This window comes from Drosophila novamexicana, unplaced genomic scaffold, assembly GCF_003285875.2.
Source record: "Drosophila novamexicana strain 15010-1031.04,08,12 unplaced genomic scaffold, DnovRS2.1 tig00001270-arrow-arrow-pilon, whole genome shotgun sequence".
NCBI classification, from domain to species: domain Eukaryota; kingdom Metazoa; phylum Arthropoda; class Insecta; order Diptera; family Drosophilidae; genus Drosophila; species Drosophila novamexicana.
Genome location: NW_020824847.1, coordinates 616,329 through 738,224, shown reverse-complemented (window position 1 = coordinate 738,224; position 121,896 = coordinate 616,329). Strand labels below are relative to the sequence as shown.

General features: G+C 43.3%; 11 protein-coding genes and 1 long non-coding RNA gene across 18 annotated transcripts; 7 read left to right on the top strand and 5 right to left on the bottom strand.

The window, feature by feature from the left end:
• Positions 1–200: 200 nt before the first annotated feature.
• On the bottom strand, positions 201–6,459 carry LOC115766879 (potential E3 ubiquitin-protein ligase ariadne-1). 3 transcript variants are annotated; one of them, XM_030710946.1, is made up of 8 exons: positions 6,435–6,459; positions 4,375–4,984; positions 3,004–3,168; positions 2,866–2,922; positions 2,153–2,802; positions 1,946–2,069; positions 495–721; positions 201–433 (listed from the first exon to the last, which is right to left on the bottom strand). In XM_030710946.1, exons 2-8 carry the CDS (start codon positions 4,591–4,593, stop codon positions 352–354), a joined length of 1,524 nt encoding a protein of 507 aa, XP_030566806.1. In that variant the 5' UTR covers positions 4,594–4,984; positions 6,435–6,459; the 3' UTR covers positions 201–351. The 3 variants fall into 3 exon arrangements, with proteins under 3 accessions (XP_030566806.1, XP_030566804.1, XP_030566805.1); XM_030710944.1 differs by lacking the exon at positions 6,435–6,459 and adding an exon at positions 5,485–5,747; XM_030710945.1 differs by lacking the exon at positions 6,435–6,459 and adding an exon at positions 5,176–5,232.
• Positions 6,460–7,080: 621 nt separating this feature from the next.
• Positions 7,081–8,078, bottom strand: LOC115766834. The gene is made up of 2 exons (XR_004018335.1): positions 7,838–8,078; positions 7,081–7,716 (listed from the first exon to the last, which is right to left on the bottom strand). It is a non-coding gene; the product is annotated as an uncharacterized LOC115766834 (long non-coding RNA).
• Positions 8,079–8,664: 586 nt separating this feature from the next.
• Positions 8,665–9,148, top strand: LOC115766888 (enhancer of yellow 2 transcription factor). The gene has a single exon (XM_030710959.1). The coding sequence runs from the start codon at positions 8,765–8,767 to the stop codon at positions 9,050–9,052; it is 288 nt and encodes a 95-aa protein (XP_030566819.1). The 5' UTR covers positions 8,665–8,764; the 3' UTR covers positions 9,053–9,148.
• Positions 9,149–9,174: 26 nt separating this feature from the next.
• Positions 9,175–11,276, bottom strand: LOC115766887 (transcription factor grauzone). Its single transcript, XM_030710958.1, has 4 exons — positions 11,131–11,276; positions 10,020–11,062; positions 9,571–9,955; positions 9,175–9,496 (listed from the first exon to the last, which is right to left on the bottom strand). Exons 1-4 carry the CDS (start codon positions 11,239–11,241, stop codon positions 9,194–9,196), a joined length of 1,842 nt encoding a protein of 613 aa, XP_030566818.1. The 5' UTR covers positions 11,242–11,276; the 3' UTR covers positions 9,175–9,193.
• Positions 11,277–11,668: 392 nt separating this feature from the next.
• On the top strand, positions 11,669–12,060 carry LOC115766855. The gene has a single exon (XM_030710910.1). The coding sequence runs from the start codon at positions 11,752–11,754 to the stop codon at positions 11,962–11,964; it is 213 nt and encodes a 70-aa protein (XP_030566770.1). The 5' UTR covers positions 11,669–11,751; the 3' UTR covers positions 11,965–12,060.
• Positions 12,061–15,663: 3,603 nt separating this feature from the next.
• LOC115766874 (cold and drought-regulated protein CORA) lies at positions 15,664–16,213 on the top strand. The gene is made up of 2 exons (XM_030710936.1): positions 15,664–15,706; positions 15,783–16,213. Exons 1-2 carry the CDS (start codon positions 15,695–15,697, stop codon positions 16,122–16,124), a joined length of 354 nt encoding a protein of 117 aa, XP_030566796.1. The 5' UTR covers positions 15,664–15,694; the 3' UTR covers positions 16,125–16,213.
• Positions 16,214–17,309: 1,096 nt separating this feature from the next.
• Positions 17,310–48,472, top strand: LOC115766875 (histone deacetylase 4). 5 transcript variants are annotated; one of them, XM_030710938.1, is made up of 14 exons: positions 17,310–17,493; positions 21,581–21,625; positions 28,573–28,682; positions 37,395–37,502; positions 39,672–39,878; positions 39,952–40,025; positions 40,118–40,248; positions 42,071–42,217; positions 43,920–44,857; positions 44,919–46,073; positions 46,156–46,275; positions 46,415–46,849; positions 47,820–47,953; positions 48,030–48,472. In XM_030710938.1, the coding sequence occupies exons 2-14, from the start codon at positions 21,592–21,594 to the stop codon at positions 48,082–48,084; spliced, it is 3,648 nt and encodes a 1,215-aa protein (XP_030566798.1). In that variant the 5' UTR covers positions 17,310–17,493; positions 21,581–21,591; the 3' UTR covers positions 48,085–48,472. The 5 variants fall into 5 exon arrangements, with proteins under 5 accessions (XP_030566798.1, XP_030566797.1, XP_030566800.1 ...); XM_030710937.1 differs by having other exon boundaries at positions 39,642–39,878; XM_030710940.1 differs by lacking the exon at positions 42,071–42,217 and having other exon boundaries at positions 39,642–39,878.
• A 3,463-nt stretch (positions 48,473–51,935) lies between these two features.
• Positions 51,936–54,436, top strand: LOC115766847 (probable peroxisomal acyl-coenzyme A oxidase 1). The gene is made up of 2 exons (XM_030710897.1): positions 51,936–53,272; positions 53,339–54,436. The coding sequence occupies exons 1-2, from the start codon at positions 52,263–52,265 to the stop codon at positions 54,420–54,422; spliced, it is 2,094 nt and encodes a 697-aa protein (XP_030566757.1). The 5' UTR covers positions 51,936–52,262; the 3' UTR covers positions 54,423–54,436.
• A 17-nt stretch (positions 54,437–54,453) lies between these two features.
• LOC115766848 (leucine-rich repeat-containing protein 57) lies at positions 54,454–55,475 on the bottom strand. The gene has a single exon (XM_030710898.1). It carries the CDS (start codon positions 55,317–55,319, stop codon positions 54,552–54,554), a length of 768 nt encoding a protein of 255 aa, XP_030566758.1. The 5' UTR covers positions 55,320–55,475; the 3' UTR covers positions 54,454–54,551.
• A 611-nt stretch (positions 55,476–56,086) lies between these two features.
• LOC115766870 (proteasome activator complex subunit 3) lies at positions 56,087–57,707 on the top strand. Its single transcript, XM_030710931.1, has 3 exons — positions 56,087–56,280; positions 56,362–56,896; positions 56,972–57,707. The coding sequence occupies exons 2-3, from the start codon at positions 56,518–56,520 to the stop codon at positions 57,337–57,339; spliced, it is 747 nt and encodes a 248-aa protein (XP_030566791.1). The 5' UTR covers positions 56,087–56,280; positions 56,362–56,517; the 3' UTR covers positions 57,340–57,707.
• A 30,328-nt stretch (positions 57,708–88,035) lies between these two features.
• On the top strand, positions 88,036–90,075 carry LOC115766820 (myosin-G heavy chain; the record flags this gene model as incomplete). The annotated part of the gene is made up of 3 exons (XM_030710856.1): positions 88,036–88,463; positions 88,563–89,734; positions 89,798–90,075. Coding segments are annotated over exons 1-3 (1,878 nt in total), but the record flags the coding sequence as incomplete, so codon positions are not given.
• A 2,023-nt stretch (positions 90,076–92,098) lies between these two features.
• On the bottom strand, positions 92,099–98,436 carry LOC115766819. Its single transcript, XM_030710855.1, has 6 exons — positions 98,412–98,436; positions 97,825–98,261; positions 94,716–95,793; positions 93,184–93,565; positions 92,433–92,701; positions 92,099–92,181 (listed from the first exon to the last, which is right to left on the bottom strand). Exons 1-6 carry the CDS (start codon positions 98,434–98,436, stop codon positions 92,099–92,101), a joined length of 2,274 nt encoding a protein of 757 aa, XP_030566715.1.
• Positions 98,437–121,896: the final 23,460 nt, after the last annotated feature.

Below are 121,896 nucleotides of genomic sequence, written 5' to 3'. Positions count from 1 at the left end.
GCTTGAATTTGTCTGTGCGCGGCTTTAATCAATTTTCATATTTAGCTTGTTCTTGCCTCAAACTCCATACATTTGCTTGTGCCTCTCTCTCTCTCTCTGTGTGTGTGTGGTTGTTGTTGTTGTTGTTGTTGTTGCTGTTACATGTGTTGTTTATGCTAAAGTTATTTGCTTTTGTTGTTGTTTTCTGTTGTTGTTGCTGTTGCTGTTACTGCTGCTGTTGCTGTTGCTGTTATTGTTGTTACGGCTGTTAATGCTTACTGCTAGCTGATACTGCTACTGCTAACGCCAAATTGCTAGTTACACTCGGTTACACATTTTGCATCACCTTTAGTTATCCAACCAGGACTCGCGTCATTCTGTATAATCCCACCAATCCTTTTCATAACCCTCGTGCACATGCTTGAGCAGAACTGTGCAGCGCTTCTCACAATATCTGCAATTGATATGTATATTTCAAATAATCAAAGAGCATAATAATATTGTGTATCGTATACCTGTATTTATCCTGTACTTTCTGTTTAATATCAGCCAGATTCTCGGATGTAATATCACGTTCCAAGTACTCGGACAGCGTCTCCGTTGCCGACTCCAAATCCTTCTGATTATCCTCGAATATCATGGATTGATTGTTCTTTTTCAAGTAATACGCAAAGACGTATGTGTACATTAGGGTCTGGCGACATTGGCAGAGTATATCGACAGCCTTTTTCAGGAATTGCACCTGCCATTGGGCAACAAATAAAAGTTTAAGTTTATATTTATGTTCATATGCTGTTAACGAAATTCAACATGTCCAAGGCATTGGCCTCGACTCACTCTTATCAGAACCTGATTAGAAAAAGGAGCTAAGCAAAGGCAAGCCAAAACGTTTCCTATCCTCGATAGCAAGCGCTCCATACTCAAGGTTTATCAAAATCAAAAGAAATTACACCCGCATTCTTAAAGATCATCGAACATTGTACCCCAAACTATAAAAAATTAAAGCCTGAGCCTGTTCTGTGAGGGTCATCGAGGGACATGAGTATGCATAATTCCTGGCACTCTGTAGATCCCTTCACAGAACAGGCTCAACATATGGGGAAAACAATTTTGGGCAATGTATTCCCGCATAGAATCGGTGCTCAGAGTCCGATCTTGATGCATTTGTTTTTGAGAAGTGTGCATAGTGGAAGTTTTCCCATTTCGGGATTAAACTATAATTGTATTCTGTTGTTAGAGAGTCTATTACAGAGCCTTCAAGGTTAGTTTCTTGTATCTAGTTTTATTAATGTTCCGAATAGCAAGGATCTAACTTGACAAACATGTTATTCCCATTTTAAAGGAGGAGGTATACAAAAAGTGACATATTTTTATCCTGTATATGCTATAGAAGAGCCCACATACCATGTGGTTTATGTATCTAACTCGAGTTATGCTTAAATAACCTTCTCTCAAAATCAATATTGTAGCGATGTGATGGAAATGGGACGAGATATTTGCCCAGTTTAGGAAGGAGGTATCCGAAAAGTGAAATATTTGTATTCAGTATATCCCATAAGAGAGTCTGCATACCTAGTTTAATGTATCTAGCTGTAAGAGTTCTTGAGTTATGCCAAAGAAACCTTCTCGCACAATCGATAGTCTATTTATTTTATAGAAATAGGACGAAATATCGAGAAAAAGCAAATGATTGGCTCGTTCTGGGTATGGCACACGAGAATATATATATATATATATATATTTCAAATTTCAATGCTAGTAGTTTTTGGTTCCCCAGACGGACAGAGAGGCGGACATTATAGATACAGCTCGTCGTCCCGATCAAGTTAATAAATACTTTATGGGCCCGGACATGCATCCTTCTGCCTGTGCACAAAACGCTTAGGCCCCTTTCCCTTTGCAATATGGGTTCATCAGGCTATAAGAATTCTATTTCTATGGGGTTTCATTTGATTTGTTGGCCCACCTCAATCCAGGACATGTTGTGCTGCTGCATTTCCTCCATTTTCTGCTTGACAGATGCATACAATTTGTTCTCGAACTTCATGGATTGCATGTGATTCATGTACCGATTGTAATAATGTAGATATCTATTTGAATAACAAGAAGAATATATTAGCTAAGCCAGCTATGCAATTGATGTATGTGCATGCATATTGGTAGCGGCACACACCTGGCCAGTGAGGAGCGCAGCTTTTCCTGTGCATCACGCGCCGCCTTTGCCTCATCCTCGTCATAGCGATTGCAATTGTACCAGGAGGAGCCATGCGGCTCCCAGGAGCCGAGGCAGACCCAGCAAAAGTCGTGCTTGCAATTTTGATTCTTGCATACCATATGATTGCAGCCGCCATCCTTCTCGATGGTAACACTGCATTTGGGACACTCTTTGGTATTGGCCGCAATCCAATTGGACGTCTCCGAGTCATCGTCGCACTTCTTGATCCATTTCTTTAGCCAACGGCACTGGACCGGATCGTGCCAGTTCTCGCCGCAGGCAAAGCAAAATACATGGCCGCATTTGCAATGGACGCGACGGGGCTCCGCATAGGGCACCTTTACCGCATAGGTGCAATCGACGGACGGACACCAGCGCAACAGCTGATTGCATTCAACAAAACTATTGGTGATCAGCTGCTGATATTTAACCTTAACCCGCGCATCCGGCACCAGTTTGGTAACAGTCACATCATCCACCAATATATCACAGCCGTGCGCGGCGCACGATATGGTCTGGCCCAAGCACTCTGTAACGATTTTCGTTGTCAGATACTCGCGCCAACAGTTCAGGCAAAAACGATGACCGCACTTCAATCCGGTCATGGACTGCAAGCAAAAGATTGATACTCAGATCGATGCCAGAATATATATATATATATATCAACTTACATCTGGCGGCAACAAGGAGAAGCATATCTCGCACTCCTCGCACTGGCTCCGTGTTGTCTGCATGGCATAGAAAGAGAGAGAGAGAGTGAGTTTGTGAGTGAGTCAGATACAGATACATAGTTGAACTTGATGCCAAACCTTTTGCTGCACCGTCTCGGCTGGCTTGTTAAACGGATTTATGACATGTGCGCATTTGAAGAACTCCTCCGTATTATCATCGCTGCCATCGAAATACTTCTCCAGCAGCTTCTCCTTGTCCCACTTAAAGTGATTCAGCAATATTCGTGTAATGGGCGTGACGAGCTGCATACAGAATGAAAGAAAGAAAGTAAACCAAATGCATTTCTATAAGTTTCTGTTTGATAAGCACAGTGCAAACGTCTATATATATATAGTGTGTGTGTGTGTGTGTGTGTGTGTGTGTGTACATAGATTATTGCGACTATAAATACATAATGACTGACATATTGATTAGTGTGCAGCCCACAGTCCCAGTCCCAAGTCGAAGTCAATAATTAGACGGCTTTTACAATAGTTTCTCGCAGCGGGCTGCATATTATAGAACTTTCTGTGGGCGGAGGGGGTGGAGGAGGGTGGTGGGTGGTGGGTCGTGGGTGGTGGGGTTACGTTTCAATTCAATCAATAAAGGCAAAAGAGCTGCAATTGTTATTAACTATTGCAACACACAAAGTTTCTGAGCTCGAAATATTTCTACTAAAATTTCTTCATTTACATATATAGAAAATTGAAAAAAATTAATTCGAAACAAATTCGATGTAAAAAGTTTCGAGTACAAAATCGGAGCTGGGCCAAAGTTGGACTTATACTAGTTATTGTGGTACAGTGAAAACTCTCTCTTAACGAATGTTCTTATACTGGGCAACAGTTTGTTTAGTTTTCATCTATTTTCTTGAAGGTTTTTCCAACAAACTGCGCTGCGTTCTACATAAAAACTATTGTATATTATTATTGTATATTATATAAATATACATATAATAATTATTTTTTTAATATTATATTTTTATTTATTTAAAATTTTTTAAAGATTTTTTCAATATTTCTTTAACGCTTTTCAAGCACACAAAAGTACTGGAGATGTCCGCTTAAAAGAGCTGCCACTGTATAAACAGCATATATGTATGTGTGTATGTATGCATACGTACACACACACATGCATACATGCACACATACATTTGCATATGCTGGCTGCAAAAGTCTCTGAGCAATTGCAAATGTCATCAAACTGTGCTGACCTTCAATTTGGCTAAGATTATGCACACACACACACACACACACACACACTGGCAGGCACGCACACAGTGCCAACTCGATCAGCTGTCTGTCTCCCTCTCCCTCTCTCGCTCTCGCTCGCACACTCCTTGCAGAAGTGCGCCACTTTCTTATCAGTCAAACGATAAACGTTGCAAGAGTCTCACACACACACACACACACACGCACGCACGCACATACATATTTAAACATGCACGTATTTGTATAATTATGACTCACCTTTAGCACACGATTAACCTCATCGATTATCTCGCGCTGAAACTGAACTATCTCATCTGTGGTTAGCACCTTGTATTGATAATCATCGGTGTCCAATTGACGTTCCGTCGAACTGGGCATATCCACCTCCATGGCGAAATCATCGTCGCCATCATCACCGGACGATACGTTGCCGGAATCCACGTTGTCCAAGAAATCGTTATCGTTATCCGAGTCCATGGCTGTGGGCTGGGCTGGGGGGGGGAGGAGAATGTGTGCCTGTTCGCCTTGTTGCCTGTTCGCCTGTTCGCCTTTTCGCCTTGTCGCCTTTTCGCCTTGTCGCCTTTTACTTGCTGGTCTTCTTCTTTGCGTTTGCAATTGGCCTTAGCTTTGCCTGGGAAGCTGTTGTCTTTGATTGATTGCCTGTGCCTTCCTGGCTGCCTGGCTGCCTGGTCCGCCCCGCCTGCTGTGATTGCCAAGCTCAGATGCTGCTGCTGCTAGCCTTGGTTTTTTTTTTGTTTATTTCTTCTTCTTCTTGTTGCTGTTATTTTCGCTTCGGGTTACGCGCGCGCTGCTGCCCACTGTTGGTGTTTTTCCTCTTGCAATTTAGCCAGTTACTGCGTATTTTGCACTATATTTGAGATATATCAAATGTTAAAACATATGTACATTAATAGCTGCACACACACACACACACACATGCACATGCACATGCACACGCATACATGCACTCAATAGCATAATTATTACATGGACAACGACAGCGACAGCGACGTCACTTGACCTTCGCTGTTGCTGGGCGTCTGAGCCAGGCCAAATCACCTGCGCTCCAATAAATGTGCACAAATGTTGTTGTTATTATTATTTGAACACGCGCTGGCACACGCACACACATGTAAATGTTGCAATTTTTGTTTAATTTTATGTAATTTCATGTACACACACACACACACATGTACACACACGCGCGCGCATCGCTATGTGCATGTGTGTATGTATTGTCAAACAGCTGTGCAAATAATGCAATTACAGCTGTTAATGCAAATTTTCGACTGCTCATCAACAGTGCACTGTTAACTAACAGCTCAGTTCCAATTAGATCGAACTAGTTCAGAGCTCTTGTTTATGCACCTGCTAGCTTCATTGTTGTTGTTGATACTGCTGCTGCTACTGCTGCTGCTGTTGTTGTTGTAGCTGTTGTTGTTATGCAGCCCATTTATATATTGACATTTTGAGCACTACTTTTTTCATAGCTTGCCATTAGTTTTGTATAACAATAAATACGCGCACACCAATTCACTTTAACTGTAAACTGCGACTGTTTTTTTTTTTTTGCTTTGCTGCCTAATTCATGATTTCTTTTGTTTTGCCCGTTGTCATTGCGTTTTATTTTCGCCTTTGTTTTTGAGCTATATGTAATTTAATTCATTTTCTTTTTTCTTTCTTTATTTCTTTTTTTTGTGCTTGCTGGCAATGCAAACGCTGCAAAATTAAGACGCCATACAAAAACAACATAAAAAAAAAAGAGTTCAAATAAGACTACAGCGCTGCACAGCAGCAGAGGCCACAATGGACTCAACACAACACAGTCATTGGTGGCCTAACAAAACACGTCTATGTATGTATGTGTACTTATGTATCTGTGTATGTACTTACACACTTATGCATGTATATGTATGTAGGCCTTGCTGTTCCAATTGGACACAGTGCCTATAAACTGAAAATGTTGCGGGTTTTTCTTCGTTTTCTTTTTATATATATTTATTTTTCGAGCAATAAGTTCAAATGGGACCAATACACACACCAATACATCATCGCACTTGAGCATACAATTACAAAAATTATACACAATTATGTGTACATACATACAGCATGTAGTTTATCCACACGTATGACACAAAATCAAGGCAACACACATACACAGGCACATACATATGTATGCATAGACACATACACTAACAACACATACAACAGCTGCAGCAGGTCACTTTTCATTTGGTTTTTACACGCTGACCCTGAGCCCGTTGCACTTGAACCTTTTGTACATTACTTTAAGTGGATTTTTTCATACTTTTATTTACTTTTTATGCTAATTGTAACAATATTGCGACGCGACGCGATTTCCATGCAAAAGCAACATCTGGCAGCTCTACACGACACGAAATATCGATAGTGGATTGTCATTATCGATACGACCTTCAATCGCTTAGCCACCACAATGTTGATTCTGTGCTTCCAATCCGCCCTGTGCCTGTGTGTCTCTGCTAAGTTAGGACACCGAACACATCGAAGACACACACCATTAGTGAGTCAGCAATTACTTGTAGCCAAGTGGCTAAGTCTCTCGCCGCCAACTTCACGTTAAGTCAAATGTGAGCGCAGCCAACTTCGCGTGAATTTCAAAATGGACGATCTAAAAAAAAATGGCGGATCACATCAATTCATGAGCTTACTTCAAAGGAATATAAAATCCGTTTTGTCGACATATTAATCGATGCTATTCCATGTGCTCATTTGCCGCCATTTATGCGTCGTGCTAGGCTACATTTCATACAGTTCCATGCTCATTCTCTTTCACTGCAATCCATGAAAGAGAGAGAGACAAAAATATATCCATCTCTCTCATCACCAAACCGAAAGAGCGAGAATGCAGACTATTGCTGACTTTTCATCAGCATCATCCAAATAAAAATCAATAGACATATTTCAGTTTAGTTTGCATTTTAATTTTAAACAATATATTTTGAAAGTATTTGTTAAGGCACGTATAACGTTACATTTATTTTGCTAACTCCTATATTTACAACATTTTTTTGCTCGGCACGTATAACAACCTATTTGTTATGCGTGCCGCAACATTATACATGCCCTAAAATAGTTGGTTTGTCTTTTGCTCGGCTTGTATAACGTTACCCCAACATTAAATACCTATATTTGTTGTTGTTGCTCTATTGCTCTATTTGATGTTACCGCGCGTATAACATTCAAATAGAACTGCTGCGATTTTTAAACGTTCGTTTTTAGCATACGATCGTTTAAAACTTGCTTCGAAAATCGGTTTTGGGCACGTTTCTACGAGCCCTAAACCAATTTCTAAAGCTAATGCCCAAAAGTTTACTTTACCTTCTGATGAAGCCCTCAGTTACCTGTAAGTAAAAAAAAAAACAAAAACAGAACACACACGAATATTAATCATATATGCAACGTGTCCACGCAGAAAGTGTCGGGATCACACACACACACACACACACACACACATTCGATTGCTTCGTTTTATAGTTTTCACATTTCGTAATTCCTGGCTGATCAGTTCCTTAAAACTTACTAGCTGTTGACTTGCACGTGCACTTTTATGGTAGATAACTGTAATTAAGAGTTCATTTTGTTATTGAATCACCTCCATTTTGTATTCACACACACACACACACACACACACACGAGCATGATGCATGCGCGTGTGTGTGTGTATGCGTTGAGAACTTACCATTTGTTTGTGTGACTGTACCGCCAGAGCCTACAATATTAATACTTAAAAAGCCCTTTTACTGACATTTCTGCCTATTTACGAGCCGTTTTTAATCAAATCCAATTCAAACAAAAACAATATGTGTTTCTACTAAAACGTATTGACTTTCAATCTGTTTTTGTCTGTGTGTGTGTGTGTGTGTGAGTGTGTGTATGTATAACAAAACGACAAAGCAAGGGTGTATCAAAAAAAAAAAAAAAAAGTTAAAATAATTTTGTATGTCTGCTCTTGCCTGTAACTCCTAGCTGTCTGATGATGAACATGGCTGCTGCTGCTAGTTATTGGATGTTCAACTAAGTATTTTGCCAAATATAGCGATGTATCGATAACAGTGATCGTAAATATCGATGCGCGCTTGCTGTTACGATGTATCGACATTTAAAGCTCAGACCAATTTGTTTTGTTTCTATGTTTAACAGTTAAATAGCATTCAATATTTGATAAATGTTTATTGCCTTGCAAATTGAGCTTGTTAAAACTTAATTGACTTTCCAATTGTTAACATTTTTTCTTGGTTTTTTTTTAAATTTAAATATTTGATATTGTTGCCAGCTGTTTGCAGTTTCGCTTCGATAATGAAATGTTAGGCGACGGCGTTGCCACAGTTTAGCGAACAGTTAACAGCAACTGTTAAGCACTTAGCAGCTAGCTGGCGCACTTAGCGATTACTCCATCCATTTTACAGAAAAGCGCCCTGCCGCAGGCATCGATGCTAATTGGTTTGAGTATTGGGAAAGCTATAAGAAACATTGCGATAATGTTATCGATATTAGATCAGCTTGTATTTGTTGGCCATCCACAAATATAAAATAGCAATTTAGCAAACATTGGCCTCTTGCGGCGCGCCGCGAGCAAACGCCAAGGTAACAATAAAAGCAATAAACCATGACTGTTTCAAACACCGTGGACCAGTACACAATCATGTCCGGGGATCGTTCCAAAATCAAGGACCTGCTCTGCAATCGCCTGACCGAGTGCGGCTGGCGGGACGAGGTGCGTCTGCTATGCCGCAACATACTGCTCGAGAAGAGCAACTCGAGCAACGGCGTCACCGTGGAGCAGCTAATTGCTGAAGTGACGCCCAAGGCGCGCACCCTAGTGCCCGATGCCGTTAAAAAGGAGCTGCTCATGAAAATCCGCACCATACTGGCCGAAAACGAGGCTGAGAACTAAACGATGCTTCCGCTTTCATGTTTTTTATACTACAAAAGTTACGTTTAAGTCTACAATTCACAATTTGCAACATTTTTATAGATGCCAATAAACTAATTACATATGTACAATGGCCGGATATCGGGCTGCTGCGACACGCCTTCAAATGGGACAAACGGCGCTGCCATTGACCATGTACTCATAGCTGCCATCAGCTGCTGGCGGCGCCTCAGCTGGCGGCGCCTCAGCTGGCGGCGCCTCAGCTGGCTGTGCCAGTGGCTCCTCCTGCTGCTCCTCCTTGCCATTTGCCTGGGCGGCACGAGCGGAGGGCTGCGTATACTTGCGCACCCATTCGTTGGGATGCATCTTCTTCTTGTGGTTGTGCATGTTCGCGTGCGACTTGAAGGTGCGCGTACAGAATGGACACGAGTACAGATCGATGCCCGTGTGCGTGGCCATGTGCTCCTGTGTGCGTGCATGCAAAATACAAATGTATCAATATCGAGACGTGGCAGCAGATCGCAAGCGGAATTACTCACGGCCAGGGCCCGTGGCAGCTTGAACTCCTTGCCGCAGAGCGTGCAGCTGTGCCGCTTGGCCGAGTGATGGTAGCGCATATGGCTGCTCAGGGCGACACGGGAGGCCTTCTCGGCGCTGCAGAGCAGGCAGCGATATTTGTTGTCGCCATCGCGATCATCGTGCCTGGCCAGATGCTTGCGCAGACTGCGCTCGTCGCGCAGCCAGCGGCTGCACAGATTGCATTGCACCTCGGCGACTGGGCCATCCGGATGCAGCGCCTTCTTGTGTATCAGAAAGTTGGCCTTCGAGCGGAAATGTACGCCGCAAATGTCACAGATTACGGGCGTAAAGTCCGAGGTGTGCATGCGCTTTATGTGCGCCGTCAGCTCCAGTTTGGTGCGGAAGCTGTCAGTGGTGGAGAGAAAGATAGATCAGTTTAGATGCCATCTGTATCAGGCGGAAGACCCACCTCTTGGCACAGGTCTCGCAGGCCTCGGTGCGCTCGGTGCCCTTGTGACCCTTGATGTGCATGGTGAGCAGAAACTTTTTGGCAAAGCGCGCCTCACAGATGCCGCACTGATGCACCAGCTGCTGCTGTTCGGAATGGAAGCGCAGCATGTGCATGTCCTGGCTGTTGCGATTGAGAAAGCTCTTGCGGCACGGCTGGCAGCTAAAGTACTGCGGATCCTTGTGATAGTGCAAGTGGTCCACATACAAGGTGCGCTTCTTGTAGCGATTGTTGCAGCACTCCATGTAGCCGGTGCAGTTGTGCTCGGCGCGAAAGTGTCGCTTCAGCTCGATAAAGTTTTGGAGCGGCGCGGCGCACAGGCAACAGTCCAGCTTCACGTTGGCCGCAATATAGTCGTCCATTTCCTTGATGCTGCTGCGTTTCGCCGCCAGCTCGTCGGCGTCCGGTTTGGCTGACTTTGGCTGCGGCTGCGGTTTCGGCTTGGCATTAACTCCCTTGGGTCGGCCGCGTGACTTTGTGATCTTTAGCATTTTGGCGGGCAGCTCTGCTGCTCCTGCTCCAGCTGCTGCTGCTGCAGTGCGTCGCAGCTCGCGCGAACGCAAACGCGACTCGCGCTGGCTGGCGGCAGTTAATTGTGGCGCTGGACACTTGCTGGCGGCTGGCTTTAAAGGCGTCTGGCGCGTGCGCCTTCTGCTTTGCTTGGCCGCAGCTGTCTGCTCGCACTCCGAATCGAAGGCATCGGCCGGCGAGTCCTCGCTATTGCTACTGCTGCTGCTGCTGGTGGACTGTGTGCTGTCATTCACATCAATCTCGGGCTCGCACAGTATATGATCCTTGACATCGTCATCGAAGACCAGCTTCGTTTCGATCGGCGACTCGGTGTTCCACACAACAACAGCTGGCTCGGGCGGCGGTTCCGGCTCCATTTTCAGCTGCAGCGACTGCTGCTTGTCGGCGACCATGGCGCAGAACTGCTGGAAATCGCTCAGATGGTGCCAGCAGCTGGTGCACAGTTTCGTGGAGATGCTATCGCTGATCGTCACCTGGCAAAATGGAATGCAAGGTGTAATGTTTTTACAGTCTGTGTGTGAGTATGTGGAGTGTGCAGCACCTCGAGCTGTAAATATTTGGCAATGGCCTTGGGCAGGCCGTGCTCGGCATCGCTGAATATGCAAATGGACATCGCGTTGTCCAAATCGGACAGGCACAAACGGCAGATCATGGTTTTCAAGCAAAATAACAACAGCAGAGCCAAATCCAGCTGCCTGCGGTAAACAAATATGTGTGGGCTAGCGATGCACGATATAAATCGATTACAAAAAAAGCATCGATATTTGTCTACTTTTTCTGCTGTCGTTTGCCGCCACAATTATCGATAAGTTTGAAATGGCGCTTCTACTACTGCTGCATTCACTTCTACATTCGATCAGCTGTAAGGCAATTTAATATGCACTTTATTGATAATAATCATTTGCATATGCGAAACGTTATTTGAATTGGTACGACATATCGAAATCGAATGCATTGCTTCGCTGTTGTTTTCATCCATAGTGTGCGCTAGCGATGCTAGTTGCTTCGCCTCATCAGAGTAGGCTAACGAAAATATCGTTATCGATATATACAAAAAGCATACAGTTTTGCGATGTTTATTTCATTTGGTGCATCACTAACAGACAAAGTATTGCTTGACTTTTTCCCAATTCTGAGTGCGGTAATATTGCGGGCTAGAAAGATGCAAAAGAAGCCGCTGAACGCGAACACGCTGCTGGACAAGCTGCACCGTGGCGCTGTCTACGCCTGCATCGGTGTCACCCTATACGGCACCTATATGCTCGGCATGCGCTACTACAACTATTACACTGTGATACGGCCGGAGAAGCAGCAGGCCGAGCTGAAGCTGCTCGACGAGGGCGCGCACGACAAGGCCAAGGAGCTGAAATACTGAACTGCACCGCTCCTACAATCTATATTTTTCGACATTGTTTGTTTGTTAAGCGTAATAAATAGTTCCGACACAAATTGTTAAACGCACGCGCGCATAAGAAAATCCAAATCTTGCTCTTGCCGTGCCCATTGGTTGTGTAATGCTCGACCAGGTGCAGTCGCTGTGCCTGTCGGGGCGTTGCGTCTGGCAGACAATGGTGTCCATAAATCAGTACCCAGAACATGCCCAGATCGGGGCAATGGCATTGTTCAATCCGATGCTGTGGCAACAAGCGTCAATGTTGTCATCGGCGCTTTGATTGACATCGTGACCAGCCGCAAGAGCACAGCTGCCTAGAGATGGGCGCGTGTCGATGTTTTTTCAGCACGATGCGCGCTAGAAACAAGCACGATTTTGCTTTTATACAGTCAAAGCAGAATTGGGCGGGCATCTTTTAGAGCGAATCCACTTGTTGGTTCAAATCTAGTTTTCTATTTGATTTGTTTAATAAATAATATCTAACGGTAAATTCGCTTTAACCAAAATGGCGGCCAGTTAGCTGGAAAGAGGTCATGAGTTTTTTATTTAAATGTGCTTAAGAATTGTTTTTTTTTTGTTTTAAATATTCAAAATTTGCTAAAGAATGGAAATTTATTTCTAGGTTTTATTGTATCCTTTGTTATCTCTTTAATAGTTCCCTTACCAGGAGAGGGAGCTGAAGCTCTGCTTGTAATCTCAAGGATTTTCTTATTCTAATTTTTTCTTTTTTATTACAAAAGATCTTGTCTCTAAAGCTTAAAAGTAGAAAAACTGCCTGGAAGAGTTTGTATATAACGAGCTTATTTTTTGCCTTTGCTTGCTTTTTGAATTTGTTGAAGCTTTTCATTTCATTTAAAAATAATATTTTATTTCATATCTATTTGCTAATAATACTCAAATTTCTATGTAAACGAACACGTCGTGTTCTATCGTGTCCGCTCGTGTCAGGCAAAGTCGTGTTCTATCGTGCCTGCTCGTGTCAGAGTTGTGTAAACGAACACGTCGTGTTCTATCGTGTCCGCTCGTGTCACGCAAAGTCGTGTTCTATCGTGCGAAACGAACACGTCGTGTTCTATCGTGTCCGATCGTGTCACGCAAATTCGTGACAGTTTCTTTTCTTTACTTGAACTGGGCAACTTCCGCTTGCCACAGCCAAGTCGAGTCGTGCGTTAACCTCGGCGTGTGGCAACTGCCGCGAACTCGATATGCATTTCATAAACATAAATATAATATAATGGAAAAAAAAAGAAGAGAAATAGACATTAACTAGCCGCAGACAATGGCGGGTGCCCACCCACTTTCTGGCCCGGGCCGCTTGTGAAAAACGTTGTCGATGTTTTTTTCCATGCTTCATTCAACAAATGTTGCAGTTGCCGTTGCCGTTGCCGTTGTTGCATTTGGCTTCATTCATGGCTCGACTCGATCGGCAGATAAAACCAATTACTATGCAGCTAAGCCCCATTTCCCCCCATCCCGCTGCCCGCCCCATGCGCCAAGCCAGCCGGTCAAGGTCGTCCTTCGTTTATTGTCTCACGGATCGCAACGCCCTCCTACCCTGGGGCTAAAAATTGATAGAAGTCGTGCAGCTTGTGGATTATTTCGATAAGAATTCCTTGCCTCTTGTTCCATTCCCATTGCAAATGGGCATATTAGTTTTATGTATCTTGGTTTTATGTACATATTCTTGATCAGTCGAAGTGCTTCCTTGATCTTGTTATGTTAAGTTAGCTTCAAATTTAGCGATAAATAACATTGTTTTCTGCAAATCGATATATATCGATTTTCAAATGCTTCAAGATAGTCAAGATTTTGGATGCGTTCGCTCATTCCATATATATATATATATTCATATATATATATCATATATATATATATTTAGTCGCTGGTTCAAATCCAGCCAAAACCATATGAGAGTGCGTGAAGTCGCTGGTTCAAATCCAGTCACAATTTCGCATTCCTCTTGCGTCGAGCTGCCAAAACATATATATATATATATATATAACATAATTATCTATGCTGATACGTATTGAAGGAAGTTCGAATGTTATATATAAAGTCGCTGGTTCAAATCCAGTCTCAGCCATCTATTTCTCTAGCGTCGAGCTGATCAGCAGCTAATCAGCATTCGAACTTACTTCAATAGGCACATAAAAGCATATATATGTTTCTTTCGGCAGCTCGAGGCTGAAAGAGCTCCAAGCAGCGACTGGGTTTGAACCAGCGACTGTATATACATATAACATTCGAACTACCTTCAACCAAAATCGCAAATATGTTTCTTTCGGCAGCTCAACGTTAGAGAATTTGCAGAATTGCGACTGGATTTGAACCAGCGACTTCAAAAGCAGGGCAGCGTACGCATTTGCGTGTGTTTACTGTATCTGACAGATCTATTTGATCGAAAGGTTCTCACTGGTATCTGCGAGTCGTGCAAGCTGTATAATATTGCAATTGCTGCTGACTTAATTAAAAAAGCAAAAACAACAACAACAACAACAACAAAACGTAGCTAAAAATCAAATGCAATTGTTTAATAAACAATTTCTAGCTTGGCAAATTGTTGTTTCCCACGGGGTTTCTGGCATTTGACTTGCCTTTTGTTGAGGCTTTGCCATCTGTAATCCATCTGGCTGTTTGTCAACATGTTGCATGCTGCATGTTGCGTGTGGCATGTTGCAGCAGCCGATGTATCGCATGTCAAGTGAAAGCCACGACACCCGATCCTCTGCCACGCTCTAAGTGTGTCATGTGGCATGTGGCATGTGTCATGTGGCATGCGGCATGCGGCATGTGGCACTATTGACCAGCTTCCGTCTTGCCCATTGCCCAAGCAGAAGTTTTTTCTCTCTCTTTGTTGACCCCTAATTGTTGCGCAACTCTTGTCCGGCGTTCTATACGCCAAAAACGTTAGTTGCCACGCCCACTTGGCCCAAAGCAGCAACTGCCAAGTTTCCGTCTCCATCTCCGGCTGGCTGCAGCACAAGCTGACCTTTTTGGGCCCGGCCAGCGATGAGCTGCCTGCAAGCAGTACAGTGAGTGCACCCTAAAGCGAACAGGCCGCAATTTCTGTGAACCGAACCAGTTCGATTCTCTACTTAAAAGCTCTAAGAACATCTGAACCGAAAGTCGAGTTGAGCCAGATACGCTGGCTCAAACTGCGCACAGCGAACCAGCGCTTTTACTTTTGCCAGTTTGCAGCAATGATATTTATGCATAATTTATGTTCTTATAATAATAATATATGTTCTGCATTTAGACCTAGAAACTGGTTCAAACTGGTTCAAATTGTGGCAGCGAACCAGCGCTTTTTCTTTTGCCAGTTTGTAGCCATGCAAATTTTGCATCATTTATGTTCTAATAAAAAAAAAAAATGGCATTTTGGCTTAAAAAGATCAGATTTAAAGGACACGTATCTGGATCTCGTTCACGTGGCGCTGGGCTGTCCGTTTGTGTAGTGTTTACTGTATCTGGGCTTCGCTGCAGCTGCGGCCCGTCATGCATTCAATGCGGCAACTGCAACAATCGCTGCTGCTTGAGCTTTTTGTTATTGTTATTGTTATTGTTTTTCTCTATTAATTTCGCGTCTTCTTTTTTATTTTTTGCATAATTGCAAACTGTAGCACAACTATAAAAACGCTGCGCTTGTGGCAAACAAACAACAAATCAGTTTGTGCCAGCAGCCCAATCAGCAGCAGTCGCAGTCGCCCTCAACATGAAATATCTGGTAAGCAGCAGCAGCAGCAGCAGGATTGGGAGCAGCAGGATTAGGATTAGCTCTAAACGCCGCTTGGCTTTTGCAGTGTGTCATCTTAATGCTGGCCCTGTGCCTGGTCAGCTGTCTGGCAGCGAACGCGGAGCCAACCGATGCCGGAGCAGCGCCAGCGTCTGAGCTGGACGCAACGCTGGACGAGAAGAAGACGGAGAAACGCGGCATCTACGGCTTTGGCTATGGACATTACGGGCATGGCTATGGCGGCTATGGCGGCTATGGTGGCTATGGACATGGACATGGACACTATGGCGGCTATGGCCTAGCCGCGCCCTACTATGGCGGCTATGAGTATGTGCAGCATGCGGCGCCCTATTATGGCGGCCATCATGGCTACTATCCGTATCATCATGGTCACTATGGTTTCTATTGAGTCCAAGCGAACCATTTCACTCATTTCACATATATATAAACGACGCTCATCATCATAAATAATAATTCTTTTTTTTTCGTTTTTTTTTTCCATGCGCTACGAATAAATGTCCTTACAAAATGCATTTGTTTGAAATATTTAAATTGAATTGATTGCGCGCGCGCGCTCTTTGCGTCAAATACAACCATGTGTGCAGTGTTTGAAAGCGACTGCATTGGCTGGTAGCAGCACTGATTGCCGCCTATCGATGGGCAACGGTTTGTGCTGCGTTTTCTGCAGCGATAAGTATCGATAGCGGCTGCTCTCACATTTTTGTTGTTCATTTTTACGCTCTTCTTTGTCGGAGACGGTTGTTTCTACTCGCTTTTGCTTCGTCGAGCAAGAAGAGCTCAACAAATAAATTGACATACAATTTCGATTTGAGCCAGCCAAGAAGTACGTTCGAGTTAACAAACAAACAAAAAAAAAAAAAAATTATTTTTTTTAAATACTAGTGTGAACAGCTGTTGTTGCACTAGTGTTGGGTAATTTTTGTTGTCTTTTTTTTTGGATTTTTTTTTTGTTTCCAACTACGAGTTACGACTGCAGTAAAGTGGCAGCAGCAGCATCAATAACAACAACAGCAGCAGCAGCAGCAAAACAACAACTGTCGCAGTGGCAAAAAGCAAGTGCGAAATATACAACCGAAAGCTGACCAAATTGTGGGCGAAACAACAACAACAAGAGAAAGAGAGAAAGAGAGAAAAAAAAATAAGAAAATAAGCAGCAGTTGTACATGCATATGTACATTTTTAGTTGTGTTAGTACTAAATACTAGTACGACAACAAAAAAAAAATGCGAATCTGTTTGTGAATATGTGAAGTGACAAAAAATAAAATAAAGTAAAAAAAAAAATAAAATAAAAGCACACGCACACAAAAAGTCGTGAATTCGTCGTTGACGTCGCTTTTAACGTTTGTGTGCGCACATACACACGCACTCACACTACACACATATTGCACATGTGTGCGCTGCTGCTGGGCTAGTGGCGAGCGAGCGAGCGAGAGGGAGAGAGTGTGCAAGAGCAAAGCAGCCGCTGTCTTTAGTTTCTGTGTTGCTTTTACGTTATTTTTTTTTTTCGCCAAAGTATATATTATTTTTTTTTTCTTTTTGTTGGTTTTTTTATCATAATTTTCGCATTGTGAAAAGTTTTTTTTGTTCTTGTACAACACAAGTTTTGGAAAAGCGTGCGTTCGTGTGCGTGTGCGTCGCGCGCGTTGGCAGCGGTAATAATAACAACTACAACAACAACAAGAATAACAACAGCAAAAATAAAAATCAACAACATTTATAGGCCCGAGTCGGAGCAGTTCGCGCCACTTTGAAGAGGTATGTATGTTTGTAAGTTAGCATATGTGTGTGTGTGTTTTTGTCCAATTCAACAAAAATTCTTATTAGATCACAGGCATGCGTGTGCTTGTGTGTATGTGTGTGTGTGTGTGTGTGTGTGTGTGTGTGTGTGCGTGTCCGCTGAGCAGCCGCCGTTGCTCAGGTTCAGCATGACGACGACTTCTTTTTCGTCTTGTTGTTTTCTTTTCCTTTTGCCACTCACACTCATTTCGCCGTTATTTATGTAACAAGTGTGTGCGTGCTAAATGAAGTGCTGCTGCCGCTGCCGCTGCCACTGCCACTGCATCTGCCTCTGATGTTGTTGTTGTTGTTGTGTATGTATTTGGCGATTTTCGAGTCTCGCTATTTGTTGTGTGTCGTTGTCGTTGTAATGAAGTTGGCAGCGCTGCCGCTGCTGGCGTAAACGCACAAGAAAAGAAAAAAAGCACCCAGCAGCATCGGCAGCGTCCGCAGCCGCAGCAGCTGGGAGCAACGCCAAGCGCATTGAACTGGTTAGGTTCACTTTTGTCATTTTGGTTATCAACACTGGAAATGGCGGCAGAACATTTCTGTTCCTTTTGCCGCGCGGCAGCGCACCATTTAAGCTACGACAGACGTCAGCGTTAGCGTTTTTTTTTTTTTGTCCAATTGCCATCTGTACGTAAGCTGTGTTGCTGTAAATTAACAGCTAGCATAACAGCAGCAGCAACAACAACAGCAAGAAGAAGATGATGAAGAAGAGGAACAACAAAAGCATTTAGAGCAATTGGCATTGTGTTTGTGTGACGCGCGATTTCGGGATTGCTCTTAGAAGCTGCGTCAACGTCGCTGCTATTGTGTAGAAGGGGAAGAGGAAGAACTAGGCGAGTAAAGAAGAGCGCAAACATCATTTGATTTTTATTGTCATTTCATTACGCACAACGATGCTGCTGCTGCCGCTGCCGCTGCTGACGTCGCTGCCGCTTGTTGCGCTTTTGTTTTCTTTTTTTTATCTGGGTGCTGGTGTGTGTGAAAGAGAGAATGGGAGAGGGTAGTGTGGGATGGATGGAGGGAGGGGGGAGATTGGAGAATGCGTGTAATCGATGTAATTGGAATGCGAATATTTTCTGATGCTCTCTCGCCACACGCTTCAATTTCAGTTTCGTTGAGTGCGCACCAAATATTTATGCAAACCAGAAATGCAAAATGCAAAAACGCAAAAGCCATTTACATACCTACGCACATATGCATGCATGTGTGTGTGCGTGTGCGTGTGTGTGTGTGTGTTTGTTTTCGCCGTGAGCCTTCCACGAATTCAGATTCTACGTTCTACATTTTAAACAAGGCAAAAGCTCCATCAGAGCGAAAGAGAGAGAGAGAGAGAGAGAGAGTTCAGGTGCATAAATGCAATTGTTGATCCATGTGCATATACCCTGTAATTTATATTTGCGTATGTCACGTTTCTGAGAATACAGCTGGAATGTAAAGTACTAGAGTTTTTCTTTGAAAATTTCATATTCTGAAAATTGGGTTTTCCACATCAAATTGGTAGCGTTATGTTCCAGGCTTTGACGCATTTCCATTTGCCAGATTTCATATAATTTTCTGTAGAAATATGTAGCATAACTATCTTCAGCACGCCGAAGACTAAATACCCTTGGCTTACAGTTATGTAAAATATGAAAAAAAAATACATATATATGTAAAGCTGGTAATTGTCAAGTTTCTTGAAGAACTCTTGTAAAAAAATAAGCCCTACAGAATATTGTATTGTATCTAAGAAAAATACCCATATATCTACCAATTCTTCCCATAGAAAGTCCTTCAAAAAAAAAAAGTCTTGTAAAAGTATTTGAACGAAGCAGACAAAGGGATATTTCTATATAAACTCGGTTCTTGATATTGTTTAAGAATATATCTAAACTTTATAGTGTTGGAAAAGTCTCTTTCTAGTACATTTCATGATTATACCCTATCCCTTTACTTTCTTTACCTTTTTGATATTTTTTAAGATAATATATACTTTGTAGTGTTGGAAAAGTCTCTTTCCAAATTTAATGCCAAGGGTATCCAAAGACGAGAGAAATATAATATTTAATCCCCTTTTAGTCTTAAAGCTTAGAAATGCTTTTTTTCTATGAATGCTTAATTCCGACTAATTTTTTCTGTGGAAGCCATAAAATAGCGAATTCCGCAGTTTCCGCTTTAATATGTTGAAAAAATTTGTTCATAGACTTAACTTTTTAAATATTGCTCAAACTTTGTGCAACAATTGAGAAATTAACAGCCGTTTTTAAGCAAAATTTGAAAATCATAGGGTATGTGCAACAGGTGTTAAGCGAAATGATTAAATTTACAGAGTACGAATCAAAGAAGAATAGTTATAACAAATGCATTTTATAAAAATAAAAATATTTTTAAAAAAAAAAATACAGTTCGTTAAGACGCTCAAGAAAAGTACGCAAAGTACAGGACAACTGCTAGTCGAGTATGCCCTGCTGCAGCACGTTTGCACACATAGAAATATAATTCCCACTTTTATTGTTGTTGTTGTTGTTGTTGTTGTTGCACTTGGCTGCTTTAATTACATTTATATTGATTAATACATTTGATTGAATTTATTTATTTCTATGTATTTATTATATTCATTTTCTTTGACGTTTAATTATAATTGCATTTAATGCCGCACCCCACCCCCCTCGCTTCAGGCAGAGACGTCGTTGAAGCAAAATAACAAATGACATATTCCAATTGGAACGCTTCACATTTCTCATTTTGGACGTCTGTTCCGTTTGATTCTTATGTATTATATGCGCACACACATACATGCATACATACATACATGCATACATGCATGCATACTTATTTACTGTTTGTTTTTTCTACACTTTATTCAGTTGTCGCCGCTGCCGCTGCTGCTTCTTCTTCTTCTTCGTCTTCTGTTTGTTTTTGTAATTAGTGAGCGGAAATTGTGTGCGTCGTACATGTATGTGTGCGTGTGCGTGTGTGTGTGGGTGGCTCAGGAGCTAAGGCCAAGCTAGGCTGTTGCTTGGTTTTGGGTTTTCTAATTGTTTTAACGCTGTTGAAGGTCATTGGGGGGGCAGAGCGGGCAACTTCCCCCCACTTCCACAGAATAAGCGTGCACTCATTTAATGCACCTGTGACCCAATTCGAATGCAACCCAAACAAACACACACACACACACGCACACGAAGTCCTCATGCGAGTCGCAATATAAGCAGAATTTGTATTTTGCTTGGTAATTTGCAGGTTTTCAACATTTTCCATTCACAGCTGGAAGTGTGGTGGGAGGGGGGGGGGGGTGGTGGTGGTGGTGGTGGTGAGATAGGCCGAATCATTCAGCTGGCATTTGAAATTAGCAACAGATATCGAAAACACAATAAATATAACGGAACAACAACAACAAAATAAATGTACGATTATCAAATCACAAAATTTTCCGAAATCTGAGCCAAGTGCAAAGAAGAAGCAGACAAAGTCAAAGAAGAAGAAGAAGAAGCACAAGTGGCAGCAAAAGCATACTAACGGACTATCATTAATATGCGCTCTCGCTCTGATCGCTGTAGCCGTTGCTTATCAGAATGTGACGTCTGCTATTCTCATTCGCCTTCTTTTGCTTCTTCTTCTTCTTTGTTGTTGTTGTTGTTGCCCATTGTTGTGGCTCCGCTAATCTGTCGCACAGATTGTATACGCATGTTTGTATGTGTGCACTGTATATATGTATGTATGTATGCATTTTTCAATGAATTTGTAAGCAACTGCAAATGGTACAGATTTTTCAATTCGCCGCATCACTATTTCTGATTGGAATTATTGTCGCCCATTTTGCTGGAAATTTACATTTGTCACACAAGAAAACCCAGCCTATTGTGAATGGCCTGAAAGTTGAGATTTTTGTGCAAATGATTCATTTTGGCATTTGTAAGTGTTTAACATATGCCGCTGCAGCTCATAAGCAGCAACGTTTACCAACTGGAAAGCCAACCAAATAAGTCCAATTGGTAATTGTCCCAATTGGACAGCCCGTTTTTGTTGCTGGACTAACCAACTAAACAACTCTTTTCTTTTCTTTTCTTGTGTCTTACAGATCCATGCAAAATGTCTAGTCCTGACGATAGAATACCAATACGTGGTAAGTGAAGTCATTCTCTATGTACCGTTTGGTCGGGCGTGAGGGCGTGGTCGGCGTGGCAATACCCTGCAGGACCGATTGTTCTAATTCGTGCCTGATCTCAGTGTTGAAAAGTGTGAATTGCATCCAATTCAAAAGACACGGAAAGAAGAAGAATGCCTCTTCCTCTTTCCTCTTTATATAGTTAACAGATAATTCAAAACGAATGCGACAGTTGTCATACTTTTCTTTTGCTAGAATGGAAAACACAAGACTTTTTTTTTGTGCCCGTAAAATGTTCATGTTTCATTTCATAATTTTCCAATAGGCAATACTAAATACTAGCATAATTTTAAATAAATATTGATAGGTCATAGAATGTGAGTTTCCCTATTGTTTAATCAATTATGAAAGCGTTCATGATTTTTGTTACTAATTCAGCAATGAAATCACTCAAAAGTCGCACGAAATCAGTCACGAATTCGCATTGGATCACATTAAATGAGTTTCGGCATGAATTCAGGCAAGGTGTTCATGCCAAAAGTCATCTAAGGTCATGAAGTCCCAAAACATGCTTGTGTTCAATTCACGGCTGAGACGCATGCAAGGGAATCTGCCTGCCTGCCTGCCTGCCTGCCTGCTTGCCTGCCTTCAGGCCTGATTCAGGGGTCGGCGGTGCTGCAGGGTAATAACAATTGAGTACATATGTAACGGGGCGCGCACGAACAAAGCTTATGGCACACTAACACACACAATCTCACACATATAAAGAGGTGAGAGTGGGAGAATGCAGCTGTGTGTGTGTGTGTGTGTGTGCGCGCCTTCCAAAAATAACTGTTAATAAGAATACAAAAGCAAACAACGCTGCCTACTCAACGCAGCGCAGCCGAGCGCAGCTTTTACTGCCTTTGCCTTTGCCTTTGCAGCGGCAGCGGCAGCGAGCAGCGCGTAACGACAGCGGCTAAACAACAAGAACATTGTCCATGGTCGGGTGTCAGCGCAGCAGTGGCAGTGGCAGTGGCAGTGGCAGCGACAGCGGCAGCGGCAGACGAGACTCAAACCACCATCATGTGGTTGTGCTTGCGTTTTTGACTGCGAATGTCACTCAAAAGAGAGAGCACGTGAGTGTGAGAGCGTGAGTATGTTATGTTGGTGCGTAAAGGAACACGTACAGTGCTGGCCGTTTAATTAGAGCTAACAAATGAATATAGAATATATGTATGTATGCAGGTCATGCAAGGATTTAAATAGTTTCGCATTTACAGCATGGAAAAGTTAACAGTGACTTCTGTAGGAAAATTTCGAGAAAATTCTATTGGCAATTGTCAATTCCATATATAAATAATAATAAACAGCATAGATCCAAGCAGACATTAAATATAACCAAAGAAAATGAAACTACCATGCCAGAATATGCGACAGAAGTTTCATGGCAAAAAAGCGTACATATATATGTGGCCAACACTGTATCGTGTGCACTTGCAAACGTGGAAGGAAGTTGGTTTACAGTTCTGACTGGGTAAGGCTGCAGCTTTTAGCTCAAGTTGCTGCCGCCACTGTCAATGCCAAGCACGTGTAATAACAACATGACTGCGGGACTGGCGCTCTCTCGCTTTTACCCTCTCTCGCTCTAGCTCTCGCTTTTTTTTTTTGGAGCTGGCTGGTCGCTCTCTCTTGCCGGCGCTTACGAGTGCTGCCTCTGTGTCTGTTTGTTTGTGTGTGCAACAATAACAAAACGAACAACATTCGTTTATCGATTTTGTTCTATTTATAGTACAACAAAAATTTACTTGCCTTTGAAATGGGTAACAATGACGACGACGCCGACGCCGGCGCCGGCGCCAGCGTCAATCTTATGGCCCTTTATTTCTTGCGTCCTGCTTTAACTTATTCCGCTCGGCTGCCCCACCTCTACCTACCACTGCTCTTGCTCTCGTAACTGTTAACGCAACGGGCACGTGCACACTGCACACGCGGCAGGCCCTTGCACATTGACCAATTGTGAATGCTCTTAACATGCTCTGTAACGGCACGTGGACCAGCCACGCAGCGCACTCCCCCCCCCCCCCCCCCCCCCCCCCCCCCCCCCCCTCCTCCGTTGTCTCTGTTGTCTTCCCCTGTTGCTCAGCTGTTCAAAAAATGTGCATCGTAATTGTATCTCATGTTATTCGTAATCGTAAGCAGCGCTGCTGCATAACGGATATCATGTTAAGGAGCCAATATTCTGTACATGCATGCATGTGCATGTGTGTATGTGCTTACATATGTTTGCATGCATGCATGCATATGTTGGAATTGCGTTGATTATCGAATTGCAGGACTTGAAGAATATTGCAAAAGGATATCAATGTACATACATATGTATGCACATTTTCCAATAAATTTTAAATGTCAAAGTCATTTATTTCATAGTTTCTTATTTAACTTTGAAAAGCAATCACTGTAAAAATGTTCTCTCTCTCTCTCTCTCTCTCGCTCTCGCTGTTGCTGTTGCTCTTGCGCCATTTCCGGGAAATTCAGGTGTCTTATTTGTATTGACTTGTAGTCGAGGTCATTGCTTATGATGATTGTGTATTATTAATTTCCAAACAAATTTCCCGCCAGGTATCTAAAAGTCAGTGGACCGGGGGGAGGGTGTGTGTGTGTGTGTGTGTGTGTGTGTGTGTGTGTGTGTGTGTGTGTGTGTGTGTGTGTGTGTGTGTGTGTGTGTGTGTGTGTGTGTGTGTGTGTGCATGGACTGTTGACAAGTCATTCCAAGTCAGTTGCTACGTTTTATTGGGGTGCGCAATTTGTGCCAGAGATAGACGCACCTGTCAAAGGTCACTTGCGACCCTGGCAGGCCCACAGCCCCCCCCCCCCCCCCCCCCTCCACTTGTCAGTTATTATAATGGCATTCCAAGAATAACAGCCGAACTTTGTTGCCTCTTTCTCTCCCTCTCTCTCACTCTCATACTCTATGTGTGTGCATGTACATGCGTGCATGTGTATGTATGCATGTGCGTTTGCTTGTATGGAATTCATATGGAATACTTATTTATATCGTTATATAAAATCGTTAGCTTTGTGTATGGCATAATATCCTCATTTGTAATACACAAAGGCAACAACAAACAACAACAACAACATCCCATTCCAGCCAAATTTGCCCTTTCCAATTCCATTCTTAGCATTTACCAGCTGCTTCTTCTTTAACAGTTGTTTACTACGTACATACATATGTGTACGTATGTGTGTGTGTGTGTGTGTGTGTGTGTGTGTGTGTGTGTAATCGTTTCTAAACTGCGTTGTTGTTGCTCTTGCTTTTTGGCTTTGCATTTGTCAAGGTGAAACACACACACACACACACACACATACATTGCGAGAGCGGGTGTGCGCGCACACACACACACACACACTCGCACATATGTATGGGCTCTCAGCTAAAACTTCGAAATAAGCCAAAACTGAACGAGCCACGCCCACATATTATATATTGCCCGCCCCAGGGGCCCCCGAATTGCTGTTGCCGCAAAGTGTGTCTATTTTTAGACGAGCGCGCTGGAAATTTTTTCCTACACACACACACACACACACACACACACACACAGGCGTACTCGATCGCACATGCTTGCATGCATACACTGACACGCATACAAGTGTCGTCTGCTATCACTCAAAACAAAGTAAGCAGAGAAGTGGGTCGGCCTATAATTATTATTATTATTATTATTATTGCTGTTAATGTTTTTGTGTTGTTTTTTTCGAGCCAGAACTGACTCCCATTTACGAGCTCTACATATGTACATATGCATATACATATTGCTGTTATCGCATGCATACCAATTGGCTTAAATGCTTCGGTCTCCAATTGGAACACAATTCAAAATTTCTAACGCTTGTTTGAACACGTGCTGCCTGCTTTGTTGTTGCGCCTATTGGTGCTGTTGGTTTCTATGTCAACACAGAATTGACCTTGGCGACGACGACACGTCTTATTCGAACTTCTTGTAAACAGCTGACGGCAGTCGCAGCAGCGCCAGCAACAGCACTATCATCATCAGCCAAAACATGCACGCTCTCGCTTACTCCTACATTATGCATGCACACGCATGCACACATGCGTACATATGTACATACATGTTGGCAAGAAACTTTTTGCATGCACCTGCAGCACATCGGCTGCGCTGTATTGCTTACAAGTGTCACACAGCCAACAACCAAACACACACACACACACACACACATACACATTAACATCAGCTGCAGCTGTTGCATGTGCGAGCGCCCGCTCTTAATGACACACTCTCGCACTTGCTCTCTTTCTCTCTAATTCTTGCTCGCCTGCAGACAGTTTGCTGTGTTTTGGTTATGTTTTTCAACATACCCTATTTAAAGGCAGTTGGGGTATGCAGTTGCTTAAAAGCCGCTATGTTTTTATGTGTATATATAAACGTGCTCACCAACAATAAATATATATATATATATACATATATGTAAATAATACAGTTATTATATTCTATAAGCATGCGTATATATAAAAATATATACCTTCACAGTACAATTGTTACTTTACAGGGTATCATATGGCCGACTACACAGGTTCGCTTTGTATTTGATTTGATTTTTTTTTTTTTGGTTAAGTTTTTGTGCAATGTGCGCTGCGAGTTCAGTTCAGTTGAGTTGTTGTTGTTGTTTTTGCTATTGCTGATTCCGCCGATGTTGCTGCTTCTAAATTTATACTCCCATAGCTATGCACGATTTATAATAGCTGCTATATATAGAACAACAGGTCACGGCCTATTCGGTCAGCCTTTTGCATAGACACACATACTTGCATAGAAATTTATTTATACAGTACACACACACACACACACACACACATGCATATGTACGACTGAGCATGCATTCGACTCGACGTTGAACATGTGAGCATATGTATGCATGTGTGTAAGTATTTCGCCATTGTTGTTGTTGCTATTGGTTTTGCCTTTTGCTATTGTTTCTATATATAGCCAGCCACCTCTCAGCAGCCCAAAACTAGACTTTGCCTTACTTGCTGATTTATTCATTTCATTTTGTTGCCTTGCCAGAGAGTCAGCAAATGGTAGCAACTATACACGCACACATGTACATAAATGTGTGTGTGTGTGTGTCTATGCACATTAACGTTGTTGTCTTTCGAGCAGCAATCCAATTGGACATTTTGCTTAGTCATAAATATGCGCGCAATTAGTCCAGTCCGGCTGTATGTCTAATTGCTGATCGACTGAGAGCGAGAGCGAGAGCGAGACCGAGAGAGAGAGAGCGCGACCGCAAGTTGGGCGGCAAAAGAGCGTACATGCGTGGGAGAGAGAGCAACAGATTGACTCGTTGCCAGTTTATCAATGAACATTTTGTGTGTGTGTGTGTGTGTTTTTTTTTACTGCACTTTGCCTTGTGTCCATTAGCAGCAGCAGCAGCAGCCGCAGCAAAAGCAGAAGCAACGCCAGTTTTTCTCAATTTTTTCTTTTTTGATTTATTTGTTGCTTCTTTTTTTTTGGCATTTGTTTGTGCGCCACAAAAGCAAATCAAATTAGTTGCTCCGTGCTAAAACGTGTAGCAGAAGGCGATCCCAGGGCGGGCAGGGGGTGTGCCGTATGAAGCGAAGACAACGCCAAACGGAACTGGTCGTTGGTCTGCTGTTGTGTGGCCTTTGTCGTTGTCGTTCATGTTGACTACGGCAACGCTGTCGCTGTCGCTGTCGACGTCAACGTTGACGTCGACGTCGTCACGTGCGCGCAGCACGGAGAGCGGTTATCTAAAAAAGCTCTCGGACCGGGTCCATGTAATCGCTGTAAACTTGTACAAGGTTACTAAAAATAGCTACAGAGATACATCAATACTCATACCAACACACTCACACACACACACACACACACACATGCACGCCTCGACTATGCGGCCTCGGCGTGCTTGGAGCCAGTCAATGAGGCGGTGGTGTTCGAAGGGGGGAGGGGGCTAGAGAGAGTGGAGCGAGAGCGAGAGAGAGGGCGAGCACATGTTAAAATACGTTTTAGATGAATTTTCGTAAAGCGTCTGATAAGCGCAGCCTTATCTATATAATCAACTAATTGGCCGAGCACACACACACACACACACACACACACACACACACACACACACACACACACACACACACACACACACACACACACACACACACACACACACACACACACACACACACACACACACACACACACACACACACACACACACACACACACACACACACACACACACACACACACACACAAGCTGCGTTCAAAAACAGTCGCGCGTCTTTGCTTTGTTGTTGTTTTTGCTTGGTTTACATTGTGTTGTGTGCTTTTCTAACATAAATATTGCGATAGCTCGCATCTGCATATATCGATAAATGTGTGTTACGATACTATCGATAAAGGGCCTGCCTGAAAATTACGGTACTTCCGTTCGAAAGTAGTTTCTTTTCTATACAACAAATAACAAATGAGAAATTTATGAATATGATTATAAAATGTTTTAAATTTAATTGTTTCTTCACGGATTTCTAGAAAAAATTGATATTTCAAGAGTTTTTCTTAAAGAATTTTCATCGCAGTCGTTTTAACCTTTATTCCTGGACAGTTCTAGATCAACTATGATAGGTTCATAAAAAACATAATATATAATAAATATCACAAAAAAATGATGGATGTTTGAGCCCGAATCCATTCAAAATAGGCTGAAACGGGCTTAGACCAAAGTTGAATGAAAGAAAGTTTATTTTTATCACCCGAACTGAAACTTATTTGTATATTATTTTCATTATTATAGGTTTAAACAATAAACTAAACTTTTTATTTAAAATGGGAAAATGGAAAAACCAATAATCGTTTATGCTTAAAAGTTAGCCCGCGCAAAACCGGGCAATACATGTTACCATATACATTTATTATAGTTTTCATTTATTTACTCTGCTCTCTTCACAGATCTGCCGCCCGAAGCCGGAAACGATGAGCGATTGTTGCACATTACGCCGGGCGTCATATCGCTGGACTTTAAGCCGCGTCAAGTTGACATTGATCAGCAGATCCTAGAGGTAATTATTTGGGCATAGAAACACACGAAACACTGGGCCAAGTCATGCCAGGTATTCACTATAAACCTTCCCTTGTTGAGTTATTAACTAGTAGAAGAGATAAATGCGGAAAGACTCGTCTTGCGCGTAAGGCATCTCTCACACTCGAAAGCAGAAGTTTTTTCGTATTCCTCTTTGTGTCGCATCCTTGAACGTTTTATAGTCCGCTGCGTACTTAGTTAAGCTTTTCCAATCAGTGCGAAATAACAAGATTTATCACAAAATTAAGTTGCCACATAACATTTAGAAAAAAAAAAAGGCAGCTGTTTCAATCGACACGAATCGATATTAACACACACACACACACACCAATTCACACTCACATACACACTCACACCAAAATAGATTATTCCAACTGCGTAGACTGCTTTCTAGTGCCTCCGCAACAGCTCGTACAGCTGCGTTTTCGTATACCTTGTACTTTTAGCAAATGCCTAGGGTATACTGATTTTATAGCCCCAACCCCATACAGTATATATATATACTTGATCAGATCGGCGAGCTTAGTCGATCTCTCTGATGCATCAGTTATGTGAATTATATGTAAAGTCGATAAATATCGATTGTTAAATCCGATATTTTAAGCATATTCATATGCTCGTATATAAAACGTGGAACAAGTTTTATCGATAGCTGCTACCATATTGTGATATCGATAAATATCGATAGAAAATCAATAATTATTTGAAGCGACATTGCCTTGCGGCAGCTCAAGTCTGTGTACAGGGTATCAGCTAGTCGTGCACACTGTTTTCTTGTTGTACTATTTACTTTGTTTTTTTTTTCTATATATTTTTGTTGGCTCTATTTCGCAGTTTCGCCTGGCAAGCAACCACCTGAGCTATTTCTTTGTCCCGATTCCTGTTCGGCCTGTCTGTCAATCTTTCTGCTGCCATTGTCAGCGCTTGTTGGCCACAGCTTGAATGGGAAAGGGGCAAAGGGGAATGGGGAATGGGGAGAGAATAGAGTATAGAGTATAGAGGGAATGCCATATCGAATCTTCATCTTCATTCGATTTATTTGACCCGTCTGCCCGTCCTCCTCCTATAGAGTATAGAGTATAGAGTATAGAGTATAGAGTATAGAGTATAGAGTATAGAGTATAGAGTATAGAGTATAGAGTATAGAGTATAGAGTATAGAGTATAGAGTATAGAGTATAGAGTATAGAGTAGAGTATAGAGTATAGAGGGAATGCCATATTGGATCTTCATCTTCATTCGATTTACTTGACCCGTCTGCCCGTCCTCCTCCTCGTCCCCCTCCTCCTCCTCGTCCTCCTCCTCCTCCTCGTCCTCGTCTGGCGACATCATTATGATCAGTATCGTCCGGAATATCATTAGCATTCATGTCCGCATTGTCGTGTGCCGCATTTTCCTTACTTTTCCTTGTTTTTATGTATTGCTGAAACTTGTTTATGCATTGCATAAAGCGTATATTATCCGGCTTTGCGCGGCTTTGAAAATAAGTTCAAAGCCTATCGAACAGAATTTGGAACTTTCTGCCAGAAAACCTTTCAACACTTTCTCCAATAAGAAGGTTTCAGTGCAATATATATATGTGTGTATATGTATATATATATATTAAATATTCCTGATCAGAATGTCGGGCTGAGTCCATCTACCCATGTTTCTCTGTTCGTCCTAAAGCTAAAGACTTGAAATTTGGAAATATTTGATTTGAGATAACATTTCGCACTGGATTCTGTCTATTTTTGTGTAGGGTCTACACGACTAGCGATACTCTTACTTGTCTATTTTGCCTACTGCTTAATATATATCTCTAGGGTATGCACAATTCGAGCAGGCGTATGGCGCTCCTGTTCACAAAGTGAAATGGAGTCTATATATATATATATATATATATATATATATAGGTATATTTGATAACTCAGTTGATGATAAAGCCAAAGCAAGTAAGAGCGTTCGGGTAGGGAAGAACCGACTGGGGAATACCCTGGACCTTTTTCTACCTACTCCAAATGTTGCATAAAAAGACGTATTTGTGCTCTATTCGGGAGTGCGTGACTAGTGGATACCCTCTATCTTCTACGAACAACAAATGCAGCAGGGGGGGGGGGGTGGGAGGGGCAGCTATAAAATGAAAGATACCTGATTTGCATAAACTATTCTACATTTCAAATTTGGTGATTCCAGCTCTTAAAACGAAAGAGATTTGCTCAAAAAAGCGAAATATCGCAAACGATTTTTATCGATTGCATCGGGGCAAGTTATCGATCCGCTGAAAGAGAACTGGGAGAATCTTCGTTCAAAAGTTCATAGCTCTAGCTCTTAAAGGACAGATAAACCGAATGCCAGTCGAACATCGACTAGATCGACGCGGCTCTTGATGCTGATCAGGAATATATATACCTAATGGGCGTCCCCTCGGCACTTGCAACAAACCAATATACCCTTTTTACACATTTTCAAGGGGGCAGAGGTGCAGTGTATAGATATGCCAAAGGCACAGTTCGCGAGTCAGCTTAGAGTCAAACGAGAGAAAGAGCATCGCGCAGTCGCCTATAGCCGACGGCTGCCTGCTGCCAGATTCTTGCTTATTTTCTTCTGGTTCTAAATTTAAACGCGTGTACAACTTAATGATTCTATATTTATTGTTTTCTCTACGAAAATATGTACCGAGTATTTTGCGCATTCTTTTTTGACTTTTGCCTTTTGCCTTTGCTTTTGCTTTTCTTTTTAAATAAAACGGCGATTGTGCTAAAAATATACATCAAATGCTAGCCAAGAGAGCGAGGCTGAGAGAGAGAGTGGGAGAGAGAGAGAGAGAGAGTGGGAGAGAGCGTAAAGTGTGGCCTGGCTAGATATACCTGCAAAGGCAAAAGTCGCAGTGTGACCAGCTCAGCTTATTTTTCAGCTGCATTCGGCTAATCGCAGAGATCGTCAGCCGTAAACTGATTTAGCTTCTTTTTTTTTTTGCTTTTTTGCCAAATTGTGCTAAGTTAGCTTTTTTTTGGAGTTCTTTTCAAGCTAGTGCGCGCACAGCGAGTGCTCACTGTAGCTGCACAGCTTTGTTGTCGACGTCGCAGTCGACGTCGCAGTCGACCTCATGGCCCAACAGCAGCAACATGTGCAGCAGGCGGCCGACCAACCCCTCCCCCCCTCCCCTCCCCCCTCTTTCGCCCCGGACCCGCTAGCGATTGCCTTGTTGCATACAATTTATAGCCAGATTTTATTTTTGGCTTCTTACTTTGTGCATTGCGGCCTGTGTGTGTGTGCGTGTGTGTGTGTGTGTGCGTGCGTGTGTGTGTGTGCATGTGTGTTTTTGTTTTCTTTTGAATTTTTCGTATTTTTGGTTCAAGTGTTCTGCTTCTTATTCATATTGTAGTTGCTAAAGTGTTGCCTGCCCAACAACCCCCCCCCCCCCCCCCCCATCCCATCCCCTCCCCTCCCCTCCCTCGCCACGCCCACCGCTGCGTTTGCCTTGTTGCCTCAACGCTTGCCGTTTTTGTTATTTTTACATTTTCCTTTGAATTTATTTTTATTTTTGTGTTTTATAAACTCTGTGGGTTTTATTTTTAACAAAAGAACACAAAAAAAAAAAGAAACAAATTGTTTATATATATATGCACACAAATAGAAACGAGCGAAAGAGATGGCGAGTGCAAGAACTATAACTGTAAAACTAAAACAAATGGCAAAAACTAATCACAGCTCTTTGGCAGCTTTGTTGTTGTTGTTGTTATATTTATAAAAATCGGTGGCACGAGCAAATTGTAAATTAGCCACAATGGTTGGAAGGCGACGGGCACTGTGCTAATTAGACGGTGATGGGGATAGTAGGGGGGGGGGGGGGGGGGGGTTCTGCTGAAATTGTGAACTAACTAAAACTGGATGAACATCTAATAGATACTTAAATGTACGCATTACATATGCAGCACATACTCATGGCATACTCAAAGGATCTTTCACATACTCAAACTCGTTGCTTACATGCAACAACATACTCATTGTACTCATTGCACTTATTCGAAAATATTCAAAGTTATTCAAACATACATGCTAAATGTCTTAGAGGTATTTGTTAATGTACTCCAAAATACTTATACCCATGTTAATTGAAATACTCGTACTCGGACTCGTACTCGTACTCGTACTCGTATTCACAATAGTAGTCGTATTCACACTCGTACTCGTATTCATACTCATACTCATACTCATACTCATACTCATACTCGTACTCATACTCATTCTCATACTCATACTCATACTCATACTCATACTCATACTCATACTCATACTCATACTCATACTCATACTCATACTCATACTCATACTTATACTCATACTCATACTCATACTCACACTCATACTCATACTCATACTCATACTCATACTCATTCTCATACTCATACTCATACTCATACTCATTTAAAGTACTCTCGTGACACACTCATTGCAAACAAAGATTCTTATTGGTGCTCATTCATTGCATACTCATACTCACAATTATACTCATACTCATTAGCTTAAATCACATACACAAACATATTCAAATAGCTACTCGTTCATATTTGCTCATACAAGTTCGTCGCATACTCAAACATACTCTACATTCTCATTCATACCCGTATCTTTGCACCAATTCATATCAACGTATTCATTCTTTTGATATGCTACACACAGCTACAACTCAAACAATTTTCATAGTTACTCTTTTCATAGCTTCTTACACTCACATGTATTCATTCATTCATTCATTTAAGACCATAAATTCCCAAGAAAAGCTCATGCATATGCTATTCACGTGTATGCCTGAAATACACATAAAATATTCAAATGTTCCATACATACTCATACTACAAACTAATTAAATATTCAAATGTACTCATCTATCGAATGATTTAATTCAATTACATTCAATTATAGCAACTGCTAGCACTTGCGTTATTCGTTTTGGGGATATTTACTTGATTTCAAATGGTTTTTGCTATAAACCCAATACATTATCACCAAATAGGTCTATTTATAGAACATGCTCTGAATGACTTATTTGAATTTGAAGTGCCTCAAATGCGAGTACTCGTTGCATTCATTTTGGGTGAATTTTGAATTGATTCCCATTCGCTCGAAAAAGATTTACGGAGAAAACTGAAGACAACAACATCGTTATTATTATTATGATTATTATTATGTTTATGTATTATCGGTGCGGCAAGCTTTTCTATTTATATGGGCGTGTCTGTGTGTTGTCTTTGGCCCCCGTTATAATTATAGCACAGGCCTTTTATAATTATAGCATGCGCTCTGGCCAGCAGCAATGCTGAAACAAAAAAGTTGTGCAAGGCAAATGCTGTTGGATGGGCGGGGGCGTTCTCTAGCGAGGGGGGGAGTAATCAGGTGCAACGGCAGTTTCTACGAATTCTTCAATATGGCATATGGTCTGCTGCTGCTGCTGCTGCTCTGCTTCTGCTGCAGCTCTGCTGCTGCTGCTGCTCAGAGCGAACGCTTGCAAACAAAACGCCCGTTTGTCTGCCGCCGCGAAACTGACCATGCGAGAGAGAGCGAGAGAGAGAGAGTAATTAAAAATGAAGAGAGCGCCGAGCGTAAGCAGCGAGAGCGGCGGGCACACGTTCATTCAGCTCGCTCGCTCGCTCGCTCGCACGCAAGCTTTGTGCGCTTTGGCTAGCGAATAACTGTATCTAAATTTGTGTTTATATTTGATTTTTGCGCCAGTTCGCGAGTCGCCAGTCGCCAGTCGCTTGAGTGAAACTGAAATGAAAGCGCGTTCGACGAATGCCAAAGCCAAACGAAAACGGACGCAACAACAGAAGCAGCGCGCACTCAATAGTCAATAGTCCAATTGGCCGTGCCATCTATCCAATTGGTATCCGAAATATACCAATTGGAGCCAACCATATGAAACGCGACGCGTCGCTGTGAAAATTCAATGTTCAGATCAAATACAATTTCTAATAAATACACAGCAAAAGCCACGACACAAAAGCAAGAAGCAGAACTATAGACAATTAAGACAAGAAGGCAACACAAAAAAAAAAAATATATTAAAAAAATAACAAAATAAATAAATATGAAAAACAAAAGCTAAAAAATAAATAAAGCCCAAGAGCGGCGCATATTTCTACAGATTATTTATTGGTGTAGTTCTGAGTAGTTTTTTTTTGTCTAATATATATGCATATCAATATTTTTTTTTTACTGTTTTGCCCAAAAGCTGTGAACACAAAAAGCTTACGAAAAGTATCTAAAACGAAAAACAACAATAAAAATATATATAAAAAAAAAAAAGAAAACCAATTAGAAAACAAAAACCAACAACAACAAGACAACGTTTTTCAGCGCTTCGCTCTTGCGCGTTCAGTGCGTGCGCGTGTTTGTGCTTGTGTGCGTGCGTGCGTGTGTGTGTGTGTGTGTGTGTGTGTGCGTCCAATTGGAGTAAGCGTCGCGTTAAGGTCATGGAAACATATCAGCAGCATGTACGTAATAAAGAGAGCGCCCGATAGCGCCAGCAGAGCCAGAACCGCATCGTGAGAGCGAGAGAGCAAGTGAGGGAGCGAGAGAGCGAGAGCGCAACCAATAATCGTCAATTTATGATCTCTTTTGATGAATTGTGACGCGTGATTTGCTTAGCTAATTCATTTGTGTAATCGCTATTGATGTGTGCGTGCATGTGTGTGTGTGTGTGTGTGTGTATCCGTCACAGTGAATCACAGTGCATTCATCCAACCCATTCATTACAGTGTGATTCATTTCTATTGCACTAATTATCTAATTGATCAGCTTTTAACAATACAATTTCTTTATTTTTTTTTTTTTTTGAATTGTTGTCAACAAAGTTTTTAAGTAAACTAAGTAAAAGTTATTGGATTTGTAATTTTATTAATTTTCTATTAAAATATAAACTAACTTTGATTGAAATAAGAACTATTTGAAAAGGTTTCGTTCAGACATTGACACTTGTTTGAAGTATTTTGGTACTTGAAAACGAGAAAGAAACGCTTGCTGCGGTATGCCGAAGACTAGATACCCTTTCAGCAGCAAAGCAAATAAAGACCCAATTTTTTAGCAATGTTTGTTCAGAGAATGTCTCGGCTGAGGGGTATTTATTGATCGAGCATATATATACATGTGTAATTTGTACTTTAGCAATTGCCTTCTTTAAAGCGTTGCATACCAGCTGGGAAAATCAAAAGACCCTCTGCAAGTCAAATTCAAGTCTGATTGGAGTGCGTTGAAGATTGGGAATTTACAGCTTTTGGTCAGATTAGAAATTCCCCCAACTAGAGACTTGATTATCTGCACAAGGGTTTAAAGCTCTCGTGTTTTTTGTGCGAATCCCCCTTGTATCAAGTACAGTGATCGCACGCGAATTGAAACGTGGGCGTTACACAGGTATCCAGATAAGAAGAATAGAACCCAAATTAATTTTAATTAAATAAACTAAGGATTGCGCTGGTGATCTTTAAGCTGTGCTTACAAATTTTATGAAAGGTGAAAAAAGGAAAATAATTGATACTCAAAAGATTCGAAAGACAAATTTGGTTTTTCTAGAGTGCCTTGACATTTTGCTTGAGCTTCTTCTACCAACTGCAAATGTAGCATAAAAAGAAGTAAGAGTGCGCGACTAAGGAATACCCTGGACTTTTCTCTAGCAATACCAAAAGCAGTGCACGCTAGAAGGAGGCAGCGATAGCTATTTAATAAAAGATACTTGATCTGTATAAACTATTCCAGAAGCTAAATGTCAAATTTGGTAACTCCAGCTTTTAAAACGAGAGAGAATAGCTTAAAAACGAAATTACGATATCGATTTATATCGATTTCTAAGTATCGGATGGACAAATGAACAGATCGACTCGGCTGTTGATGCTGATCAGGCATATATATACTTGAGGGGGGTTGCAGATGCTTGCCCCCGCCTGTTACATGCACTTGCACAGAACTCATATACCCCATTGACCCAGTTACAGGGTATACAAATGTAAATTTCAATTCGTAAAGAATTTCCCATTTCTGGAAATTCTGCGCATACCATTTGTTATAAAAAACATATATATATATAAATATTGCAAAGTATTTCCGATTTTTCAAAGGGTTTTTTTTTTACTATTTTATCATATATATGCCATGCTATAAAGTTTCAGCTGAAAAGGGTATTTCATATTTTATTGAATTCCCAAAAACATGTTTCACTTGTCAACTAAATTTGTTGTAGTTTTATGATCTCAACTGTCTGGTTTTTCCATATTTCCCAGCAGCCTGAGCTTTACCCAAAATATTTCATTCTGCACTCTGATGTCTGTTATTGTCGCCCAATATATATATATATATGCGTATATAGTTTGTGAGTTCTTTGAACTGCAGTTTTGTAGTCTGTTGAGGGAATCGCTTGGCAAATAGATACTTGACATTGAAATTATTCAAACAGATCCATTTAGCAGTTTTAACAAATATATTCCCTCCTGTAGCTACGCTGCGCACGCCCCCGCATTCAATTGTGGCTATGCGTCACATTTCTTTTGGCCACATTCGCAAAGATCTTTGGGCCAATTACTCAGAGCCATTTAATGATCTACCCACGACATTTACCACAACATCACGATCGAACGCGCGCTCTCCTCTCACTCTCGCTGTCTCTTGTTTACCCTCTCTTAACTCTCCCTCTCTCTCTCTCTTTCTGTGTGTGCTTGCAGTTGAAGAAAAGCCAGGAGCTGCAGAAGCAGCGACTTTTCCACTCGTATCAGGAGCAGACGAAACAAATGGAACTGGAGCATAAAATGCAATTGGAGCACAAATATCATGTGAGTACCTAGAAAGAAAGAAAAGAAAAAAAAAAACAACGACGACGAGAACAACAAACAATCTTCAAGGGGAGCAGATCACATCGATACTGATAAAGCTGGGCGGCGGCATCTATTATCTAGCTACCCTGTACACCCATTTCCCAATGGCTGTGGAAGGGTATGCCTCGCTATGGCAGGCAGTTGCAGAAGTCTTCCGGTTCGATATAGTCCGTGGCTTATGTTTGTGTGACAGCTGTTCAACATTCCACAAACTCGATAAATATCGATTAACAGTCTTTAGTTTGATCCACGTTTGGATTAAACCGCAAATAATCAACGAAATTTGGATTAAACCGTAGTCTGTTAATCGATATAATCGATTATATTTCAATAGCTCTGTCCGCCGTAAGCAAATCGATAAATATCGATCAGCAGTCTTCAGCTTAATCGACGAAATTTTAATTAAGCTGGGGTCTGTGAACAATCCACGAAATTGCGATCAAACTGTAGATAATTAAAGGATATAATCGATTAAATAGTTACAACGTCTCCGTCCGTCTTAGGCAAATCGATAAATATTGATTTGAATGAAGTTTTTTTTGTAGCATATCTTGCTTTATTTGAGAATAATTTTAATGCCAAATTTGTTATATACATTTCCCTTACACCGTAGACAAGTGCATTTCTTGTATAACTATTTCGATAGCTTTGCTTGTCTCAATCAAATCGATAAATATCGATGCTCAACGCACGCTATTTGAGCATGCCTTGTTAAGTTTAAGAACTAGATCATATGTGTATTCATGTGTCTCAGACAGATGCCTTGTTCTTATTAGCATTTCGATAGCTTAGTCCATCTTAACCGAATCGATAATTATCGAACTTTAACACAGGTCTTTTGAGTTTATCTTGTTGAATTTAAAGAACTAGATCACGACAATGTACCTTCCTATGTGCCATTAGCAAATGATATATGACAAAGCTTTTTCGATAACTAGCCTCGTTCCACGTAAATCGATAAATATCGCTTTGTAATGTCCAGCTTCAGTTTGTTTGACTAGATATTGACGAATGTAAAGTGTCAGTTGCACCAAATTGTTTTGGTAGGTTCTCTTTCAACGTAGCCGAATCATTTTTATATCAAACACTCCAAATCGATAACTATCGATCTCAAAATTTGTTTTATTGAGTTGCGATTTTGCAGTTGCTTATTGTGTGTATACAAATAATGTCTACATACAAAACGTACACCAACATGTATAAGCCTATGCACGTTTATCGATCATTTTTTGTAATTCAACGCAAAAAATCAATAAATATCGAATATTTTATCGAAGCTTTTCGCTGCGCACAGGGTATCAAACAAGTCGAGCGGCCGCAACTAACACACTTTTATTTATTTTGTCTGTTTTTTTTTTGTCCTCTCTTAAACTTGTTGTTGTTGTTGTTGTTGTCGTTGTTGTTGTTGCAGTTGATCGCGACGTCGGCGCGTGGGTAGCAAAAAAAAATAAATAAATAAAAAAGCAAAAATAAATTATCAAATTGGCCGGCGCTTGGCCGGAAATGCCGCCCTGCGAGCTGACTAAACTAAGGCAACAACAACTAAAACAACAACAACAACAACAACAAGAACCGCAACAAAAACCAAAACAACTTGACAAACAGCAAAAAGGAGAACACGACCAAACAACATTTGCAACAAAACAATCAGAATTGCAAAAAAAAATAAATAAAAACAAAACTAGAAAGAAAGGCTATGCACGGCAAGCCGAAGATTAGATACCCTAGCAAAAATATTATTAATAATAAATTATTAAATTCGGCACGCCGAAGATGAGATACCCTCATAGACATAACCCACCATAATGGACGCCAACTTGAAGGCACGCCGAACAGGAAGTACCCTTCCAGACACATGACTTCGGCACGCCGAAGATTAGATACCCTTGCAGACATTTTGCCCAGCTATAAAACAAACAAAAGACATGACTATCTATTGACTCGATTATGGATGCCATTATGTACATTAGTCGAATGCATTTCGTGACAAAATTATAGATACCCTAACCGAGCCGGAGGGTGTATAAAAATTAAATAAATTCTATTTGCCCCGAAACAACAACAAAAACTCTCTCGAACTTACTGTAATTTATTCAGTTTGCGGTGCATTCACATGGCGCTTTCCAGGAATTGCGGGAGCAGAGCATGGTTACGGCGGCGGAGGAGCAGCATCGCCAGCAACAACAACAACAACAACACCAACACCAACAACAACAACATCAGCAACAACAACAACAACAGCAGCAGCAGCGGGAGCGAAGGGAACGGGAGGTGATGAAGCGCAAGGAGAATTGCAGCGCGAATGCGAGTCCCGAAGTCAAACAGATACTCAGTGTAACTATAAAGTCCACACGCTCTCTCACTCACACTCACACACTCTCTCTCTCTCTCTGTCTCTCTTTCTCAGTGCTTTCTCATGAGCCGCAAGTCGCAGGCGGTGGCACCGAATGGCACAACAACAACCTCGCCCTATCGCAATCGGTAAGGATATTGCCACAGGCGACTAGCTCAAAAGCTCTATAACTCTCTCCCTCTCTCTCCCTCTCTCTGCCTCTCTCTCTCTCTCGCTCCAGCGGCGTGGTGAAGAGCTCCTCGGGCGAATCCCTGCCCGCGGGCACCGTTACCAGCGCACATCCCTATAAAATACCACAGCCGCCGGCCTCACTGCTCAAATATGAATCTGATTTCCCCTTGCGGAAAACGGGTAAGTTCTTGCTCCCATTAGCTCCATCTTGTGTGTACGCCCACCTGCCCCCGCCGCCCACCTTTCACACGCCCAGCCCCTTGATTAACCAATATTCTGCCTCTGCTTGGCGTGTCAAAGTGTTGCCAACTTGTTGCATCGCTTGTTTACTACTAAAAAATGACAAAAAAGAAGACATCCCAAAGCTAGAAGAACTTAATCTCAGTCTGATCTGCTGCAAGAATTTGAAGAGAGGCAGCAAGAAGCAGAGATAAGCTTTAAGAGAAGGCATAGTTTAATGTTTCCCTAGAGTATATAGAGAATTGGAATAAGGGAACTTCTTGACAAAAAAAAAATAAGAAGAGAACTTAATCTCAGTCTGATCTGATGCAAGAATTTAAAGAGAGAGACAGAAAGAAGCTTTACGAGAAGCCATAGTTTAAAGTAGAGAATTTGCATAAGGGAACTTCCTTAAAATCAAAAGGAAAATCGATCTTGCATCGCGTGTTTACTATTCAAAAAAATGCCAAAAAAAAAGATGAAGAAGGAAATACCTGAGCTAGAAGACGAGCTACGTTCCTAAAGGAAGGCAGAAAGAAGCAGAGATAAGCTTTAAAAGAAGTAATAGATCGACTTTTCCCTAAAATACATAGATAATTGGAATAAGAGGACTGCTAACAAAAAAGCCAAAAAAAATCAATCATAGCTCGCGATCAGTGATCAATTGAGAGATCAAAGGCTGATCATTCCCAAAGCTTAGACTTAATAGAAGCTGAGAGCATGTTATAGACAGTTCGCTGGACTGATCAGTCAACTTAAGCTTAAAGAACTGCTGATCATATTCAAGTACGTAAATGAAGATCACTTTCAAATGAGAGTTCAGTAGAAAAGAGATCTTAAAGGTTTTCTCTATTAAAGTTCTGGAATTAGAGCACATACTTCTCTAAAAAGATGCCAACAGATGGAACATCTTTTTAATGTGCCTTATTGTAACTAAGTAGATGATCACTGATCAGTTAAATTGGGGAAAAACAAACCCAGATCATCGCTTAGACAATTATGTGATGTATAGAAACATTAGCACTGATCAATCGAGGGAAGGTTTTAGAAAGCGTTAATTGAAGAAGAGGGAGAAGCTTGCCTTCTATTAATCAACCAGATGTCAGCGAGCAGCAGCTATAAAGCTAAGATCGGATTATATAGGTCAGGTGAATCGAAAATGGAATCATCTAGTCTAGCAATAATATTAGATAAGTTCATATATCACAAATATACAGGAAATAGGAACAAAATTGCAAGTCTGATTAGCTAGGACTACGGAATGGATAAGTTAATATTATTAAATTATTGAAGTTATACAAAGAAGATATCATATATAACTTGGATAAGTTATTCAAATTAGATAAGTGCATATTACACAAATATAAAAGCAAGGAGAAAATGTGGATGTCTGAACAGCTGCTAGATTTCAGGAGCTAGAACTACAAATGAGATAAGTTTCAGCAGCGATTTAAGAGAAGAGTTCCTCGATAACATTAAATAGGTCCATTCTAAGGGGTTAAATGAAAGTCTAGCTTAGAGAAAAAGAATGTAGCTAGGTTTAAATCCATTAATAGAGGCCCTGTTATGAAGCATGTTACTAAAATTGAAACATTAAATGACTAACGAAATGGCCAAGAGCAGAACTGAAGTCTAGACAAAAGTATGGGTCGAAAGGTCAAGACAGCAATGTCTAGACTCAATCTCAAACACACACATACACACACACACATGGACACACAAATTACCATAACTATATCTAGCATATGATATATGTATATATGTATGTGTATATCTGCATCAGCATCGGAGCCAAATCTGCTGAAGATACGACTCAAGCAGAGCGTCATCGAGCGCAAGGCGCGCATCGGGGGGCCCGCGGGCGCGCGACGTCACGAGCGGCTGTTGCAAGCCGCCCAGCGAAGGCATCAGAAGAACTCGGTTCTCACAAGTACGTATAACATTCGTAAACACACACACACACACACACACACACACACACACACATACAAGCACACACACACACACGATTAGCGACTACGGCCATGCGGCAGGCGTAGAACCACTTACTTCTCTTTTTTGGGTTCAACGCAAACGGAACTGGATATCAAGGCATTAACATATACGCAAAGCGGAAAGCTCGTCGGGCCGCAACAACAACAACAACAACATCTGTAACAATATCTATAATTATATTGATTATTGGCAGATCTATATATATATAGATCTCGTTATCTATGGATAGATCAATGAATCGACTAAAATTATACACAATATAGTATTCCAAGTTCTATCAAAGCCCATGACAAGCCAAAAACTAAATATGCTTCAACATGCATATGGCTATAATAGCCTGATTCCACTATGCTCAACATATGTTACACTTACAAGCTTCACATTCTGCGATTCCATTAGCAAGTGTCAGTTGTCAATAAGATATGAATGACAAAATTGGTTTAGATTTCATTTACCTAATCGCCGAAAAGTTTGTCTTCCACAGATAAAAATATGCGGCATCGAAGTAGAGCCTCCATTTAATGGACTCCTTGCAAGATTTAGCCATCTATAAATGTTAAAAACTGGAATTAGTCAAATTTAAAATTATAATTTAATGATATTTTCATATTTTCGATAACATGGCAACATTCTTCATTCTTCACATTTCCACAAAATGTAAGAAATGTTGACAGTGGCATTGGGCTATAACTCGAAGCTAATATCAACATATTTTGCAAATGTGACAAATGTGGGCAACATACTTCACATTCCCAAAAAAATGTATGAAATGTTGACAGTGGAATTACGCTATTACTCGAGGCTAATATGAACATTTTTTGCAAATGTGATTTACATTTTATTTAGTTAATTTTAAGTTTTCTCTTACTTTCCTTACACACACACACAACACACACACACACACACACACACACACACACACACACACACACACACACACACACACACACACACACACACACACACACACACACACACACACACACACACACACACACACACACACACACACACACACACACACACACACACACACACACACACACACACACACACACACACACACACACACACACACACACACACACACACACACACACACACACACACACACACACACACACACACACACACACACACACACACACAAGGAATTGTCATACACCCAACCAAGAAACTTTTGATAAAGCCCATTTAAAGGGTTTTACATCGATTTTTTGCCTAAACTATTGAAATTTGTTGCGTTCTTTTTAATTAAATTGCTGTTGTAACTTTTGCTATTATTATTGTTATTATTATTATTGTTGTTGTTGTTGTTGTTGCTGTTGCTGTTGTTATTATTTTATCTAACCGAACGGCCCGCGAAACTTTCCAAATAGTTGTTGTTTAATCAATTAACTGAACCTAACCTCAAATTAACCAAATGCTGTTGCCGCGCCCCCCTTTTTTTTTGCCGCTGCCGCTGCCGCCGCCGCCGCCGCATGGCCAACTGAGGAGCACAAAAAAGTCACCAAATCCATAAATATATAAATATCTATATATATATATATATATAGCTATATATATATATATATCTTTATATATATCTATATGGTATACCCTAATTGAATCGAAAACCTTTCCCGTTTGTCTTGAAGACTGCAACAGCACGCCGGATTCTGGTCCCAATTCGCCGCCCTCGTCGACTGGCATGTCGGTGGGCGTGGTTGGCAGCCGGGGCTCACCGACCAGCGCGCCCATCCAGGAGGAGAACGAGGAGGTAAATCAATACCAGCCCGGCCAGCGCAGCAGCATCAACGATCTGCCGCTGTTCAGTTCGCCCTCCCTGCCAAACATATCGCTGGGACGTCCGCATTTAACCAACGCCCAGGCGGGCCAGGCCAACTATGCCATGTTCGCTGCACTGCGTCAGCATGTGGCAGCTACGGGCGCTGGCGGTGTGCCTCCGGTGCCCGTTGGAGTTGGCGTCGGCGTGGGCGTGGCCGGCACACCGCCCACCTATTATAATCCGCTGGCCATGTCGTTTGGCAGGCAAGCGGCGCCGCCGCCACCGCCGCCGCTTTCCATGATGCCCGCCACGGGCATTGCGCCGCAGCCGTCGCCAGTTGTGCGCTCCGCGTCGGCCACATCGACGTCCTCGTCGCAGGCATCGCTGGTGGGGGATACGGCGCCGCCGCAGGCGCATGCCGCCTCCACAATTCTGCCCTCGTCCTCGTCCTATATGCAGCTGGGCGGCGTTTCTGGCGCCTCGGCTGTTAATCTTCATGCTGCCGCTGTTGCCGTTGCTGCCGCCGCTGCCGCTGCCGCTGGCGCCGGCACACTGCCGCCCACAAATAGCCACGCCCATGCGCTGTATGGTCATGGTCAGCACAATGCGCACGGACAGCATGCGCACGGTCACAGCGGCGCCGGGCATGTGCCCATCACAGACGCCCAGGTGGCCCAGGTGCATCTGCACAAGCAGGGCCACCGGCCACTCGGACGCACCCAATCGGCGCCGCTGCCCCTGGGCCATCCGATGCTCACCGGCGCCGGCCAGCTGAATGTGGTGCAAACGCACTACGAGAATAGCGAGGTGAGTCTTCCAGCCTGGCTCTGTGCCCTTGGCCTAACCCAACGCTTACTCTCTCTTGCAGGCGGAACGGCAGGCCTACGAGCACCAGGTGCTCACCCAGAAGCTGCGCCAGAAGGTGCTGACGCGAAGCGATGCCGCCGCCGCCGCCGCAGCCGCTGCGGCGATACGCGAGCCGCAGCTTAGGGAGGAGGAGGACGATGATTCCGCCGCCGAGGTCATGGATCTCACCGACAAAAAGAAGCCGCCCAAGACGGTGCTCACGAGCACAATTGCGACCAGCACCTCACAGAACTTGCCGGAGGCGCTCGCTGCAGCTACCTACCGTGCGGCGGCCAAGTCGAGCAAGTTGCGGGATCAGGAGTATTTGCAGCAGCAGCGCGAGCTGCTCTTTCTGCAGGAGGAGGAGCTGGCCAAGGGCCTAATGCGTCCGCTGTCGCGCACTCTGAGCAGCCCCCTGGTGCCGGGCCATGGCCTCAGCCAGATACCCGACACGGGCCAGCATCCGACGCCCATTGTCACCTCCTCATCGGCCGATCATATACCGCCCGTCAATCTGACGCTGCCCCACAAGCGGCAGCTCCTTGGCAGCGTCTATGCCGCCCAGCTGCGTCAGCAGCAGCAACAGCTGGTGGAGAGCTCGGGACTGACGCACAAGAAGATCACGACGGGCCTCGCATACGATCCGCTGATGCTGAAGCATGCCTGCATTTGCGGCGACAATGCGCCGCATCCGGAGCACAGCGGCCGGCTGCAGAGCGTCTGGGCGCGTCTCAATGAAACGGATCTGGTCAAGCGCTGCGATCGACTGCGCGCCCGCAAGGCCACACAGGAGGAGCTGCAGACGGTGCATACGGAGGCGCACGCCATGCTCTTTGGCTCCAATCAGGGCCAGCTGACACGACCCAAGCTCGAGAGCACACTCTCCGCCAGCTTTGTGCGCCTCTCCTGCGGCGGGCTAGGCGTCGATCTGGATACCACCTGGAACGAGCATCATACGGCAATTGCCGCCCGCATGGCCGCCGGCTGTGTCATTGATTTGGCCTTCAAGACGGCCAAAGGTGATCTGCGCAACGGTTTCGCCGTCGTCCGTCCGCCCGGCCATCATGCGGAGGCCAATCTGGCCATGGGCTTCTGTTTCTTCAACTCGATTGCCATCGCAGCCAAGCTGCTGCGCCAGCGCGTGCCCGAAATGAAGCGCATTCTCATCGTGGATTGGGCAAGTCTCGAAACATATTCAACCATCAACTATCCAAGTCTAATCCATCTCTCTCTCCCTCTCTCTCTCTCTCTCTTTGCAGGATGTGCATCATGGCAATGGCACACAGCAAGCATTCTACCAAAGTCCCGACATTCTATATCTTTCCATACATCGACACGATGACGGTAACTTCTTTCCCGGCACAGGTGGCCCCACAGAGGTAAGTTACGGCAAGGATTCCGGCTCAGATCAAGACTTTTATAAACTGGAAGCTGGGACGAAGTGGGGCTTAGGGTATACCAAAAGCTCGCTCTTACTCATACTCTCACTCTCCCTCTCTCTCTCTCTCGCTGTTGCAGTGCGGCGCCGGTGCTGGGCTCGGCTATAATGTGAACATCTCCTGGTCGGGCGCACTGAATCCACCGCTGGGCGATGCCGAGTATATCGCTGCATTCCGTACCGTTGTGATGCCCATCGCCAAGTGCTTTAATCCGGATATTGTGCTGGTCTCGTCGGGCTTCGATGCGGCCACCGGCCATCCGGCGCCCCTCGGCGGCTACCATGTCTCGCCCGCCTGCTTTGGCCTGATGACGCGCGAACTGCTCCAGCTGGCCAACGGCAAGGTTGTTCTCGCTCTCGAGGGCGGCTACGATCTGGCGGCCATCTGTGATTCGGCGCAAGAGTGTGTTCGCGCCCTGCTTGGCGATCCGGCGGCCCCGATCCTGCCAAGCGAACTGGAGCGACCGCCCTGCCAGAATGCCATCAACACGCTGCAGAAGACCATTGCCATACAGGTGAGTTCCTGAGAAGACAAGGGTTACTTAAAACCGGATCGGAGTACTATATGCTATAGTTGTCATAGCCACGATCGGTCCATAAGTAGGTTATTGTGTGAACAACTTTGTTGATCATCAAGATATCAAGATTGGGCAGTAAATAGCCCAGAAATGCACCGGATCGGAAAAGTATATCATATAGCTGCCATTGGAAATATCGATCATTATTTGCTTTTCATAATATCCTGACCAAACTTGGCATTTACGTGTAATGCAAATCTCCTGATACATGGGCAATATATTCTCTATATAGCACGACTTTATTATATCATCAGAATCGATCGAAAAATTAGCTGTGTTTTTTGTTTTTCAAGATTGGGAGTCGCACTTCTTCTCCTTGCATACCAAAACCTACTTTTCGACCGATCGTTCCTATTGCTATATAATATAGTGGTCCGCTGTTGACAAGATCTTGCATATATATGAGAATCATAATGGAGCTAACAAATGCTGAGTTTGGTCAAGCTATCTTTATATGCAAAAAACTTTTTCATACAAGAGCCTTCTTTTCGGACTATCGTTCTGTTGGCAGCTATATGATATAGGGCTACGATCCGGCTGGTTCCGACATATGTACTGCCTGCAATAGAAAGACGGACCTATGCAAAGTTTCAAGACGTTAGCTTTAAAGCTGAGAGAGAATAGTTCGCATAGAAAGAGACAGACAAACATGGCTTTATCAACTCGGCTGTTGATGCTGATCGAGAATATATATGTATATATTCCTTATGGATATCTCCTTCTATCTCTATTCCACAACAAAATTATAATATCCTCTACAAGGCTATTGCGATGCATACGCTTAATTGCAGCTAGATTTGAACTGGCGACTTTCTGCTCGCTGGTCCGACGCGCTCTCTCTCTCTCTCTCTCGCTCTCTATTTAAATGTATGTATATGTGTTTCAACCAGTTTCTCATTGTTATTAGCAAACGCATTGGCCCTGCGTGCGACTCCTGGAGCACACGGTCGGCCTGTCCGCGCTAGAGGCACTCAAGGTGGAGCACGAAGAATCTGAAACGGTAAATGCCATGGCCGGCCTCTCCATGCAGTCGCTGCACAGGTGAGTACACACACACACGTACATACATGTATGAAAGCCAATCTCTCGCTCTCTCTCTCTCTCTCTCTCTCTCTAGAACGCTTTCGCGTGACGATTCCGAGGAGCCCATGGATCAGGATGAAACCAAATAGACGTCCGCGTCGCCGTCGCCGTCGCCTGCTCAACGCACTCTAGTTATTGTTGTAGTTAAAAATGTTGTTGTTTATTGTTGTTGATGTCATTTGTTGTCGTCGTTGTCGTTGTTGTTGTTGTTGTCGTCACGCAAACGTTTGTCAGTTGCTCGTCTCTCGCTTGACACTCTCTATATATGTCGCTCTATCACAATCTAACTGTTTTTTATACTCTTATACACACACACAGATACACACACACACACACACACACACACAGATACACACACACACACTCACACTCACATACGCATACACGCTGAACAAGCCAAGCTAGCCGCCTCAACAAGCACACACACACACGCACGCAGAGAGAGAGAGAGAGAGAGAGAGAGAGAGAGAGAGAGAGAGAGAGCGAGCGAGACACATAACAACAAACAACAAAGCGAAAGAGAAAGAGAACGAGAAAGAAAACCATCGAATGAGTAGGAGGTCTGAGGCAGAGCCAGAGTTAAGAAGAGGAGAGAAGAAAACAAATAAACAAAAAAAAAAAAAAACAGTTGGAAACAAGGCCTAAAGTTCAAAACGTGGCTGTGCCACTAAAAACAATACAAAAACAAAAACAAAGAAAAACCAACAAAAAAAAGCAAAAGAAAATGAAAATGAAAAGAAAAGAAAACTAAAAACAGTAACGGACGTTTAAGTAAAGAGTAGAAGAAGCAAGCGCAAAGCAAAACGTTTAAGAATCAACACAGTTACATAGAGTTTCTATATACATATACACACACGCGCGCACACACACACGCACACACATATACGCATAGCTATACATGTATGTATGCATGTGCATGTGCATGTGTGTGTGTGCACACAACAAATTGTAGTCAGATAAGTTACATAGTTCTAGTAGATTGTATGTTTGTATATGATGCAGCGAAGCATATAAATGGAATTTTTAATGAAATTATATATGTATGTAAAAATCGATAAATTCTAAAGCTAAATGTTAAAATCAATTCAAAGTCTATATGCATATAATACATATAGAGCATGTGCACATATATATATGTATGTATGTATATATGTGCGTACTAAACTAGATAAACTACTATATAAAGCCTGCATTTGTTAAAACGAATATACATTAAAGAGATGCATATACATACTATGTAAAGTATATATATATATGTAGATATGTGTACACACATATATTTAAATGTTGAACGTGCAAATAACTATTTTTATTTCTCGATATATATGTCTGTTGTGTGTAGAACTATTATTACTATAAAGATTACTATAGCTATTACAATTATTATTATTTTTCGTTTTTTATTTTATTATTATTAATTATTAGTTGTTATACTTGGTTTTTTTTTTTTTTTTTTGCATAACTTTTGTGTATGAATGTTGAGAGTATGTGTTGAAGTTTTAGCTCGATTTATACAGTTATAAAGCTAAGGTTAAGTATATTAAGCTGTAATATGATATGTCATACGATACTATATATATATATATATATACATGTACATATGCATACATATGTATGCATATATGTAATAATAACAAATGTGAAATGATTGTCAAACGATTGTCTAGAATCTTTATTTATTAACTATTATAAATTATGCTGTACACTCTTTTTTTTTGTTTTATATTTTCTAATTTTATATTCGGGCGCGTGCATACGCATGTGTGCATGTGTGTGCCTATATATATACATATAGTCTAACGGTTAATGCGTACTACTACCTACTACTACAGGCACAAATCGTAGTTTTTGGCTTGCTTATAACTGTAATTCTAACTATGAACAAATTGCAAAACATAAATGAAAACACACACAAAAACCAAATTCTTAGTGAGCTTTTTGTACGTCACAACTACAACTATGCACGCGTGTATGTGTGTGTGCGAATGTGTGTGTGCGTATGCATGTGCTGCTGCAAGTCTGAAGTACAAATATATGCATGTGTATGTACACGCATGCACATGCACATATATTAATATAACGGAACAATGAGACACGACCAGTGTTGCCAACTGACGCAATATGAAACCCAGCTTAAAGCAGCTGACAGCCTTAATAGCTAAATCAGTTTCAAATTTCAACTGTCCGTCTGACAAATTGAAGAAGGCTGGCAACACTGGTCATAGTGCACGAGTTGTTGATGTCGCTTCTGCTTGCGTGTGTGTGTGTGGGGTGGGAGGCGGAGGCACGGTTAGTGGCAGCTCCTAACTAATAACTGTAACAATAATCATAATCAAATGGCGATCATATGTATGTATATATTTATAGATATATATTTGTGTGTGTGTGTGTCTGCCTGAGCAGCAGCAACTGAAAGTGAGCAAAATATAGCAAAATCGAAAAGCAGAATTTCAATTTTGATCTAATCGAAACAACAAGAAAATATATATGAGCTGTTGATAAGGCTGGGCGCAGGCACCCAGCGTTGAAAAGTAACGAATAAATGGTATAAACAATAAGCATACCCAAAAGATCTCGATATCTCCGTTATAACCTATATATACTATTTGTATGCATGTATGTGTGTGTGTTTATCTATGTATGTACGTATATGTGTGTAATTGTTGTTTGTTTGTTTGTTTGTTTGTTAATTAAGAGAAATATACAAATATGTTAATTGAGCACAACGAGATATAAGAGTCAAAAAAGTAATGATATGATGTAACATAATGTTAACAAGAGCTAAAACAATAATTGAACAAAAGAAATGATCATTAGCTAAAAAGTAATTATGTCATTCCCAGAAAGACCTCAAATACGAGTATATCTACATATAAAGATACACTCTTAGAGTATTCGAAAGAGTTCTCGCATCGTGTCAGATTTATCTCAGTTTGTCTGTTTTTTTTTTGTTTTGTTGTTGATTTTGGGAATGACATTGATAATGAAATCAAATATATATACTATACTATATATATTCATGTTAACTTACGAAATCGGACCGATATTATGTGCTCGGCCGAGAGTTGTTTTTCTCATCCCGGCGTATATGGGTCGCAAACCTCAATAACTGTTAAATAGACCCATGCCAGACTAGTTAACGTTAACACAATGAGCTGATGTCTAGTTGCCTGGTTTTGAATCGGGCATCAAATCCATCAAATATTTTGTCGTATTGGTAAAAAACATACTTATATATACATATACAACTAATACAAAATGTCTGTGTCGCTTTTTCTATATATGATAATAAATGAAAACAACAAGAAAATTATTTGTAAATTTGTTCAAAATACTTATTCCATCGCCTTCCTTCTAACGAAAGACTAATGGAGCGAGAAAGAAAGATCTAGCGAGTAGAAAAGAGAGAGCGCGAACTAGCTTTAATGCGCCAATAAGAAAGAGAGCTCAAGTGATTGAAAGAGATAGCTGCAGCAAGAAAAGAAGTCTAAGGCAGAATCACTTCAAATCGAAGAGGAGACAAATAGGAATTTGACCAGGTGAAGGAGCGATCCAGCGAGCCATAATCCCTAGCGAGCGATAATCCCTAGACTTTCAATAGCTATTATGATCATTTTCAATTATAGCTTTAGCCGTTAAAAACACATTTTAGCCCGCCATTCTTCAAAAATGTGACCATGCATATACGGGCTATAAATCCAAAAAAAAAGGACAATGTAATTAAACATAGAAGCAACGCAAATTTCAATGTCGTGATTTGGTTACATTGTTCTCTATCTCCCTCTCTCTCACACACGCACTCTACACCATTTAAATAAAATGCCCGCAACAGTGTTGCCAACTGACGCTACAAAAAAAAAAATGGCTGAATACGATGTTAAAAATGGCTGAATGCTCTCTGAGCAAAATTAGCTGAATTGGCAACACTGGTCAACATTTGTGTGAGATTAGCTGCTTTTGCGTGTTAATTGGATTCTTTAACAATTATAGGCATGTTTAAAAATTTGTTTGCATATGCTCAATATAGCTGCAAGTGTATCTTATCTGTGAAATATGGCACATATGTATGTACATACGTACACGGCAGACATATGTATGTTTGTGTGACAGGATCGTCAACATTCAACAGCTGATAAGCTCTGCGAGGGGCAACGATTGCGGCCCGTAAACCAGTCGGGGCGTGGCACAGCACAGTTCGTTGTCGTCTCAGTTGTTGGCGAATCGTTGTTGGATTCACTCAGAGCACGAAGGAGAAATTGGAACGGACATGGAGGCATTGGGCGAGTGCATTGAACTGCGGCGGGAGCGCGAGGGCGCGACAATTGCCAGCGAAGACTTTGCCGTTTGGTGGGCGGGCGGTCGGCACGAGCTGGAGGAGCGTCGTGCACTGGAAAATTACTTTTTCAACGATCCGGAATTCGATGATGCAGTGCATCCGAGCTGCATGTCGTACAAGCAGCGCTACGAGCATGCCTTAACCAAGGGCACCAAATTTCTAGCCAAGCTGCGCGAATGGCAGCGCAGCCAGCGCGCACAGCAGCCCAAAGACAAGGAGGAGCAGGAGCTGGAGGGGACAGAGGACAGCATTAACATTAAGCTGCTGTACGACTATCGCATGCTGCTGTCGGGTCCAGTGGGCACGGCGCTGTTCCAGCAGAGTTTTCCGCTGCGCCTGCACTTCTCCATGTTTCTGCCCACGCTCCTGAGCCAGGGCAACGCGGAGCAGCAGCGGCGCTGGGTGGGACGCGCCTGGCGCTTGGATGGCATCGTTGGCACCTATGCCCAAACGGAACTCGGCCACGGCAGCTATATACGCGGCCTGGAGACGCGCGCCGACTACGATGCGGAACGCGAACAGTTCGTGCTCAATACGCCCACCCTGAGCGCCTACAAGTGGTGGCCCGGCGGTCTCGGGCAGACGGCCAACATGGTAGTGGTGCTGGCGCAGCTCTACATCCGTGGCAAGCATCATGGACTGCAGCAGTTTCTGGTACGCATACGCGATGAGCAGACGCACGAACCGCTGCCCGGCATCGATGTGGGCGACATTGGGCCCAAGCTGGGCGCCAACGGGGTGAACAATGGCTTCCTTGGCTTCCGCAATGTGCGCATACCGCGCGATCAGATGCTGATGAAGAACGCCCAGGTGCTCGCCGATGGCCGATTCGTGCAGGCGGCACAGCCGCTCCTAGTCTATGGCACCATGGTGTTTGTGCGTGTCATCATAGTGCGGGACGTAATGTTCGGGCTGCTCCAGGCGGCCACCATAGCCACACGGTAGGAGATGTTCAGTTCCCAAATCAGCTCAGCTAATCCGCTCTTTTTGTTTCGCCTGCCGCACAGCTACTCTGCCGTGCGTCGCCAGAGTCCCATCGAGCCGAATGCACCGGAACCGCAAATTCTGGATCATGTCACGCAGCAGGCGAAGATTCTGCCGCAAATCGCGCGCGGCGTTTGCTATCGCCTGGCGGCCGACGTCTTGTGGTCCATCTATCAGCGCGTCATGCAACAGCTGGAGGCGGCTGGACACAATGGCAGCAATGGTGGACGCGAGCTGCCGGAGCTGCACGCGCTCAGCTGCTGCCTTAAGGCCGTCTGCACAGAGGGCGCCGCCGAGGGTATCGATGTGCTGCGCAAGGCCTGCGGCGGCCATGGCTACATGTCGTCCGCCAACTTTGACAGCATCCAGGGCCTGGCCAGCGCCGCCTTCACCTACGAGGGCGAGCACACGGTCCTGCTGCTGCAAACGGCGCGCTTTCTGCTGCGCCAGCATACGGATGCGCTGAAGCGCAAGGTGCTGCCTGCCAGCGTCACCTACCTGCGCAACGCATCGCCGCTTAGCTGGGGCGACAATCTGCTCGAGAATGTGGCACGTGCGCTAGAGATCTGTGCTGCGGCCCAGCTGCGCGAGGCCTGGCAGTGGCAGCAGGAGCAGCGCCAGCACGGCAAGCACACGGACCAGCAGGCCAACAATTTGAGCGGCAGACGACTGACCGCAGCGGCGACGTTGCACGGCCACGCCTACTTGGCACGTAATGCCATCAAGCAGCTGGCACAGCTGGGGCCCAACGTGCAGCCGGCGTTGTATGAGTTGCTGCAGCAGCTGGTTGAGCTGTTCGTGCTGGACACATTTCTGCGCCAGCTGGGCGCCGTGCTCAAGTGGAACAGCAACAGAATCAGCAGCAAGCAGCTGCAGCAGCTGGAGCAGCGCTACGAGCAGCGGCTGGGCGCACTGCGTCCCAATGCCTTGGCCCTGGTCGATGGCTTTGATTTTCATGATCGCGTGCTCGGCTCCACGTTGGGCTGCTGGGATGGCCGTGTCTACGAGCGTCTGATGGCGGAGGCGCGTCGCAATCCCCTCAACCAGGAGGCCGTCAATCCCAGCTACCACACGCATCTGCAGCCGCTATTTCGTTACAAGCTGTGAAGCGCCACAGAATGCGAATGACTTTTATTGTGAATGGGCAACAACTGCACAGAAAGCATAGAATTAAGCTAATAAATTAAATAATATAATATGGTGTATGGAAAGAAGAAGTAGACACATAAATAACATTTAGAACATCTTTTTTTTGACTGCCGTGTAGCGCTCCATGTAGACATCGTAGCCATCCAGATCGGTGAACTGTTTCGAATTGAACAGATTCCCATCGACGGCCAGATTACAGATCTTGGAGCTCTTGAGTATGCGCGGCGTTAATGCGATCGCCTGCAAACAGTTCTCCTCGAGCCGCAGGGTCTTTAGCTTGGGACAGTCGGCGATTTCCTCGGCTAGCGCAGAGATTTGGTTCTGATTGAGGTTCAGTTCGGTTACATATAGATTGCCCACCTCGGCGGGCACTTCGGTGATCTGGTTGCGCGACAAATCCAAGACATCCAGCTGCTTCAGGCCGCAGAGCATCGATGGGAATACCTTGAGCTGATTATTGCTCAGATTCACCGTTTTCAGGTGCGTGCAATTGCTCAGCGTCTTGGGCAGCTTGGTCAGAAAATTGTTCATCAGTAGCAGAACCTCCAGCTTGAGCAGCTCCCCCACGACCTCGTTCAGCTCCGACAGGCGATTGCCGCTCAGGTTCAGATGTTTCAGCATTGTCAGGCGTCCCAGTTCATCGGGCACCGTCTCGAAGCGATTCTCCGATAGATCGAGCGTCTTCAGCACATTCGGATAGTTCTTTAGCTGCGGCGGGAACTCCTGCAGGCGTTGCAAGGATATTTTCAGCACACCCGTCTTTTGTGCAGTCTCCAGATGTTGTTTTATTTGTTTGTTGCCCATGTTCGTGCTTCTGTCCAGCTCTGAGCTATAGATGGAGGAAATTGATGTCATATCGATATATCGATAGTCCGTGATTTTGCAACAGTGTGCGATAATTGTCGGAGCTGTTGCGTCGACGAACGTTGGTACAATTGGGCAATATATATGTGTGGCTTTATAACAAGTGTGCACAATTTTGAAAGCAAGGGCCGAAAATCTGACAAATATGTGACCGGGGGCAGTTGTTAAAGGGCTTGTCATGGGCATTGGGATGTAATGTAAATCGACGCAACCTATGTATGGTTACGTCATGTGCAAAATAAATGTTGTATTTATTATATTCAATTATTGGCAAAGTTATTTGAAGAAATCGCATTCAAATATAGAATCGCGCGCAATATCGAATGACCGAACACGATTCATATAGTTGGAGTCTAGTTGGAGTTGTCATATCGATAGTTGCACTCGTGCAATAATATACGATAGAACGATATTAATAAGCTGACAAACGAGCGATGATTTTATTTTGGCAATATTTATGTAAAGAATTAATTTACGTAAAGACTAAAAATCGGACAAATATGTGATCGCGTTTGGGTTGTGAAATGAGTGAGCCTCTGTGTAGCGACACAACTCGGCTATGGTTATATTTTATTTATGAAATTGAAATATTGGTAAACAGTTAAGAATTATGTTAAAAAACATAAGTTGCGCGCAATATAGAATGATATGCAGTTTACTAAGGCTTAATAGAGTTGGAGCGTCATCACTTGCTGTAGCAAAAACTAGTTTGTATTTTAGTTAATATGTATACATTTGTAATAACATTTCGAAATTGACTATTTTTTAAAGCTGTTTTTGCTTTAATCTAGCTATTTTTGCACCAAATTGACCGATAGTTAATCGATAGTTCTGCCATGGACAATTCGCGTTTTACAATACTTTGAATTTCACCACTGCCGAAGCTGTCATAAAATACAAGCGTGGACTCGCGGCCTGCCGCATCGAAAGCAATCAAGAGTTTTTCATTTTGGTAAGTTACGGGCGAAAATGTGCATTCCAAATGCAGCATTAACCGACGGACAGTTAATAAACAATATGCTTTGTTGCACAGTGTACGTTGCCGACACGCAAACTCAAGCCCTAACCCAACGCAAGTGGCCGAACGTGAAGCACGCGCTACTGACTGTTGCAGACGAACCGGTGAAGAACGCAAGCTGTGATTTCTGTTGAACGTAGTGCTTAGTTGCGGGAAGAGCGATCGGTAAGAATGCCTAAGGATACAATAACCAAGGTGCAGGAGTACAAGGACTCGCTGATCTCGAAGGCGGAGATACTAATTACAAAAGGATTCCCCGAGAAAATCGTTGAGCTGAACGAACTGCTGGCCACGTCCATGTTCAATGAGCGCAACTTCAACGAGGTGCATCAGGATCTAAACATTCCGGTCTTGGCGCCCATATTGGTCAACAATCATGACGGCGACGGCAGCGCCCACGACGATCATCCAGTGCCAAAACGGGCGCGCAAAGATGACGTCTCCGGCACCGCCGTCTTGGGCATACCCGCCGGCACGGTGCCCTGCAATAAGCCGCTCTGCGAGATGATCAAGGTGGTCAAGCCGATTATACGCAAGCTGGTTGAGGACTGTAAGTGCACGGGCGACTTTTGTGGCACTGTGACAAGCGGCTGTAATTAATTTCATGCTTTCGTTTTCTGTGCAGCGAACCTATTGAAAATGTGGATTTCCTTTATGATACCCAAAATCGAGGATGGCAACAATTTCGGTGTGTCGATTCAGGAAGATACGCTGGCCGAAATCCAGACGGTCGAATCGGAGGCGGCCGCCTTCTTTGACCAAATATCTAGATACTTTCTATCGCGCGCCAAGGTCGTCTCGAAGGTGGCCAAATATCCGCATATCGATGACTATAGGCGCGCGGTTGTCGAGCTGGACGAGAAGGAGTATCTCAGCCTGTGGCTGGTGGTGTGCGAGGTGCGCAATCGTTACTCCTCGCTGCACGATATTGTTATAAAGAATCTGGAGAAGCTGAAGAAGCCGCGCTCATCGAACATTGAGAGCTTATACTAGAGACGCCCATTTATTATTATTATTATTATTTGTTTCTTAAAGTTAACAAACAGACCGCAAACGCCTCCTTCTCCTCCTTCTTCTCCTCCTTCTCCTCAATACTGGAAGCCAACAGCGTCCGCATCCCGTTCCAGAGCCCGCGTATCCGTATTGAAGCGTGGTCCCAGTTAAACACAGTTAATTACACACTCGAAATTTCCATTTGGAATAGTTTGTTATTCATAAAGTTGAGAGAATTTGTAAGAGATCTAACAATATGATTACCTTTAGACGTTATGTTTAAAGCGTGCAGTTCTTAAGGACAGTTTAATGTAATAAAATATTTGGGTATCTAGATTATAATCTAGATTAAAGTAATATACAAGCAAGAGTCGATGCTAATTTTAGATTCCAAGCAATAGTTACACGTAAATAAAAACAATCGAAGCTCGGTCGCTCTTCAAGCAAATAACATAATTCACGAATTAACGGATTAACAACAAATCCTCAAAAAGTGGGCTTAACTGACAATGAAACTTGTAATTAACACGGGAAGAAATCGCATACTTGTATACTATAAGACTCGTTGCGTTTATATATCTATAATCAAGCAAAAAGTATGGGAATGAGAATGAGAATCGGAGAAAACCAAATGCCAGGCGAGTTAAAGTTTTCGGTTTGTTGCATTAACTGGATATTCTGGTTACGGCCATGTGCACACGTTCAGTTGGTGTAGCATAATTTTAGGATTGCCGCCTAATACATAGTCTAAGCATACTTCAGGGATACTTTCGCAAATGCCTAAGCCGACTCGATTCTTGCTGTCTTGTCTTCTATAACAAGCCAAGGCAGTGGATCGCTGCCTATATAGAGTATCAATAATAAATCAATAGCAATAAAACAATTGTCTTTTACTCAGTTAGCCGGTTGCTCTTTACAAAATGTTGTAGTTCCTCAAATTAATCATTAGAGTCTGATCAATTCATTCAAATTGAAATATCTCGACTATTTCAGATCCGATTTTGGTTTGGGATATCATTTTGGACTCGTGCGGATCACAATTATCGATGCCTATACAAAATCTACAATTTTTCCGAATGTTGCCGGTTCTTCTTCAACAAACTTGCATGCCAATCTCTTCCATTAAGTTGTAAGAGTCTAAGTAGCCATATCTTGTCCAGGATTAAACCGATTTGAAATCAAGAAAAACCTATATATATGTATATTAAATTTGTGCACATGTCGCACACTTTTTCAGCCCAAACTGGTTTTAATACTGGAAAAAAACAATTTGCCCCGATCAAGAAACAAAAGAAAGGCACATTTTGTTATACATTTGTTTTGTTGTTGTTTTATTCATTTTTTTGTTTGTTTGTTGTTTGTATTCGTTTTTATATTTGTTTTGTTTGCTTTTTAATATATTGTATTTAATTTTATTTTATTATTTGTAAGCTTACAACTTAAGGCATAAAGTTACAAACTAAAACTTAAAAGCTACACATCGTTCTCTTTATTTGTTTTTATCAATCATAAATCAGCTCCAGCCCACGCTGTCCATTTATATATATATATATATATATATATATATATATGTATATATGTATGTATGTACAGATACATATACACATATAAACATGTATATATATACATATATATATATAGTATTCAAATCATTTTTGTTTTCATTTTTATATTTATATGTTTATCATTATGTCAATTGTTTATCAATCATTCCTTTTTTGTATATTCAAACAGAAACCGGAAATCAAAATGAACAAAAAAAAAAACAAAAAAAAACAATAAACTATCGACTTTGTTGCTGTTGTGTTATTATTATTATTACATATTGTTATATTTGTAATCTTTTTTCTTCTTCTTCTTCTTTTTTTCGTTTTCTTTTTTTTTTTTTTTTGCTTATTTTTGTGTTTTTTGTTTTGCATACATTTTCATAATTCTTGTGATCATTATCATCAACATGTTCATCATAATCAGCGCAAGTTATTTTCTTACTTTCTTGTTTTATTAAAATTCGGCAACTTTTATGTTTAACTTGAGTTGCCATTTAGATTTTAGATTTCATATTTTATATATATTATATATTATTTATATTTATTTATATATATATATATATATATATATATGTATATATATATATATATGTGGTTATATAGAACTTGAGCCTGGGCTGCTCGGGCGACTTTGTTCCTCTGCCAACGTTTGCGGCTGCAGCTCAGCTTCCACATATGCATACACACACACATACTAACATACATGCGCCCATATATATATATATATGTTTATATATATATGCACACACAAACATATATACATATATAAACTTATATACACATTTATATATATATATATATATATATTGTTGTTGTATCATTTTATTCACTCTCTTTCTATACTTATGCCATATAGAATTTGTTATTTACTTCGTAATTCATGTATATATCTATATATATATATATATATACACACATACACATACATGCATATATATTTATAAAAAAAAAAACGGGACATGCATTTTACCAAATCGATGCCGCGCTGGCCCAAAGCCCCAGCAGAGTTACGCGCGTGTGTGTGTGTGCGTGTGTGCGTGTGTGTGTGTGTGTGTGAGTGTGTTTATGTATTTCTCATATCTTTTTCATATCCATTCCTGTTTATATATATATTCTTTAATATAAGTATATTTAAATTTATATTTATATTTTTATTTATATTTATATATATATATGTATATATATACGCACACACATGCATACACACATACACATATACATTTATAAGTTTTTGTTAATATTTTACAAATTTTTGTTGAATAAGTCTTAGCGTTTTGTTGTGGTTTTTACTTTTATTTTTTTTTTGTTTGTTTTTTAATTTTTTTTTTTTTTTTTTAGTTACATTGTGTATTAAAAATATTTAATTTTTGTAAATCGTTTTTATTTTCAATTCTTTTAAAAATTGTTTTTTTCTTTTTTCTTCTTTGCATGTAAAAAATAAGTTAAAAAAAAAACATAAACAGTAAAATAGCTAAACACTAAAACTGTTTTTTTTTATCGTCTCTTCTTCTTCTTTTGTTTGTTTGTTTGTTGTAAGACATAAGTTTGTTATATAAAAAAATATGCATATGTATATAATAATAATAATAATAATAATATATATATATTCATATACATATATATATATAGTGTATATATATACATGTAAGCATATATATATACATAATTGTTTTGTTTTTGTTTCCTTTTACTTACATAATCTTTATCATAATAAACGTACATAATTCAATAGCGTATAGCATATATATATATATATATATATTTATTTATTTATAACTGTGTACACACATACAAGCATATATGCATATCCATAAGTTTATCAATAGAAAAAAAAAACAATAATGCTTCATAAATTAAAAACTTACACATAGAAATAGCAAAAAAAAAAAAAGAATTGGATAGTACAAAAAAGTAGTTATAGTATATGTTTAAAATTATGTTTAGTTGTTTTCTTGTTGTTTTTATGAAATTTACAAAATATATTTTAAACAAATGTTTTGCAAGTGTACTTTAATATATATATTTACTTGTTTTCATTTATGTATTTATATAATTTTTTTTTGTTGTTTTTAGGTTTTTTTTTTTGTATTTGTTTTTGTTTAGATTTTTTTCTCTTTTCTAAGAACAGCCCAACAGTGTATTTATTTTCTTGTTTTTGTTTTGTTTTAAATATATATTTTGTTAAATTTAATTGTTTAATGTATATGTATTTATGTAATAGTTTTCATCCTTAAATATACATACACATATACATATACATATACATATGCATATACATATACATATAGATATACATATATATATATATATATTTTTGTCACTAAATTTAATTTCCTTAAGTTTTCGACTCAATTTTTGAGGTTATGTTTACGTTTGGGCTACAAATTACAACAAATGCACGTAACTGAAAATTCAAATCAAAGAACAATAACAGAGAAAGAAAAAAAGAGAAAGAGAGAGAGAGAGAGAAAGAGAGACACACAACAAAACACAAGAACGGTGTATGAAACAGAGATGTGTGGGCGAGTGCTTGCGCGAGAGCGAGAGCGAGAGAGGGAGAGTGAGAGCTGGCGCTACAAGGTGAGGGCAGCTCGAGGGGTCGGGTAAAAGGAAGTGCGATAAAAGCGCATGCAGCTGGTGCTCAAATTCGCGGCTGCCTTTCTCTCTCCATAAACATATATATATATAGATATATATATATATATATAATATAGACACATATGTAAATATAAATATATGTACATACATAGACCGTACACATACACATACATACCGTATGTAAGCATATATTCTAGTATACTTTCAACTGTTTGCATGCCTGAAAACAGTTTCAATTTGCATTATTCATTCATTCTTTCATTTTTGGTGCGTGCGTGCTTGCGTGCGTGCGTTCGCGTTAGTGCGTGCGTGCGTCCATTCTGAGTGTGTCTAGTCCATGAAGGGGTCAGGTCAGCAGGTTGCCGATTGGGTTACATAACTAACACAAAATGCAAGGCAACAAACGCACCAGCTCTTGCGCGTGAGTGCCTGCCTGCCTGTGTGTGTGTGTGTGTGCGTGTGTATGTGTGTGTCTTTCTCTAACTCTGTATGCAGTTTTCATTCAAAGCTCTCTTACGTTTAGAAGAGCGTAGTCTAGTCTCTGCCTGTGTGAGCGCAAAAAGTGCTCGCTCTCTTAGCTTGCGGTGCTCTCTTTCAAGTCAGCTGTCAACATTTCTTTTGTGTGTGTGTGTGTTCTTTTTGTTTTATGCTTTGCTCGAATAATTTTGTAGTTGGTATAGTTCTTTACATACACATACACATACATATACATATAAATTGTTGCTGCCGTAAATGACGTAAAGTACATACATATGTTGCTGTTGTTGCTGTTGTTGTTGTTGTCTCTTTTTTTTAGTAGTAGCCATGACCAGCGCCAGCGCCGCTGCCTGCGCCGCTAGCATAGTGATGCGCAGCTGCGGCTGCCGCTGCGGCCGCTGCTGCTGCTGCCGCTGCCGACGTCGGATCACCGTAATGTTGACTGCTTGCATAGTGCACTCGCTGTTGTTGCGCCAATGCTGCCGACGCCGACTGCAGCGGCGGCGGCGGCAGCAGCGCCGTCGGCTGATAGTGTGCTGGATGATGATGTCCGTGCGGCGACAGCTGCTGCTGCGGCGGTGGCGCTAGCTGCGTCGTCGCCTGCTGCTGCAGCTGAGCTTGGGCCAGATGATGACGGCGATAGCCGGCACTGGTCCAGCTTAGCTGCTGCTGCTGCTGCTGTTGCTGGAGGTGCTGCTGTTGCTGCTGCTGCTGGTGATGATGCTGCTGCTGCTGCTGCAGCAGCTGCTGCTGCTGGTGATGCTGCTGCTGCTGGTGTTGATAGACGTTGGCTGCGCTATGTGGATGGGCTGCTGGAGGCGCCGTCGCTGCTGCCGTCAGACTGCGCATGCCGGACGACGACGCCTGCAGTCACAACTAATCTTCGTCGCTAAGCGCCTCATATTTCGAGGACAGCAGAGGCTTTGGCTCGCAGGCAGCGGCTGCTGCTGCCGCTGCGGCAGCAGCAACGGCCAATACGTTGGCATTCAGCGGACCACCGCCGCCGCCAGCTGAGCCGCCCATGACGCCGCCCACTGAGCCGCCAGCACCTGGACCGCCGCTGCCAACGACGCCGCCGCCGCCACCCACAACCAAACTGACGCCTGCCGCTGCGGCGCCCACTTCGCTAAGCGCATGCGCCACCTTGCAGCTCAAGTGGGAGGGCGGCGCCGACTGATGCGCCAAGGGCATGGACGGCGGCGGCGGCAGACCGCCGGCAGCGCTGGGCACAGTCAGAGCGCTGAACGGATACGCATAGGTGTTGGCAGCGAAGGCGTTCACCGCCGACGGCGGCGGCGGCGCATGATAGGCGGACGCACTGTGGCTGTTGGAGCCGCCGCTGCTGCTGCTGGCCGAGCGTCGCCCGCTGTCAATCACATCGTACTGGTTGGGCGTCTTGCGCGACACGCTGATCTCGTGCGTTGGCGGCGGCGCCGCCGACTCCTTGACGTGACTCTGGGCGGCCACGGCATGGGCGTGCGCCAGGTGCGCCACCTGTGCGTGCAAATGCTCATCCACGTTGCGACTCTTGCCGTAATCGTCGCGCATCACCTCCGCAATGCGATTCTTCACATAGTTGTCAAACTTGGAGCCCGAACCGCCGCCGCCGCTGCCACTGTCGGCGCCGGGGCCGCGCTGATCACCGCCGGAGGGCGGCGGCGGCGGCACAACGACTCCGCCGCCGCTGCTGCGGCCGACGACAGCGCCAGGTGCCTGGAGGAAATAGTGTGTGGGATCCGCGCCAACGGCGACTGCGGCATGCTGCATGATCAGCTCGTGGGCGTACTTCCGGGGACTGACCGCCTGCGGCAGGCGTATTATGTTGCGTGCATCCTCGCCGGGCGTATTGGCCCGTCCGCCACCGGATGGTGGGCCGCCGTCGCTGCCCCTGCTGCCGCCGCTGCCGGGGCCGCTGCTATTGCTGCCGATGCCGCTGCTGCTGCTGCTGCCGCTGCTGTTGCTGCTGGTGCTGCTGCCGCCGCCGCCGCCGCCGCCGCCGCCGCCTCCGCCAACCACATTGATGGGCGATTGTTTGGCACGTTGTTCCGCTGCCGCCGCCGCAGCGGCCGCCTCCTCGGCTTTCTGCTGCTGTCGGCGATTCTGCTTCCAGCGATCGGGCGGCAATATGCTCTGCGTATCCTGCATGTAGGGCAAATAGGTGGGACGCAAATGCGGATTCGGTCCGTAGTCTTTGGCGATTATCGAGTCCGTCAGTTCCCCGAAGGTGATGTTCTTCGTGTGTATCTGTTGCTGCTGCTGCGACGTCGGGCCGCTGCCCGATTGCGAAATGGGCGTGCCATGGTGCGTGGGCGGCGGCACCTGACCGCGCAGCGTGCCATGCACGGAGCGCTCCGAGCCGGACTGCGGCATGCCGGACTTCGACTGCTGCTGCTGCTGTTGCTGCTGCTGTGGGCGCTGCTCCTGCTCGAGATCAATGCTGTTGACGCTGGGCGAGCTGGAGTTCATGCTGCCGTTGTTCTCGGCGGCCCGCAGCGAGACGGGACCCTCGTGCGCCTGGCGCAGGTCGCGCGGATACTGAAAGCGTTTGAAGGCAAAGGTTAACTCACAATACTCAAGAGCGTGTCCAAGTGGCGTTTTACTCACGTAGTTGGGACGCGGTATGTCGCGGGGCAGGTTGCCGATGTCGCCGGTGCGGCTTATCTCGTGCTTGATGATGGCATCAATCAGACTCTGGGCGCTAAATTGTCCAGGTGCATCCTCCGGTGGATTGCTGCCGTGTGCCTGGCGATAGTAGCTGCAAGAAGAGGGAAAGTTAGCATGATGGATATTGATTGATATGTTTGGTCTTTTAAACAGATACGTTTTGATTGATTGATTGCATGTTTAAAAACATTGATTGACTCATCAAATTACTTGCATCGATTTGTGTTCATTTTGATTGAGAGGTAGTTTCAAATATAATAGATAAATATGACTGATTGATTGGCATTGAAAGCTTTTGTTGTTGTTCAGCAATGTTAAATGTCTGATTGATATTGTTGAACAATTATATTGATTGATAGTAGTTGGATATGATAGAATTGGTTGATAGATTGATTGATTTATACGTTTATGATTGACAGATCGAAATGTGCAATGTTTGATGTTAAATGTTAATTTATATGAATGATTGATTGATTGATTGATTAATTTGATCTGTACGTTTATGATTGACAGATTGAAATCTAGAATATTTATTATGATTAGTTTCATACATTCAGGGTTTTGTGTTGCTAGAGATTGATGTATATGATTGACTTAAATCGATTGAATGATTGATTGATACTTACGCTTCGCGCTCGCGGTCGGGTATGGTGCGTGGCGGCCCAGAGTCGGGCACCGGGCCACGCATATAGTGCCCATGTCCATGGGGATGAGCATGGGCATGGCTAGGCGGTGGCACCGCCGCGGCCAGCATGCGCTCCATTCGTCGATTGTCCCGCTCCTCGGCGGCGCGCTCCTGTTCGCGGCGCTCCTGCTCCCGGCGCTGGCGCTCCTGTTCTCGCTGCCGCTCGATGCGATGCTGATTTTGCATGATCTCCTTTTGGAGCTCGCGCTCCCGTTCTATGTTGTGATTGATCTGGCGCTGGTCGCGCTTAACCTGCTCCATGCGGCGCTGCATCTCGTGCGCGGCAGCGGCAGCGTTCAGCTGCTGCCTGTACTGCTGCTGGGCCAGCTGCTGGTGTACCGCGGCGGCCATCTGATGATGATAGTTGGCCGATATCTGATCGGCCCGATAGCGCAGATCATGATGCGCCGCTGGCGGCACCGGCTGTCCCGGCGTCACCTGGGCGTGCGTTATTATCGGACCGTGTGTCGATGGCGGCGGCTGCGACTGCGGTGGCGGCTGCGACACTGGAGATTTGTCATCCTTTTGCGATGGCACCGGCAGCTGTGGCTGCTGCACGGCCACATCCACAAACGAGGCCAGCGCATCGTGGCCAGCTAATCAGAAGAAGAAGCGAGATTAAAAATTGTGTTTCTTTTTTAAAAATAGCCTAAAACTAAGCCCAGTTTATAAATGAACACAGCTGCTTTGGCATTGTACTGAGACTACATCTGGAGCCCATAAAGCGACCATGGATGCTGCGCTTACCTGGCGGAAAATTGAAGGGCGTGACAATGTGCATGCGATTGGGTGGCGGCGCAGCGGGCGATGGGGGCTTGGAGCCCGTGTTGTGGCGCTGAATGACGCCCTGACGCTGCGGTGGCGGCGTGCGATGCGGACTGGGTGTGCTGCAGAAGGAGAATCGAGTTCACATATTAGACATTAAAGAAAAGAAAGGTTAAGTTAATCAATAAAAATATCAGTCTGTCAGTCAGTCAGTCAATCAATCGATAAATCATTCAGTAAACAAGTTAGTCTATCAATATATCAGTCAGTCAGTCTGTATATTAGTCAATCAGTCAGTCAATCAATGACTCAATCAGCCAGTCAATCAGAACAAATAGTTTTTCTTTATATAGATTCAATATGCATACCTGTTGGAATGATCGGCCGGAGAGGCGCGACTGGAATATTCGGGTCGTCCGCGAGGCTGTGGCTCCTTCTCGTAGCCGGCATAGACGGCCGAGCTGCCGCTGATGCTGTTGCGGGGCGACGGCGACTCCTTGTCCGAACCGGAACCGGCGCCGCCGCCGGCACTGCTGCTGCCCCGGGAGACGTTGCGCTGCTGCTGGCCCTGCATCTGTTGCGAGGTGTGATAGTCGTTGATGACAATCTGGCGCGAGCTGAGCGCCGAGGCCTGCTCGACGACGGTGCTGTAGGGCGAGCGGGCGTAGGGCGAGCCAACTGTAACGCCCACACCATAGCCCTGAGGCGGCGGTGCCTGCGGCGACGACTGCTGCGGCGGCGGCGGCGGCGCCTGCGCGGGACTCAAGCGCTGCGAACTCTTATAGAAATCATACGCCCGCTTGCTATCCAACGGATGCGGCGGCAGATGAAGCGGCGTGCCCTGCGTGATCGAGCCATGCTTGCCGCTCTCCGGACAGCTGCCCGGCGGCGTTTGGCGCACCAGGCTCTCATATTTGGGACTGGGCATCGAAGAGGGCGTTGCATGCACAATAATCTGCTGCTGCTGCTGCTGTTGTTGCTGCTGTTGCTGCTGTGCGCTGTTGGTGGGCGTGCCGTGGGTTATGGAGCCGCCCTTTACCAGCTGCAGCTGCTGCTGCTGCTGAGCGACGCTGACTGCAGCTGCGGCCTGCTGTTGCTGCTGTTGCGGCGACGGCACTTGACTGTGCAAATGTTGCTGCTGCTGTTGCTGCTGCTGTTGCTGCTGTGGACTGAGCTTGGGCGGCAGCTTGGAGACGCGCGTCGGCGGCGGCTGCGGCTGTGCGGGCGGCGGCGGCGTTGGGCGCGTCATTTGACTCTGGCCGGCGGGTACAGGTACGGGTTGCACATACAGCGAGCCCGGCTGGGCGGGCACAGCAGATGCCTTGACCACGCCTACGCCCACGCCCACGCCATGCAGCTGCTGGTACATCAAATAACTGGGCGCATTGGGCGGTCCGCCGGGCACCGACAATGCGGGTCCCGCCTCGGATCTGTACATGGGCGCCGTGCGCACAATGTGCTTCATGGCGCCGCCCAATGTTGGCGGCGGTCCATGATGGCGATCGCCGGCGCCCGTATGCGGCGAGTGGCCATCCCGCGGCGGCTTCTTGATGCTCAAGTCGAGCGTCTGCGGCTCCGGCTCCACGGCCAAACGTTGCGGCGGCGCTGCGTGCACCGAATGCGTTGCCGGCGGTGCAGACTGCTGATGCTGATGTTGCTGCTGCTGCTGCTGATGTTGCTGTTGATGTTGCTGCTGTGCTGCCAAATGACTGCCGGACACATTGTAGATGATCGTCTCGGGCGGCGTGGACGAGACAGCGCTTTTCTTCAGCACGGGCGTAATGGTGGCCTTTTCAATGCTGCTCAACAATTGTTGCTGCTGTTGCTGTTGTTGCTGTTGATGCTGTTGCTGCTGCTGTTGCTGCTGTTTCTGCTGCTGCAGCAGTGGGTGTGGCATGTGCACATGATGCGCTGCCAGATGCGTATTGACCACAGACAAAGTGGCCAAATTGTCGCTGCTGTTGTTGTTGTTGTTGCTGCTGGCATTGTTGTTGCTGTTGTTGCTGTTGCTGCTGTGACTGTTGCTGCTGCCGCTGCTGCTGCTGCTGCTGTTGACGGAGTTGGGCGGCGGTACGGCGCGTGCGTTTATCTTCTGCACGGAGGTGCCATGTGGCAAGCCCGCTGGCGGCGGCGTCTGCTGCTGCTGCTGCAACTGTTGTTGCTGTTGTTGCTGCTGTTGCTGCTGTTGTTGCTGTTTGAGCAAAGCGTTGCCATCCTGTCTATATTCACGCACTGTGTTCAGCTCTTTGCGCTCCAAATTGTTGTGTGCCTGTTGTTGCTGCTGCTGTTGCTGCTGCTGCTGCTGCTGTTGCCCGCCTTGCTTGCCCTGATTGTTGCCGGGCAGCTGTGGCCCCTTGGCCTGCTGTTTTAGCTGCCGCTCGATAACCGAGTAAACACAATCCTGAACATTGTTGACCGGCTCGCGGCGCAGGCTCATGGGTCCATTAGGCTGTTGCTGCTGCTGTTGTTGCTGCTGCTGCTGTTGCAACTGCTGCTGCTGCTGTGCGCTCAGTGGCACAGCTCCTGCCGCATGTGGCGGCTGCAGTCCGGCCACATTGTTGCCATGGCCGTGACCGTGAGCATGGCCGTGGGCATGCGCGTGTGCGCCCGCATTGAAGATCACCTTGGGACTCTGGCGATTCGCCGGCGAGTTCTCGTTCTCCTCGTCCGCTGTCTCCGTGGCCGACGAATCGTACTCCTCGCTGGTCTTCTGCTTCTTGGGCGCTTGGCAGGCGGGCGGCAGCAGGCGCTCGTTGTCGTGGCCAGCGGCTGCTGCTGCTGCCGCTGCTGCTGCAGCCGCCTGCTTGGCGCTCATGCGAGTGGGCGTGATGGTCAGCGCGGCGCCTGTGGCATCTGCCACGCAGCGTACATTGATAGCCGAGGGCTGTTGATGTTGCAGCTGGTGTTGCGGCTTGTGCGGCACTGGCGGCGGCTGTGGCAGCTGATGTTGCTGCTGCTGCTGCTGTTGCTGCTGCTGCTGCTGCTGCTGATGCTGCTGAAGCTGCTGATGAAGCTGCTGCTGTTGTTGCTGCAGATGCTGCTGATGGTGCTGCAGCTGCTGCTGTTGTTGCTGCAGCTGCTGATGATGCTGCTGTTGCTGCTGCTGTTGTTGCTGCAGCTGCTGTTGCTGCTGCTGCTGTTGCTGCTGCTGCTGCTTGCTCAGCTGAGACTTGTGCCGCTGCAGATACTCGGGACTCTCGACCGAGGCGGTATCAGAGCCGCCCGGTTCGCGCTCATCGCAGGAGGAGGTGCTCACGTCGGTTTCGTCGCCGGCGCTGGCATCGCCGCCGCCGCTGCCGCTGCCAGTGCCGCCGCAACGTCGATCGTCATCGGTGAGATTCAGCTGCGGATCGAGCTTGCGACGGATGCGCATCAGGCAGGCGGAACAGCAGCGCGTCGCATGCATCGGTATTTGAAATTCGGCCATCAATGGATCCCGCACCTCCGGCGGCAGCTCGAACAGGCGCGTCGGTATATTGCGCAATCGTTGCGCCCGATCCTTGGGATTGGGACATGTCGGCAGCGGGCAGTTCGGATAGCGATTGCGCACCGATTTGCACTGGCATGTGTTGCAGACGCGTGCGCCCGCCGGTATCGTTTCGTCAGGTATTGCATATTGCTGGCCACGCCCCTTCTTCAATGGGCGCGTACGCGGACAGGCCTCCGCCTTGCACACGAAACAGTTCGCCAGTTTATCTGCAAGAGAGCAAGAGAGAGAGAGAGAGAGAGAGAGAGAACGGGAGGGTGGATGAGCAAAAGTTAAGCATACACATTTAAAAAAAGCGATTTAATTAAAGCCAACTGAAAATGGGAAAAACTGCGCAAACGGTAAACAATTTGCCGCTAGGCGAAAGACAAGCCAGGCCAGGCCAGGAGCTGGGGCAGAGGCTTGCGGCTGGACGAAGGCCGCCTTCATTAAGCCACTTAACAAATAATGAGCAGCACGAGCGGGCAGGCTGGCGGCGGGCAGCATCTGCCAATTGAATATTTTAAAATGTGCGCCTTGTTTGCCAGGACAGCACGATGACTGCAGGCGGGGGGTGGGTCGCCAGGGGGGAGGGAGCAGGGGGGGGGGGAATATTAACTGAGGTAACACAATTCTGAGTAAGCCCTGAAATGAGGCGCAATCTTGCAATTAGGCGAAAATGCATTTACAGCTAGTTTTAGGTTTGAACGATTGTTATCGAATGTTATCGATAGCTTAAAAAGGCAGCTTTCGATAATAAGTCATCATATTCGATTGCAAAATTAGTTGCCATCGATTGTTTGCAAAACTTATATCGATTGTTATCGAGTATACTTAAATCGGTTATTACGAATGGCATTGATGTAAATAATTGTTACAATTTATCGATAACGCTCGACTTGAATAACGATGTAATCGATAAATTTGTGTCTTTTTGTTCGGCGGAAGTTATGTCGTTTTGGAACGCCATATCTTCCAGCGAAGTTATGTCGTTTTGGAACGTCATATCTCCCCGCGGAGCTATTACCCGGGGTAGGTTCGATAATCAAAACTTTTTTGAACATTTTTTTGAAAATCTCGGGTAAATAAAATCTGATTTTAAAATATTATACCTTTTTGAATTCGTACGGATCCCTACTATAATATGGCATTCAAAAAAAATTCAAAATTGATGGGTTGGAAAAAGTTGTTGACCAAAAAACTTTTCGTTGGTATGTATAATCAACCTTTTTCTTGATTTTTTTAGATTATCTCGGCCAAGTAATCTCAGAGTCGAAGCATTCGCCAACCCATACAAGGGACCTCGCTGAGAGGTGTGTAGTCATCTCCTCCAACCACGACACAGGAGCAGCCCCAGAGCCCACCGACTACCTACGTGACGGTGCAGCCTTACTCAAAGATTTTTTTGGAACTCTCGGGTAAATATATCCTGTTTTTGAAATATTAAACCTTTTTGAATTCGTACGAATCCCTACTATCATACGGCATTCAAACAAATTAAAAATTGATGGGTTAAAATGAGTTGTTGACCAAAAAACGTTTCGTTTGTAAAATCAACTCGGCGGGAGTTATGTCGTTTTGGAACGTCATATCTCCCCGCGGAGTTATGTCGTTTTGGAACGTCATACCTCCAAGCGGAGTTATGTCGTTTTGGAACGTCATATCTCCAAGCGGAGTTATGTTGGAGTTATGTCGTTTCATATCTCCCAGCGAAGTTATGTCGTTTTGGAACGTCATATCTCCGCGCGGAGGTTTGTCGTTTTGGAACGTCATATCTCCAAGCGGAGTTATGTTGGAGTTATGTCGTTTTGGAACGTCATATCTCCGCGCGGAGCTATTACCCGGGGTAGGTTCGAAAATCAAAACTTTTTTGAATATTTTTTGAATATCTCGGGTAAATATAATCTGATTTTAAAATATTATACCTTTTTGAATTCGTACGGATCCCTACTATAATATGGCATTCAAAGAAATTTAAAATTGATGGGTTGGAAAAAGTTGTTGACCAAAAAACTTTTCGTTGGTATAATCAACCTTTTTTCTTGATTTTTTTAGATTATCTCGGCCAAGTAATCTCAGAGTCGAAGCATTCGCCAACCCATACAAGAGACCTCGCTGAGAGCTGTGTAGTCAAAAGGCTCAAGAAAAGATCCTTTAGAGACCTCCTCCAACCACGACACAGGAGCAGCTCCAGAGCCCACCGACTACCTACGTGACGGTGCAGCCTTACTCAAAGAAGACGGCTTTGACGTTTGTTCACGATAAAGCCTGAGGAGCCAACCAGGATTGGCGAGATACCACCTAAGTTAACGGTTTTGTAATGGAAATGTATGCTATTTTTTGATTCAATACAATAAACATATACAAGTTAAAAAAAAACAAACTTTTTTGACGATTTTTTTGGAATTCTCGGGTAAATATATCCAGTTTTTGAAATATTAAACCTTTTTGAATTCGTACGAATCCCTACTATCATACGGCATTCAAGCAAATTAAAAATTGATGGGTTAAAATGAGTTGTTGACCAAAAAACGTTTCGTTTGTAAAATCAACTCGGCGGGAGTTATGTCGTTTTGGAACGTCATATCTCCAAGCGGAGTTATGTCGTTTTGGAACGTCATATCTCCCAGCGAAGTTATGTCGTTTTGGAACGTCATATCTCCCAGCGAAATTATGTCGTTTTGGAACGTCATATCTCCCCGCGGAGCTATTACCCGGGGTAGGTTCGAAAATCAAAACTTTTTTGAATATTTTTTTGAAAATCTCGGGTAAATATAATCTGATTTTAAAATATTATACCTTTTTGAATTCGTACGGATCCCTACTATAATATGGCATTCAAACAAATTAAAAATTGATGGGTTAAAATGAGTTGTTGACCAAAAAACATTTCGTTTGTAAAATCAACTCGGCGGGAGTTATGTCGTTTTGGAACGTCATATCTCCAAGCAGAGTTATGTCGTTTTGGAACGTCATATCTCCAAGCGGAGTTATGTTGGAGTTATGTCGTTTTGGAACGTCATATCTCCAAGCGGAGTTATGTTGGAGTTATGTCGTTTTGGAACGTCATATCTCCCAGCGAAGTTATGTCGTTTTGGAACGTCATATCTCCCGGCGGAGTTATGTCGTTTTGGAACGTCATATCTCCGCGCGGAGCTATTACCCGGGGTAGGTTCGAAAATCAAAACTTTGTTGAATATTTTTTTGAAAATCTCGGGTAAATATAATCTGATTTTAAAATATTATACCTTTTTGAATTCGTACGGATCCCTACTATAATATGGCATTCAAAGAAATTAAAAATTGATGGGTTGGAAAAAGTTGTTGACCAAAAAACGTTTCGTTTGTAAAATCAACCTTTTTTGATAATTTTATTAGACTATCTCGGCCAAATAATCTCAGATTTTGGAATTTTATACTATTTGTGATTCGCAAGGATCAGTACTATCGATTGGCATCAGAAAAATAAAAATCTAAATTTTGAGCCAAATCGACCAAAAAGCAAGGGGTTACATCACCAAAATCGGGGTAGGTTCGAATATCTCAACTTGTTTGACTTTTTTTTTCTCGGGTAAATATAATCTCATTTTAAAATGTTATACCTTTTTCAATGCGTACGGATCCCTACTATCATATGGCATTCATTAAAAAAAAGTTGTTGGCCAAAAAACGTTTCGCTTGCAAGGTCCAACTTTTTTGGAGTATCTCAAGTGAGATTCATTAAATTATGCTAAACAAAGTACTGTCCCAATCTAGCTCTCTCCACTGGATTTATTCAAGCCATATAAATAGGTAGCTTTATCTAAATCAATATACTTACTTTGCATACCCAAGCCATTTGCATGAACATAATATTTAACAAGTAAGAGGTTCTAGTCGGGAGCTCCCTTCTCTTCTTCCAACATCAAATGCATATATATATTCTATTTTAGAAGCTATATGTCAAGTTTGGTGACTCTAGCTCTTATTATTTGCCAAAATTGCTCAAAAAACAAGATATCGATAGCGATTTTTATCGATTGCTTGGAAACGGAGTAAGTTATCGATTATCGGAAATAAACTCGATCTGCGCGGGAACTAGGAGCATCTACATCTAAAATTTTCTAGCTCTTATAGGTTCGGAGATCCTTGCGTTCATACATACGGACGGACAGACAGACGGACCTGGCTAGATCGACTCGGCTATTGATGCTGATCATGAATATATATAATTTATGGGGTCGGAGATGCTTCCTTCTGCCTGTTACATACATTTGGATTTTGCACAAATACAATATACCCTTATACCCATTTTTAATGGGTTCAGGGTATAAAAAAATCCCTTCCAATGCCGGGCCATGTCTGAATTTGTGCTGCATTTGTATTTGTCTTAGTTTTTTGTTTTGCCATTTTATATTTTTACAATTTTAATGATGTGCAAATAGAGACGATAAAGAGCGAGGGACATAACGAAAGCGGGGCGGGGCAGGGGCAGGGGCAGGGGCAGGGGCTGCTGCGAGTGAGCGAGAGAGAGAGAGAGAGAGAACAATGTGGCGCGCGTTTACTCAAAATCAATGTAATTAAAATAAAGGCAAATAAAACATGAAGCGACTGCGATGCCAGCCAAAAGCATGGAAGGGAGCGAAGCTGGGTGAGAAGGGGTTACTCAGTGTGTGTGTGTGTGTGTGTGTTGGTGAGGGTACTTGAGTAGCCGGCACGTAAAATCAATCAACGATTAAATGTCAGAGACAAACGTCAAGGCTCTTGCAAACTGACGACGACGCCGACATTCGCTGACCAAATAGCAGTTGCCATATGCTGATACCCCTCTCTGCCCACCCTTCTGTCGCATATTGTGCACCCACCACTGCACTGCACAGCAACCGACCCCCTTCCCCACCCACTCTCCCTCTCTCGTTTTGTCAGCCAATGTGCGTTCGACTCGTCTCTGTGGAATATGAAAATACATCAAAGTAGCCAAAGCCAACAACGGACAGGCTCATTCGCGTCCGCTTCTTTTTGCTCTCGCTCTGCCTCTTCTGTTCTGCCTCATTTTCATTCCCAATCTCATTCTACATTCGCCGGCTCGTCCTTGCCCCCAGCCCGCAGCATTGTCGTCAATTTGCATGTCGGGCCAAGATATAAAAGCAAAAGGCTACAAAAAAAAAAAGAAGTAAAATAAACCAAAAATGCTTTTTGCGCGCGCAAAGTGAAGCGTTTAAATTTTAATAAACCACTCATTTTAATTTTGATTGTCACGGGGAGCGGACAGGGGGAGGCGTTTGAGGGGGAGGGGCGGTCGGTCGGTCAGTTGGTTGACTGGCCTGTGGGTGGTTTTCCCTGTTTTTGTCGTTCAGTTGTGCCTTTTGCCATTGTCTGCATTTTATTCACATGAACCTGGTTCGAGCGTTCAAATGAGCTGATTGCCCATTGCACTGAATGGAACTTGTTCCTGAACCAGTTATGGGCAGGTTTTTATATGGTTGCATTGCAAATGCCAAAACTAGTTCACAAAGCAAATCAAGTCATGCTCGTCATGAACCAGTTTTTGAACTGGTTCACAAGAACTTATTTGCATAACTAGTGGCTTAAAAAGCACTTAAAATGCAACTATTGGCGTTGCCAGACAGTTGGCAAAACAAGTGAAACATCTGGCAGCTCGTTTAAAAAAAAATAACAGTCTCTTCACGTTTCATTGTATATTGAAACAAGGCAGTAAATGTCTTAAATTTGGTAGACAAACTTAACATTTGGCGTTGCCAGACAGTTATTAAAGCAGGCTTCAATACGCAGCAGACGTTCCATAATAACAGACTCATAAGTGTAACATTACATGCAAGCCAAATCCTACGCATTTTAGCCCAGTTCATCGGCAAGCGTTGCCAGACTGAAAAACAGCCAGGCAGCGTGGCAACGCTGTGGTAGATCAATCGCTTTGCGGGCAACCTTTTGCGATTGCATTCAAGTTCCAGACTGGCCCAAAATATAGACAACATATTAACTGGCAGCGTTGCCAGACTATTTAACGACTTGCTGGCAGCTCCAATTTATGAAAATCGCTTAGTGCCCGATCAATTATCAAGAACTGTGCACATTTCGCGCTGTGCGCAAAAAAGTAGGCAATGAAATAAAGTGTTGCCTATTTTTTTGCGCGTTGGCATCCAAAAGGGCAATTAATTTGATGGAGGCGCGAGGCGCTCAATCAAAATGTAATTATAAATTGCAAATAAAATAGAATTGCAAAATAAATATTTAATATTAATAACAGCAGAAATACAACAAAAAAAAAAGAGCAATAAATTAAATAAAAGGTTGAAAAAAAAATGGAATTAAATCAATGCAACTGAAATTGCAGCACGCCCAAAAGGGCGCGCCCACAACAGCAACAACAACAACAACAACAACGACTCAAATAAATTAATTAATAAAAGCCAATTGCTCGCTTGCCTCACATTGAGGCGTGCGGCTGCCTGGGCGTGGCACAGCGCACGTCAATCTGAGCCTCGTTTCCCTTTTAACTTGGCTTTATATATATGTTTTTTATGTTTTTATTATTTAATTTTTGATTATAAAAAATTTATGTAAATATTTAATTTTGGTGGCGCACCCACCCCTCACCTCACCCACTTCCTTCCGCCGTGTCCCTATCGAGCATAAATGAAAAAAAAAATAAAAAAAAAAAATGCCCGCGGTAAACAGTTCACGTGGCAACGACGACTCTGGATTTTTGGTTATTTATTTGTGTAAAAAATGTATAAAAAAAATGATGGAAAAAATATAAAAATAAATAAAACTGATGCGAGAATCAGCGAAATTGTTTTCTTGCTTAATGTGCATTTTGTGCCAACCCGACAAAAAGCACAAAAAACCGTAACACATTCATTTTTTACAACTGATCAACACTGCGACATTTTAATCAATCAATATTAAAAAAAATGAATGAACAAGCTTATAGACAAGGCAGCAAAACGTTAGCGAATACGACACAAAGCAGAACGCAAAACTGAATATGAATTTGAAAGAGTTCAAGCCTAATCAATTGTTGGAATGGGCATAAATATTTACGCACACAATTATTTGGATACGTATCACAAATTTGTGAAATTAATTAACATGATTGATTAGCTATGTAATAAACGAAGTAAAAGTGTACAAAAGCACAAGCGATAACAATAATGTTATCGACATTTCTGTCGCCTGGCAACACAAACAATAAAAAAAAACCGTTTTCATGTCACTCACACGACACACAGACACACACGCACACACACAGACAGACATATGCACACATAGAAGTAAACACGCAATGCAATTAGCAAGGCCTTTACCGTTGTTATTGCATCAATTTACCAAAAAATTAAGTCAACTGTAATTAATACATATTAATGGAAATTTGTGTTAATTAAATGCTGCCGCAATCACACACACAAGCCGAATCCCTTCCCACGCACACACACACACATTCAGGAGCTTTGCATGTGTGCGTGTCTGCTCTCTGCTTCTCTTCTTCTTAGCGGACAATAAGAAAATTCGCAGCGGAGACACAAAATGCGCTTACAAACAGAAATGTGGCCGTCCGTCCGTCCCCCTCTTGCCAATAAGCTTTAAAGTACTTAATTCAATCAACATTATTTTTGTTGACCAGCAGCAGCAGCAGCAGCAGCGGCCTCTCTTTGCATTTCGATCAATTTTATTAATAATTCAATCAGTCAAAAATTATTTGAAACGCCCCAAAGGAAAACAAAAAAGTTGTTGTCTTTTTTTCTTTTACTCTCTTGGCTCGTTTTAGCGGCTGCTGCGCCGACAGCGACGTCAACGGCGGCGCGCTTATATTGTGTGCTTGTCTTTGCTTTGATTTGGCAGTCGCCATTGCGTTGGCAGCGAGAGAGTGGGAGCGAGAGCGAGAGTGAGAGAGCACGCAATGAAAGATGAAACGCCAAGAAGAAGCAGCGGACGTCGCAGCAGAGGCTGCGGTTCGAACGCCGAATGTTGAGTTATTTGCACAGAGAAAATGAAGATAAAAAAAAATAAAAAAAAAAAAAGGGAAAACAAACCAAAACGAAAGCAAATCAAGACGACAAACAAAACAAAACGAAATGCGACGTGGCGCAGCGCAGCGCAGCGCAATGCGATGCGATGTGGTAAGAAATAAGAAATAAAGCAAAGCGAACGAAAAAGAAAACATGAAATAATTCCATTAGTACAATTTCTTTTGCAAGTACAAAGGGTAAATATTGTTGGTCGACCAGAGCGGGGCGGGGCGGTGCGGTGTGCCGCATATGCTGTGCGTACAGTTATTGAGTATGGGCAAGCGAGCGAGCGAGAGGGTGTGAGTGTTGTGGGTAACTGAGCGAGTGAGCTTGTGAGCGAGAGAGTTGTCTATAGGCCTCCAGTATGACGTACTTCGTCTGCTGACCTACTGCCCGGCATCCCCTTGGCCGGCAGAGCAGCCTGTGCTGGCGGGGTCATGTCCTTTTGATAAAGCATATTTGCAATTAAATTTTGAGCAAATGCAAATAATTGTTGGCACCCAAACAGAAATTAACCGTTGCATACAGGTGGCGCCCCCGCGGGGGCAGAGAGTGTACTATGTGGCTGACGTAAACTCTGCTGCGGCAGCATAAAATTTTGTGCACAAGCTACCAAAAGTGTATTTAACTTTCAATTAGACAATTAAAAACACCAATAAAACAACAATGCAAAATAGAAGAGGAAGAAGCAGACGCAAATGCAGCAAGTGGTAGCCATTTTGTTGGCGACAGACAATCTCTAGCTGAACTAGTTTCGGGGCCAAGAGAACGAAGTGAGAGCAAAAGCGAATGACAATGAACTGGTTATATGAGCTAAACTAGTTCAAATGAACGAATTGTGTGATTGTGATCAGTGGATTTAGTTTTTCGATTGCTGCATATCAATTGAACTGGTTCACTAAGAAACACATTTCTAAGTCTGTCGGGCTCTCTCTCTGAGTGTGTGTGTGTGTGTGTGTGAAGCACAATCAAAAACGAATTCAATCAAATTTACTAACCACATTTATCTAACGAGTGCCAACAGCTACAACAACAGCAAACCCAACATCAAGCAAACACAACAACAACAACAACAACAACAACAACAACAACGACAATGGCGGCCAATTAAAAAATATACGACGCGCGCACAAAAGTATGCAGCGAAAGAGGACGTCAACAGCGACGGCCGCTAATTAGCACCATTGGGAATTTGCGCTGGCAGAAAACTTGCGTAAGCAAAAGACAGCAACAGCGGCAAGCAGAAGGAAGTTGCCAGCCAGCTTGTGCAAACATCAAAGAGCACCAGCAGCAGCAGCAGTAGCAGCAGCAGCAGCGCACACGTTGGCGTCGACGTCGAAGGAATTATGTGCATAAATGTCGACTATGACACTGACGAGCGCGCGCCCTCACACACACACGCACACACACACTCGCAACACATGCATACAAAACTCTCTGAAAACACATGTTCGAGAGGACGTGCAAGTGGAAATGGAAGAGACAGCGCCAACCATACAAATATACACACACACATATATATATATATATATATATATATATATTTGTGTACATACATACATACATATAATTGTAAATACAGTTAATATGAACGTCGCGCTGCCAACGCTGCTGCTGCTGCTGCTGCTGCTGTTGCTGTTGCTGTAGCCGTCGCTTCGCTGGGCCACTTTTAATTTACGAAATGGTGTTGATTTAACGGCAGTCGTCCTGGCAGCGCGCGCGCCTTTGCTCGCGTAGGCGTTTGCAATGTAGGCATGTGTTGAGCAAGAGAGAGAGAGAGTGAGAAAGAGAGAGAGAGAGCGCCAAAGAGAGAGGGCCACAAGTCCAGCGTGGGCAGCATACAAAAGCAACTTGTACAATTCTGGGCAATTGTGTGGCGGATCAAGCAAAGACGGCAGCATTATTAACATCATCGTTATGATGATGATGATGATGATGATCATCATCATGATTATAATCATCATTCATTTCGCTGGCTTTGGTTTTCTTGGAGCTTTTGCTGCTGCTGCTACAATTGTTGTTTGTTGTTGCTGGCTGCTGCTCTTTCATTTTTTGGCAAACGATTTTCACTGATTAATAAAAGTTGCTGCCGCGCGCACACACACACACACACACACACACACACACACACACACACAGATAGAGCAACACACAAATACAAACAACTCACACACACACACGAGTCAAAAACTTCGCCAGCGATAATCAAAAGGGTGTGCAATTTTAATTGAGCAATTTAATTACATATGTAAGCAAAAGCCAAACGACAAGAGCCAGCGGAAAACTGAGTGAGAGAGTGCGACGGGAGAGCGGTAACTGGGCAGTGGGGAGAGGGGTGAGGGGAGTGTTGCGGAAGAGTGGCTTTTGCCTGGCTTACAGACACTCGCTCACATAATTAGCAAGCACAGGGCAGAAGCTGTTCGGCTGCTTTCTGACTCTGTGTGCGTGTGTGTGTGTGTGTGTGTGTGTGTGTGTGTGTGAGTAGGTGCACAGTTTTTGTTTGTGTTGAAAAAGCTTTCGTTTTCGGTATTTAGGTTTAAGTTTGTAATTAGTTTGTCAGCGCCTGCGAGCAGGCAACAGAGTTAAGCGCAACCCCCTGCCACGCCCCTTGCTACACATATTGCAAAGTAAATGTTTTAACCGTTAGGCAGTGTATTTTTTTTGTTCTTGACTTGAATTAATAAAAAATAGCACAAGGTAGCCCAAACAAATCATTTTTGATGAATATTCCGAAAAAGTAAATTTAAAAAAATTGAGTTAAAACTGTAAAAAATATGTTCTAAGATAACATCAATTAAATAAACAAACGATTTACAGAAATTCGTAGATTGTTTTTCAGATCAACTTTATCATGAGCTCTTTATCTGCTTTGATACTCCGCATTTGATATTGAAGCGGGGCAGCAGAGAGCAGAGGCTGGTAGCGGAGGTTGATACGCTGGGAATCGGGTAAATAACCGAATGAGAGTTGAGTAATTATGATTTACTAATTAGCAAACACCCAATACGCACACACACCCGCACACACACCCGCACACACACCCGCACACACACACACACACACACGCACACACGCGCGCGCAAAGCTGACAAACTTTGGCAGCAACCGAAACTGGACGCGAAAATCAAAACGCGAATTGCAATTGCCAGCCCCCCCTCCCCCCCTCGCAACACACCCCGCCCGCACAACACTGCGCTGGCTTTTAACAAGAGGAAGAGCGGCCAAGTGAGAGGAGGAGAGGGAGTGCGAGCAGGGGCGTAGCGCGTGCAGGGGGGGGGGATCACACAGCGGCGAAGCGACTCGCGCGTAAGTCTATTAATTAGCTGCAACTGCTACGGCAACTGCCGCACGTCAGCGTCAGCGTCGGCAGAGGCAGAGGCAGAGGCAGAGGCATTGCCAATTCGTAGCAAACGCAAATACACGCCCCCTCGCTCGACGCCCCTGCGGAGACCGTTACATTTGTATCGAGGATTTGCGCATCAAATTCGCTAATTGTTTTTGCCTTTTGGAGTGTGTGAGCAAGCGCGCGCGCGTGTGTGTGTGTGTGTGTGTGTGTGTGTGTGAATGCAAGCTACAGCCAGCACTTGCTTGGGCTTACACACACACACACACACTGCATTTGCCGCTGCTTGTTTGTTGTTGTTGATGTTGTTTTTGGGGCAGCCCAAACAATTAGCGTAATTTCAATTTTGTTCAAAATTTCATAAGCAGCCGCCGCCGTCGCTGTCTGTCTGAGTGTGTGTGTGTGTGTGTGTGTGTGTGACACAACCCTACCCAAACGCCGTGCCGCCCCCCTCTATGCCACGTCTCTGCTGATTTTATTTCGGGGGGGGGGGGGGGGGGGGGGCGGTAAGGGGGCACATTTAAGCCGCTGACAGCGGCATTTTGCACACTTTTGTGCGCACTTTTGACAGCCCAAAGCTCGCCCCCCCCCCTCCCCTTCCTATACACACGCCACGCTTAATGGGGCCCTTAAAATTGCATTTCGTTTTGTAAAACACACACAACACCAAGTCCCCCCCCCCCCCCCTACCTGACGCCCCCGGCCGCACTTTTAGAAATTGGCAGTTGTTTCCACTGATTACGCGTCGCTTCATCAATCAACTTAAAATGCGAATTAATAAACAAAAGAACAGCTAGAAAATAGTTGTTTGCGACGTAGAAATACCCTGTAATGCGATTATAGCTAAATATAGATATATGATTTACAGAGTATAGTTATTGACAGCAAGGCTGCAGATCGATTATAGACTAAACCGGATCCGATATTAAATCAGATTGATCCAAAATATTTGAGTATTATATAAATTAAGGCAATACAAATACAATTATATTCTCTTCAAGTTGTTTTACGCAATTATGGGATATAGTTAGGCGATGTGAATCCAGCCTTGGGCATGCTTGAGGGAGAAAGAGAGAGTCAGAGAGACAGAGAGAGAGAGAGAGAGAGAGAGAGAGAGAGAGAGAGAGAGAGACAGAGAGAGACAGAGAGAGACAGAGAGAGAGAGAGAGAGAGAGAGAGAGAGAGAGAGAGAGAGACAGAGAGAGAGAGAGAGACAGAGAGAGAGAGAGAGAGAGAGAGAGGCCACATATAGCCCATATAAGTATCAAAATTTATGCAACTGAAGTTGACTTTTTCAATGCGTTACATGCTTTCTATCATATACAAAACGCCCAAAGTTAGGGTAAAGAAAAGTGTCAAAAGTTAACAGTCTAATAGAGACTGCAAATCTGACCCCCCTCAAAACAAAAATATTCATTTGGCAATTTACAGGCCGGCATCGGGGGAAGGACGAGCTGCAGGGGCGCGAGGTTGCGGGTTTGTTTTTAGTTTTCGGTCGCTTTTTTTGTTAGCTTTTTTTCGTGTTATTTCCGTTAATGTGTGTGTGTGTGTGTGTGTGTGTGTGTGTGTGTGCGGCACAAAAAGAATTTTTAACTAACACAAAATGGCTCCTTGATTTGAGTAAAACGGCTAAAGCGGACAGCCTGGGTGAGGGCGGTAAGGGGGAGGAGGATGGGGGGGGGGGGGGGGGGCGGCGGCTTAGTGCTGTCTGTCCTGCCCTACCCGCGCCATGTAACGTTTACGCCCAGCAGTTCATGCATAGCCCTTGCTAGGCTAAAAGTTCAATTGCAATCTTGTTAGCTGCACACCTAGCTGTGCGTGTGTGCGTGTGTATGTGCGTGTGTGTGCATGTGTGTGCATGTGTGTGTTTATGTGTACTGCCTTGCCTGTTGCCTGGTTTATTAATGTTGACCGTCAATTATGTTTTAATTGTCATAAAAGGTTTCCTCTCTTTGCCGCCTCTGCACACAGAGAGACAGAGAGACAGATAGAGTAAAAGAGTGGGAGAGAGAGAGAGAGAGAGTGAGCAGAAAAGCACATGCAAATGCCACTGCAAATGGCAATGGACAAGTGGCAACACGTGCGTATGAGCTGCCGTGTGTCTCTGCTTAACAAACCGCTTCGGCTACCTGCAGGCTATCTCAATCACCCCCCACCCCACCACTGCCACTCCCCCTGCACATGCTGATTCCCGCCTGCGTCCACTTGGCAACTGTGTACAAACAATAAAATCCAACTGGGATAAGCTACAGCTAAAAGCGACAACACAAGCGAAAATTGCACAAGGGCAGGGGCGTAGATGGATTTGTAGAGGGGCGAGAGACGTGAGGGAAATGCAGCTGGAGAGGGGAACGCGGAGGGGGGGGGGGGGGGGGGGGGGGGTAGGCAGCAGCAGGTAGCGAGCGGGCGGTTTGCTTGTCAACATGACCAAAAGGCTCAGCAGCAGTTTTACGGTCAATGTGTGTACGCATGTGTGTGTGCATGTGTGTGTGCATGTGTGTAAGACAAAAGTCAACAGTTGACAGGCTGTGTACATGTGTGTGTGCGTGTGCGTGTGTGTGTGTGTGTGCGTCCGTTGCAGTTGCTCGATTGGTTGGCAGGCAATTTGCTAGCTTACTGCAAAGATCAGCAAAAATGTTTTAAACCCCGACCCCTTTGTCAGACTCCGACAGAAGGGGGAGCGCAGCGGAAGCGAGAGAAGGCTAACGAGAGAGAAAAGCTAATTGCGCAGAGCTTTTAACCGTCGCGTTAATTGAATTGAATTGCAGCAGCAGTTGATGGCTGTTACTGCAGCAGTAGCTCCTCTTCTTCTTCTTCTTCTTCTTCTTCTTGTCCTTTTCATTCCACTGTCGCACCGTGGAGCAAGTGCACACAAACATCTGGTAAATAGTACGAGAACAATCGAGTGGCTGCATAGATGGGCTTAATGCGGGAGCTTAATCGATAACCGATAGTTAATCGATATTTATGGATACAAATGTATAAAAGTGCAGCAGATAAATTGTGCTAAATCGATATTTATCGATAAATTTTAAAACATTCTAGAACAGGGTTGGCTGCAGCCTAATGATAAATCGATAAGTATCGAGCACAGAGAACAAATCGAAAACTAAGCAAACTAGTGTGAAAAAAATCTGCAAAGCCTGCCTGAATTTGTGGTGAGCCTGTCAAGTTTTCAATATAATTAATAATAATAAATTAATCAGTTGATAAAGCACAAAAATCGATAAATCAAACAAGCGATAAGTTGTGTTATCGAGCGTTGAGCGTCTTTGAGATTTAAGATTGTGCTTCAATGAGCTGAACTATTTGATATCAGAGGCATATTCTCGACAAATTATCGATAACTTATCGATAACTGTTATTTGAAGAACAATTACAGATTTTAAGTTAAATGTGCCATGTTATGTCACATTATGCTATGCGAAATATGCATGTATGTGCGCGAAGCTCAAAGGTGAGTTATTATTAGAGGGCAAAATGAGCAGGACGCGGAACGCAGGATAACACAACAAAGGCGGAGCGAAAGAGCTGGGCAGACGCGCTTGGGGGATTAATTGTAGCATTTAACAAATGTGACAGATTGACGATGACGACAACAACAAGAGCAAGAGCAGCAGCAGCAGCAGGACGTGGGCAACCAAGTCCTGACAGGACTTGCATGTATGTGATTAACTTGTTTTTTTTTGTTTTATACGCTGAAACCATGGAAAATGGATATAAAAAAAAGAGACAGCAGCACATTAAGCATATATATTCTTGGCCAGCAGCAGCAAAAGCCAAGTTGATGAAGCCAACTCGTAGCTCAGATACCATAAGAGCTTGAGGCTTAAAATGGTTAAATTAATTTCAAACAAAGCTTCTCGTTGCCACAACATATCGATAAATATCGATTTCACAGCTGGTTTTTATTCTGATTTAGCAATATCTACGAGTTTTGAAGAAAAAGTACAACCTCATTTGAAATTTTTTGGCATATTCAACTTTCTGGCAACCTGAACTCAATGCTCGGCCATAAGCTCGAAGAATAATGAAGCTATATTTTTGGGCTTTGGTATGCACATAGATGAATATGCTATATTCAAGCTCTGAAAGTTTCATAAAGATCGAACGGAAAATACCCAAGTTAAACGGGAACACATTTCCCAAAGAGGGTTCTATAGGAGAAGAAGAAGAAGTATGCAATGACTTAATGTATAAGAAGAAGCACAGAAAGTATGAAATTCGTTTTGTGCATGAATATTTGGCGACAGCTCGTTACAGGGTATCTCGCAGTCAGTCAGCGGCGTGTTTGTTGCCAGCTTTTGTTTCTCCTGTTTGCTGGCAATTTATGAAATTCATTTTTTGCCTACGTTGTGATTATTTATTCAAAATGCAGCAACAATCGAGAGCAGCAGCTGGCAAAGTGGTCGAAAAAAAAAAGAAGCAGGAAAAAACAACAAAAAAGGGTTGATGACGGCAGCTGGGGCTGGGGCTGGTGCTGGAGGGGGGGCGTGTCCAGTTATTGCTAAATAAATGAATAACACAATTTATGCATGACGAACATTTATAATTACATTTCGAAATAATTTAATTAAAATTGTTAACGCTTGATTGAAGCTTAATCGCAACGGACAGATTCAGCTTGCAACAGCAACAACAACTTAATTTAATTAGCCTATCAATACAACAACACAACAACAACAATACAACAACAACAAACAGGTCGGCAAACTAACCGATTGACCATATCTATAAAAATGCATCTCCCTTTCGGCCGTGTAACCAGCCCCTAGTCCCCCGCATCCCTTAAACAAGTCCCGCCCCATCTTGCGCAGCAAGCAAATGTCAAACATTTTTTGACAAATTTGTCGCACGTCAAATAAAAGTAAAGGCTGCAGGTTTTCAGGTGGATCGAAGGTGGGGCCATTCAACAAATAAAACCGATCAGCAGCAGGGGAGGGAGCAGCGGGGAGAGGGCCAGGGCCAGAGATAGCAACAGCGGTAATTAAAAGCCAACCAAATGTCCAAATACCAAAGCCACACAAATAAAACCAAACCACACGCACACACACACACACACACACACAACACACACACGTCCCACATTGCCACAAAAAGAAGAAAAAAGTAGTAGAAAAAAGTGCAAAGTAAAATGTTGGGTAAATTAGTAGAAGAAGCGACAATAAACGAATAGAGTTCTAGCGACTAGCGTATGCCCTTTACAGAGGCAAAAGCAGCATTATCAGCCAGGCAGATAGTTGGGCGATAGTTTGGCGATAGCTTGGCAATAGCTTGCCGATAGTTTGGCGATAGCTTGGCGAGCAAGAAGAAGCTGGAATTCTACCCTCAAAGCGCTTCGGTTCAATTGATGCAAATGATGCAGGCGGATAAGAAAGCGATAGAAAAGCGATAGCACAATAAAAGCTGTTTCTTGAATATAGTAAAAAGTTACTAACTCTCAACCTAACCTACAATATATTTTTGGGCCAATCAATTGGTCGTGGACTCGAACCCGAATATTGCCTAGAGACAACTCAGGTTGTGAACTGTGAACTAGTTCAAATCGCATGGAAACTCAAGCGGAACCGGAAGCGCTCAAGGAAAATTAGACTAAATATAATTTGCTATCAATTAATATTTGTTAAATTTATGAAAAAAGGATTTTTATCGCAGGCAAAGGACTTTATTTCTCCGTGAGAGTAGCTTCAAATAGTGAGCTAATAGCCAGGTAGATAAAGTAGCCACACACACACACACACACACACACACACACAAAATCAACACACACACACACACTGGCACACGCACACACACACATGCGGCCGAGTCGTATGTAAATATGTGTTGGTTATGCTCACAAATCAATTAAGTCGATTGAGGAGCCGCTTTTTGAGCCATGCACACGGACAAGGGCAGCGAAAGGAAGGTGGGCAGGGTAGCTGCATGGAGAGCAGGCAGGACGGGGGGCATGTTGAATTGACGCAAAGCCAAAAGGCAAACGGATTTTGGAGCAGCTCCCAAAAATTGGCAACACTGCCGACGGAAGCTGAACTCAAAGTAAAAGTCGCGGTCGGTTTACACAAATTTGCACAAAATGTGTTTTCTCTTCTTTTTCAACACAAAATAATTACATGGGAAAATTGAAGAAATTGCCAAACGACAAGAGTACAAATATAAAAAAAAAAGAAATATATATTAGGCAAAGTTAAATGAAGATTTAGTTCCAACTCAAGCGTTTACTATAAATCCTCAATTAAGTTGGCGATTTGTTGGCGAAAGAGTTTTTATTATTTAGCTTATTCCCAATTCAATTATTGGTTATTTTTTATTATATTTCAAAAGAAGTTGTAACTCTTCTTTTTCTTCTTTTATTTATGGCCGCAATTTGTGCATTTCAAATAGTTTGCCTGAAAGTAGGCAACACTTTTCGAAAAACCCAAACTGGCGAATTTATGGCGAAAGTGTTATTTCTTTTTTCTTCTTTTTTTAATTTTTGTAATTATTTAAAAATTTATTTTTTGCAAATTTGTATAAGTTTCTTTTGACTAAAATCGAAACGCTCAAAAGTAGGCAACACATTTTTTTAAAAATATATTTGAAATGTTTAATTTATATTTTACCAATTGGCTAACTTTTATATAAAGGCAATAAGTTTTGTGAAGTCGCGTGTTAATTTGGCTTAAAATGTGCAAAATATGCTGCCACAGCAACAACAACAAGAACAAGAACCAATTAAACAGGCAGCATAATCTCGACAACAGCCGACGCTGAGAGACAGAGCCGAGGCAGCAGCAGCAGCAGCAGCCGAAGGACTCACACAGCTGACAGGACTCTTGGTGTGCGTGTGTGTGTTGGTGTGTGACTGGCTGCTGTCTCGTGCGCTGTGTGTTGGCTATAAAACGCGGCAGGCGCCACGAGGCGGTCATCAGTTCGAATTTGAGTTGCACACGTGACGGTTGGCAGCAGCTGCTCTTGCCACTTGCCACACGACTCGCGTGTCGCGTCTTCGCGTTGTTTGTTGTCTTGTATATTTTTCTATTTTTTTTGGATTGTTTTTGGAAATGTTTACCAATTGGCTAACCGGCAGCAGCGGCAGCAACGGCAGCAACGGCAGCGCCAACAGCCGCCTGCCGAATGCCGCTGCCACAAGCTGCAGCAACATGCCGCTTGGCGTTGGCGGCGTTGGCGGCGTCATGTCCACGCCGCCGGATGTTATACTCGAGGTGGGTCCAGCGCCGAGCAGCGTGCGCTTTGTGGCCCACGCTCTGGTGCTGGGCATGCACAGCGGCTATTTGCGCTCGGCCATACGCATGGATGAGGCAACAGTTGCAGCCGCAGCGGCAGCGGCAGCAGCAACACCAACAGCAACAGCAACTGTTGCTGCTGCTGCTGCGGCTGCTGCTGCTGCTGCTGCCGCTGCTGCTGGCGGTGAATTGCTGCTGTATCTGGGCAATGTGACGGCGGAGCAGTTCGCGCCGCTTTTGACATACATGTACACCGGCTACTTGGATCTGAATGTGGACAACATATTTGCCGTGTTGCTGGCGACGCATGTGCTGCATATGCCGCGCGCCCTGGAGATTTGTCGGTAGGCAGCAGTTGTTTTTTTTTTTATGTTTTTTTTTATTGCGTGTGTTGCAAGTTGAAGTTTTATTTTTGTGTTTCGCTTTCTGACGTTTACTCGCAGCGCGTTTCTGGCGCGCGCCCAAACCGAGGGCTATCTGAGCGGCAGTCCAGCCAATCCGCACCAGTTGCAGCTGGCCGCCAGTGGCGCCGGCTCCAAGATCATCAGACCCATACCAAGCAAAGCGACATTGCCCAATTTTGGCTTTCTGCCAGCACCGCCGCCGCCAACAATTGCTGCTGCAGCCTACATGCAACAGCCGGTGGCAGCAGCTGAGCAACTGCAATTGACAGAGTCGGAACAGCAGCAACAGCAGCTGGAGAAGGAGAAGGAGAAGAAGATAGAGGACACAGTGGCGGAGGAGGAGGAGGATGTGGAGGTGTTTATCGACAGCAACACGGCCAGCGACAATGAGCTCGACACGGAGGATTGCAATGTGTCCGTCGTAAGCAGTCTGGCGAGCAGCAGCGCCGCCAGCAGCCTGAACATTGAGCGTGTGGATAGCAAAAAGCAAGCGACGCCGCCGCCGCCACCGCCAGCGCCGCCAGCAGCGGCAGCAGCAACTGTTGCCAACAAGCTGCGACGCGGCGGCAACAGCGCACGCAAAAGCTCAACCAAACGCGGCAGCAACAACAACAACAACAGCAGCAGCAACAACAGCAACAGCAACAGCGGCAGCGGCAACAATCGTGGACTGCAGCTGGCCAAGACGCCGCTGCCGAGCGTGCAACTGGAGACGGCAACACCGGCCACCAAATTCATCATCGATGTGGCCAGCTGCGATGGACCCGTGCGCTTTCGCCGCATACTCAACACGGCGTACGGCCATAAGCCGGACAACAGCTGCCTTGAGGCAGCTGGCGGCGGCGGCGAGCAGCGCACACAGCAGAGCGTCAGCTATTCGTTTCACCAGCAAATGGCGCGGGCCATCAGCAGCCAGCAGCGGCAGCAGCAGCAGGAGGCGAACGAGAACAGCGGCGATGCGGCAGCAGCACCAGCAGCAGCAGCAACAACTGCAACAGCAGCAACAACAACTGGCGCAGCAGCAGCAACATCTGCAACAGCAGCAACACATCGCAAGCAAACGCATGCGGAGCTGTTCGTGTGCGTTTACTGCAAACACACGTTCAAATCGCAGTATTGCTATCAGAAGCACGCCAAGCGGCATCTCAATCCGCTCAGCTTGGACAAGAAGTTGGCGGCGACAACACCGGAGCTTAGCAGCAGCAGCAGCCGCGAATTTCTGGGCCTACCAACAACAACAGCTGCAACAACAACAGCAGCAGCAGCAACAACAGCAACAGCAGCAGCAGCAACAACAGCAGCTGCAGCGGCAACAGTTGCTGCGGGCGCAGATGCCACATTGTCGGCGGCAGCCTTGCTGCGACGCGAGGTGCGTCCGCTGGACATGAATGTGCAATATTATCCTTGCAAGACGTGCGGCAGCAAGTTTCCCAGCTACTATTTTGTGCACAAGCATCGCAAGCTCTGCCATGCCGATGAGCTGGACAACAGCAGCAACAACAACAACAATAACAGTTCGACTAGCAGCAGCAGCGGCGGCAATAGCAACAGCAGCGCCGCAAAGCGTGAGGCAACAACTGCAACGGATGCCTTGGAGGCAGCGCCCTAAACTAATGCAACAAAACAAAACAAAACGAAAACAACTAATCGATTAATTATCGAATTAAGCACGCAATTAAATGCACGCACACACACGCACACAGACACACACCAAAGCACAACCTTTTTTTTTGTGAAGCGCTCTAAAGTTTGCATAAATAAAAGTTAATTGTAAAACCAAAATCAAAGCAAAAGCATGTGAATTTCATTTAAAAATAAATAAATAAATAAATACTTGTTTATCGATAGTTGCTATCGATACATTTTGAAGGGTCAACAACATGTTTATTTGAATGATATATTATTATATCGATAATGGCATCGATAAAGCTAAAAATGTGTCTGAAATATGCGACTTTAAATTTTACATTCTGTTATCGATAAATCACATCGATTAATTTGAAAAGTGTCAAAAATATACATATTTGAAATTACGTATTTTTTTTATCGACAAATGACATCGACCAATTAAAAAAGCCAAGCAATTTCTATCGTTTAAGATTACACACATATATTATATATATTGTTATCGATAAATGTTTAATCTTTCAGTTTTGGTGATCAAATTCAGATACTCAAAATGGACGCACAAAATTAAGCAACTGTTCTCATTGTTAAATCGATAAATTAAGACATTGGCCTGATTCAACACTGTTATCGTTATGTGTGCTATCGATATTTTTTTTGTGGAGAATATTTTTCAATTGCTCAAACTACAAGACATGAAATGAGGGTGCAAGCTCTCTAATTTTAACAACGGCTGTTATCGATAAATTATTACTAATTAATTATAGTTTGTTATCGATAGATTAGCTAAGGCCAAACGCAACAATTGCTTATTGGAAAATGTGTTTCTTATCGATAAACGCAAAATAACAGCTAATCGCAACTAAACAATGCCTATCGATAGCAGTTATCGATAACGCTTATCGACTGTTGCAAAGAATCATTAAATACCGCGAGTAAACCAGGATTAATCAGAAAATTGATGCGCCAAAAGCTGGGAGAGGGGGTGGGACGAAAGGCAGGGGTATACACTCATCTGCCCCGCCCCCCCGTTTTTCAGCGCCGACAACTGGGGCGCCACAGAGCTTGCTCTCGTTTGTGGCAAAAGATGGCGACGGTTAATGCAAACAAACGTTGCGGCAATTTAATAATTAAATTAAATCACTTGCATAATAAAAAAGACGTTTACAAAAATTTTAATTTAATTGCGTTTAATTAACTCGCCAGGGAGATGACAGCAAAACGGGGGCCGGCCGGCAAAGGGGAGAGAGAGAGAGAGAGGAAAAGAAAGTGAAAGAGAGCGAGAGAAAAGCGCACTGCAGCACAAGCTGAGCTGAGCTGAATGACAGACAAGAATGACAGACGACAAATGGACAGACGGCCGGAATGGAGATGCGACAGAGGCTGCACAAACAACCAGAACGACCCACACGGGGCACGCGAAAACGTGGCACGCACTCTCAATCAAGCATCCAATGTGGCAGCCACACAGCAAAGGCTGCAAATGCTGCGCACATTCCAAGCTCAAAAGCATGACTTGAGGCAAATGCGGAGAATCAAATATGCATAGGGGACAGGGTTATCAGGAGGGCGGACGTCAAACAGTCACAGGCGTGGGGATAAAGAGTATCAGGGCTGGGGGCAGGGGTAGTTGGGCAGGAGGGACGAACACTTAATAAACAGATGCCAAACAAAGCGAAAAACTGCAATTGTGAAGGCGCAAATGCATTTTTGATAAGCACAAAGGACACGTAAGTTCTTCCAAATGCAGTTGAACGTTAAAAGCTCAGCAAAAGCTGAAAAAGCTCAGCAAAAGCAGGTAAAAGCTCTTACACGAGCTTAAAAGCTTTGCTAAAAATAGCAAAAGCTAGCTTTGAGCATGGTGACGCACGTTTAAAGCTCAAGCTAGAGCAATGCAGAGCCTTAAGGCTAGAAGGCCAACAAAAGCTTATTCAAAAGCTTGCCAAAAGTCATTGCCCAGAAAGCTGCGCCTGGTTTTGAGGGAAAAGAGCAAAGCACAAAGGCGCCGCCAAGTCCTCGCAGAGACAGCTTTCTGGGAATAGGGGAATTTAGCTGCTTAAATGTCAAAGCTTTGCAAACGAGCTTTTATGAAATGTGAGAAACTTGCCCGACTTTGAGCAGCTAAAAGGGCAAAGCATTGCCGAGGGGAGAGACATGGAGAGAGAGAGAGCAAGAGGACTTGCTGGGCGTGGAAAATTTCGGAAGCTTTCAACGCTTTTGACGAGTTCAAGGCTTGGATGTATAGAGAGAGGTGGAATATAAAAATAAACTTGCAGCACTTACCTTTGCCATCCAATGCCAGAACCTCGGATGTGCTCAGCAAATTGCCAGCCCGATCTGTCACCATGGTCGGAGTCAATGCCGTCGTTGGCCTTGTGCCTGCTCCTGCGCCTGTTGCCATCGCAGCCACCGCGGCCGTTGTGGACATGGCGCTGTTGTAGAGCAACGATATGGATGAGGCGGGCGTCAGCAGTGAGCCGGGGCCCTTGTCAATGAACGAGACTTGATTCGATGCATCCTTGGTGGTGGTCACTTTAATGTTGTTGTTGCTGCTGTTGTTGTTGTTGCTATTGTTGTTGTTGTTGTTGCTGCTGGCGTTGTTCGCCTCGCCAGGCGTCAACTCGTAGCGTTTCTTCTTGGCCTCGCTGTAAACCGAAATACAAAAATTAAACATCTGCGTGATACATATTTTATCGATACTTGGGTAGTTGGGTAATATATCTATTATCGATACATTTCTATCGATTGATTTTTTGATCGATTAAACTGAATTTTTGCTTCATGCAACTTTTTTGATACACTATCGATTGGTTTTAGTATCGATACAACATCAATTGGTTTTAGTATCGATATTTGAAACATTTTTTGTATTGATCATCGATTAATCAAGAACTGTTTAATCGATAACTCTCCTTTGTATGATAATAGATAATTTCTTTACCACTTTTGTATCGATAACTTTCCATTTTACGATTACAACTTATCGAACGCTCCTATCGATAACTTCTAAACGATATTTTCATTGATAACTTACCTAACATCCGTGTGCAGATCATTGCCGGCACCGAGTCCCTCGACTTGTGCCGCCTTCAACTTCTGGCCCAAATAGTTGCCAGCCGTGGTGGCCGTCGTAAGCGTTGCATTGCTGACAGGCTCCGATACAGCCGCATTGGGCACAACGAAGCCAGCCGCAGCTGCAGCTGCAGTCGATGAGGCCTTGACGATTTTATCGCCCGTTGCATTTGTCGACGTTGTTGCTGCAGCTCCGGCTGTGGCATCATCAAGGCCAGCTGCTGGCGCTGGCGCCTTGACGTTGGCCATGACGACGCTCTGGTAGCCGGGCTTGAAGCCGTTGAGTGCCACGCTGACCGCGGGCGTAGCTGAGGGCGTGGCACTAACTCCGGCTGCACCAGTTGCTGCAAAAATAATGCAAAGTAATAAGAATGTTTCCTCAAATGTTATCGACAACCACAGAATCGTTATCGCTCGAGTGTCTAACGATATTTTAAAGAAGATCATGGGTAATAATGACTTGGCGTAATTAACTTGCACTCAATCGTTTGCAGTTGTTATCGATAACTTTCTTGTTATAGCTAATCGATTACAATTATTATCGATAACTTGTGCACAAACTGTTATAACTCAATGATTGCAATTGTTATCGTATAAATAAAGCCCATCGCAACTTTCGAATGACTTTCGACAAAAAGGATTGCATTCATTTCCTATGTAAGAATGTAGTTTATCGATTTCGACACCTCAGATTCATACGTTCATATTACAAATGGAAGATTTTCTAATGGAAGATTTTGCAAATAACAAAGCTTGAATCTACAGATGTGAGAGACAAGGAAAAAAAAACTTAGGCGCGAGGCAATTACTGAGAAGCATGTAACAAAAAATCGATACATCTCGATTTCGATACACATCTCTTTCAATACATATTGACTCCAATACATATCGATTTCAATAGATATCGATTTAGATTCATATAGTTGTCAATACATATCGACTCCGATATATATCGTTTTCAATACACATCTTTTCCAATACATATCGGTTTCGATACATATTTTTGTGCATGCCAACGATAAGTTATCGATTGCTTACCATTGTAGCTATCGGCAGCCTTTGCTTTGCTCTTGGCAGCCCGATGCCCATCCGCCTCCGCTGGCTGCTCCCGCTCGGACTTGGCTGCTTCTGCGGCGGCTGCTGCTGCTGCTGCTGCGGCTTTTGCATCGCCTGGCTGCAACTTGGACGCCTTGGGCGCTGCCGCTGCGCCGGCGGCTGCATCGCTGGCAGCAGCTGTTGCCGCTGCCGCAGCCGCTGCAGCTGTTGCAGTTGCAGCGGACGACGTGGATGCAACCGCTTGCTCCTCAGCGGTTTTGGCTTTGGCATCGCTGCTGCTGCTGCTGCCCGTTGAGATCTCCGTTTTAGCTGCGGCCGCTGCTGCGGCTGCTGCAGCTGCTGTTGCATGCTTCTCTGCTGCCGCATGCGTCGCCTTTGCAGCCTCCGACTTATCAGCTGCTGCGGCGGCGGCAGCTGCTGCTGCTGCTGCAGCTGCACTCTTGGCCACCTTCTCGCTGCCGGCAGCCGCCTCGGCGGCCTTACTGACGGCGCTCGCCTTCTCGGCGGCACACTCGGCCGCTTTGGCCGCATCGGCGGCGGCCTTTTCGGCGACACGCTCCCGTTCGGCGGCGCGTTCGGCACGTTCGCGCTCGGCGACGGCGCTGGAACGATTGCCGGATTTCTGTTGCTGTTCGCGCTGGAGGCGAGTCGTGACGCCAGTTGTAAGGGAATCGATAATGCATTGGGGCTGCTGGGCCTGGGCCTTGGCCGGGTTGCGGCTGCTGCGTGTCCGCTGGCGGGATTTGCGTAGCAGCTGCTTGTAGTTCTCCGTCTTTTTGCTGAGGTAGTAATAGCGTACGCAATCCTGCGGCGATTTGCGGTCCAGGCTGGCCGCAATGGCACCAAAGTTCTTCGGATGCTGTAGATATTTCTCCTTGAAGGTCTCCTTCTCGCCGGCTGTCCACAGATTGAGGGCCTTGCGCTCCTCGTGCACGGCCACCATATCCTCGATGCGTCCGTTCTCGTTGTGATAGGCGCAACGGCGTTGACGGGCGTCGTGCATTAGCGGCGGTATAACGGCATAGGAGCGCATCTTTTTGTCCTCCAGCGCCTGCTCCTGCAAGCCGTCCATGATCTCCTCGAGATCTGCCTCGGATTTGATGCGTGAGCCGACACGATTGAAGCGCTCCTTGTCCTCGCGCTGTTTGCGCAGCTCCGTGAACACCTTCTCGAAGAATTCACGATTCTTGGTCTCGCGCGCCTTGCGCTTGGCACTGCCCTCGGCCCGTTCGCAGCGTCGCTGCCAATCGGCCTGATCCTTGGTATATTTCTCAACCAGACCCTGATTGTGCTCCCAGCGTTCCGCTTTCAATTTGCGTATATGCGTCAGCAAGGGATTCTTGATCAGCGTCTGATGGCGTTTGATTAGATGCGTCAATGCCTCCACATCCAGCGGTTGGTTATATAACGGCAGCCAGGGGCGTGCCCGTTCCTCACCGCCGCCCGCCTCCTCGACCTGGGAATGTTGTTCGGCGGCCGTCCTACGGTTCGCCTCATAGATGCCCTGCGCCAGCATCTGTGTACGCCACGCCAGCTCTATAATCTCATTGCCGTTGCTGCTGCTCGTGCCGCTGCTGCAGCTGGCGCCGCTGAAGCTGGTGCTGCTCTCGGCAACGGCTGTCTGCTGCTGCTTGATAGCGGCAGCTGTTGCCGCCGCCTCCTCCAGCAGCGCCTTCTCCTTTCTGCGCAACGCTTCCATTGCCGTTTCGGCGCACTTGATCTCATTGTCCACACGTTGAATCTGCATCAATAGCTCCTCCTTGGCGATGTTGCTGCTGTTGTTGTTGCTGCTGCTGCTGCTGATGCTGCTGCTGCTGTTAGCGTTGTTGTTGTTGTTGTTGTTGTTGTTGTTGTTGTTGTTGTTGTTGTTGTTGTTGTTGTTGTTGTTGCTGCTGCCGCTGCTGCGTGCACGCTCCTCGGCATTGTCGCTGGGCAAAGTGGGTGAAATGGCCTCCACCTGTGTTTGTGCGAGCAAAAAAAACTTGATTAAATACAGTTTAACATTTGTGTGCAATGACATCGGCTTACAATGGCGCTCAAACTGTGCCAAAAAATATATAAGAACAAGAGTGCAAATTATTTCTGCGGTTCCCAACTATGAAAAGCAACCCAACTCTAATCTTAGCTGGAAAAACAGCTGAGAAACAGCTGAAAAGGGCGACCTTTTTGATTATGAGTGTGGACTCTCAAACTGTACAATCAAGCCAAGTGACTTGCAAACTGTTACTAAGCAATTTTTGAACGTATCAAGAAGAGATCTTTTCAGGGTAATAAGAACAGCTACAATATTATTTTTTTTTTTAGCTAAACAGACTGACTTTAAAACTGTATAGCCAAGTCAATGACTTACAAACTGTAAGTGAAAGACTCCCTTCAATATCTACAGTTTTCTTGGGATTTGGGCTTGAAAGCACAAGAATTTTCAAGGCATTGCTGTGCTAAGTCTTCTTCGGGCTCAAGCTGTACATACTAGCTGCCTATACTTCTTCTTAGCACATTAAAGCTATCCAAATGAATGAATATGAATATTTTAATCAAAAGCTTACAGCTTTATAGTGCTATGAGTCGTCTTCGACTGCAAACTGAACCCTACTAGCTATAGCTGAATTTTCTACACTTTTGCTGATATCTGAGCTTTTAAGAAAGCACATTAAAGCTGCAAAAAGTCTTCAAATTGATTATTTATGACATCAGCTTTTAGCTTTGCTAAGAGTCTGCTTTCGCTAGCTATATGTTCTCTATATAGCTTTATATTCTATACTTGTGCTGATATCTGAGCTTTTTAGAAAGCACATTAAAGCTGTCAAAAGCTTTTAGTTTTGCTGTTAACTCTCTTCTACTGTTTTTTTTTTGTTGGCAACTTATGCGCCAACTTTAAGCTAATGTCATTGCCAAATAAATTCTTCACCTGTGGATGGTATGCCTCGGAGCTGCTGGCAGCTGCCGCCGCTGCAGCGGCTGCTGCTGCTGCTGCCATTGCAGCTTGGCTGCTGCCCATTCCGCAGCTGAGGCTGCTGCTCATGTTGCCGCTGAGGCTGCTGCTGCTGATGATGCTGCTGCTGCTGCCGCCGCTGTTCATGGGCGCCGTGGAGACGCTGATCAGCTGGGCTGTTGAGACAATTGGCGGCGGCAAAATGCCACGTGGTGCATGCGCATGCTGCTGCTGCTGCTGCTGCTGCTGTTGCTGCTGCTGTTGGGGCAGCGTTTCCACCTTGAGCTGTTGCATGGCCAGCGGTGTCAGTCCTGAGGCAGCTGCCGCGGCAGCGGACATGTGCAACACGGCGCCATGGTTGCTCTGCCGGCTGTTGTGCTGCTGAGCGGGTGACGAGCGCTGCTGCTGCTGCTGCTGTTGTTGTTGTTGTTGTTGCTGCTGCTGTTGCTGGTGTGGCAGGTGATTCATGCTGCTAGCATTGGGCTCACTCAAGCGCTGCTTCTTGTAGGGCTGACCCATGCTGCCTAGCGGCTCAGACAGCGCCTGATGATGCTGCTGCTGCACTTGCTGCTGCTGCTGCACTTGCTGCTGCTGCTGCTGCTGTCGCTGATTGACGGCTGCCACAGCTGCGGCATTGGTCAGGTATTCGTTGTTGTACTGCAACGTTGGGTAATGCGACATGGCCTCCATGACGAGCACGCTGCCCGGCTGGGCGCCCGGCGGCGGCATGCTGCCGGCCACTTGGAGAACACCGCCGGCACCGGGTCCGGCAACAGATGAGGCGCCGCCCCCCGGTCCGGTCTTGCAGCCACCGCCAACGGCACCGGAGGCCACAGTTGCTGCACGTCCGGCACGCTGAAATTCCGGCACCGAGGCCTGAGGTATCCGCATATAATGGTTCTCCCGATAGCTGGCCACCGGCGCGATGCCAATGCTGTACGCCGGCGATTGTATAAAGTGTTGCGGAGCATCCGCAAACTTGGCATAGCTATTCGCAGCCGCAGCTGCCGCCGCGCTGCCCGGTCCGGGACGTGGCGGCGACAGCGGACTAGCTGCCGAACGCGAGGATTGCTGCTGCTGCTGCTGCTGCTGCTGTTGCTGCTGCTGCTGCTGCTGCTGATGGTGGTGATGGTGATGCATTTGCTGCTGCTGCTGCTGCTGCTGTTGCTGCTGCTGCTGCTGCTGATGGGCGTGCCCCAAACTCTTGACATACTGCTGCTGATCCATGGTACGGTATGGCCTGAAGGGGAAACAAGAGGAATGAGAGAGTTATTAGTTACGATCTATCACTACATCCCTTGCAACCCATATTGATCTTCCAACTAGCTTGCTAAAAAAAAAACACCTTAATATCCTCAATTCAAGCTATTGATCGATATATATCGATGCGTAACAGCCCTGACTTGTAAAGCACGCGATTGTTTATCAAACTCTATCGATAGGTTTTTAATCAAATAGAGGAAACATCAAGCCAACTAAATGTTGGCCACAACAAAACACACATCTTGATGCACACGTAATCGATAAATATCGATGTGCAGTTATCGATCGCAAAAGTGAAACGCTTCGCTGCCAAAGCTAATACGAAAATGTGTAAAATACAAATATGAAAGTGCATTTGCCGCAGCATTAAGGAACTCAGTCCTTAAAACAACTCGATAGTTACCGATATATATCGATAGAGCGAGTTAAAAGATAATAAAAACAACAACAATCAAACAAATTAAAAATTGATTTAACAAATAGTTCATTTGAAATAGTTAGTTTCGCCTTTGTAAACCTAAAAAAAAATCTGCTTTAACTATCGATAGTTCACTCGATAGTATCGTCAGCTCTGAGCTACGCGTTAACCATCATAAAAACTAGCACAACTGAACAATCAGCATAATTTAAATAATATGCATATATATATCTATATATATATAATGTATCTGCATATGTAAATATACACATTGCTGTGCCCCAATTTGGCTGGATTTAGTCAATTGATGAATCTTTATTGCATGCTATATGCAAAAATTATCATTAGGTGTATTCACAGTAGGCGCGTATTATGGCCAGTTGGCGATGCCGGCGACAAGTGGGTAAACGGGCTTGACCCCAATGCGATCGCTTAGCTTAATCAAAGCTAATCGAATTGGGGCGCGAGTGCAGCGCGATCCCAATTTGCAAGAAGATGCACAAAATGAAATGGGCTTTGATTTAGAGATGCGCCTTAATGTTTCGTTTGTTTTTTTTTTTTTTTTTATTGAGGACACAAACCCGGCCGGCCGGCCAACCTCTTCACACATGTTGCACGCGGTGTGGGTGCGGATGTTGGATGTGGATGTGGATGTGAGCGAGCGCGCACAAGCGAACGAAACGACAAAAATGAGCGAGATGGCAAGCGTATTGCTGTGCTGCTCGTATTCGTGGCGCGCGTGCCTGTGTAAGTGAGTGAGTGAGTGAGTGAGTGCGACAAAGCAGCAGCATAGTGCGATTAGACTTGGTCGTACAACATGTGCACAGCGAACGGCAACATGCAGCATGTTACGACAACATGTGCGCAGCGAACATGTCAGACAGCGTCAAAACAACGCTCGACGTCGGCTGCTGCCATGCCATAATCCACCCTGCGTCGGCTTTCATTATTTAAATTTTTAAACGACAGCGCGTCGACAGCGCTGCAACGCGTTTGACGCTACGTTTGAGATATGATTAACGTGAGACGCGTCTGACCTACGGCCGTTGCGACCGACTGCGGGATGGCAATAACGACGTCACACATATCGAGAAACGGTTTGAGCGGACAGCTGGGCGAGGGGGGTATGCATGAGAAACAGACACCCGCACACAGCTCGTTTATTAATTCATTAAATAATAATGACACACACACACATATATATATATATATATATATATATATATATATATATATATATATATATATATATATGCATAGCCACGCCGAGCACAGCACGGCAATGGCATGCAAAAGGTGTGCAACGTTGCCAAACTTCAGCCATAGCTATTTTTAAAGAATGAAGCATGCGAAACAGCACTTTAAAGCTGCGCTGCCGCCCCCCCCCCCCCCCCCCCCCTGGGGCTGCCTGTCAGGCGGCGGCAGCGGCAGCGACGGCGACGGCTGTCTGGCTCATTCAGCTTTAAAATCAAACGACGACGACGCCGACGTCGCTGCCCCGACGCCTGCTGCTGTTGCCTGCTGCCTGCCATTTCTCATCAATCATATCGACCTACAGCAATACACACACACACACACACACACGCACACATATATATGTGCATATACACACATAAAGAACGGAACCTCGCGCAACCCCCCAAAGCCCCCGTCGCAACAACCCGCACCCCGCAGCCCCACACACTGTCAAACAGTTGCGAATTTGCGAGCTCCTTCTTTGAATACATTTCGAGTTTCTTTTATGCCCAGGTTCGGTTAGATGTCTTACCTGCAAAGAGAGTGAGAGAGAGAGAGAGAGAATAAGCGAAAATTAGTCAATTTGCGCAATTATGGATTGCATAAGAATTTCATATACAAAAAACATCTATAAATAACTTAGATTATAATTATATTTGGAATTTCAATATTCTGTTCTATATTCATTTTGATGTCTATTAACTTTTCCTTTTACTTGCGTATTCAAACAATTAACTACACTAGTTATAGTGTTTAACTCTTAGTCTCTTTTGCCAAGTAATCTATATTATCATTGCTTTCTGCTGATAAGCATATTGTTATAAGTATTTTGACATTGTGTAATTTCTTTGTTTTTTTTTTTTTTATACCCTGCATCCATTAAAAATGGGTATAAGGGTATATTGTATTTGTGCAAAATCCAAATGTATGTAACAGGCAGAAGAAAGCTTCTGCGACCCCATAAAGTATATATATTCTTGATCAGCATCAATAGCCGAGTCGATCTAGCCATGTCCGTCTGTCCGTCCGTCTGTCCGTATGAGCTAGAGACTTGAAATTTTAGATGTAGATGCTCCTAGCTCCCGCGCAGATCCAGTTTGTTTCCGATAATCGATAACTTGCTCCGTTTCCAAGCAATCGATAAAAATCGCTATCGATATTCTGTTTTTTGGGCAATTTTGGCAAATAATAAGAGCTGAAGTCACCAAACTTGACATATAGCTTCTAAAATAGAATATATATATATGCATTTGATGTTGAAAGAAGAGAAGGGAGCTCCCGACTAGAACCTCTTACTTGTTTCACTTTAATTTAACGAAGTTCCTGTAAAATCTTGCCTAATATTTGATAAGCCCTTGATGTTAATTTTAAAAATTGTTAAAATATCAGAGCTAAATAATTGTGACAAAATGAAACTTGGATATTTTCGGTAATAAAATTAGCTAAGGAATATTATTTTTTGTCACATTCAACTATTTCTTATCAAAATCAATAAATATAGACGCATTGGAAACAGGCAAAAATCGAAGGATTTCCGTCCTGTGGACGGATGAGTGTAGTTTTGAATTCGACTTGTCACAAAAACAAAGTTTTTCTACGATTAAACAAAGATTTTCGTTATGGGCGAGATCTGGCGGTATCTGTTTCTTATAATGGTGCGGGACGACTTGACTTGATTCCCTTTGACGGCGGTTCAATGAACCAGAAGCAATATCCAACAAGTAAGAGGTTCTAGTCGGGAGCTCCCGACTAGGGGATACCCTGAACACTCTTCTTCCAACATCAAATGCATATATATATATTCTATTTTAGAAGCTATATGTCAAGTTTGGTGACTTTAGCTCTTATTATTTACGAAAATTGCCCAAAAAACAGGATATCGATAGCGATTTTTATCGATTGTTGGAAACGGAGCAAGTTATCGATTATCGGAAACAAACTCCATCTGCGCGGGCACTAGGAGCATCTCCATCTAAAATTTCAAGTCTCTAGCTCATACGGACAAACGGACAGACAGACGGACATGGCTAGATCGACTCGGCTATTGATGCTGATCAAGAATATATATGCTTTATGCTTTATGGGATCGGATTTGGATTTTGCACAAATACAATATACCCTTATACCCATTTTGAATGGGTGCAGGGTATAAAAAGGGGTTGAACGATTTTAAGACAGATTGAGCGGAAAAGAATTTATTCTCCAGCAGGATAGGACAAGGCGAAAATGATTGCCCCATTTTTAAGAGATTTTGGGATCGAAACCCAAAATTGACCAGCTCCAAAGTTCAGTTCGAAATGGGTCCACAGATCCGACCGGGACTAGGAACTGGGACGAAACGATCACAACGAAGTGGAAAAGTATTTCATTAAGGTAACACCAAATCTTGGTGGATTTTGTACCGAACAGGTCCTAGGAGGATATATATTTGTTTGAATTCAAATTTAAATTGAATTTATTTAACATATTTAAAATGTTTAGTTGATGAACAACATTTTTCTTTGAAGAATTCTTATCATTTCAGTTCTAAACATTAAAGCTCAATAGAATCAAAAGAAAGTCAATAATTATTGACTTTTAATATAGGTCAGCTAATTTCGTCTTTCTTTTTTTATACAGTGGGCTCTCGCAAATTGAGCACACCGGAGTTCGCACACGAATGTGAACTTCTTTTCTTCTTTTCTCACAATTCAAAATTGTTTTTATTTCTTTTTATTTTATATGGACTAGTAGTTTTATTTTATTTTAGTATAATATATATATATATTTTTTTAATAACTTTTATGCCTATAATGTAAATATATGAAGGCAAAGTATAATTTCATCTATACATAATATGCATAAAAATTCTCAAAATGGACGCTAGTCGAACCAAGTTTGAAAACTCCTCGCATAGTTGAATACGAAGTGTTTTTAAATAAATATTCTATATAAGATTGTTTCTCATGTCAAGTAAATTTAGATTTTTCGAAAATGCGGTCACTCAGAAATCAAGTTTTTTAGAAATCCTAATCTGCTTTTTTTTTTAGTACTATATGTATATAGATCTTCGCATTTGCCTATGATTTAAATTGATTGAGATGCTAAGAAGCAGCAAAATAATTTCGAATTTGAAGTATTTGCTTATATAGCAGCACCCCAGATTTTCGAAAATTGCCAAAAATTCAGAATTTGAATTGAATTTCCTTTATGATGTTCATTTGTATAACTATTATTTAGAAGAGTTAATGCAAAAGAAACACATAGAAATGCAAAATAGAAATACTAATTGGCATATAAATATTAGAAGTATTATATTAAGCAAATATACCGTACATTTTGGACAACATTATCGAGGTGTTGTAGTTGTTCGTTCCACTACTGTAATACTGCATGCACTTTAATTAGTTAAACGGCTTTAAAGCTTTTGGCTTTGCACTTGAAAGAAATTCAACAAGTTTCAATGACTTCTTTATTAGGATGAATATTATTTATTTTTTAATCGCGCCGCGCTGCTCAATTGGTTTTTTATCTGTTATCACTTGTGCTCGCTTCCCCACCAAATGACACTTAAGTTTGACCGAGAGTTAAAAAGAAAAGAACCGAACGCAGGTAAACAAACAACAGAGGAGCTTTGACAATAATAAGCTCTGCTGCCGCAGCTTGCAGCTCGCCGATTTCTCAATCTGTGCGCGGTCGAGAGACAGAGATGTCGCTATCTAGCTCTCTCGCTCACGCCTGCTTCCTGTTATGCTGCTGCTGCTGCTGCTGTTGCTGCTGCTGCTGCTGCTGCAGCTGCGCGGCTGCTGTTTGCGTGGGCCTTAAAGTTGCGCCGAACATCAGCAAATAATCAAAATTTGCAACGTGAATATGGTCTGTTTTTTTTTTCTACTTGTTCTTGTTCTTCGCCTTGCATTTGTTTTTGTTTTGCCTTTCTTGTTGCTGTCAAGTTGAAAGCACGCGGCGGCAGCAGCAGCAGCTGCGACGGCGACAGCGACGCTGGCTGCGACGCTGGCTGCGACGCTGGCAGCGGCACTGAGACAGGTCACATGTACCGTTATGTGCATATTCATGTGCGCGTACATGTGACAGAGCCTGTGCCCGTGGCTGTGCATGTGCCGTGTGCATGTGCCGTGTGCATGTGCCGTGTGCATGTGCCCGTGCATGTGCGCGTGCATGTGCTTGCAGAAGTGTGCGTGTGCCTGACAGCATCCTTGTGCGCCGCAGCCACCCGCCGGGCCATAAAGCAGCCACGCCTGTGCGCCACATTGCATGTGCTATATACAAATACACGTGCAGATACAAATGTCCATACATATAAATATCCATATATATATATATTTATATTTATGTGCATATGTATGTATATGCGCAAGTGTGTGTGTGTGGCATATATAAAATAAAAGACGCCATGCAAGCAAAACTAACTGCGAGGGCAGCCAGAGGGCAGGCTCACACACACACACACACACACATAGACGCAAATAGCGAGCGAATCTGTGTGAAGACACACGAATGCGAAAAAAGTAGAGAAGGAGCAACAACAACAGCAAGCAAGCTGTCCTGTCGCAGCCTGAAGGCAAATGCCGCTACAACGCAGTTAAAGAGAAGCCCGCAGGAGTTGCCGGGCGCAACGGACTGGGGCTGGGCGCTCAACCAAGCAGGCGAACCCCCCTTCGACACGGCACTGGCCATGCTCTGGGCATGTGGCAAGGCAAGTGCAAAAATTTATCGATTTTTGTGTGAGCGTGTGCGTGCATGTGCGCGCGCGTGTGTGTGTGTGTGTGTGTGTGTGTGTGTGTGTGCGAGTCCCGTGTTTTTGCAGAGTTTTTAACGGTTACGTACGGCTGTGTGTGCGGGGCAGGGGCTCACGTGGCGTAGGGGAAAGCGGACATGCCTTGTTATAAATGCCCGGAGTGCCACGGGCGTGGGCACGTGGCCAACAGCAGCCGGTAGGTGGCTGCATTTTGTATGCCGCCATGGCTGATTATTATCCAGACAAACCCCACCCCCCCCCCCCCTCCTCCTCCTCCCTTCTACCTTTGGCACCCTACAGCGATTTTGCCCAACCGTCCCTAGCAGCCATGCGGCAGCTCCACTGGGAGGCTGTCTTTTATAGGCGCAAAACTTTTGAGCTGCAGCAAAAGCCGTGCCAGGAGAAGCGGGGCGACGGGAAAACAACTTTAAAAACAAACTTTCATCCTGTGGCTCCTATCCTGTCCTTCGTCCTGTGCCGTCTGCTGCTGCCGCCTTGTGTCACCCTGTGCCATTAAATTTTCGCTGGGCTTGAAATTTAATTTGCGGTTGAGTCTGCCAGCAGCTTAACAGGCTTAGAAAGAGTGCGAGGAAGAGAAGTAGCTAACTATAAAGGAAGCATGAGCTTGAGATGGAGTAGAACAGCTTCATAAGAGAGAGAGAGAGAGAGGGCGAGAAAGTGAGCTAGGCTCAGCTATAAGCGAAATTGTGTCGCGCTTCAGGCCCTGTCGCTTCTCCAGTCAAAACAGCTGGGCCAAGATTTTGTTTTCTTCTTTTTTTGGCAACACTTTAAAGGGAAAACTTTATGCCTTCATTTAGCGCCAAAGAATTGAGAGCAAATTGTACGCCAGGCCAGTGTTGCAAAACTCAGCCTAATCACATTCAAAAAATTGCATTCAACTGGCCGAGTTCTTAAATCGCACCAAAACAGAATCTCAACAAGGTTTGCAGCTAACAAAAGAAAAAAAAAAATTCCCAAAATTTAGGCACTCAGCAATTTATATGCAAATAAATAAATATACTTGAGCTACACAACACTGTGGCTTTATAACACTGTAAGCGTAACTCACATTCCCTTCCAGCAGCTCTTGTCGTACATATATCCCCTCCTCATTATTATGCAAATTCAACAAATCCAAATTCAACTGTAGATCCTTTAACAGTATGCAGCACTAGTATGCTTTCTTTGTGAAAAACTTTTGAAAATTGTTGCTTTAGAATTTTGTTTGAAAATACAAAGCACTTATCTGGACACAAATCAGAGAGCAGCAATGCAGCTTGGACAAGGATCTAACCAATACTGAATTGGCCGTTCGAAGTGCTCGCTAACACTACAACTAAAATATACTATATACGCTCCTTCTGGCCGAATACACAGTCCAGTGCATTTACAGAGATAAATCCTTGCTACAACACTTTGTTCACCTGCTGCTGCAGAGCATTGCCCATCACTACAATTCAAGCGAGTTGCATATGAAGTGCTGTCATGACATTTTCCCAGAGTTTCACAACATTGCAATGACATTATACAGCACTGCACATCAGCAGTACACTCATCTGGAAGCTGGAACCAGATGCACATGTTGCCAAACCATTTGGCACTTAAATGATTTTCATTATTCGACTGACAATACTGTCACATTAGTTGATAGCCAACAGCACCGGAATTAATCTAATTATTAACTATTTTCCCGTAATGAGCACCTCTGCAAAACGCATTGGGCGAAAAAAAGAAGGGGCGACCAGCTGTTTTTCCCAGAAATGCCAACGCAATAATTTCATTTTTACAAGGTCCAGAAGGGCTCTCGGGCATTCAAAGGTTATCTCAACCAGCCCCAAATGAGGGGGAGCTGCATTCAAGGAAATGCGGCCTAGTCCGAGAGAGGGGGACTTGAGTAGGTTACCTTAACATTTGGCAACTTTACAGGTTTCACTTGCTCTCATGTGAGAGAGAGAGAGACAAAGTAAACGTAAGTCCCATCAATTTTATTAAGAAATCATCCTTTGTTTCGCACAATGCCGGGCAATATATATGTATATGGACAATGAAAAGAAGAAGCAGGAATAGAATAGGCATTATATTATCTTTGTACTGTAAAGTCCAACAATGGATTATCTGGCTCGCCTGCGCTCACACTTGTTGTCTTTGTCTAACCCCTTTGCGCAATTAGTTTTTATAAGATTCGTTGGGCTTCCACAGACTGTTCTCTATTAATTACCGTTGCAGTGGAACAAGCCTAGGGCGTTGGAGGGGAGGGGAGGGGAGGGGAGAGTTGTGTGTGTGAGCAGGTCTAACAGCTTTAATAATGTGTTGTTGTCATGCATTCTTTTGCATTGTTTCTCTGTTTTGTTTTATTGCTTCGTTTTTGTTTCGCGCTTTGTTTTGCTACGTTTCGCTGGTAAAATAATTTAAATATCTGCAACAACAGCAACAACAACAATGAATTTTGTTTTTTGAATTGTTTTCGTTGCTTTGTTTTTGTGCCATTCACAAACAACAGCTGTGCGTCTCGCTGATTTTCAGTTACTCTTTCCACATTTGCCATCTCGCTCGCGCACATTGTGTAGACACATTTGCATTGGCTAAACGCAGCCAATAGCTTTCATCTGCAGCATTAATCAACACTGCAGCCAATTGAGAAAGCACTAGGCACCACCACAGGGCACTAAAGTTATTAGCAGCTCACAAGCGACATATTTCAACACTAAAAGCACTGTCAAAGTCATTAAATACCTGCCCCAGCACTGACCAACACTGTCGCTATTATACAAGGCACTTAACAACACTATCTATAGCATGCTTGTCAACACTTATTATGCACAGCACAAAGCAATACTGCATGCTTCTTTTGATAGCATTAATCAACACTACACTAACTGCACTAGACCCTTTCCAACACTAGATCAACTGGCAACAGCACTTAAGAGAAAGAAACAATAGGATAGATTAGAATAATGCCCCGCCATTTACCTACACTACCATTGTATTCAGACATGCAGCTCCTCTATTCAGTTATTATGCAACACTAGCGTGGAAAACATGCCACTGAACAACACTGGATTCAATTTTGTTGTCAATATCATGACAGCGCTCTCAGGAGAAGGTTATTGCCTACATTAGTTACGAATCGCAATTGTACATTTCCTGCTTTAGCCAGCAATGCTAACGACTTGTCTACATAATAGTATATATACTAAGTGCAACTAACTGTTAATTAACCATACACATAACCATCGCCAATTGAGGTCCACTCATCGCCAGGCACAAGCCACTCGTTGGCTTTGACTCATCAACACAACAGATATTATGACCATTATAATTATTACCTTTATGACCGGACATAGCCGCGCAACGAACAGCTGGTAAGGGGGTAAGGGGGTAAGGGCGGGCCTCTGTGCCAGCTGGTAAAACTCTTTAGCGTCTCCCACAACAACTCTGCGGTCATTTAGATTTTGATGTCGAGAACTTCCGTGTTTAATTACATTCCGCAGCATTTACCTGGGCCACAACACACTCCCACCTGAACTAAAGTGTTCGCGGGCGTGTGTGTGCGTGTGTGTGTGTGTGTACATATTTGGCAACAGCGTTGGCTACAATTCCCTGGTGCACATACACACAGCACTTTATATTCAAATGGCACACGTATTCATTTTGTTTTGCCTACCAAATGTTTTGAATTTCAACTTTAAAATAATCGATTTGAGTAAATGTTTGCGCACTTTTATAGCATGCAGCTTTTGTCACGCATTCGATGTGTGCTTTATTTGCTTGAGATGCTAAACGTTTACGAATGTGGAACAAAGTGGAATTGGTTAAAAACTGGTCTATATAAATGCTGATGAATGCAAGGCAAAAATTGGTACAAATTTAAAAAGAGAGATATAGCAAGAGGTTGAGAGAGTGTGAGAGAGACTTTGAGAGGCAGAAACCGCAAGTGCAAGAAAAAGTCAAAGATCTTACACTCAAAATAGCATAAATATACACTGAACTGTTACACGCAGAACATATATTGGAACCAGAAGGATCGTAGGACTATATCATATAGCTAACATGAGAACGATCTCCCTAAAATGAACTTCTTGTATGGAACTTCTTCTTTACTTATGCCAAGTCTTAACAAGACAACATCGCACTATAATATATATATATAAATATATATATATATATATATATATATATAGGAAGAATCGGTCGAAATGTCAAAATATTCTATTTTCTCTAGATCTTTTCAATGCATCTGTTTCTTATCCCTACTTTCTGTATCTGTATCTGTATCTGTATCTGTATCTGTATCTGTATCTGTATCTGTATCTGTATCTGTATCTGTATCTGTATCTGTATCTGTATCTGTATCTGTATCTGTATCTGTATCTGTATCTGTATCTGTATCTGTATCTGTATCTGTATCTGTATCTGTATCTGTATCTGTATCTGTATCTGTATCTGTATCTGTATCTGTATCTGTATCTGTATCTGTATCTGTATCTGTATCTGTATCTGTATCTGTATCTGTATCTGTATCTGTATCTGTATCTGTATCTGTATCTGTATCTGTATCTGTATCTATGCCTATATCTATATATGTATATATTCTTGTTTTCTTCATTTTGGCAGCTCGCATAACTTTTAAAGCTGTTACTGGACTATGGTCGAGCGTTACGTAGTCAGTTGTACCCGGTTGCAACATGATTACTTTTTTTACATTTCTTTTTTGCCAACCCGCAGCTGTTTTTACAGCTGTTTCGACGGCAGTCAGCAATTTGCTTAGCTAAAGTTTTTATTTAATTTTTGTTGTTTTTGTTGTTGTTATTGTTGTCGGGTTTCGAGTATTTTTATGCGCGCAGTCAGCTTGAAAGGTAAAAAAATGTGCAACAATAAATAAATAAACAAAAAAAAAAACAACAACAAAATCAAATGATAAAGAAAATAAAGAAAATTACTCCAATTACGAGACATCAGCGTAATACAAAACAGCCCGCGGAAGACAGAGACGGCAAAAGCAGAAGGGCTATGCAGAGGGAGAGAGAGGGAGGCATGTGCTGAACTTGGTCAGCAAACTGATAAATGTGCGACTTACACACATATTCATGCACATGGCAAGCATATACATACATATACATATACACATACATATACAAATGAACATGAAACAGTTCCGATTGCGCTACAACACTGACGAATTCTTATGCAAATTTTCACATAACACTGCAAATTTTGGCGAGCTGCAAATGTGCAGGGGGGCAAGACGACGACGGGCGGAAGGGGTCAGCTAAGGTTAGTCAACGAAGGCAGGGTAGAGGGGGGATACATTGAACTTTAGCCAGCCATTTGAAAACAAGCTAAAACTAAAATTAAAAATAGCTCAAAGTAGCTAGCAACAGCTACAAAATAGCTAAATTAAGTTAGCTAGCTGATTCTTCAGATATAAAAAGCCAAAAAGCTGGCATTTCTTGTGCTTCGTTCTTCTTTAGCTTAAAGAAATTTGGGTATATGCTAAATGAGGCTAAACGAAGTCTGGCATATCCATTGAAACATTCCAAAACTTTTGCATAGATATGGAAGATATATGCATGTTTAGATATAACAAGAAATGACAACATTAGAACGGTTAAATTACATGCCTTCGTACAGTGTTGAATAACGAATAATTTGCGAAAGAGCTTTAAGAAACTGTTATAAAATAACTGCTATAATCTAGAAATATCTGCTAAACATAAAACAAATTTAATGCTGATTTTGGCGACCATTCCTTTTTTTACTTTCCAAACAAAGAAGTCGCTAAATCAGTTCGAAAATAGTCAAAATTGTAGGCACTGTACAGTGCCGTCTTGTAGTGTTGGGTAACGTGTAATACGTTTATAATATTAATGAAACGTATAACAATTTTCCCGACTAGATGACCAATATTGAAAACCAATATACCCTTTTAAACTCTTATCAATGGCTTCAGGGTATACAAATCGCCAAATCATGCCATAGTTCAACAAATTGTCAAATGCTAGCAAGAAAACAGCTGAATTCGCGACACACTTAGCCCAACAAAAAAACGCTAAATCATGTTTAAAAAAACAAGTTAAAACACACGCCGACCTGTAGTGTTGGGTAACGAATAATTGGCAAAGTTGAACTTCTCAAAAAAAAAGTTGCCAAATCAGCTAAAAAGTAGCCAAAAGTGCAGAAACTTACATATTGCAAAAATTAAACGCCAAAAAAAAGTTAAAGCACACGCCGTTCTGCAGTGTTGGGTAACGACAAATTTGCAACATTGCAGGCACTTGAAAATATCAACAATCCAATGGCTGGCAAATGCTCAAATTTAGCTAGAAAACAGCTGAATTGGCCACACAGCCAGCCTGGCAGCCGCAGCCCGTCGCTAGGTCTATGGTCAGAGGCTTCCTCTAACTTCCTTGGGGTCTGCTCTTATGTCTTGTGTCTTAATGCCCATGGCGCATGGTCTGGATTCTATTTTTGTGTGCGATTTATGGCCGAGTTTTCGTTTGAAATTAACTGCCATGAAACGTTTTCATAAGCACAATCGAAGGCCATAAAAAAAAAGTGTGCGCAGCTGCAGTTTATGCTTTGTCTGGAGGACAAGGGGTGACAGCAGCAGAGAGGCGGCCGGGAACGACGGTATATCTAATCTGGGTCGTAAAAACATGTTTCATGCGTATACACCACCCCCTCGCCCCCTTTCCAACCCACCGACCCCCCTGGCAAATGCTCTTTGAACGACTTTTATAAGCCCCGCGCGAGATATGGAGGGAAAAAAACGGGTTAAGTCCATTTAATATACCCTTTGTGGGGGGCTATTATAATTGAGTCAAGAGAAGTGTAAAGCATAGCCGGACATCTGCGACGCCAGAAAGCATATATATATATATATATATATATATATATAGATATAGACATGGATATATGTATATTCCTGATCAGGCGAAGCGATATAGACATGTTCGTCTGCCCCAACTTTATAGACCTAGGGCAAAACTCTTTATAGGCTTAACATATGTCGGCATCGTTCAGATCGAGACACTATATCATATAGCTGCCTGTCTGAACAACTTTGCTGTTTATCAAGATATCGTGACTAGACTCGCATTATTTATTGGTTTCATTCTCTATATATGCGCCATATCTTATCGAAATCGGGTCTACAATACACAAGTCTCCTCACGTATCTGCAGAAGCGTTGGCCATAATTCATAAAGAGTATTTAATCTTCGGCTGGCCGAAGATAGCCCTTTTTTTTATTTTCTTTATATATTTTTCATTCCTATCGGCCCTCTTGAGCGTTGTTGTTGAGAACGTTGCTAATCTAATCAAAATAACAGAGATTATAGAAACAACAACAAATTTCAAATTTCAAATAGAAAACAAAATATTGAAAATGCTTTAATTACCTACCACAAAATGTGGAAGTTAAGTGAATTGATCGGGACTAAGAGTTTGGTTCAAAAAACAAATCTGTTTGTCCTGATGGACTGACTGATTGATTGATTGACTTAATAAGTTGACTGATTGATTGATTGATTGACTGAATAAGTTGACTGATTGATTGATTGACTAAATAAACTGACCGATTGATTGACTGTTGAATGGCTAACTAACTGATTGAATGTGTGATTGATTGACTGACTGATTGACTGGCTAACTGAATGAGTGACTGCGTTTTTGATTGACTGACTGACAGGTTGATCGGCAGACCGATCGCCTGCCTTACTGACTGATTGACTTACTGACTGACTGACTGACTGACTGACTAACCAACTGACTAATTGACTGATAAAGTAATTGATTGATTGACTGACTGATCTCTGACTAATTGACTGACTAATTGATTGATTGGCTAACTGATTGATTGACTGGCTGACTGACATTGATTGATTTAACGAAGTGTATCAAAATTTATTGAAGAACCAAAATCTCTCTAACAGCTTATCAATATGCGAAATTATTCAAATGAAATCAAAATGATGAGCTCTAGTCTCTTAGAGGAAAACGCATTATAGTTATTGAAACGATTTTGATTTGCAAAGTCAAATGAATGAAAATATTATATACGGAAGAAGACAATTAAAAAATTCCCCATGCCCCAAATGGAAAGTATATATTGTATTCAGTTATTATCTGAAGTACTATATAAATACGAGTGAATAGTGGGAGCTAAGAACGTGACATTGATAGAAAACAAAGTACTGCCTGGCCGGAATGGAATCGGAATGGGCATGGGAATTACAAACGACGCAGACGGAGCACACAGACGATAGGCGTGGGGCAGGAATTGAGGTTAAGACGGCGACGCTGATTAGAAACGGTTCGAATACTTTCATAGCGTACTCACAATAATAATAGAACGCCAATGATTGATTCATAGATGCGTATAAAGATACAGCTTATCAGGGCGAAAAAAAATAAGCATAATAAAATACAAAAAAAAACAAAACAAAAAAGGTTATCAAAAGCGATTGTAACATTTAGTTATTGCGATTGTAAGGATTACGAATATTTTTCGAGTGTTTCGAGTATTAAATTTTGTTTGCCGAGCGGAAAGTTCATGAAATGATATTACATAATATGATATTGTAGCTGATCGATTATTCGATTACGGCTTATAATTTATTTTTAATTTATTTCCTAGATATTTTGACTATTATATATATTTTACTATTTGCGGCGTTAGTCAATAGATTGTTCAGCGGGCAGTTTGCAAAATAGCGTATTATCTCATTAGATCCTCAAAGATTTATCGATTATTCGCCTTGTAATTCGATTATTCGATTATATCTGTGCTTAGGTCCTACTACAAATGCGTTTATAAACGAAATGGCTGCGGAACATTTCAATCAAAAGACTGTCACAGAGTGCTTCACATGATGATCTCATGCTTGTCAAGCTATTTCAATCGATTATTCGATAACATTCGCCAAAAGTAAAGCACATGTCTTTAGCTTGGTCTGAGTCGCAGCACATCACCTAAATCAATGGATTTTCCAGCAAAGAGTGCACGACATGCTGAGATAATAGCATAAAAACTATGCCAAAGATTAATCGATTATTCGATAACCTAAATTGTACAGCATTTCGGGTATGCAACTAGTTCACTGGCTCTTTACGTTTATCTAAATTGCCGTCATATATCATATAGCAACAACTAAAACGACAGCAAAAAGATTGATGACAAACTCTGTTAATTACCACGCTTTGTGGGCTGGTCACACCCCAAATACCCCACGCACACACACGCACCCACACACACACACACACGCACACACACACACATACAGGCCAGGGGCAATCAGTTTTCTATTTATAGGCCCCGACTGTGCCGCCTGTCGATAAAACATTCAATGGAACCGAAACTTATCGAGAAATTGTAATTGATGTGGGCTCATCAAAAATGTGGAAATGTTGGGAACTTGGACAAATGTTCAGCGCAGTTAATAGATATCGCAATTTGTTGCTGTTGTTGTTGTTGTTGTTGCAGTTGCTATTGTTAGATGTCATGACAAACTGTAAAATGGTTGGAGAACAAAGTGCGCGGAATGGGTCGAGTTTCGTGCTGGGCGGGAGGGTTCTCGGGCGGTTATGGGGTTTTGTGCTAGGCATGACTCAGAAGCGCACGCAAAGCAAACATAAAAGAGTGCAAAAACAAAAACAAAGCTGAAAATTATTGAATGCTCGACTATGGCGTATACCCTGTATAAAGTTAAGGCTCGGAGTCTTGTATATATTCAGCTCTAGCTGGGCAAATTAGTATCAACCGATAAGGTTAATCGATATTTATCGATAAAAGCTAAATAATGCAGCTACCTTATAAATCAAATAAACAGATTTCTTTTCAAGAGCAGTCAGAACCAAAATTCTGTTTCTCCAGCTTGCAACACTTTGGTATAATGCTTGGCTAAAAGCAGGCAAACGATTTTTGTTATCGATAAATATCGCTTGGTGTGAAAATGAGAAAATTTGCAGCGCTCGAGCGTTATTTCAGACAGTATAAGCTCTCAATATGTCTTTGTAATTATTATATTGATTTATGATATTCACAAAATATATCGATATCTAGATGAGCATCAGAAATATATCGAAAATATGGCCTTGACTGCATACTCTTTATTGCAGAGCAAACCAGGAATCAACATTTGGAACGTATTGAATTAAGTTTTGAACTTGATTATCTATAAAATACAATCGATATTTATCGAGTAACGCAAAAAGTTGGCCTATTATCGATATAAACTGATCTTAAAGAGTGCAAGCATTTATTTCCGATTTGCAACTCTCAGACATATATGCTAGATTTTTGTAGCTATATATCTATACTTAAATATTTAAATAATTATATTCATAGATATATTTGTATCTATAGATGTATCTATTCTATCTATTCTAACGCTTAGAGGGCATTTAAAGTGATCTATGAGCCACATATTTCCAAGCAATTGTATTTGTATCTGTCTTTCTAGCTGTTAGCTTTTTGATGTATCTCTAGCTGTGGCTGTATCTGTATCTGTAGCTGTATCTGTATCTGTAGCTGTAGCTGTAGCTGTAGCTGTATCTGTATCCGTCTGTCTATCTATTTCAAGTAACTCTGACAGTTTTGTCAGCTTTGTCGGGCATCCAATGCAGCTGACGTCGCTGCCGGCGTCGCTGTCGCTAGGTCGTTGCAGTGCAAACTGCAGTTGAAGGTGATTTAATAATGAGGCGACACACAACGCGTCTCCCCAGGCCTACCAAAGCCTCTCTCTTTCCTCTTTCCTCCTTCTCGTCCTCCCCTCCTTCTTCTCCTACTCTTTGCTCTCATCTGTCTTGCGTTTCCACGTCCCACGTCATTTTTGCATATTTCTATTGCGCGCTGCAGTTGTTTTTTTATTATTTTTTTTTTTGCCACCGCCGTCGCCGTCTCCTCTTCTACGCGCTTCTCATTGTGTTGTTGTTGTTATTGCGCTTAAAAATAGACGTCGCCGTCGCCGTCGCCGTTAATTGCTTCGGCAGTTGCTTTTCATTATTGTTTTTCTCATTTGTTTTTTCTTCAGTTGCCTTTTGCTGTTTTCGTTTTCTTTAATTATAATTCATTACGTATGTGCATTTTATTTATTGGCTGCATTTTTTTTTCTGTTCGTTCCCCTCTGGCGCCCCCTGTCGGCGATTGGCGGCGTTTATTATTGTCGGCGATTGCACTTGCCCATGAGCTTTGGCATAGGGGTAGGTCGGGGGCAGCGTTAACAGCGATGTCACGTAGCAGCCGATCGATAAAATATGAATATATATATATATATATATGCGGATAAACGAACACTGCTGAGATCTACATATGCATGTAGGAATATTTTTTTGCCCCTTGATTACATTTTAATTATAAGCTCTACAGTAATTGTTATAGTTAAATCCTGTGTTCTTTAAAACGTTTAAGAATGCGGCATACAAGGAAAACAGCAAAAATTACAGTTACATTATATTTTCTGCTTCATTCCTAGAATTCTACGTTCCAACTTTTCCTAGATATCTTACTCACAGGTAGACTCTGAGTTTTAGTGTAGTCTGTAGTTTCTTGTACTTAAAAGCATTTCAAAGCTGAGCTGAAAACGTTTACGAATGACGCACAAAAGAAGAATACGAAAATGCTGTGAGCTGCAGTTGATGAGAAAAAGAGACAAGCTGGCACGAATTATTAACTTCTCATAGTCTTCAAGTAGGCAATTGGATTTTGGGCTGAGCAAAAACGTTTACGAATGCTGCACTAAAGCAGAATTCGCAAGTACAGTGCACTCTCGAGCATAAGCGTCAGCATATGAGCTTTCCATAAAGTGCCATTCAATGTATTTCGATGACCTGGAAATGTGAAACATCTGCAAATATTACTGCTAGGCTTGCCAGCATGCTTTTACTTTTAGTAAAAGGAATCAATCGAATCGGTTCCCGTGTGAATCGATTTAGTTGATATTGCACCGTAAAAGTTTCCATTTGGCTGTCTGCCTTGATTCAATTTCAAAATGTCGTTAGCTAATGTATTCACACTTTGTATTCTTTCGTAGAATCATTTTGCTTGGGATTTCCGTTCGGTTCTTTTTTTTTGTATGTCTGTTTCTGTGTCTGCTTTGTTTATTTAGTTTGGGAATTAGCTAAGAGTCGTCCCACACGCCTGGTTAAACGTTGTTGCATCACAGCGAGACACTCACTCGGCGAGCAGCCACTCAAGATCTACGGATGTTTCGAGGGGCAGGGGGACGAATAGGGAGCGGGTTTACCCAGAGCGGGAACCACTCAAAGTGCATTCATTGCCTTATGCAACTGGCAGGTGCAAGAAAGGGGGAAGGGGAAAGGGGGTTGGGACGGAGCGTATGGGGAAATAAATGTCAGGTGCTTGGCGCTACAAAATAAAAAAAAAAACTGCAAATTGAATTCAGAATTTAACTATATTCGCATACAATGGGGACTACGAATCGACTAAAAACTGGATGCATTTCGTTCAATTATAATTATATCATGGAAATCAGTTGAGTTTAAGTGAAAAGCCGGAGATAGTGATAAACTGGATTATTGGATAATCAAACTACCTGATATTGAATTGAATTGAATTCGGAGAGAAGTATAAAACTGTTTGAAATCAGTTTGAATGGAAACCTATTTCTCAGTATAACAAATATATAAAGATATATATGTATATCAAGAGAAGTCGTACACTGCTAGAAATAAGTCAAAATGAAAATGGTCTCTATATATAACAGATATATTATAATAGGTATATAGAGAGAGAGTTTTTAAGGGAACACATTCCTATGCATAACAGATATCCCATTCCCATGTATAACAAATATCTGTATAAATATATATATGATATATGGAAATGAATAGAAATCTATTCTTATGTATAACACATATATATATATATATATATTGGTATATGGAGAGAAGTATTAAATGCCTCGATATTAGTTTGAATAGAAAACTTTTTCCATGTATAACAGATATATTGTTATAGTTATGTATAGATAGTTCGAACATAAATCTATTTCTAGGTATAACAGATATATGTATAGCTCTATAAAGAGAAATATAAAACAGCTCAAAGTTAGTTTAAATAGAAACCTTTTTCCATTTCTCAGCAGCTATATATACATATATATATATAGATATAAATATATCTATGTATAACACCTCCATGTATATATATATATATATCAAAATATATTTGAGATAAAGTATTTTGAAGTTTTTCATTCTTAAATCAGCAAAAAGAAAATATTTTCTATTCTAAAAGTTTTTATTTTTAGGAATAAGATTAAATCATTTTCTGTCTACTTTAGAATATATATATCTAAATACATCTTAAGCTTGATCGACTCTGAACTCTACGTCGCGTTGTTTAAACAAATACTCGAGCTATATATGCAAATGTTTATACTCCGATCTTTATCAAAGTGTCAGGGCCAATATTTAGCATATAGGAGCAGATATAACAGTTATAACAAATTGCAAGGCTCTGGCTTCAAGAAGCTTTGGGGTAATAATCTTTATCTTTGTCAACTATTGAGCCTAGGTATATACCTATATACTATATATGTATATCGCAGACCTAAATCACAAACTTGTTCTGATTTGAATGATTTGGTAAAATATATATTTGCGATTCCAAGTTTCTAGCCTGATATGGAATATGCATACATATATATTATATATGCCATGTTCACGACAAACAACTAACCTTTTGACATATTTTTCATGATGAAAGGAAAAAGTTTTCACCCAAATGAAAAGTTTTCATTCTAATGCGCAGTTTCCAATTTCTGAAAAGCTTCAATTTGTACGTAAACGAAAGATGGCCACGTGAAATGGAGGCACGTTGACACAGATAAATATACATATATATAAAGACACGTGCCTGCGTTATCCTTATGCCTGTTGCTAGGCTAGGCTGGAGGGCTGCTGGAGGGTTGGGCGGTGGGCGGTGGGTGGTGTCAATAACAGACGCACAAGCACAAGCGAAGCGCATTTACGTCAAACAAGATACAAATTGCGAGATATGAACTGCAATTGTTGCGGCTCCCGCTGATTGTTTTTTTTTTTCATTTTCTTGTTGCTTTTCTCTTCTTTGTTTTTTAGCCGGCAACAAGAGCAACAACAATTGCGCATATAGTTAAATAAACTACAAAGTAAGCTGCAGTGGGACAAGGCAAGGCGTGCCAGGGCGGGGCGGTGCGGGGCGACGGAGCGACGCACGTCAACGACACCCAAAGCAGGCAAATGAGCGCAAGAAGGGGAAGCGGGTAACGGGTAACGGGTAGCGGGTAAGGGGTAACGGGTAGCGAGTAGCAGGTAGCGGGCGGCGGGCTAGAGCGAGCAGGCAAGTGTGGTGCGGGCGAGAGGCGCAGTGCACATAACTGTTTTCTGCATGTGCATGTGTGCGCGTGTGTGTGTGTGTGCGCCGGTCGATAAACAAAAATGACAAGAGCAGCAGCAACAACTACAACTGGAAGACTGCGCAGTTGGCAGCGCAGCTGTCAGCAACAGATAGCAAGCGCTGACGCTGACGTCGCTGTTGACGTCGCTGTTGACGTCGCTGTTAACGTCGCGTTTGACTCATTAAATATTTTGCAACCTTGACCGTTCGAGAGCGTTTAAAATGTGTATGCATGTATGCGAGTGTGCATGTGCATGTGTGTGTGTGTGTCTGCAGTAAGTGTTGTGCTTGTGTGTGTGTGTGTGCTGGCATTGTTAATATTGTTGTTATTGTGTGTCATGCAAGTCTTGAAGCAATTTGAGCAGCAACAAGAAAAAAAAACGCCACGCCGAACTGTGAATACCCTTATCGAAATGTATTTAACGGCATGTGTGGCAATTGCTGAGTTTGACATGAAAATATCTTAGAAGAAGAAATGTTTCTCACGTAAGAGCCAACTTTTTAGTCGAGCCTCCTTATAGAACTATTCGAAGTAATCGCAAAAATTTGGATAGTATAATAAAGCCGCATTTGTGACTGATCGTTTCCATGGTAGCTATATGACAATGTGATACGATCCGATATATATATATATATATATCTATATATATATATATATATATATATATATATATATATATATATATATATATATATATATATATATATATATATATATATATATATATATATATATATATATATATATATATATATATCTATCCAATATACACACTGTCTGCAACAGAAAGCCGTATCCATGCCAAGTTTCACCAAGATGTCTTCTTCTTTGCATAACAAATCGCATGCAAATTATACAATACCCACTTGAAGGGCATGCAAAATTGAGTCGGAGTGCTGCAGTCGGAAGTGCTCGACTAGAAGATACCCTGATCTATATATGCTACCCCAAAAAGCTGCATACCAGATTTAGAGGAAATAGCTCTCATAGTTTTCGAGTTATGCTACAATAAGCAAGTTTCAAAATCGATATTTATCGATATTATCGAAAATATATCGAAATTTGAATTCATTATGTGATCTCCAGCTTTTGTAGTTTCCGAGAAAGACGAAGACCGACAGGCAGACGATCCCCTCAAGAATATATATATATATATATATATATATATATTCGATGCACACAACCAATATACCCTATTCAACCCCATCGCAACAGGGTATAAAACTATGTGCAATCTGTATGCTGCGCGTCGTTTCGCTTGTGAGTTATTTTATTTGTCTTCATTTATTTATTTTAACATTTTTTTTTTTTTTGGAATTGTTTATTCCGGCGACTCGAGTTCAATGCAAATGTTTGGACAGCGACAGGAAACGCGCAAGTTATGTAGATAGACGAGGCGAGAAGTGCAAAGGGAAGACGTTCGGATGAGGGTACGAAAATAAATAGAAATTAGAACCAGCAAAAAGAAGAAGAAGAACAATAGAACAGGAAGAGCTGCAATTGCAAAATTAACGTTTTTTTTCTGCAAGAATCTCTTTTCTATTCGATTTCGCAACCCAATCGAATTACGTTTCATTCCATCTCCATTCCGTTCCCATAAAAAGAAATTAGAACCAGCAAAAAGAAGAAGAAGAAGAAGAACAGAAAAAAAGAGCTGCACTTGCACAAAGCAATAAAAGCAGTTCCTTTGGCTTTTGCAGGAATTCCTTTTGTATTCGATTTCGCATTTGAATCGGATTACGTTCTATTCCATTTCGCATTCCCATTCCGTTCCCAATTCCCATTCCGTTCCCATTTCCCATTCCAATTCCCATTCCGTTCCCATTTCCCATTCCAATTCCCATTTCTTATGACATTCGATTTAAGTCTAATTGCCCGTGCAATTGTAATAACTATTGCCATTACCCGGCCAATCTCCTACCCCTACCCCTCCTCACCTCCCCCCGCCCCTTCACCCACCCTCCCCTATAATCAAGCAGCCCCTGCTTCCACTTAGGTCCCACGCAACTAGAGTCTCAAACCAATCATTAAATGTCCATTAAAAAACCAAAACCCTGCAACCTTTACACTACACACACTTTACACACACACACAAATTGTATGGCCCACCAGAAGGGCGGCAGGGGGAGGGGAGGTTTTTGTCAATTGACATCAATCAATTGTCCATTTTGAAACAAGCACAAAACGAAGCTAAAGTTATTTTTAAAATTGAACAAAAAAACAATGGAATAAAAAACTTGTCAACGACCAGAAAATACCCTGCAGCAAGAAGAATAAGAGTCAATTTTATATTGTCCTTGGGTAAACAAAGTGTTGAGGAAGCTTCTATATATACTCACACACATACACATACACATACACATACACACACACACACAGACACACCGCTTGTTGCAATTATGAAAATCGGTCTTTAGAGTCCGATCGGTTTGAGATTTGCAGGCCTGAAATATGACACAGAAATGTGCGTAGCATAGCACAAAGCGCCAGCTAACAAGTATCTCTTTCAATTTTGAATAGAATATCGAAGAGATACAAAAGATGAAATACTTTTGATATGTCCATATCATACGCGAGTGTGGATCAAGTCTGGAGTCTGTAGCTCTTATAATTTTCGAGTTATTTTCAAAATGAAG

Coding starts and splice junctions, on each gene's coding strand:
- LOC115766887 (XM_030710958.1), bottom strand. CDS start 11,241: ATGATCTGCCGTTTGTGCCTGTCCGATTTGGACAACGCGATGTCCATT. Junction 9,956..10,019: donor TGCGAGACCTGTGCCAAGAG/GTGGGTCTTCCG, acceptor CACCACTGACAG/CTTCCGCACCAAACTGGAGC. Junction 9,497..9,570: donor AGCTGCCACGGGCCCTGGCC/GTGAGTAATTCC, acceptor GCACGCACACAG/GAGCACATGGCCACGCACAC.
- LOC115766848 (XM_030710898.1), bottom strand. CDS start 55,319: ATGACATCAATTTCCTCCATCTATAGCTCAGAGCTGGACAGAAGCACG.
- LOC115766819 (XM_030710855.1), bottom strand. CDS start 98,436: ATGGATCAGCAGCAGTATGTCAAGA. Junction 93,566..94,715: donor CAGCGAGAAGGTGGCCAAGA/GTGCAGCTGCAG, acceptor TTATTTTTGCAG/CAACTGGTGCAGCCGGAGTT. Junction 92,182..92,432: donor TCTGGCATTGGATGGCAAAG/GTAAGTGCTGCA, acceptor CCCTATTCCCAG/AAAGCTGTCTCTGCGAGGAC.
- LOC115766870 (XM_030710931.1), top strand. CDS start 56,518: ATGCCTAAGGATACAATAACCAAGGTGCAGGAGTACAAGGACTCGCTG. Junction 56,897..56,971: donor ACGCAAGCTGGTTGAGGACT/GTAAGTGCACGG, acceptor TTTTCTGTGCAG/CGAACCTATTGAAAATGTGG.
- LOC115766847 (XM_030710897.1), top strand. CDS start 52,263: ATGGAGGCATTGGGCGAGTGCATTGAACTGCGGCGGGAGCGCGAGGGC. Junction 53,273..53,338: donor GCGGCCACCATAGCCACACG/GTAGGAGATGTT, acceptor CCTGCCGCACAG/CTACTCTGCCGTGCGTCGCC.
- LOC115766888 (XM_030710959.1), top strand. CDS start 8,765: ATGACTGTTTCAAACACCGTGGACCAGTACACAATCATGTCCGGGGAT.
- LOC115766855 (XM_030710910.1), top strand. CDS start 11,752: ATGCAAAAGAAGCCGCTGAACGCGAACACGCTGCTGGACAAGCTGCAC.
- LOC115766875 (XM_030710937.1), top strand. CDS start 21,592: ATGTCTAGTCCTGACGATAGAATACCAATACGTG. Junction 42,218..43,919: donor GAAGAACTCGGTTCTCACAA/GTACGTATAACA, acceptor TTTGTCTTGAAG/ACTGCAACAGCACGCCGGAT. Junction 46,276..46,414: donor GCACAGGTGGCCCCACAGAG/GTAAGTTACGGC, acceptor TCGCTGTTGCAG/TGCGGCGCCGGTGCTGGGCT.
- LOC115766879 (XM_030710946.1), bottom strand. CDS start 4,593: ATGGACTCGGATAACGATAACGATTTCTTGGACAACGTGGATTCCGGC. Junction 2,803..2,865: donor TCTCCTTGTTGCCGCCAGAT/GTAAGTTGATAT, acceptor TTTTGCTTGCAG/TCCATGACCGGATTGAAGTG. Junction 434..494: donor AAAGTACAGGATAAATACAG/GTATACGATACA, acceptor TATCAATTGCAG/ATATTGTGAGAAGCGCTGCA.